The sequence below is a fragment of the Glycine soja genome, chromosome 15 (genome assembly GCF_004193775.1).
Source record: "Glycine soja cultivar W05 chromosome 15, ASM419377v2, whole genome shotgun sequence".
In the NCBI taxonomy this organism is placed as follows: Eukaryota; Viridiplantae; Streptophyta; class Magnoliopsida; order Fabales; family Fabaceae; genus Glycine; species Glycine soja.
The window spans coordinates 46,769,291-46,909,044 of NC_041016.1; the positions used below are offsets into that span (position 1 = coordinate 46,769,291).

Here is a 139,754-nt window from a genome sequence, read left to right on the forward strand (position 1 = left end):
AATGGTATAATTTCAAAGCAACATGTCATCACACATCATGAATCATATACGCATCACACAATATTAATATATACATGACACACACATAAACTTTACTTATGAACTATGCAATACACACAAGTACTCAATAGTTTTCAAAATCATTTTAACATGTCGCACCTCAAAGTGATTCAACTCGTCGGATTCCCACGGTAGATCCCATCATAATATTCACCGCACAAAAACTCGTCGCCCTTAAAGGGTCTTACAATTGCATGATTGCACAGTTCATAGCTCATAACTCAATACATACAATATCTCAATACACAGGTATATCATAATTTATCACATATTCAATTTATCACTTACTCAAATTTTCAATCACAATTTCATGATCCCAATATAATAATTTGTCATGTTAATCCAGATAATCTTGTCCAAAATACAAACAAATTATACAAAAAAAATTCTCACAACATGAGAAGTAAAACCCCTCAAACAATTTCACACAATTATATCAAAATCAATGAATCTAAATCATAGGTCAAAAACACGAAAACAACAAGAGCACTCAATTTTATCAACCAATTCGCATCAAGACATCAATTGGTATGTCAAACACAACAATATCGTATTTATAATTGTAAAGGAAAAATTACAATTCAATAAACATCACAATATAAACCCCAATTTAATCCTCTAAGGATCCCTACACATGTTTATTCTAACCTCAATTGCGATAAACTCATCCCTTACCTCTAAGCGGGCTCACGTGTGTATTCTGACAACGATAGCGGCATCTCTAGCGGTTTCCTGAGATTTCTCAAACTTTTCCTCTGGTTGCTTTGATAGGGTTTCCAAGCGTTAGAGAGAAAGATAAGGGATTGAAGCCTTCATTCCACTGTCTGCGTGCAATGAGTATTTCTCCCTCCATATACATTAATTTTCACATCCAATGGTGCAAATGTGCAGAAATGAATATTGAACCTGGGGTCCAAATTTCACGAAGATCAAACAGTTGGCGAGTACGGGATCATAGTTTTACTAGGATAGGTTTGGGTATATGCGAGAAAAGATAAAACTCGGTGCAAGGGCATTTCTTCCACCACAGACATTATCCCAAAAATCCCAACGGCTGAAGTGTGTGAATATAAGTTCTGAAACTTATGTTCAAATTGCACGATGATCCAACGATTAATGAGTTTGAGATTGTTGTTTTATTAAAATAGGCTTTTGGTGTATGCAGGAAAAAGAGAGTGTTTTGGGAAAGGGGAAGGGAAAACGAATTTGAGAGGAAGACAAAACATAGAGACGTATCGTCAATCTAAAAACTGACCTAATATGTATCTATTTAAACATGAGATGATTAAAAAAAGGTATATGTTTCGAGACTTCAACGTTTAACCAATCTTATTCCATATGTGATTCTCGAGAATACATGATTTACCTACCTTTGGATCTAGTTTTTTTCCCCTCAACCTGATCTTCCTCACTTTGGTATACTTGACTCATAACTCTCACTTAGGTTCTAGGGATTCTAACGATTTCCTACCGGATACTAATTGGGTGTTAACTGGATAAGCAAAACATGTCACTCATGACTTCCATAAACTTACTAAAACTTAAGGTAATCTTATCACATTTATACTCATGCCACTATATAACTTCGCACTTGAAGTTGAGGGTTCGACTGTTGTTTACGATGTCTAACTCTATAACTAGGACACTAGTCATATCAAGGGTTTACGATGTCTAAGCCAGCTCTAATGGTTGAAACTAAACTCATAACAAGATTCTTAAGAATTCTACCCATCTCTTCTACCTCGGATTCAACTCCTAAGGTTCGCACAACGTATTAGACTAACGATAGTGCCTCCAAACATTAAGGTGGACACCATGGTTACCCACTCTAAATCATGCGTAAGATAAATCTTTTCATGAGTCTTGAGTTGTCGAGAAAACATAAGCCGCTACTTGGCCTCCTATAAGTGCTCCTCTAAACTTAGACTTAATTCTAATATTTTACTACTCCAACAAGGACTTACTCGGCTAGGGTAGCACTCAACAGTTTACGGTGGTCGACTTCTCTATGAACTTAGGGTTTTACTCCCTACAGGGATCTCACCGGAAAGCTTAAATTTACTTGTCATCTCTAACAAGGGTTAAGGTTAATTCAAGGAATCCTAGAACAACTTCGTGGTTCGGCTACTAATTAAGGGTGTTTCATCTTATTCTTGGGTTTCCTCTCATCTCAAAACAACTTCTGTCTAAGAAGGATTTATAGTTATCTCTCACCTAGACATAGCATACTCTAAGGGTCATCCGCATCCAACTAAAATGCATAACAAAATACCATAATGCACCCTCTGTGCTCACAACTATAGCAAAAGAGTTTTTGTCTGTCCTAAAAAGTTGTTGCACCAAACTAATAGCAATTACACTTCCGGAACACTCCATTCCACTAAGGTTGAAGGCCATGATATTCTGCCTCAATTTGTACCTGTTTATGATGCGAGATGTGAAAAAAGGAACAGATGCAAACATTGGCTCATTTACAACAAGGATGTCTATGTGAGAGGGAGATAAGAAAGCAGTGTTGTTATTGAAGAGGATGTCAAATGTGTTGAACATTATGTCGTCCATTTCTTTGAGGGAATCTTCAATAGTGCAAAATGCTTCTCTTCCCGCCATGATGTTTCTTGGAGTGTAAATGTTTCTGCCGATCCCGCATTTGGTGATGCTTTTGACGAGGAACCTGTATCCAAACCCAAGTTCCTGTTTCGGAGGATGATGTTTGCACATGAATCTGAGTCATGTTTGGTGTCTTCTGGGGGTTTATAGCATCATAGGCCAACATGTAACATGATTGGCCTCTACACTTAAGGATCGATTTACGGATGCAGAACAAAACATCATAGCATAAGGAAAGGAGGAGATGATAAGAGCAAATCCCCATGCTATAATTAAGGAGAAGATTAACTTCGGGTATGTTTCAAGTTAAATATTGATCCCTCTGTGTATATATGCACACACCTAAGCTAAGTTCATTTGATGGATATATAATATATAGTTCGTGAAAAATGTTTGGTGAACATCTAATATATTATTCAAACACCTAGAGAGAGTAGAAAGGAGGAAAAAAAATATATAAATATGATAGAGTTTATAATGTAATAGAATGAGAAAGATAGAAAAAAAATATATTAATAGGGTGTATAAAATTATGAGTGATTTATGAATTACTACTTCTCATAATTTGTGAAGACCTGCAAGGTTCAAAGTTGGCTCCAATGTTGAAATTAATACTTTCCAAATAATTGAAGTCCAGAATTTCTAGACTTCTGTCTCACTAGGGTATTGAAAGCAACAACGTTGCCCACTTTATAATTTATCGATTACAACACGTATCTCGTTTTGTATCTTGTATTTAATTAAGCTTAATATCAAATTAGTTTTAACAATGATGACAAGACGAAGTTGAGTAGATCATTACGGCTTGTTTGATTTGAAAGTGTTTTCTCTTTTTTATTATTAACAATTATAAAAATGATACATTGTTTCCTTTTAATTATTTTTTTCTTCTGATTTTAAAGATTCATACGAGAAACAACAAAAACAACAGAAATCTGGCTTTTATTTTATTATATACTAATTTTAAAAATATAAAATAAAATAAATTATAACAGATGGTAATTTTATAACTCGTTATAAAAACAACAAATAAAAATTGAAAACATTTTCTCAAACTACATAACTCCTAATTTCTTTACAATCTCAACGACGAATAGAAGTTCCAAGTTTTTCAAAGAAACCTCACTTATCTCGATTGGAAAATCAATAAATTTGTGGAAAATGTTTGGTTCCTAGATGAATGTGATTTATCCTCTACTATTTTGTTTCATCCAATAACTACTCTTAAATCGGTTTATGTGAACAATGATAACAAAGATATTTAACATTAAGTTATTTTTATTCACTATCAAGATCTGACATAGTTGGTAGATAACCGTGTCTTTTAAACATGTGATCATGACTGATTTTCATTCTATAGACTATAAATTTTAGGACATATTAGGTGTGGGACATTATGCAAGTTTAATTAGCATTTATATATGTTCCCCTTTTTTAGTGAAGTAGCTTTCGAAATTTATGGTTCAATCATTTATACAGGAATAATAGTAAAATATATTTTCTAGCACTGTCTGAGAATTGTTGTGCATAATTACTTTTGAACTTCATTTTACACAACAATAATTTATTTTTTCTTTAGTTTAGTCTCAAATGATTAGAATTTAATGATTTTATAGAACTCTAGGCTTGTACATAAAACTTTAAGCATTTATCTAGTTTTCTTATGTTTATTAGAGTTTTAGTACACCTAGAGAGGAAAGGAAGTTGTCACAGCAAAGAAGATTTGTTTAGCAAGCTATGCTCACCCAACAAGAGAGCTCGTGTAGAGAAGGCCACATGGAAGCTTAAGAGTGGAGAAAGAAGGGGCCAGGTCATTTGAAGAACTCGCCCAACAAGAATAGCTCTCCCAACGAGAGTAGCTCGCCCAACGAGCAAGGCCCGGCTAGCTCAACTCACCCAACGAGCAAGGTCTGTTGAGGAAGTGTCTCTTGGATTTCATGAAAAACTCGCCCAGAAAGTGTTGCTCGCCCAGCAAGTAGTGTGCTTTCTGAAGTGACAAGACAAAGCCTTAGGTCCATTATAAAAGCCACATTCTCTTGGGATCAATGCCAAATCGACCTAGGGCTTGATGCGAAGCAAAAAACACTACTATTGAGCTCTCCATTTTTCCTTCATCTCTTTTCTTGTCATCATCCACCTTCCATGTTTCTCATGTCAATGAGAGACTAATTTTCTTCCCATAATTGGGGATTGGGGTGTACTAACAACTCTCATGTAATTACCATAACTATCTATTTAATGAATGTGCTCAGTTATTTCCATTTTTCTATTTTAATGTTGGTTTGTGGATTGATCAACCATATGCTTATCTTTTAGTTTTCTTTGTCAATTGAAAATGCTTGAAAACTAAGTTTTGAGAATGATAATTAATGGGTGTCTTTTCTAGGGATAGAGGGATATTTATTAGTCTCTTAATGACTCTTGCTCATACCAAATCATTTAATTGCACTTGCTAAACAATTAGGAGTAAGATTGAGTGATTTAGCTTCTAGCAGTTGAGGGCTCAATGTTAGAAGATTATAATGAGTTGAGATAACATAGGAACTTCATTAAATAGGGAAGAAATATTTATTATTTCTGAGATGTTGGTTTAGTATCAGCATTATCACCAACCAGGTCATTTAATCATTGTCCATAGCTTTCGCATTCCAAGTGTTTGATCTTTGTTCATGTGAAAATTTCTCTGTTTTTACATTGTTTTCAGTTCATAGTCGTTAAATTTCTGCACCTTTACATTTAAACACAACCAACTTACCATATTCAATTACTTAAAATTTGATTTTACACAAATTACTTTGCACAAATAAAGTTCTTGTGCATACGACATTCGATCTTATTGTTTTATTTCTTGTTTGATTTTGGTGCACATGCCAATTGGTTAACATTATCTTTATAATTTGAGGAATGTTAGGGACATCTTTTCTAGCACTCTCTTTCTCACACCTTCTATGATTGGATGAACTATTTTGAGAGTGTCACTAGCATTTCTCATTTTAAATATTTACCACAGAGAATAGTAGTCATAACACTGCATAGATTTAGAATATCACCGCCACCTTCCCTCAATTATAAGCACTACATCTAATCTAAATGAAAGTAAATAACTACGTACATATATTTAACAGCATCAACATTAACGTAGGCGAAGAGCATAGAGATATATACAAACTTTGTAACAGGATTTTCTAATTAACTGCACCTTTCTGCATCAATGTTGCCTAACTTTGTGTTTAAACTTTCTGCCACTGCTTCTCAAATGAAAGTTTATTGTTTAGAAACATCCTAAAGTCTAGGAGGTGAAGCAAATACAGGAAGCTGCCAAATTTAAGAAAATAGGATCAGTAAATCATTGTACAAATAGGAGTTATTTAACCAAAGCAAGAATAGTTATGCATATTTTGTTTCCTGATCTTATTATTTTGAACCTCTTCTAAATTCATTTCCCCAAGTTTGATTGATGCAGAAAAACTGTAGACATGATCTGCAAGTCTACGCTAAATGTCACATAGATGAAGAACCAAGTGTTGATGAGCTCTTTTATTATCATAATTAAATTATTTTACATCAATAATAAAAGAGGTGTCCGTTTCTTTTAAAAAATTTGAGTAACGGGGTTTTAAATTTGAATTTGATTCCAATTTGAAACCGTCCAAATGGAAACCTACTCCTTGCCGCCTTAAAGGGGAAAAGATCAACTTAAGATTCCATTGTGAAACTATGTAGACATCTCTATGCTTCAAGTAAAAGAATAAACAATTCAAAACTATGAACATAGAAGGTTCAGTTGGCATTTAAAAATAGGAATTTGAGCAGAAAAGTTTTCTTCCAATTATAGTTATATCCTATAGATTTAGAGGATCATTTTAGTTTACACCAAGCATATGCTCAGACAATGGTGATTCATCATTCACTATACAAATTTGAATGGCGGATTGAGAAATTGAAGCCTCCCCAAGATACCATCCAGGTCACTTTTTCCCCTCATCTACTAGTTTCCTAGGCTCATAGTGCACAAGGCAGAGCATAATGAAAAGTGTTCAAAATAAAAGGCATCACAAGTAATAATATAGCATCTTCAATTTTATTCAATTCATGATCTTTTCAGTTTTAAATGAATATTTCACTAAATCCAGATTTTCACAAAGCAAGAGCTAATTCTATTTGTTTGGATAATCTGTGTTTTCTCTAGCAAATATAAAGAGGGACCATCAAACTAATCTTGTGTGACTATTTAGAAACGATGTTCAATAATTGGATATTACAGAACATAACCTTGTTGCAGATAATGATGCCAAAGCTTAGCCGTTGGAAATGGTGGTTTTTTGTAGTAGTCAACATAGCCTCTCTTGATGGGACAATCTGGTGCAGTCTTGCTGGGGAGATTCTCCTTTGACCAAGGTGGAGAAAGTATATGGATGTCAACACTAGTACAAACTGTGGCATTCCCAATCGTTTTCTTCTCACTCTTCTTTCCTCACCCCAAATACCATTCTGGCACCAATCATGGTTTACTTCCTCTTAGGTATCCTCTTAGCTGGAGATAACTTGATTGACACAATAGGGCTTCTTCTATACCTTCCTGTGCCTACTTACTCCCTCATTTGTGCATCACAACTTGCTTTCAATGCCATCTTTTCCATTCTTATCAATGCTGAGAAACTCACCCATGTTAATACTTAACTCAGTGATTCTTCTCACCGTATCAGCTTCTCTTATAGCACTTCATTCTGACTCCTCATAGGATAACACTAAGAATGCTACAAAAAACAAGCACATGGTTGGTATTTGGTGCACTCTTGGTGCATCAGCAGGATATGCTCTTTTGCTGTGCCTCATGCAGCTATCATTAGAAAGGGTCTTGAAGAGGGAAACATTTTCTGTTGTCCTGGAAATGCAAATTTGGACATCTCTTGTTGCTTCATGTGTTTGCATAGTGGGGCTTTTTTCCAGTGGAGAAGGGAAGGGTTTGGAGGATGAAATGAGGAGGTTCAAAGCAGGAAGAGAGGTTTACATGTTGACTCTTGTTGGAACTGCTTTGGCTTGGCAGATTTGTTCTGTTGGAGTTGTGAGGCTAATCTATTTGGTGTCTACTTTGTTCTCCAATGTTATGAGCATGCTGAGTTTGCCACTTGTTCCTGTTGCTGCAGTGCTTCTTTACCATGAACAAATGGAAGGTGTCAAGATTGTGGCCATGTTGTTGGCCATCTTGGGTTTAAGTTCTTATATTTATCAAAATTATTTGGACGAAACCAAGTCCAAAGAAACAACAATTCGTGCTACTGACACCCCAGAAACCTCTATTTCTGGATAGTTGTGGAATTTGTTTAGTTTTTCACTACAGATTGGGGTAAGAAGCTAGAAATGAAATTTTATTTGATATACATACTTCTAAGTATGAATTTTAGTCTTTAAATTCATAAAATATCATTAAGAATTAGAGTAAATGTCGTTTTGATGGAAGAAAAATAGTATAAAGTCAATAATTAAAAACACTTACAATCTCTAACATTAAAGTGAGAATATAATCTTAAATATTTACTGTTACATTATTAAAGTAAAACAATTTATAATGATAGGATACCCGATAACATGATACTCCCTCTGAAATTTAAGTAACAAAAAAATTAATGTGTGTTGAATTAAAATATAAGTAAATTTTAATTAATTCTCTCCTATTTAATTATAATATCCCCAAAATACTCTTTATTTAATTAGAGTTTTATTTTCAATAACCTTATTTTTTTTGTCCTATGCAATTAATATAAATGGTACTTTAAAAAATGAATTAACTTTTTTCATGAGATTATCAACATTAAATTGAGTTAGTTTTTTTATATATATTTAAGTCCAGAGGAATATATATCATTATCTTTTTTTACACAGTAATATCATTACTTGCTTACTCGAATTCACAAAAATTCATACTTAAAATTCAAAAAGGGTGTTCTATAAAGTTCTCATTCAGACTACCGACAGGAATCTTGTGTGATCTTAGATGCAAAATATAGAAGCTTTTATTATACTAATGAAACACGCAACAAAAGTTCCTAATCAAAGTAATAGTAGAAGCTTGCCGAACTCTTGGAAGCTTATACGCCAATCATTTTCAATAGTGCTTATTTCTTCCTATTCCAATGATGTATATCTGTCTGTATCTCGTCGGCTTAACGAATTCCTACCCTCCAAATTTAATGGAAAAAAGGACAGGTGGTGAAGAAAATAGAGTGACAGCATAGCCATTCACATGATCATTGAATGTTATAAAACTTTTACCTGTTATGTAGCACACCCACCATGCCTACTTTTTTTCTTTTTCTGTCCTTTTCAACATACCTTTTATATTTCAATAGCTGGGAACATTCCCATATTATAATAAAAGTAATATGGTAAGGATATGACAAAATCCGTTCACATTGGTTTAGAAAATTTTCCACTGCCGGCTTGATATAATGTATTGACTTTCATTTGATGATGCCACAAAAGTCCAAGTGTTTTCGCACAATACTTTTTGGTTGAAAAAAAAAATTAGGGGCAGGGAGTGGTCCCCTTGCCTAAGGCATGAAAAATATCGAGACTCAAAAAATACTTATAATACTTATAGCGATACTTACATTTACCTCACCTAAAAAAAATAAGAGTGGAGACTCAAATTTATGACTTATCAAATACAAGACCTGTCATGTTTCACTTGGCCAACCCTTCAGGTTTTGTTTTCACACAATAATACAGACATTTTTGACAGGTTTATCCACTTACCTATGTTTTCCATAAGAAAAATGCTAGATGGGTGGCATGTCACAACCATCGAGTCTATAATAGTTTGTTTGGACACGAGAGAGCAGATAATGATGGACAGACAAAAAATAAGGTAGGCCTTCTTCATGTCAAACTTTATTATTAGATATACCTTGTTTTCAAAAAGTTGCTTCTTCTATTTTTCCTCCTATCATCATCATCTTCAGTAATCTTTCTTGGTCTTAAATTTAGGCTCCACCATTCTAGGATGTAACATATAGCTTGTGAGAAAATAACTGAATTTTCCGTGCTGGTTTCTCCCCACTGACACAAGTTGTAGTTTTTTAAAATTATATTATTTACCTAAAGGATTTCAGATTTTGAGTTCATGAGAGCAATGTAAAAGTGAAGTTCTGAACTGTTAACAAGTTTGGAAAACTTTGTGCAGTGCAGTGTGTTAAGATGGAAGCTATGTTCATCTTCAGAAGCAGTCATGGAAACCAGAAATTGAAGATTTGAAGTGATTTCTTCTTAGAAATCAGAATACTAGAAAATACTAGCACAGAAATAATGTGGGATTTCCTCCTTTCTTTACATGAGTTTTGTTTCATTTAGGAGAAAAAAATGCAAGTTCTGCATATTTCATGCAGCAATTTTTGAACTTGTCCTCGTATTCTAGATTCTGCAAGTTTAGACAATCAGAAATCCTGAGCCAATCCATGGCTTTTCATTGGTTATTTTAATTTGTTGTGTCCTCAGGTTCTTAAAATTTCAGCATTATTTATAGAACCAAATGAGGAATTCCCTGGTTATAGCCTTTTCCATAACCATATGCTTCATCGCTTTTGTGATATCGAAGATTGTTATCTCAGTCCTCCTCTACAAAAGATGGAGAAGAAAACATTTGATTCATGAAGAAGGTTATCCAGGTATGGAGGCAAAAGATTATCCAGGTTATCTCACTCTTCTACTTTTGTTCTTGCAGAGAAAAAAATTTAAGACAAACTAATATGCACTGATTGGATAATGCAGGAGGGAAGATAGTAATATTTAGGTCCTCAGTGCTTAAATCTCTCACAACTGATGTGATCTTAAAGAAGACACAGAAACTGAACAGCAAGGACATCATTGGATCAGGTGGTTATGGTGTGGTTTATGAACTAAAACTAGATGACTCCACGGCCTTGGCAATAAAAAGACTAAATCGCGGAACTGCAGAGAGAGATAAAGGTTTTGAGAGAGAGTTGGAAGCAATGGCAGACATAAAGCACCGCAACATTGTGACACTTCATGGATATTACACTGCACCACTCTACAATCTTCTCATATATGAGCTAATGCCCCATGGAAGTTTGGATTCCTTTTTGCATGGTATGTATTTGTTTCTTTCAAACATTACATTCTGAGACTTTTGGTAGGAGTCAAAGGGGGAAGAAATGGAAGGAAATCATGAACATTTTGATGCATTATAGTTTTTACTATTGACTCTCTTTTGGTGAACTTCTTTTGTTATTCAGCAGCACATCACCAATTTTACAACATGTGATTCATTGATGGAAATGCAAGTTTTTTGTGTTATGTTTCATGCTTCTGGAATTTTGTCAATGATAATTGAACTGAGTTTTCTAATAGCAAAGCTGAAAGTCATGCAGGGAGATCAAGGGAGAAGGTTTTGGATTGGCCAACCAGATATAGAATAGCTGCAGGTGCAGCTAGAGGAATATCATATCTTCACCATGATTGCATCCCTCACATTATCCACAGAGACATAAAGTCAAGTAACATATTGTTGGATCAAAATATGGATGCCCGAGTTTCTGATTTTGGATTAGCCACGTTGATGCAACCAAATAAAACTCATGTCTCAACAATTGTGGCTGGAACTTTTGGATACTTGGCACCTGGTATAGACACAACCTGATTAAACACACAGTTTTTACATTTCACACTACTTATGTTCAAATTGATGACTGTGTTTGCATGCAGAATATTTTGATACAGGAAGAGCAACACTGAAAGGGGATGTTTACAGCTTTGGAGTTGTTTTGCTGGAGCTTTTAACTGGGAAAAAACCCAGTGATGAAGCATTTATGGAAGAGGGGACTATGCTTGTCACATGGGTAAGACAGGAATTCTTGAAGATTTACTTCTATGATTATATTCATCAAACAAGTTTGAAATCAATATGGGAATGGCCTATATATTACTTAAATTTCAATCAAGTAGGATGGTTAGTTTGAGCTCAATCATTGTGAAATTGCTATTGAAAGCCACAGTAAAGCACATCATTTATTTATATTTGAAAATAAGTTATATGGAGATTAAGATCATCAAAACTAGTAAAACACTGAAAACAAAACTATGAAGCATTGACCACGAATGTGAATTGTATTAATCTATTGTACAGATTAAAGCATTATCTATTCTTCTGTTGAAAGGACAATATAAATGGCATATAACTTGCTTTTACTCATACCTTTATTCTCATGGAGTTATAAAACGCATTCCATTGAATATTAAAAATGGAACGTAGTTTTTATGTTAGCTACCAAGGAGTTAAGCTAGAACAATATTTTCTACCTAAAATCTCAAATTACCTAAATTCTGGACCCAGCTTTTGACTGAGTACTTACTTTCTAGAAAATGTTATTGCATCAGGTGAAGGCTGTTGTTCGAGACAAAAAGGAGGAGTTAGTTCTCGATAATAGCTTAGGGAATTGTTCAATGAAAGAGGTAAACAAGGTGTTCAACATTGCAATGATGTGTCTTGAACCAGATCCCTTGAAGAGGCCAACCATGGCTGAAGTTGTCACTTTGCTTGAGCAAACAGAACCAGATAAACTCATTACTGCATCATGATGTTCACATCAAAACCATCACTCTGAAGTTTCTGGAAAACCATCCTACTAGAAGTGGGGAAGCTAGACTCCAAGTTAAATGTAGTTTGGGAATGCTGTGTTCAAGTGAGGGGGAAGGGGAATCAAAGATATGAAAAACTACAAAAATGTACAGCAAAATATTGAATTTTGAAATGAAAAGAAAAATTGAGGGGGCCTTGAGATATAAAGTGACTCAGCCACTGCCTGGTGCCTATCAGCTTCAACAAATTTTCTGTAATTATACAGGGACCTAGACATTTTAATATACATGGTGACATGATTAAATTCCAATCCACCAAGTTGAATGTGTCAGAACTAAGACGAAGTAGAAGATGTAGCTTGGGTCAGAGAAGCACATGTATGAACTAACACTGATAAAGTGTTTCCTTCAATGTGAAATCAGATTTGATCTAAGTGTATGTTAATTTCCAAATCAAGTATTTTAGATCACTAGAAATAAACACTAAAACTAGGTAAAGCTTCCAATAGTACACTAGGCATACATCAGTAGACCTTGGAGCATGCATACATAGACATCAGGAGAATATAGGCTACAGCAATACATTTAGAGACTGAACCATTTCAAGAAAATATAGATGTATGCAACTCTCAAGAGACATTAAACTTTTTTATTTGAGTACTTTTGACAAGCCTTCAGCCACTGAAGCTTTCAAGGAGGGAGAAACAGGACTATCTCCAAGGAATACATTAAAAAGAGCCGAAGCCACGTTTGCAGATTCGATTGTAGCATCCACAGTAGATGGAAACCCATTTGAGGAGACAGAAACCTGAAATCTCAACGAATTTAGTTGGAAAATTTTAGATAGCATAGGTAAAAAGGAGGGGAAATAGATATCAATGATCTCATCTGTCTGAAGAAAATTTCACAACAAAAATATGGAAGTAGACTTACAAGCAATCTGGAGGGGTTCAACCAAGTCAAAATTATGATAGCTCCTTTCTTAAGAGGGCGATCTAGAAAGACACCACGGAAAGTGGTCAAAGCAGTTTCATCTGTAGTTGTGGGTTGTGGAATTCTTGGTGATATGGCATCACTTAAGGCATCCCAAAAAGTTTTACCATCAACATCTCTGACAAGAACAATTTGCAATGATTTCTCAAAGGAAGCTGCAATCATATAAAGACATATATGTTTATCAAATTATTCTGAGCATGCCTCTTTGCAAAGAGCATTGTAGAAATAAAAAACTGAATATAAAGTTGTTACATTGGAAAATGGTCTCGAACAAGGAAGAATTCCCTTGAATAGCATCTTTTGATTGCCCTTTCCAAGCATTCAATTCCTGGGTGACAGATTGATCTAGATACAAACCTGCAGCATAGACCTTGACACCAATAATTGCAAAAACTTTCTCCCTGTATCCTGAAATAAGAATTATTAACCATCAAAGCTTATAACATTGAAAAAGAAAACATGACTACTTTATGGAAACTTACTAAATTCTACTGGTCTTCAGAATGGCAATAACCACTGGCTGAAAAAAGATGTGCAATACAATAAAGACAGAAGATGATTCAAATAAAAAACTTCATGTTTGTATTTGTAAATTTGGTTTCCCCATGCAACTATTTGCAATATTAAAAATATATCTATTTCCTCATTTCAAATATGTAGTTCCTCATAGTTAACCTCAGTTGTTCACTATATATTCCCCAAATGTCATCAGTTTGCCTGTAATTACTGCATGATACAGAAATTTCACTTTGCAGTTTCTCACAAGAGGTTTGATTTTAGGCTCCACTTTATCATCAAGTTAAAATACCACAATCAATGGCATGAATTTATTTGGAAGTTCATGTCCATGAAAATAAGTTCATCATGATACCAACCAATTTAGTCTCCCCATTTACAAGACACCTTTTAAAGCACAAAATAAACAAAATCAATCCTGCTCCTCACATGCATGTGAAATTGCTGTAATATATTTAACATTAACAGACCAAATTATGGTTGCAGTCATATTAATCTTTTCTCACATGTTCAGAGCATTTTTATCTTTCTCTTTTCCAAAAGTCATGTGTTACTATAACATGAATTTTTGATATAATATAAATCTTTTCTTATTAACAGATCAAGTGATGCCTGATCATATTTTCACACGTTCACAGCATTTTTATCTACTCTCTTCCAAAAGTCATGTGGTACTATAACAACTAACCTGTTCCAAACAAAGTTAATGAATTTGAGCAACCAGGAAAATTCAAAGATGTCTGGAATTTCACATTTGTTGCTGGTTCCTCCACGTATTCGGCATTTGCAGCTGCAATGACCAATTACAACCAAATTAGACATCAATTTTTATTATCAGTTAGCAAGACACAGTGAAGGAAAGAAAATTTTGTAATAAATGATTCACGATAAACTGTATTCTTTAATATACAGTTCACTATTAATATACTTCACAAATCAACCCCTTGCCGAAAGATAAGCCTCAGCCCACATGAAATCTAAAATGGGTACCATAACAACCTTAAAAATTGGAGCAAAGGAAAAGGAAAAAGAATAGTAACTCTCATAGTGGTTTTATGAACTTGGCAAACCAATTAACTGAAATTCATCCTCGTCTTACTAAACAACCTGCCAATAGTTTCAGATTAAAGTTAGACTGGGATAATTTTGCTACCATTGGATTATACTTCAGTAGAGCAACGTGGCATGACAAATTAAAATTATGGCAGGCAACACCTTAATTAATTGTGACTGATCTTGATAGTTTGAATCAAGTCTTATGCAATAGTACATGCAAACAGTCTGCAAACTCCTAACAGAAATTTAAACACTTGACAAGCACCCTGAAAATGAAGCCTACTATTGCTGTTATCCTCTTTGTCCAAGTTAAAGAGGAAGATCTCATGCTGCCTGACATACAAATAATTCTTTTAATTTATTTTCGGTATCATCAAAAGATATAAACAATATGTCATGCCTAGATACATACAAACCTTGACTATTAATTTAGAAGTTTTCTCATGTTTCTCATATTCAATTTTATTTGAGTTCTCTCTCTCCCTCTCTCTCTCTCACACACACACACATGCATGCATATATGCATTGTCAGTGTCCTATATTTTAGGCAATAACAGTGGCGAAGTATTTTTGTCTGTGTTAGAGCTTGTGCCTCGTAGCTTAGAACCTCTGTTCAATAGAAAGATACTCCAGCTACCTTACTTGTTCTTCTTGTTTTTTTTGTCAACAAACTCAGATGCAATATAAAATGAGAGATATAGATGCTTATTTTAGGGAATCTTAAAAAGCTTCTAGACTCAGCAAAAATTGTTTAGCAATACAGCATCCATTAAAGAAATTTCTTATTTTATATATCTTTTATGCTTTTAACTTGCTCGATCTGTACAACAATTAGTTATTTCTTAATATTGCCTCACACAAGATGCCACAAGAAGTGACAGGTGTTATTTAGAATATATAGTTCTGAAAAGCAAATGCATCAGCCTTGTCCCTGCTCACATTTATTCCTTGTTTAGTTATGCAAAAGGAACTAAAGAGCACAATTCATCCAACTTTTAGAACCTGTTACAACTATTGAAGATACAGTTCAGCGAAAGTCAGCAACTATCCCAAAAGAAAGTATAATAATAACAATAAAAACAATAACACCAGAATCTCCCCTACTATTTCCTTACTCTTTTTTCATCTTGGCTTTCTTAAAGGCGAATATTTGTTGTACAGCTACAAAGAAGCAAGTTAAAAAGATTGTAGTGCATCTCAAAAATAAGTTCCACTACAACCATGTTACCATCCAATTAAATATGCAAAAGGTAATATTCTCTATGAAACAAGGTACCAGACAGGACTCAAATTAAATCTATCTTTAGTTTAAAATTAAAAAAAGAAAAAAGAAAGAAAAAAAAACATATTCTACACAGAAACATCAATCTAACATTCAAGGGTATATATTAATCTTCACAAATGCAGCACTGCCCTTAAAGTTTATTCCCCAGTCTGCATTGTTCATTTTCCAAGAAAGTGCCAACTGCATTTCCTAGAAGCAATTGAAGAAATAAACCAAGTAACAAATTAAAGCATAAAAATGGTAACTAAAAATGAGGGTTAATGAGAATTGAATTGAGAAAGCAAAAAATAAAACTGAAAAAAACAAATGATAGTGACCACAGAACCTAACCAGAAGATGAAGCAGCTTGTGCAAGGAAATGGGGTTGCCTTCTACTGCTCTTGTGTGAAGAGAAATGCATAGGGGTGGCTGATAAGAGTGAGAAAGAGTGGTCATTGCTGAATGGAAGTGTTGAATTTGAGATTCTTTTAAGAACAACAATTCTGGTGGAGTTTGTGGATGGTGAAAAGTATAGCGATGTGGAAGCTGCTACAGCTCCAAGCATTTTAAGGACTAGGATTGTGTATGCTCAGCAATGATCCTTATTGGTAATAAAAAAATTGAAATAGATTAATATATATGTATAGACTATAGAATAAGATTGGAGAAATCTGAACTGAAATACTCTCACTTCGCCTGTGTTATAGTAATTAGCATAATCTAACCGTCATCTTCTTGAAGTGTAATTTTATTTTACTGTTTTACGCAAAGTATTAAAACCCGGATCAATCCGCCCTGTCCAACCGCAAACTGGTGGTCTGGGTTGGGTTCCCTATCACTCCAGTCATGCAGTCAATTCAGTGTAATCCGACCGGGATTTATGGTTGAACCAATAATTAACCCATTAACCTGGATGGGGTAATATAACTTCTTTTTTTCCAAATTACTCAAAACCATATCATTTGTCATGTGATTGTTGATTTGTTTTGAATATTACTTGTTTAATTTATTGTATTTAAGGAGTATATATGCTTAATTATTTTAAGTACTTGATATTGTGATGTTATGTATGAGTAGTATTTTTTTTAAACTTTTTTTAAGACAAACATAAAATTTGATAAATGTTATTAGTGTCCAAAAAGTATTAGTTAAAAAACTTAAAAGTATAAATTTTTTTATTGAAAAACGAAAGATTATTATTCTCATATGATTTTTTTTACGTTTTCTTGTTATTTACCTAATAATTTTTTTTTTAATTTCTCAATCAATATCCTAAGAGTAATAGTTAACAAGACCAGTAAAGTTTTCATCTTTTTTTTCATACAAAAAGCTTGACCCATTAACTCATTGTTAGTGTCTCGGTGCGGATCAATTTTTAAAATTGTGTTTATGGTTTTACGGTTAGATTTTTCCTTTTTTTTTCTTTTTTAACTAAAATAATTAGTTTTATCAGTTTAGGAATTATTGCCTAACAAAGAGTTACATTAATTTTATTTTTTTACTAAAAAGTTACCTTTATCTAGTTAAACGAATCCTGGTCCCAAGTTGTCAAGCATAAAGAGAATATGTTTTCTGGTCCTGATGACATTTTTTGTCTTCGTTTTGTGGGGGAGCTCTGAGTTGGTGTAGTCTGTGAAATTATGTTTAGATTGAAAGTGGATAGAATGATTGCTTGATGAAAACTGAATACAACTTCATAGAATTAACAGAAGAGTGAAACTGAATACAACTTCATAGAATTAACAGAAGAGTGAAACTGAATACAACTTCATAGAATTAACAGAAGAGTGAATCTGAATACAACTTCATAGAATTTATTTTATTTCATTCTTCACCAATAGTTATTTTGCTTTTAGGAATAAAATAACTTTTCTTTATACTTTTAAATTTTTTAATGCGTCGGAATTCATTGTTTTCAACTTTCTTTTTTAATTTTTTTTGAACTCTCAAATTATTATTTTTTTTTAATTTTAAATTCCTAAGAAAAGACGAAAACATGAGTTGGAGAAAATAATATAATAAAAATTTAAATGTGTTTTTAGATCCTATAATCTTTTTTGTTCTTCATCCCTCTAAAATTAAAATATTTGTTTTATCCATATAAAATTAATTCACAACTAAATTAACCGTGTTCCTATCCCTTTTTTTATTAGTATCTTTTTTAAAACACTTTAATGAATTCACAACTAATTTCTAAGGTTTGTTTGGGGTCATTATTAGTTTTGAGTTTTGAAAGTTTTAAAAATAACAATTAGATTTTAATTTTAGTTTGAAAAATATTTTAAAATAATTTTTAAAATATGATTCATTTTAAATAAACTCATTTTTTCCATATCATATCAAAATTAATTTAAAAGTATTTTTGTGTAGTAGTGACAACAATAATGATTATGGTGATGTCAACAACAACGATAATGGTAGAGATACGAGTGATGGTTGCAGTGACAATGACCACAGTAGTGGTGACAATGACGATGTGATGATAATAGTGGTAGTAATGATAAAGGTGGTGGTGGCAGTGACGTTGATAGTAATATCGATGGTGATGGTGGTGACACCGCGTGATGGTGGTTGTGGTGACAATGATGGAGGTGGTATTGTTGGTGTTGGTGGTAACAATGCCAATGATGATGGTGATGTAGGTGGCAATGATGGTGGCAGTGGAGTTGTAGTGACAGTGACAGTAAATGTTTTGGTGGTGGTGGTAGCAATGTTAGTGATGATGGTAATGTCAATGACGATGGTGGTGATGATAGCGGTGTTGATAGTCATGGTAGTGGTGGTGACAATGACAGTGATAGTGACATTGATGGTGGTGATTATGATGATAATAATGTTGGTGGTGATGGTGATGTCGATGATGATAGTGGTGTCAATGATGATGATGATGGTGATAATAGTAGGAGTGCTAATGGTTGTAGTGGTGACAGTTAGATATGACAATGACGACGATTGTGATAGTGACATTGGTGTGATGGCGACAACGACAAAGTGGTATGGGTGGTGATTGTCGTGGAAATTACCGTGGGGTAATAGCAAGTGATGACAACAAAAATATCATTATTAAATGTGAGAAATGTGTTTTTGTTTCAACCAAAAAATAAATTCACAAAACTTTTTTCTTAGTTTTGAATATGAAAGTATAAGTGTTTCAAAAATAATTTAAAAACTATTTTAATTTCATTTTTGGCCAAACACATTTTTGTTTTAAAAATTGTATTTGAAAATCAAAAATAAAAAACTTACAACAAAATTATTTAAAAGATTTTAACCCAGTTAGTTTTATTTAAAAAAATCCATTTTATCATAAAACTATAAATTATTTAATTAATAATTTTTTTGAAAATGCATCCTTGTAAAAGACAAAAGCATGAGATGGAGCAAATATTTAATAAAAATTTAAATATATTTTTAATTCCTATATTATTTTTCATCCCTCTAAAATGATTTTTTTATTTATAAATAATGAGCAAATTTTAATTTTAATTGCTATAAAATATATTTTTATTTTTATTTTTATTTTCATTTTTCAAAATCTGAAATCTTTTTTTTTGTTATGGACTATGATATTCATTTTAAGATATGACGATCTCTTCAATAAATTTCAAAATCTAGGTTTAAAAAGAATAACTTCAACAGAAACAAATTGACAATTCATATTTATGATTCTAATCAAATATAAATATATATTAAAAATATTATTTATAATAAATTATAAATTAAAAAATATTAATAGAAATTTATATTTTAAATTACGTTGTGTTTATGTTTACACAAACTTGTGCAAAACACACGAATATTATAATCAATACAAACTATATAATTCATCACTTTGTTAAATAATATTATTATATGATGTATTTCTACTTAAAGTTATTTATCTCTCTTTAAAAATATATTTCATAGGTATCAAATTCAGGCCTTTCTTACTGAATTATAACTCAGGACATAGATAAACCATATTTCTTCCATCCTAAAGTAAGTGTTACATTCGAAAACAAAAATTATCCTAAAATAAGTATCATGTTGTCTTTCTAATTAATATAATATTAATTGTTTTTTTACTAATATTTTCAATAAATTTCACTTAATACTCCCTCCCTATTAGAATATATGACATTTAAAGTTTTTGCACAAGTATTAACAAATACAATTAATTTGTTAAATTTCAAAGAAAATATTAGATAATTTTTTAATATGTCCTTTTATCTCTTTAATTAATCATTCATTTATTTTTCTTATGCACTACTTTGGCTAAGTATTTATTAAGTGTAACCTTCTAAAAAAGGTATTTAATATAGTATTGATTTTGTAAAATTATGTATATTTTGAAACAATTTTTTCTCTCTAAAATATCATATATTCTGAAATGAAGGGAGTATAACAATTCTTTTCAAAAAGTTTAATTTTATAAAATTATTATTCTTTTCATTTGTGAAGAGATCTAATTCAGTTGATTAAATAAAAATAAGTAAATTATTATAAATATCAAGTATTATCTTCTATTTTCCACTAGCATCTATAATATTAGTATAAAGGTATCCCCGCAAGTTTCAGGTGCTTGAAGAGTTATATCCTTCTCAATGAGATTTATTCTATACTGAGTTATAATAAAAATTTGATTAAAAGAACTAAATCACTGTAAGGTATCTATTGATGGATGCAAGCGTCACGACGATTATGAGCTTGGAACAGAAAATAAATAACACGCCAAATGGGACCGCCATTCTCCATAAAGGGCTAATAATAGTGGGGTCATTGGTTTTCCACACAACGGTTCTTTCTGCAATAATTATATAATATGTCCAATGAGAAAGTAAGGAGCAATCAGTCACCGCCACTAGAATCAATCGTTCACAATTCACTAGTCACAAAAAACACAACACAAACTCACATCACGTGCGTGCATCTACCCTTTTCACTGTGACCCTTTTCCAATAACATAATAATAATATAACATTAGGGTCCCCACCACAACGTTAATTTCCATTTGCTGCTGTTAATGTAGCCGTTATGTTGTTGACCTCACCTTAGTTTTCACCCACCATCTTTTTTCCTTTTAAAAGATCACATCCTTTCACTCCACATACACACATACTCATACACACACTCTACTTAAGTTTAAGCCTTTGCATCTCTCTCTCTCTCTGCATCATTGTGCTCCAATAATCACAGTAGTAGTCAGTAGCAGTAGTTCAGACAGTAGTACTTGTAACCATGTCTAATGTGTCCCTTCTCCTTTTCCTTGTGTTCTTGTCTCTCTCATCAGGTTTGTGTCAGATACTATTATTGACTTTTGTGCTCTGATGTTACAATGAGAACTCACCTACATTGCTCTGATGTTATAACGATGAAAAGGTTAATTTTGAAGGCTTTTCTCATTCCACCTTTCAGATCTGTGCTGGGTTTTGTTAGTACTTAAAATTTTCAATTGCCAAAATTGAAAAATTTCCTAGTTTTTATTGCAAGTATTGGCGTCTAATTGAGTAGCATTAGCCCAATGCTGTAGTTGCTTCCTTGATGAATGATCTCAAAGAAAATCTTCACTTAACAATAGTTTTATGAGTTTTAATTTCTACACACAGGTCATGGTTATTGTGACCATTAAATAGTTGATGGGCTTAGCACAATGTAATGTATGTAATGTAATTTGGTGATATTTAAGTATCTACCTAGATTTTCTCCTTTGTAACAGATCACAATCTAACAGCACTCTTATTTCCCTTTCTTCTTACTCCTCTTTTAACTTATGCAGGAGCGAATTTGATCATGGCTAATGGACAGGTAACTAACTATAACCAATTTTCTCAAATGCCTTTGAAAGAGACTATTATGTAATCTTGTTACTGAAATTAATTAGGGTGTTATGGAATCACAGAAAACTTGGTGTGTGGCAAAGCCTTCATCAGATCAAGCAACCCTTTTGGCCAACCTCAATTATGCCTGCTCTCAAGTTGATTGCAGGATTCTGCAGAAAGGATGCCCCTGCTCTTACCCTGACAATCTCATGAACCATGCTTCCATAGCCATGAATCTCTATTACCAATCTAGGGGGAAAAACCACTGGAATTGTGATTTCAGGGCCTCTGGCCTTGTTGTTGTCACTGATCCAAGTATGTCACATTACTCATTGTCTTGTTTAGCAAAGTTTTTTTCATTAATGAAGTACTTATGTTGATTTAACATAGGACTAGAGTGTATAAACTGATATACATGTCTGCTATTCTAATTTTGGCCCTTGTTTTTTCTCATTTTAAATTGTAGGTTATGGTAATTGCATTTATGCATAGAAGGGTGGAGTACATAAACTGAAGTATCCAATGTAGGCAAAATTTGGTGGTGAATTTATGTGTTGCTGTAATTTTGTGGTACATGTACTTGTATTTACGTAATTAGGTTGCCATTGTCAACCGTAATATAAATGTATGCTGCATTACAAGAAATTTCAATTACCTAATTTTTTTAAGGGAATGCTATATGCGGTGAAAGGCAGAAGGATTGTAAAAATCAAGTTTGTTGTAATGAAAGGAATGAATACTAATTATGCACGAATGGCGCAGTTACTAGTACTTTTTATAATCGACCGAACCATCAATTTCATGTGGAAGTATTTTTCTCTTTTCTAAACAGTGCTTAAAGATTTCTGTAAAAAAAAATAATGCCTTAAGATAAAAAAAAAAATTATACAAGTAATCCATAAATATTAGAAATCAAATCATGCTAAATATTTAACGATTACTTATTTTACTATTGTGAAATTACTCAAGGGAGAGTAATATTTAGAGGACAAAAGTAATATTTTGTTAAAAATATATTTACAGGATAAAAATAATAGTTTATTAATATACAATCTACATCTCATTCCACTTTTTTTTCTGTTAACAGAATATCTCATTCGACTTTATAACCATGATTTTCGTCGTATATCTATTTTGCCAGCTGTACTTTTATGGAACTCCTGACAAAAATAAATCAATAACTAACTCTCCTTGATAGTATCTCAAAAATAATTTTTATTTAATTGAAGTTTTATTTCCAATCATCTCTAATTTTTTTGTTTATGCAATTAATATGGAGGATATTTTGCAAAATAAATTAATTTTTATAGTGAAATTATTAAAATTAAATGATAATAACTAATTTTCTTGATGGATGTGATAGAGTTTTTTTGTTTTTTTTGCTTATAATTCTGTTTGAAGAGAGTATTATTTCTAGTAATATATAAGCAATAAATTGACTTTTTCCTTCATCCTGATTATAAGAAATAATTATTAGTTTTCAAACTTATTTAGGTTAAAGTTTTTTTATATTCTTGATTTATTGTTAATTTTATTTACTAGAAATTTATTCACTGAATTATGAACACTAAGATTAAATATGACCATCATTTATAACATTTAAACTACAGATATTTTTTTAAATAAAATTTAAATTTATGATAATATTAAATGCGACTATTATTTTCTTTAGTCTTGATGATTTAACCTATGTTTTTATATGACAAATGCTATAAGAACATTAGTTAATGAACTAAAAGGAGAAATTTTTTAATGGGATGCATAAATTTGTGTTGTGCATGACTTTTTTTACACTCTCCACACAATAAATACTTTCTTATTCTAATAGGACATTTAATAAACATTGAGTTTATTATTAGATATTTGGAGAAAGATAATGGGTTTTAATTGTATTGCTAATGAATATTTGAATTCTTGTGTTTATTAATTAGTTATTAATCTATATACTATAAGTAAAAGAAGGTTGAAACTTTGTCAACTGCTACATCAAAATTCTTATTTGACAACAACCATTGATATGGTGTTATATGTAAAGGAAGCTTGGAGTTTTTTCAACCATTGAATCAAAATTCTAATGTATATGTATATATCTATCTATATTTGTTTACCAATGATCGAAATTTTAATTTGACAACAATGATTGATTTGGTACTATATGTAAAGGAAGCTTAAAACTTTGTCAGCCGTTGGTTATAAATTTTAATTAATAATTATTGATTTCATTCAATAAATATCTAGTATACTTAAACATTTATTGTTGAATCAAAATTCTAATTTTATAACAATCATTCATATGGCTATTGTAAAAAATTTTGTAGAAAAGAAATCCAATATTTTATGCAACGGAATTTTTTTGTAAAAAAAGTATTAAACATTTTAAAACAAACAGAATTTTTTACTTCCCTTGATTTTATTTTTACTCCCATTGATTTTATAATCAATTTAAAAAATGAATTATACAAATATATACATAGACATATATAATAATTTATTATTTAGTTATTATACTAAAATATTAATTTAAAAAATGTATATAATAAATAAAATGTATTACTTAATATTATCATTGGATTGAAATTCTAATTTCACAACCGTCGTTGATATGATTGTAGTAAAAGAAAATTGTAAAAAAATGCTTAAATATTTTAATTATAACAATTAGATTTGTTTAAATTATTTTGACAACAAATATTTATTTTATTCAATGCAAATCCATTAATTTTATTCAATGGAAATTTAATGTAAAAAGAGTATGAAACATTTTTAAACAAATAGATTTTTTACTCTGGTTGATCTTATAATCAATTTTAAAAATGAATTATACAAAATATACCTAGACATATATAAGAATATTTTATTCAATTTATATATTAAAATATTAATTTTAAAATAACTATATTACAAAATAATATTTCTGCTTAATATTATCATTAATAATAATTAAAGGACAATTAATCCGATCATATTCAAGTTTTTAAAAATAATTTAAAACTAACATAACATTTTAAAGTTTTTACTCTCATTAAATGATAAAACTAATTTAATACCAGCAAAAAAATGGAACGTTTACTCCAACTTTTGCTATTTCGTAGCTTCATGGCCATTATTTTTTAGTAACGTTTTTTTATATCACACGTTTATAATTTTTTGATGCCAGATGAACATTCTAAATTAAATACAAAGAACAAGTTATTCACAAAAATTAATTTCTTTCTTGTATTTTACATATTATTTATATTATCTTCCTTCACACATGCTAGCAATGACTACTTCTAGTAATGATAAGGGAACAATGAATACTCTCATTAGTAATCAAGATCAAGAAACAATAGCTACTTCAAGCAAAGAATTTTTCATGTTCACGAGAATTTAATTTTTTTATAAGAGTGTTCCATTTAAAATTCATTTGAAGAATCATTAGATGGGTTTTATAAGATGCTGAATTGTTAGATATATTTTTCTACTACCTTTCTATCTTCTATACAATTGGAGTACATTTGAAGTTTCCAATCACTTTTAGGTGAGCAAAAGTTGTATTCTTCTACATGATAAACATTGTTTTTATATTATGTTGTTCTTAAATACTACTTTTTCCCTATTTTTCCTATAAATTAATATTTTTTTCTTTTATAATAACATAAAATACGATAAATGTTTTTTTAAAATCAAAATGACTTTTTATTTCCGTCATAATTTGAGTCTTTAGAGTTCTACCTTATCAATTATGTTTTAATTTGTGTTATAAAATTTACAAGATTTGCTAAAGCCTAAGCGATGTTTAAGCTGATGTTGGAGAGGTACGATGCCCATGATATTTCTCATAAATTCTATGAACATGATTTTTTCAATATCAATTGCCTCCTTATATACTACAATTTGAGTATTTTATTTTTACTTCTTTAATAACAAAGGCTGAAAATGAGTACATTATTATTTTTAAAAGAAAAATGGCTTCCTTTTTGTTATTTGCATCTATGATTTGAGTTTTTAGAATAAGTAGTTTCATTCTTCATTCCCTAAAAGTGTGCAAAGGTCCTATTTGCACTATTTGAGTATTTTATTTTTGTGTTAGTTGTTCACAGAAACTAATAAGGTTTAGTTGAACTTCAACATGCTCATATATATATATATATATATATATATAAAATTATTAACCAAATGTTCAAATAAGGTAGAAAACTATGTCGTGATGAGATTAATCAACTCAAAATTTAAACAATATTATTAAAATAAATAACTCTGAAAGGATAAAAAAAATCACACAATTTTAACAAATTTAAATTTTTTTAATTTTACTGAAAATACATTTAAATTGATTAATTATAAACACAAAAAATCAATTAGATGGTAAATAATATCCATAATATAAAAATGAACACTCAAAAGTAATATTCACATTTATTATATCTACTTTTGTATTTAATATACTACTATAAATTAAAAATTAATAATTTTATTTATCTACAAATTAAAAAATAAATAAAAAATGCCAAAAATAATCTTTTAGAAAATTATTACAATGCACAAGCTTATAATATAGTTATTATGTATTTTTTATTGTATTTATAAAATTTAATTTTTAAAATAAAAAAATCAAATTTAAAAAATAAAATAAAAATCTAACTTTATTAAGTAATTTTTATTTCATTTTTTATACTGTATGTAGTTATATGCAGTATATACAAGTTTGATAGTGTTTAAAAACTTGTCATATATATCAGAATTTTATATTTTTTTATCAGCAAATATTATTTATTAATTTGTTGATTTTTGCGGCTTGCATAACAAAAACTATCATTACATTATATCTTGCAAACTAGTATTAGTTTGTTAATTTTTAATAGAATAAAATAATTATATATTAGTGAGATAAAAATATTTGATATCATTCCTTAATCACAGATGATAAGTTTGTTAATTTTATAATAATTACTTTAAATTAACAATGAATTATAATTAGATAATAATGTAAGAGTGTTTTACATTTTTATTGCATAATCATTAAACTTTTTTTATTATTAGAATTTTATGTGTCTTCTGTAGTAAAAATATAAAATAAAAAATAAACAAGCTCTAACCATCTCTTCAGTATTCAGTATTCAGTATTCAGTTTCAGATTTTTGTTGAGATGGTTACAAATGTAACTGCAATTCCAGTTCAACTTTTGTACAATCCTGTTCTAATGTACTACTTCTTGTAACAAGTGAGACTAGTTTGACACAGACAAAAATCTCTCATACATTTCCATGGAACCCTTGTGTGATTGGCTGTAATACTTATTGCCACACAAACGATATTTGAATTTGGACACAGCGTACTCTTGAATAATATCACGTCGTTTAAAAGAAATGTCAACGTGGCTGAATCCTCAAACTCAAATTCGGTCGTTTTTTCATGGGTACTTTAAATTCTTATGTAGATGTTTTTTCTGGCTCTTGTTTTAGCAAATCCAACAAGCAAACTTCTATGTACACTAATTAATGATAGAGATGCGTCTTCAAAACAACTTTCCTTAAATTTTTTTTATCGAACAAATCCAAAAAAATCTGTACCATAAATAATATTATTAATTAAAAATTAATAATAAATAAATAAAATTAATTTTTATAAGAAAGTGTTTTGGGGATAATAGTTAACTAATCAATATATAAATGTTTTTTTTATTGAAAATTAGGGCAGAAGACTGATTAATAATGTTATATTTTTCAATAAAATCTTTCAACTTTAATTTCCCAATCGTTATTCACCACAATTTCTTAACCATTACCGAGTACTCTTATAACAATGGTTAATAAAATTGTTAGGAAACCATTGAATTTGTGACCAATTAATTAAACTAAAGACATTAAATTTAAATTTTAGATATATAGTTACATTAAATACTTGATTTTGTTGGTTTTATATTATCCTACTAAACATGTTGATGATCAACTAATTTATGGTTGATAAAAAAAATACTAATGTGTGATTTTATCTTATCCAATATTCTCGAGTTCAAAATTTGAATATGCAATATATTAAATATTCAATTAAATAATTTTTTTATGCGTAATGATCTTATTTAGATCAAATATGATTATCACCTATTAAAAATACTTGTGGTCTCATTGATCATATATTGTCATATATAATAATTTTTTTACTCTAATAATAATTACTTAAAAAATTGTATTTAAGATGATTTTTAATTACACTAAAAAATGATTTTTAATTTTTCAAGAGTTAAAAAGATGTTTGTACTAATACTAATTATGAAAATTTAACTCAATTTATAAATATATATTTCTTTGATAAAATTAATTATGATGTCACATTTTATTTCAATTTGTTGTTTTAATTTTAAAGATGATAAACTTCTTCTTCAAACTTTCAAGACAACTGTATTCCTTGTACTCTAATTCAAGAATGAAGTTATAACAATCAATATTGGAGGGAGAGCATGTGGTTCAACCATAAATTATCTCAGTAGAAGATATTTGTAATCAAGATAAAAAAAAAATCAATACTTAGATCTATACTCTTGGCGTATTTGAAATTTAATTAAACAACAATCAAATGCATATTTAAAAATCATGCAAGAATAAGCACTCTGGGGTGCTAACTTCATGAGAAGTGGTAAATAACGTATTTTTAACTTTTTTTTTATTTTTAAAAAAACTTATTTTTAACATAATTCTTCTCTTAAAAGAAACATAATTCTTTGAACACAAATTTTATTAACTGAATTTTATAAAAAAAAATTATAAAATTTTATGAGTCTCATTTTTTATTTATTAAATTTCACTCTTGTACAAATATTAATTAATAATATTTTTTTAGAACAAATAAGTAATTTTTGTTTTGGAGAACTCAGAATAAAAAAAATGTATTAAAATAAATAAGTAGCGTTTACAAGTAATAAATTCTAATTTTATCTTATGTTTGATTGGAGAGAAAATAAGAAGAAAAAATATAAATAATTAAATATTTTTTTGTTTGATCGAAGAGAAAATAAAAAAAAATTGACTTCTAAAATTAAAAAATAAAAAATTTCTTTCCTTCCAATTCGAATTTCAACTTTTTTTCCTTCTATATTTTCTTGCTCCAACAAATGACCATTAATGTGACTATTGTAAAAAGAAAAATAGTAAAAGTCTAAAACTTTTCTTAAATTCAGTGTGTTTTATACTAAGAAATTGACCTGTGACTTAATGACACAGGACAATTTGACCCATCCTCATAATCAAATGTCCTAAGCAACCAGCATGAGTCACAGATTTCACTGTCTCCAACTGATAAGAAACGTAGTCCCATGTGGGCTCTTAGGATCCACTCACTTAACTCTAAACTCGTCGTTTGTGTGTGTTTTCCCTCTTTCCACTTCAAACTTGTGACCCAGAAAGACCCTCTTTTTTTTTTTTTCCTTTCCATTCTCCTCCTTTTCTTCCTCCAATGGCTGCACCTCGCTGCCTAACGTGAAATTAGTCTCATTTTCCATCTGGGTCTTGTGAATTGCGATTGGAACCGCGTTTTCTCGCTTCTGGGCTTGGCTTAGAAGTAGTCAGAATGATGTCTGTCACAGGCAAAGGCATTGATTTTGCTGGCAAAAACTTGGTCTCTGGCTGCTCTTCAAATGCTTCGTTTGATTGGTACACTGTGAGGAACTATGCCAAGGCGAATAGTAATAATTCTAATGGGTGTGGCAGAGGCCATGGACGTAAATTGGTTTGTTGTAAGAGGAGGAGCACTCAATGTCGGGTTTCTTCTATGAAGACTGCACAGCCTACTGTGAATGGTACAATATTTGAGTTTAATTTCTATGCACAAATTTCACACTCTCTGTCAGTCAGAAATCATTGTTAAAATTTTACACCGGTAGTCAATCAGAAATCATCGTTGGTATGATTTTTCAGAAATCATCATTGGTATGATTTTTAAGGTTCATGTATTATGACGTTTGTGATTGAATGACGGTGTAAAACTCTAAAATTTCAGGGCATGTACTATTTTGTTATAAGACTATAGAAGTGATTTATGTTGCGTACAGTTTGAGTGAAGAAACATGGTAGGTGTTGGTTACTTAAAGCTGTGGTACTAGGCATTGAAAGTTTTGGTTTGGTTTTTGTGTAGGGGGGACTCATGCAATTGAAGGCCTTACCACAGGATTGAACTTGAAGGGTTATTCAGAAGCCCCCATTTCCCCAGCTAGGTTTTTTGAAGCGGTTGCCGATGATTTGCTAATTCTCAATAAAAATCTGCAGTCGGTGAGTAATGCTTTTGCTAACTCTCAATAAAAATTTCATTTAGTATGAATGATTTGTAACTGTCACTGTCCCATCTCATCAACTCGCGTTGTTGTTATATTTATGGTGAGTGAAATTGCCTTCAGCAAACCAGAGAAGTATACTATTTTGAATGGAAGGCAACATGGGGCTTAGGCACTTGAATGATGCTACTTCTTTGTTCTGCGATTTGACACATGTTGTTCTTTTCTCTTTGTTTTTGTTAACCTTTATTGAATTGCCTGTTTCAATTCTGTTTGATAACATGTTTCTTTGTATCTTGATACAGTTTACAAATTACAATGTTTCTGGATTAATGTTGTTGAATTTTATTTAATTGTTAATGAGATTGGATAATTTTTTTAAAAGCCATTCTAAGTTGTTTTTATTGTGAAGTCACTACTCACTTGTTAGTCCTTTTTCTTTTGTAAGAATATTTATCCAGTCAACTGGTGCCAACTCCTTATCATTCACATTGTCTTCCGAACCTTCTTGCTTTTTAGATTCTTTTGCTTTGCAAACGGTGATGACTAGATTTTTGTTGCCTAACTTTTAATGTATCTGATGAAGATTCTTTGATAGATTGTTGGAGCAGAAAATCCTGTTTTGATGTCTGCAGCTGAGCAGATTTTTAGTGCTGGTGGGAAGAGGATGAGACCAGCTCTGGTGTTCTTGGTGTCAAGGGCGACTGCAGAGTTACTTGGCTTGAAGTAAGCACAGAATTCTCTCTCTCTCTCTCTCTCTCTCTCTTGCGCGCGTGCACGTGCGCACACACACACACACGTGTGTGTGCATATAAACACAGGCACAGGCATGGGCACAAGTTCTTTGCCTGACCAGAAAATTCTATATGACAATAAAAAAGTTGAAAACTTCATTTTGAAATGGATAATTCCAGGGAACTTACTGTAAAGCATCGACGTTTAGCAGAGATAATTGAAATGATTCATACTGCAAGCTTGATACATGATGATGTACTAGATGAGAGTGACCTTCGACGAGGTAGGCTTGTGATTTCTCTTTGTATACTCATTTAGTTTTCCTGACTTCACTTTTTATTTCTGATTATGTGTCTTACTTGGCAAGTGCATGCTATAAAGCAATTTTGAATTTGCTCATACAATAAGGTTGTTTTGATTTTAAGCTGGGATAACCATGTTACAATTTATTTGATCAAGTATTTCCTTTACACGTCATGTTTGTACAAAAGCAGTGATGCATGGTCTTGCGTCATGTTTGGTATTTGCTTACTTAGTGATGATTTTCTGCATGAAAAGACTATGCACACACTTTATCTAAAAATATCTCTTTACTGAGGAGACTAAGAGTGAGAAAATAATAGAGAACTAAAGCAGATTTTGGTACTGAAAGAGGAAAAATTGCAAAATAGAAGCTTCTTCATTTTTGTGATGTCTTGGAAAGGACTTGCTATTTGTACATGTTAATAAAGAATAAAAAAATTCAGTCTGTCACTTTAGTTTTCAATCATCTGTTGAGATAATGCTTGCTAGAATCCCTCCACCCACTTAAAAATGAAAGAAAATAAAATGGACAAAAGTATAAGAGAGAACACATTGGTAAAGTGTGAATCATAAGTGCTTCATTATTGTTGGTTGCACAAAGTGCATCTCTTTAAGTTTAAGCAATTATATCAAACCTAAATAGCATAGTACAATGCAAGCTTTGGTAAAATGTACCCTTTTGATAGGCTGCTAGAGCACCATTCTGAATCTGTAGCATAGAATTGAGAACCAAGAGAGAATTATTTCTCAACACATCCTCATGGAATTGTTTCTAGTGCCTTTTAAGGGAATTCAAGTAGAGAATGAATAAAATGATATGTTCTCCTAACTCCTACTATACACATTGAACAGATCTTTAAATATCTTGCTTGGGTTTAACTTGAACATTTCAATTCCTGCTTTATTACATTAATTTTGTTATGTATAGGTATCATGTGTAATATAAAGTATAAACTTCTTCTTTTGTTGATAAAAACCCTTAAGATTGCATAATGGAGAATTGAACTTATTAATCTGTATGAGTCTTACATTTTGTATTAGGCATTAGGCTAAAGCAATGTATCACCTTCTTAAGGAGGGACGATAATTTTTGTTTTCTAACTCCTTTGCTTGTTTCTGTTTCCCTCAATTTGAACTCAACGTGATTGCTATGTACTAATAGGGAAGAAAACTGTTCATCAAATGTTTGGAACAAGAGTTGCAGTGCTGGCTGGAGACTTCATGTTTGCACAGTCATCATGGTATCTAGCCAACCTTGAAAATATTGAAGTCATTAAACTTATCAGCCAGGTAAGCTTCATCATTGTACCTGTTTAAGACACCATTATTCAACAAGTGATTGATGCACCTGAATCTAATTACTTAGCAGAGGGTGAAGAGATGCATAATTCCATTTTCTGAAGTTCTTTTGCATTACTATCTGGTGCTGTGGCAGGTGATCAAAGATTTTGCAAGTGGGGAAATAAAGCAGGCTTCGAGCTTGTTTGATTGTGATGTACAACTTGATGAGTATCTAATTAAGAGCTATTACAAGACAGCGTCATTGATTGCTGCCAGCACAAAAGGAGCTGCGATCTTTAGTGGTGCTGACAGCAGTGTCACTGAGAAAATGTATGAATATGGAAAGAATCTTGGTCTATCCTTTCAAGTTGTGGATGACATATTGGATTTCACGCAATCAGCAGAGCAACTGGGAAAGCCTGCTGGCAGTGACCTTGCCAAGGGCAACCTGACTGCACCAGTGATTTTCGCACTGGAGAAAGAACCAAAATTGAGGGATATCATTGAGTCTGAATTCAGTGAGGTTGGTTCGCTTGACGAGGCCATCAATTTGGTCAAGAGTTGTGGGGGCATTGAAAGAGCACAAGAGTTAGCAAAAGAGAAAGCTGATCTTGCAATTCAAAGTCTCCAATGCCTACCTCAGAGTGTGTTTCGTTTAGCCCTTGAGGATATGGTGGCATATAACCTTCAACGGATTGCATAAGCTTGTGCCTGCCGAGGACACATTGTTAAAAAAAAAAAACACAAACCTTTTTTTGGTCCTAATATAGGGATGAGAGAGCCTTGAACTTTTTGTCATTTCAAGAATATCCAGCAAATCTACACATGTGCTACTTTTGGGGTACTTATATAGTCATTGAAGGGCAAAGCAAGTGCGCATTCTCATCATTTAATATATTTGCAGCTTCCTGCAAAGTCCAATAACATAATATATTCCATTATTGTATCAATACAAGTCTGCAGTACATTCTTTCCCCCCATTCTTCCTTTCTGGGATCTTGAAAACAGTAAGAATAAAAAAAGATAATTGATGTTTAATTTTTGTGTATTTTCTGAAGGCAGTATTCAATTTGGCTTGTAAACTCCATCTCGTATTGGCTTGCTCATTTATTGTCATACTTTATTCTCTATCATTGCAAAAGATTTTCAATTTTTAATTATTTGCAATCATAACACTTGGTTATGAAAATTGAATCCTCTGATCAATTTGCTTATTATGAAAATATAGAAGAACCCACCTTTAAATAATACAATTAAGGGGGTGTATTAAAACAGGATTCTAAAAAACTATTTTAGCATAAAAAAGTCTAGTGGATATTAAAAATTATTTAGGAATAATATGACTTATAAGATTTATTTACAAGATTTTTATGATAGTTTGAATTTTAATGGATTTACATAATAAAAATTTAAAAGATTTGAAATGAATTTATAGATTTACAAGATTTAAAAGGATTTTATGAATTTTTAAAAATATTTTCAAAATTACAAGAGATAGTGAAAAAAATAATAAGAAATGATAAAGTTTGGATAAAAAAGTAAAACTAATATAATTTTTTAATCTTTTAATAGCTAAATTGATTATAGTTTTGTTATGTCCTCCTATACTAAACCTTGTTGCAATAACATTTTCTTATTCTCATTTTTGGATTTGAATAATAGATTTAAAATTATATGATTTTTTTCCTGATTTTTTAATTACTATAATTATTTCATGATAAATCCAATTACATGTTTAAATAAGGTAAAAGAAAGTGGTGAAGGTGGAAAATTTGTAACTGGCAAAATCAAAATCAGAGTATCCTATTAGATTACAAGTGGAATTTTTTAGAATACCATAATCCTAGATTAATAGTGCACTAAGGTGAGATTCTTTGGGATTTGCTTGAAATTTTGCGCACTTACAAACACTAAACATATATCAGGTCTACTTGTAGATAAATAAAGAAGAGATCCGATCATACCTCTATATTTCTTAATGTCTATTGACTGATCGGTTTCATCTTTATCCAAATAGCAAGTAGTACTCATTGAAATAGTTATGTGTTTAACATTTTCCATCCCAAATCTGTGAATCAGGTCTATGTAATATTTTGATTGATTGATAAATATTCCATTCTTTGTTTGCTTGATTTGCAGTCCAAGAAAAAAGTTTAACTCACCCATCATTGACATTTCAAATTCATTTTGCATATCTTGAGAGAATTCTTTGCAAAGAAAATCACTAGTTGACCTAAAAATGATATCATCAACATAGATCTGTACTAATAGTATATCATTCAATTTTCTTTTAATAAAAAGGGTAGTATCAACCTTACCTCTTGAAAAACCCTTTTCTAAAAGGAATTTACTCAAACGTTCATACCAAGCCTTAAGGGCTTGTTTTAAACCATATAAAGCCTTTTTCAGTTTAAAGACATGATTAGGCTTTTCTGAGTTTTCAAAGCCAGCAGGTTGATCCACATATACTTCTTCTTGGATAAAACCATTTAAAAAGGCACTTTTCACATCCATTTGATAAAATTTAAAGTCCATTATGGATGCAAAGACTAATAACATTCTAATGACTTCTAATCTGGCTACTGGAGCATATGTTTCCTCATAATCTATTCCTTCTTCTTGATTATATCCTTTGGCTACTAGCCTAGCCTTATTTCTAATTGCTATTCCATGTTCATCTAATTTATTTCTGAATACCCATTTAGTTCCTATAACTGGATGATTATCAGGTTTCGCAACTAATTCCCAAACTTTATTTCTTTCAAACTGATTTAACTCTTCTTGCATAGCTATAATCCAGTGTTCATCAATTATGACTTCTTTTAAATTTTTAGGTTCAATCAAAGAAACAAAAGTCATATTATTGCAAACATCTTTGAGAGAGTGTCTAGTTGTTACCCCTTTAGATATGTCACCGATGATGTTATTAAGAGGATGGTGTCTAGAAGTTCTCCACTCTCTTGGAAGATCTGCACTTGTTTTTGTTTCATCAATTTGAAAGTCTCCATTATTTCCCTTTCCTTTTCCTTTGTGATCTTCACCATGAATATGCATTCCTTCTAAAGAATCTGAAATATCATCTAGAGTATCCTTTCTTGGAAAAATTGGGTTAGTTTCATCAAAAGCAACATTGATAGATTCTTCAATGATCATAGTTCTTTTGTTATAAATTCTAAATGCTTTACTGTGCAAGGAATAGCCAAGGAATATACCTTCATCAGATTTTGCATCAAACTTACCTAAGTTGTCTTTGCCGTTGTTTAGCACAAAACATTTACATCCAAACACATGAAGATGATAAATGTTCGATTTTCTTCTGTTATATAATTCATATGGAGTTTTCTTTAAGATTGGTCTAATTAAAGCTCTATTCATAATATAGCACGCAGTATTTATAGCTTCAGCCCAGAAATATTTAGAAAGGATTGTATCATTAAGCAAAGTTCTGGCTATCTCTTCTAAAGATCTATTTTTCCTCTCAACTACTCCATTTTGTTGAGGGGTTCTAGGTGCAGAAAAATTGGGTTCAATGTCATTTTCATCACAAAATGATTCAAAATCCTTATTTTCAAATTCTCCTCCACGATCACTCCTAATAGATGCAATTTTGAGAGTTTTCTTATTTTGAATAATTTTAGCAAGTTTCTTGAAAGCATGAAAAGCATCTCTTTTATGAGTGAGAAATAATGTCCATGTAAATTTGGAGTAATCATCAACTATAACAAGAGCATAGTAGTTTCCTCCAAAACTCATAATTCTAGAGGGGCCAAAAAGATCCATATGCAAAAGTTGTAAGGGTTGAGTTGTAGACACAATATTCTTTGATTTGAAAGAAACCCTTACTTGTTTTCCTTTTTGACAAGCATCATATAATCTATCTTTTTCAAATTTAAGTTTTGGTAAACCAATAACTAAATCTTTAGAAATTAGTTTATTTAAATGTTCCATGTTTATATGGGCAATTCTTTTATGCCATAACCAAGGATCATCATCTTTACTAAGAAAACATTGATCATGATTTGGTGTTTTATCTAAATTTATCATGTAAACATTATTTGATCTATAGCCTATATGCTTTATATTTCTATCATGTTTGTTTTCAATAACACAATTATGAGAGTCAAATGATACTAGATAGCCTTTATCACATAATTGACTAACACTTAGTAAACTGTGCTTAAGACCATCAACAAGTAGAACATTTTCAATGGAGGTAGATGAATTCGTACCTATTTTTTCGACTCCAAGGATTCTACCTTTATTGTTGTCGCCATAAGTCACATGTCCACTATTCTTGGGAGAAATATGAGTGAACTTTGATACATCTCCCGTCATGTGTTTAGAGCATCCGCTATCTATGTACCAACTCTTCTTCAAAGATACCTATATGATCATGTTTATGACTTAGGTACCCAAACTTTCTTGGGTCCTCGAGTGTCAGTTTGATAAAAGATTCTTTTGGAACCCATATCATTTTAATATTATTACTATTTTTCCTAAAGTAGCATGTAGATGCACCATGTCTTTTCTTTCCACAGTAAAAACAAGTTAAGAAAGGAGAACTATTCTTTTGAGTGGATGCAAAGAAATTTTTATAAAATTTTTGTTGTTTATCAAGTTTATATCCTAATCTAGCCTTATCAAACACACATCTTTGCTTTCCTAATATAATATCTAAATTATTTTTGCCAATAGTAAATTTGGCAAGAGAATTTTTTAGATCCTTGATTTCTTCTATAAACTTGCTACAACAGTTACAAGAATTAGATATTTCTTTACTATCATGTATTACTTTTGTGGTGGAAGATTGATTTGTGTCAATTGGTTTTAAAGTTTTGACTTCAGTTCTAAGATTTTCTAATTCTTCATTTAATTTTAAAACTTCCTTTTCTAAGTTTGAAATAGTTTTCTTAGAAAATGAAACTAGTTTTGCAAGTTTGACTGATTCTTTATGTAAATTAGTGAATGCATCTTGCAATTCATCAAAGGAAATATATAAGTTATTGTCAGAAGATGTTACTTCTTGATCGCTTTCATAATTTTTGGCCATCAGACTCAGATTCACAACTTCATTATTTGAATCTTCGGATGAATCCATATCGTTGTCTTCCCAAGTGATGTAAGCCTTCTTTGCTTTCTTATCATTGGAGGTTTTCTTTTCAGATCTTTCTATTCTTTTCTTGAAACTTGGGCAATCAACTCTCAGATGTCCTGGTTGATTATATTCATAGCATTTTGGAAGAAAGCATGAATCTTCTCCTCTTTTCTTTGGTTTGAAAAATTATATTGTACCAATTTCTTTTCCTCTTCATCCTATTGTTCCCTAGGTTTTTCTATAGTTGCATTTCCTGCTACCATAGTAGGGATGTAAGGACCAATTTATATGGCTTCCCAGATGTTTAAATCAATAGCCTATATGAAAATTTGCATATGGGTTTTCCAGTAATGATAACCCACACCATTGAATATAGGAAGCCTATTTATAGAGTTCCCTTCGGGAAATAAAAAGTTTGATGAGGCCATGACTATTCTTGAAGTTCTAAACTTTGTACAAGAATTAAGCTCTGATACCACTTGTTAGACAAGTGACCTCAATAACTTAAGAGGGGGGTGAATTAAGTTTAAAAAATTTCCCCTAACAAATTTTAATTCTCTCTTTAAAAGAAATTTGCAAACTTAATAAGCAGAAAAGAAGTAATGAGAACTTGATGCTTCTTTAAATATGCAAAGTAAAATTAAACTACAATAAAGTAAAAGAGTTTAGGGAAGAGAGAATTGTAAACTCAGTTTTATACTGGTTTGGCCACGCCATGTGCCTACGTCCAGTCCTCAAGTAATCCACTTGAGATTTCCACTAACTTGTAAATCCCTTTACAACTTCTGAACCACCCAGGAATACCCTTCCCTTGAGTTCAGAAAACTTTACAAATCAAGAGACTTACTGCCTCTTGATTAACAATAGTTTGCTTTGAAGTACAGAAGAATGTTTTTCTCTCTTTTAGAGAAGAATGATACAACTTGAAGAACTTATAAGAATCCTTAATGATTTTGCAAGTGTTTGACCAAAAATTTTCTTGTGAGAGGATAGGACAATGAATGTCTTGAAAAACTCTAAAGAATTTTGAATACAAGTCACATATTTATAAGCCTTTGGTGACCTTTCAAAAAACATGTGAAGAGTTGTGACTTTTCAGAGTTATTTTTGAAATTTCCTCACTGATAATCGATTACAGATATGTGGTAATCGATTACACAATTAATTTTGAGGAGTTATACCTTTTCAGTTTGAATTCAAAATTTTCCATTATTGGTAATCAATTACACAATAGTGGTAATCGATTACAACTTTTAAATTTCAAATTCAAACTTTTCTGAAAGCTATTAAAACCGTTTATGCTTCTGGTATATTTTTCAAAATGTAATATTTGCTTAAAAACTTTATAAGATGCTTGAAAGCTTAATTCTTTTAAGGCCAAACCTTTGCAACCTTTTTAAGAGATTCTTTTAACATATAAAGGACTATTTGTAAATCGTTTTTCTTGATCTTGACTTGAATTAACGTTGAATAGCTTTAATCTTTTGACATCATCAAAATCTTCATATAGCATATGCATTTACATAAATTACGCGATGGATCATATATAATTGCAAATTGAGATTTTAGCACACCAAATGCTCTCTCCAAATCCTTTCTTGTCGATTCTTGACATTTTACAAATAACTTTCTTTTCTCTCCTTGTGGTATGGGGATGGTCTTCACAAAAGTGACTTAATTAGGATAAATGCTATATGCAAGATAGGATCTCATATTATATGGGGTTCTATTAATTCTGAACTGCACCAGAGGAACTTAACTTTACAAAATATCATTAAACACATGCGATAGGTTTAACACATTAATGTCATTGTTTAAACTTGCAACTCCATAATATGCATGTCAAATCCACAAGTTTTGTGATGCGACAACTTCAAGTATTATTATGGGCTTGCGATGACCACCTCTACAATATTATCCTTTCCATGCAACTAGACAAAATTTTCATTCCCAATGCATGCAACTTGGAAACCCATGTGCCTCTTCAATTTGTAGTAGGTGTTTGATGTCGTTGTTGTTTGACCTTCTCAAGTACTTATCCTCAAATATCTCATTGACACCCTTCACAAAATTTACTAAGCATTGAATTACACTGCATTCAGAAATTCTAACATACTCATTGACACTATCGACAGGTGATCCATATGTGATATACAAATTGCTACAGTGCAACTTTGCAATGGTGAAAGACCCCTTCTACTAGCTTTATCAGATCTCATTAAAAAATACGGATCATGATTACTGAGAGGATCTAAATTCAAAGGAACAATTGCTTTTGCATATGGAACCTTTGTCAAAATTACCTTTTTGTGTATACAAAATTTTCAGAGAAGTAATCATTCAACAAATGACTATGTCCACTTTCATGATCGTGATTTATATGGCATCTTGTTTGCCTCGGCCAATTATTATTCTTTTCTTGTAGTTGCACCTTGTGTAAGTCCCTCATGATTTCTTCTTCAGTGTTGTCTTCAAGTATTTCATCAATAATTTCTCTCTAAAGTCTATTGAAGTCATAGTTTTGATCCATTTTAAAAGTAAGCGGAGATAGAAAAGAATAAAGAAGATTGTAAAGTTTGTAGAAACTACGCATGACTCGAAGAAACTTGAGCAATTAAATAACATGATTTCTAATGGCTGGTTTTGTAACTGTTACTTTTATAATGATTAGTATCACAATGGCTACTTTCAAAATGGCTAATTTAGTAACGACCACTTTTATAATGGCTAGTTACATAATTAAAAAATAATAATTAACATAAAAGTTACAACATGAACACTAATTAAAACAAAGTTCAACATTCAAATGATAAAAAATTGCAATAAGAAGACTAATTAAAACTAAGACCATCACAACATAGGATTCATTAAAATAAACCTACAAGAGACCGTGACTAATTAAAATAAACCTACAACATAACGACTAATCAAACGAACTTACAACATAATAACTAATTACTATTTTTTTAAAAAAAATATAACTACAAGTGATTTAGTTCTTCTTGCGTTGTTCTTTGGACATGGTACATGTGTCCTTCATCAGAATTTTGTAAAATATCTTTACATTCATCGTCTCCTTTGCCTCTGCTAACTTTTTAATGGAAATAGTTTTTTCCTTGATTGTAGCTTTCATGCCTAATAAATCCACAATCGATAAAGATGTTGCACCTCCTTTCCCCCTAATCTTCCTCTCGATTGTCTTTTGTCTCATTGGGTAGAGGATTCGTGATGGTGTATTAGTTTCTGAAACCTTAATCGGTGTCTCCAGATTAGATGAACCAATTAGGTTGATTTTATCTATTATTAATCCCCAATAGTAGAAATCTTTTTTTTATCTTTTGGAACTAGTTTCTTTGAGTTTATCTAACCATTTAGGTTGATTTTTCAACTGTCGCCATGCATGCTCTAAAGTAAAATCTCTTTCCTCATCTTCCTTCCAAAAGACATATGCATGAATCATGACATCATTCTCCGTGTGCCTGCTTTTCTACAAATCAATAGCTTGCTTGTAACGACCCTTGAACTTTTGAACACCACCATTAATTTTTTTGTCATCGAGATTTCACTTGATTCAATGTTCTCTCTAGTAGATTGCCACAAAAGTTGTTTTAACTTTCTGTTACTCTCAACCAAAAATGGTCTCTTGCTTGACCATCAACGACAATTGAATCCATTGAGACATTAAGCCACAAACCAATGAGATGTGTATCAACTTCAATTGAATTGAAAATTTGTGATTTTTTTTTGTAGAATTCTCTCCTTGTTCCTCTAGTATGATGTTTTCTAGCCCAATTTGCTTTTCAACTTCATCATTGGAAGAAGTTTATGGACCACTAGAACTATTGAGAGACATTCAAAACATGGTAGAATTGGTGGTGGGGGCGGCAAGAACAGAAAATGAGGATTTTGTGAATTTTAGGTGTAAAGGAATTGATTATTTTGCATAAAATTCATTGGTGGTGGTGGTGGCAAGTAAGGAAAAAACGGAGAAGGATTTTTGAGAATTTTTATTTGAAGGAGATATTTGGTAATTTTGCAACAAATTGCAATAAGCTTACTAATGAAATTTATTTGGATGCATTAGTATGAAATTGAACCCATACATTAAGATTGTGAAATAAAGATTGAGAAATTAAGGATGAAAATGAGAGTTGGTGTGCAAAATCTTGCCACCAATTAGGCTATTTATAATATTTTTTTCATGTCTAAATTTAACAATAATTCAATCTATTTTTTTTTTAATTCTAACATGCTACAAATGTAGCAAACGGTAAAATTCTCACAAATGATATTACAAACGGTAAAATTTTGTCTCACAAATGATATAGCAAGCGTTCATAGCTACTTATTCCTTCCATGAGAAAACCCTCCATTTCCCTTTTTCCTCAACCCCCAACCTCCACGGCCCTATCCATCTCCACCCCTAACCTCCACGACCCTACCCTTTTCTACCCCAACCTTCCATGAGCCCCTTCCCTTCTTCTTTTCTCTTCCCCCCACCACATTCCACAAGCCCAAGATCACAACCACAACTTCCTCCTTTGTCCCCCCTCCACTCCCCCCATCAACAAGGATCTCGTCGATCTTCAACAACGAGCACCTGATCTTGCCTCCATGGTTGGTGATCTTGCAAAAATCTCCATGCTCAACCTTGGATCTTGCCCTCCATGGTCATACGTCTTCATCACAGATCTCACCCTTCATGGTCGCACGTCTTCTGCTATTGCTGGCGATGGTCTTTTCACCTACCTCAAAATTGTTGCAGCCTACACTTCTTTAGACTAGATCTATGCTTTTAATTGTTTTTTAAGTTAACAAAAAAGTTTAATTTTTGTTGTAGTTGTTGTTGTTTGGATCTGTTGTTGTTTTAGGTATGGATCTATTGTTGTTTTGGGTGTGGATCTATTCTTCTTCTTTCTATTGTTCTATTTCTTTTTCCCCATTCCCCCTTGTAACATCCCAATTTTTCGTAAATAAATTTAAAAAGCTTTTTAGTAAATAAATAAATAAATAAATAAATATAGAGCAAATAATAGGCTGAGTACCCTAGGTATAAATAGTTATGTTAAGTCAGGTGCCTCCTCTTCCCCTCATTTTTGTTTTTCTCTTTTCTCCACTCAAAACTCTTTCTTTTTCTTGCAGTCCACCAAACCTGTCTCAGAAAAACAATGATCTCGGACTCATTTACTGTTGGATCGTTGTGACATTTTAGAAGCTCGTTCACAATCTAATTAAAAACATTCTCACCGTTGGGAATTGTAAAATCATGTCTTAGCTTAGAGGAAAACCCTTCGCATTGTAGCCTTTTATTTTCCCGCAAAAACCCAAAACTGTCTCGGTAAAACTATGATCCCGGTTTCGTTAACCGTTGGATTTTCATGAAATTTGGATATGTTGTTCTAAATTCAATTGTGCACACTTTCGCCGTTGGGATTTGCGAAATAATATTTTTGGAGGGAGAAAAAGAAATCACATGAATACAATACAAGTGGAGGCTTCAATCTCTTCTTCGTCTCTCTGACGTTCAAGAATTCTATCGGAGCAGTCGGAGGAAAAACTGGAGGAATCTCAGGGAACCGCTAGAGATGTTGCTATCGTTGTTGGAAGACACGTGAGTCCGCTTAGAGGTAAGGGATGAGTTTGTCGCAATTGGGGGTTAGAATGAACATGTGTAGGGATCCTAAGAGAACTAAATTTGGGTTTATTTTGGGATGTTTATTGAATTATAACTTTTCCTTTATGATTATAAATACAATATTATTGTGTTCTATGTACCAATTGATGTCCTGATGAGAATTGATTGATAAACTTGAGTGCTCTTGATGTCTTTGTGTTTAACCCATGATTTTGATTAATTGATTTTGATACAATTATGAGAAACTATTTCAGAGGTTTTACACCCCATGTTGTGATAAAATCTTTTGTATAAATTTTTATGTTTAGGTTATGAAATGATGATTCAAACTGTGCGTATGTGATAAATGGAACATGTGACGGATGATGAAATACATGTATATTGAGATGAGATGTATGTATTGAGTTGTGAACTATGAACTGTGCAATCACACAATTGTAAGACCCTTTAAGGGCGACGAGTATTGTGATGGGGTCCACTGTGGGAACCCGACGAGTTAAAATAATTTTTGAAAACAATTGAGTAAATGTGTGCATTGCATAGTTTATAAGTAAAGAGTATATGATCCATGAGGTGTGATAACATGCTATTTTGATATTATACCATTGTGATTGAGATCGAGTGTATGTGATAAATTGTGTATGTATGTGATTGAGATATTGTGTGCATTGAGTATGAACTATGAATTGTATAATCACACGACTATAAGTCCCTTTAAGGGCGACGAGTTAATGTTAAGTCCCTTCAAGGGCGACGAGTTAATGCTAAGTCCCTTTTAGGGCGACGAGTTGATGCTAAGTCCCTTTTAGGGCGACGAGTTGATGCTAAGTCCCTTTTTGGGCGACGAGTTAATATTAAGTCCCTTTAAGGGCGACGAGTTAATGATAAGACCCTTAAAGGGCGACGAGTTAAAATTATTTAGAGAACAATTGAGGAGTCGTGTGTTTTGTACAGTTCATAGATAGAGTCTGTGTGCTAAAATATTTTCTGGGTTCGACATGAATCAGGAGGGAGAGGCCCTGACGGACTCTTCGGAGTGTAGGCCTTGGGGGTCACACGGTTTGAGTGCTCCTTTAAGCCTATGTTGATCCCATATGGTTGGAGCATCCTCGCAAAACACTGTGACCCTGACTGGTCTCCCTATGATATTACCTAGTGAGAGTGACTTGACTTGCTAGTGTGTGGTTTGTCTTGTCATGTACTCCTAGGCGCCCGACGAGGTTTTTCACTAACATGGTACCACATTGCATATAGGCTTGAGTCTTAGCATAACTGTTTCATGCGCTTGCTAATTGTTTATTATGTAATTGATGTGTTATTATGTCTTGATCAGAGCGTGTGATTCTTGTGTAATGCGATTGATGATTGAAAAGTGTGATTGATGGATGAAAAGTGAACTTTGAATGACAAAGTGGTGGAATTACGTGAATTACGTGTAAGTAAGTTTTATTTGGCTTATATGATATGTATATCTAGCTGTCTTGTTTCTCTATTAGTTAGGATTGTGATAACTCACTCCCCGTGTGTTGTTTGTGTTTGGATCCTGTGATGATCTTGAACTTTGTGTTCGGGGGAGCAGATGACTAGGTGAACTGCTTTAAGGAACATTACGCTGAAGGACATCGAGACACAACGCTCTGATAGAATGTGACAGTGGGACATAAGTTTTTATATTAATTGCATGATGTTAGTCTTTTTTTATTTTATTTCACTGATCTAATAAAATATCTATGCAAATTTTGACGGCCTTATTTTGAGCCGAATATGTTTTAATAAGTTTTAATGGATAATAGTGAAGTGAATGTGAACCTTTTACCCATGTGAATTTGGTTACCGATATTTTTATATATTTTTTTTATTTATATATATATGTCGGGGTAGAGGGTGTCACACCCCTCATGAAATCGTTGGTTCCCTTGAGAAGTTGTTTAGGAGAAAGAGAGTAAAAAATGATTTTTTTTTAAAAAGGTGCAGATCTCAAGGGATCTTGTGGAAGGCCCCATCCTCTAGCATGGAGATTTTGATTATCCTTCTAATGGTAGATTTGTTAAAGATCAGATCTTGAGCTCTAGATCTATTGTTAAAGATACTCTTAGATCAAACTACTTTTTCAATGAAGCATGTAATCAACACCAATCACATCCCATTAGTATTTGAATCCATCAAATATTGGAGATGCCTATCATTACGAGTGACAAGAAACTAGGTGCATATTCAACCATCTAGAATTTGACATCATACGATAGAATGGATGAAGAACAAGAATATTGGAAGCACTTCATGACATAATGTAACACCTCATTTTTCATAAATAAATCAAAAAGATTTTTTTTTAAAAAATAAATAGTTTTAAAAAAATGATGAGGTTTTTGTAATTAAATAAATAACGAGAAATAACATTATTAATTAAAATAATGGTTTGAAGGAAAATAAAAAGGATATTTTATTTATTCATTTGATAGGAAAAAAATAGAGTTTTGTTTATAAAATAATGAAAAGTAGAGTAAATAATAGGCTGGATTGCCCTAGCTATAAATAGAGATATGATAGGTCAGTTTTCAGATGGACGATAGTCTCCACGTTTCTTCTTCCTCTCAATTTCGTTTTTCCTTCTTCCTCTCCTAAAACCCTTTCTTTTTTCAGCATACACCCAAACCTGTCTCAGTAAAATGATGATCCCGGACTCGCGAACCGTTGGATCGTCGTGAATTTGACCACCACGTTGAAACTAATTTTCTAACTTCTCACCTGTAGAAGCAAGCTTCATGATGATGATGAATCAAGATTGATTCTAGTTGTTTTGATGATAACAAAGATGATTACAAAAAGCCCTAGAGAATGATTTCAAGATTGAGTTAAGAACAATTCAAGAATCAAGAGAAATTTGATTTCAAGATTCAAGAATCAAGTTTCAAGATTCAAGACTCAAGATTCAAGAATCAAGAGAAGACTCAATCAAGATAAGTACTAAAAAGTTTTTCAAAACATTGAGTAGCACATGAAGTTTTCACAAAAGCTTTTACCAAAGAGTTTTTACTCTCTGGTAATCGATTACCAGTTTACTGTAATCGATTACCAGTAGCAAAGTTTGTTTTCAAAAGCTTTCAAACTGAATTTACAATTTTCCAATTAATTTCAAAATGTGTTGGTAATCGATTAACAGTGTGTTTAAACGTTGAAATTCAAACTCAATTGTGAAGAGTCACATCCTTTCACAAAAATGCTTTGTGTAATCGATTACAATGATTTCGTAATCGATTACCAGTGATAAGTTTTGAATAAAAATCAAAAGATGTAACTCTTCCAATGGTTTTCAAGTTTTTCTAAAGGTTATAACTCTTCTAATGGTTTTCTTGACCAGACATGAAGAGTCTATAAAAGCAAGACTTTAACTTGCATTTTAAGAACAACTATTACAATCTTTTACAACCTTTGAATCTCTTTGAACATCTTCTTGAATTTCTTCTTCTTCTTCCTTTGCCAAAAGCCTTCTAAAGTTTTCTGGTTTTCCAAACCTTGAAAACAAAAGTGTGCTATTCATCTTTTTTCTTTCTCTTCTCCCTTTACCAAAAAGAATTCACCAAGGACTAACCGCCTGAATTCTTTTTGTGTCTCTCTTCTCCCTTTTCCAAAAGAACAAAGGACTAACCGCCTGAATTCTTTTGTGTCTCCCTTCTCCTTGTCAAAGAATTCAAAACGACACAGTTTGAGAATTCTTTTGATTTTTCCCTTTCCCTTAAACAAAAGATTTCAAAGGACTAACCGCCTGAGATATCTTTTGTTTCCCCCTTCACAAAGTTTCAAAGGACTAACCACCTGAGAACTTTGTCTTAACACATTGGAGGGTACATCCTTTGTGGTACAAGTAGAGGGTACATCTACTTGGGTTATTGTAACTGAGAACAAGAGAGGGTACATCTCTTGTGGATCAGTTCAAGTGGAGGGTACATCCACTTGGTTGTTCAAAGAGAACAAGGGAGGGTACATCCCTTGTAGATCTTTGCTTGTAAAGGATTTTACAAGGTTGAAAAGAAATCTCAAGGACCGCAGGTCGCTTGGGGACTGGATGTAGGCACAGGTCGTTGCCGAACCAGTATAAAACTCTTGCGTTTGTCTTCTTCTTCCCTACATTCTTTAATTTCCACTGTGCACTTTAATTATCGATTTTACTTTTGGTTAAGTTTCTATTTCTGTTCTTTACTTTCTTAACATTTTAGTAAAAGCCTAAGAAGGGTAGATTTTTAATAAGTAAAGGTTCATTAAAAATTAATTCAACCCTCCCTTCTTAATTATTCCGAGGCCACTTAATCCAACATCACCATCGGAATTTGCCGAAAAAATGTGTGAGGTGAGAGAAATACCCTTTGCATAGTAGCTTTCTCTTTTCCCACGAAGATCCAAAACTTGTTCTAGTAAAACTATGATCTTGGCTGGTCAACCGTTGGATCATCGTGAAATTTGGACACCACTTTAAGAATCCATTTTCACACATTTTGACCGTTGGGATTTGAGACTTAATATTGTGACAGAGAGAAATTAGTCTCACACGTTGACAGTAAAGTAGAGGCTATAATCTCTTATCCTTCTCTCTAGCGCTTGGAAACTCTAACAGAGCAAACAGAGGAAAAGGTTGAAGAATCTTAGGAAACTACTAGAGATACCGCTATCACTTTCAGAATACCCACGTGGGCTCGCTTAGAGGTAAGAAATGAATTATTCACAATTGGGAGTAATGAGAACATTTGTAGGGATCCTTAAAGTATCAATTAGAATGAATTTTTGGGGTGTTTCTGCAAATTTTGATTCTATCTTTACAATTATAATTGTGAATTATACATGTTGATGGACCAATTGATGTCCTAATGAGAAATTGTTATGAAATTGATGTGTTCTTGTGTTAAGTGTGAACCCTAAAGTTTGAGTGTTTTTTTTTAACATGAATTGTACTCTAAATAATATTCTCTTTAATTGTTTATTTTATACAAATTATTTTCTTTGCTCTGTATTTTCCCACGATGATGATCAACATATTCATATATATATATATATATATATATATATATATATATATATATATATATTATATATATATATATATTGTAATAATAAATTAAAGAAAGTTGTAAAGTTAATGCCTAGTAATAATTTATTTTGATGTAATTTTAATTTAATTGTTGTAGAAACTCTTTTGATTGAAAATAATTTAGTTTGATTCAGTATGTATGTATGTATGTATATATATATACATATGTGTGTGTGTGTGTGTGTTTTGTGTGATGCAAATATTATTACTGTGTGATGTGCATATGAGTTATGAGGTGTAATAAATTGTTATAATGAGATTATAATATTATTGTTGAGATTGAGCACAAGTGCAAAGTTGAACATGTGTTAATTTTTTAGATACATGTAAACATGTGATGGTGGACTGTGACATTATGAGATGTCAAATGTGTACATGGAATTTGGTTGTGAATAAATGTGTGGTTAACACTTGATGTGATAATACTTGTGTTGTAAGCTATGAATTATACAATAATCCGACTGGTGTTTACCTTGAAAAAAATGTTTATGCGCAGTGTTAAAGGAAAAGTGTAGGATTCCTAGTGAGGAACCTCAAGTGTTAAATTGTAGCACAATGTGTTAAACGTGTTTGAAACACAAGGGTAAGGTCGTGAGTATTGTATAATTCATGAGTAGTGTCTGTGTGCAAAAATTGTTTTATGGGTTAAACCTGAATCAGGAAGGTGAGGAACTAACGGATTCTTCGGAGTCTAGGCCTTGGGGTAAAGATACTCGGTTTGAGTACTCCTTTAAGCCTATGTTGATCCCATATGGTTAGAGCATTATCGTAAAACAGAGTGACCCTAACTGATCACCTTATGATTTTACTTAGTGAAAGTGACCTGACATACTCATTGTGTGGTGTGTCTTGTTATGTACTCCTAAGCGTCCAGTGTGGTTTTTCACTGACATGGCATCACATTGCATATAGGCTTGAGTCTTAGTATAATTGTTGCATAACGCTTACTAATTGCTTATTATGAAATTGATGTTATTACGTCTTGACCGAGTGTGTGATTCATGTGTAATGTGATTGGTGATTGAAAATTTAATTTTAAATGATAAAGTAGTGAAGTGACGTGGATTGTATTAAGTTGAGCTATATTATAAACACTTCCATACTTTATTTGATTACATCTTTGTTAATTTGTTTTGTTTTTTAAATGTGATAAATCATTTCTTGTGTGCTATTTGTGTTTGGATCTTATGATAATCTCGAACCTTGTGTTCGTGGGAGCAGATGACTAGGTGGATGACTTAAAGAACCTCATGTCATAGGACGCTGGAACACAATGCTCTGATAGGATATGACATTGGACATAGATTTCTATATTAATTACATGAAGTCTTAGGCGACCTTGTTTTGAGCCGAGATGATTTTATTATTATTTGACACATTCTATTATAATGTTAGAAAGTGAATGTGGTCTTTTATCCTTTTGAAATGTTTTTATTTAAATGTGTTTTAAAATTATTAATTAATTCCATATTTTTATTTCTTTTATATTAAGGATGTCACACATAATAAATTAAACAAAAGCATATCAATGCATTGTTTTGTTTTTCGGGGTATAGAAAACTAGTTTCACTAACCTTAGCGTGTACCAAAGTTACCATGGTTTGTTATTCATGTCAAATTCAGATAGCATGCACAAAGGTTAATTTTCCCATTCTCTTACTGTCCGCAATGCATGCTCTAAAGTAAAATCTCTTCCTCATCTTCCTTCAAAAGACATATGCATGAATCATGACATCATTCTCCTGTGCTGCTTTTTCTACAAATCAATACTTGCTTGTAACGACCTCTTGAACTTTTGAACACCACATTAATTTTTTGTCATCGAGATTTCACTTGATTCAATGTTCTCTCTAGTAGATGCCACAAAGTTGTTTTAACTTTCTGTTACTCTCAACCAAAAATGGTCTCTTGCTTGACCATCAACGACAATTGAATCCATTGAGACATTAAGCCACAAACCAATGAGATTGTATCAACTTCAATTGAATTGAAAATTTGTGATTTTTTTTTGTAGAATTCTCTCCTTGTTCCTTAGTATGATGTTTTCTAGCCCAATTTTGCTTCAACTTCATCATGGAAGAAGTTTATGGACCACTAGAACTAAGAGACATTCAAACAATGGTAGAATGTGGTGGGGGCGGCAAGAACAGAAAATGAGGATTTTGTGAATTTTAGGTGTAAAGGAATTGATTATTTTGCATAAAATTCATTGGTGGTGGTGGTGGCAAGTAAGGAAAAAACGGAGAAGGATTTTGAGAATTTTATTTTTGAAGGAGATATTTGGTAATTTTGCAACAAATTGCAATAAGCTTACTAATGAAATTTATTTGGATGCATTAGTATGAAATTGAACCCATAAATTAAGATTGTGAAATAAAGATTGAGAAATTAAGGATGAAATTGAGAGTTGGTGTGCAAAATCTTGCCACCAATTAGGCTATTTATAATATTTTTTCATGTCTAAATTTAACAATAATTCAATCTATTTTTTTTTTTTAATTCTAACATGCTACAAATGTAGCAAACGGTAAAATTCTCACAAATGATATTACAAACGGTAAATTTTGTCTACAAATGATATAGCAAGCGTTCATAGCTACTTATTCCTCCATGAGAAAACCTTCCATTTCCCTTTTCCCTCAACCCCCAACCTCCACGGCCCTATCCATCTCCACCCTAACCTCCACGACCCTACCCTTTTCTACCCAACCTTCCATGACCCGTTCCCTTCTTCTTTTCTCTTCCCCCCACCACATTCCACAAGCCCAAGATCACAACCACAATTCCTCCTTTGTCCCCCTCCACTCCCCCCATCAACAAGGATCTCGTCGATCTTCAAACAACGAGCACTGATCTTGCCTCCATGGTTGGTGATCTTGCAAAAATCTCCATGCTCAACCTTGATCTTGCCCTCCATGGTCATACGTCTTCATCACAGATCTCACCCTTCATGTCGCACGTCTTCTGCTATTGCTGGCGATGGTGTTTTCACCTACCTCAAAATTGTTGCAGCCTACACTTCTTTAGACTAGATCTATGCTTTTAATTGTTTTTTAAGTTAACAAAAAGTTTAATTTTTGTTGTAGTTGTTGTTGTTTGGATCTGTTGTTGTTTTAGGTATGGATCTATTGTTGTTTTGGGTGTGGATCTATTCTTCTTCTTTCTATTGTTCTATTTCTTTTTCCCCATTCCCCTTGTAACATCCCAATTTTTCGTAATAAATTTAAAAAGCTTTTTAGTAAATAAATAAATAATAAAAAATATAGAGCAAATAATAGGCTGAGTACCCTAGGTATAAATAGTTATGTTAAGTCAGGTGCCTCCTCTTCCCTCATTTTTGTTTTCTCTTTTCTCCACTCAAAACTCTTTTTTTCTTGCAGTCCACCAACCTGTCTCAGAAAAACAATGATCTCGGACTCATTTACTGTTGGATCGTTGTGACATTTAGAAGCTCGTTCACAATCTAATTAAAAACATTCTCACCGTTGGAATTGTAAAATCATGTCTTAGCTTAGAGGAAACCTTCGCATTGTAGCCTTTATTTTCCCGCAAAACCCAAAACTGTCTCGGTAAAACTATGATCCCGGTTTCGTTAACCGTTGGATTTTCATGAAATTGGATATGTTGTTCTAAATTCAATTGTGCACACTTTCGCCGTTGGGATTTGCGAAATAATATTTTGGAGGGAGAAAAGAAATCACATGAATACAATACAAGTGGAGGCTTCAATCTCTCTTTCGTCTCTCTGACGTTCAAAATTTCTATCGGAGCAGTCGGAGGAAAAACTGGAGGAATCTCAGGAACCGCTAGAGATGTTGCTATCGTTGTTGGAAGACACGTGAGTCCGCTTAGAGGTAAGGGATGATTTGTCGCATATGGGGGGTAAGAATGAACATGTGTAGGGATCCTAAGAGAACTAAATTTGGGTTTATTTTGGGATGTTTATTGAATTATAACTTTTCCTTTATGATTATAATACAATATTATTGTGTTCTATGTACCAATTGATGTCCTGATGAGAATTGATTGATAAACTTGAGTGCTCTTGATGTCTTTGTGTTTAACCATGATTTTGATAATTGATTTGGATACAATTATGAGAAACTATTTCAGAGGTTTTACACCCCATGTTGTGATAAAATCTTTTGTATATAATTTTTATGTTTAGGTTATGAAAATGATTCAAACTGTGCGTATGTGATAAATGGAACATGTGACGGATGATGAATACATGTATATTGAGATGAGATGTATGTATTGAGTTGTGAACTATGAACTGTGCAATCACACAATTGTAAGACCTTAAGGGCGACGAGTATTGTGATGGGGTCCACTGTGGAACCCGACGAGTTAAAATAATTTTGAAAACAATTGAGTAAATGTGTGCATTGCTTAGTTTATAAGTAAAGTGTATATGATCCATGAGGTGTGATAACATGCTATTTGATATTATACCATTGTGATTGAGATCGAGTGTATGTGATAAATTGTGTATGTATGTGATGAGATATTGTGTGCATTGAGTATGAACTATGAATTGTATAATCACACGACTATAAGTCCTTTAAGGGCGACGAGTTAATGTAAGTCCTCTCAAGGGCGAGAGTTAATGCTAAGTCCCTTTTAGGGCGACGAGTTGATACTAAGTCCCTTTTAGGGCGACGAGTTAATGCTAAGTCCCTTTTTGGGCGACGAGTTAATTTAAGTCCCTTTAAGGCGACGAAGTATATGATAAGACCCTTAAAGGGCGACGAGTTTAAATTATTTTTAGAGAACAATTGAGGAGTCGTGTGTTTTGTACAGTTCATAGATAGAGTCTGTGTGCTAAAATATTTTCTGGGTTCGGACATGAATCAGGAGGGAGAGGCCCTGACGGACTCTTCGGAGTGTAGGCCTTGGGGGTCAACGGTTTGAGTGCTCCTTTAAGCTCTATGTTGATCCCATATGGTTGGAGCATCCTCGCAAAACCTGTGACCCTGACTGGTCTCCCTATGATATTACCTAGTGAGAGTGACTTGACTGCTAGTGGTGTGGTTTGTCTTGTCATGTACTCCTAGGCGCCCGACGAGGTTTTTCACTAACATGGTACCACATTGCATATAGGCTTGAGTCTTAGCATAATACTGTTTCATGCGCTTGCTAATTGTTTATTATGTAATTGATGTGTTTATTATGTCTTGATCAGAGCGTGTGATTCTTGTGTAATGCGATTGATGATTGAAAAGTGTGATTGATGGATGAAAAGTGAACTTTGAATGACAAAGTGGTGGAATTACGTGAATTACGTGTAAGTAAGTTTTTATTTGCTTATATGATATGTATATCTAGCTGTCTTGTTTCTCTATTAGTTAGGATTGTGATAACTCACTCCCGTGTGTGTTTGTGTTTTGGATCCTGTGATGATCTTGAACTTGTGTCGGGGAGCAGATGACTAGGTGAACTGCTTTAAGGAAATTACGCTGAAGACATCGAACACACGCTCTGATAGAATGTGACAGTGGGACATAAGTTTTTTATTATAATTGCTATGATGTAGTCTTTTTTTATTTATTTCACTGATCTATAAATATCTATGCAAATTTTGACGGCCTTATTTTGAGCCGAATATGTTTAATAAGTTTTAATGGATAATAGTGAAGTGAATTGTGAACCTTTTACCCATGTGAATTTGGTTACCGATATTTTTATATATTTTTTTTATTTATATATATTGTCGGGGTAGAGGGTGTCACACCCCTCATGAAATCGTTGGTTCCCTGTAGAAGTTGTTTAGGAGAAAGAGAGTAAAAAATGATTTTTTTAAAAAGGTGCAGATCTCAAGGGATCTTGTGGAAGGCCCATCCTCTATGCATGGAGATTTTGATTATCCTTCTAATGGTAGATTTTGTTAAAGATCAGATCTGAGCTCTTAGATCTTATGTTAAAGATACTCTTAGATCAAACTACTTTTTCAATGAAGCATGTAATCAACACCAATCACATCCCATTAGTATTTGAATCCATCAAATATTGGAGATGCCTATCATTACGAGTGACAAGAAACTAGGTGCATATCACCATCAGAATTTGACATCATACGATAGAATGAATGAAGAAACAAGAAATTGGAAGCACTTCATGACATAATGTAACACCTCATTTTTCATAAATAAATCAAAAAGATTTTTTTATAAAATAAATAGTTTAAAAAAAAATGATGAGGTTTTTGTAATAAAATAATTAACGAGAAATAACATTATTAATTAAAATAATGGTTTGAAGGAAAATAAAAAGGATATTTTATTATATTCATTTGATAGGAAAAAAAATAGAGTTTTTGTTTATAAAATAATGAAAAGTAGAGTAAATAATAGGCTGGATTGCCCTAGCTATAAATAGAGATATGATAGGTCAGTTTTCAGATGACGATAGTCTCACGTTTCTTCTTCCTCTCAATTTCGTTTTCCTTCTTCCTCTCCTAAAACCCTTTCTTTTTTCAGCATACACCCAAACCTGTCTCAGTAAAATGATGATCCCGGACTCGCGAACCGTTGGATCGTCGTGAAATTTTGACCACCAACGTGTAACTAATTTCTAACTTCTCACCCTGTAGAAGCAAGCTTCATGATGATGATGAATCAAGATTGATTCTAGTTGTTTTGATGATAACAAAGATGATTACAAAAAGCCCTAGAGAATGATTTCAAGATTGAGTCAAGAACAATTCAAGAATCAAGAAAATTTGATTTCAAGATTCAAGAATCAATTTTCAAGATTCAAGACTCAAGATTCAAGAATCAAGAAAGAACTCAATCAAGATAAGTACTAAAAAGTTTTTCAAAACATTGAGTAGCACATGAAGTTTTCACAAAAGCTTTACCAAAGAGTTTTTACTCTCTTGGTAATCGATTACCAGTTTACTGTAATCGATTACCAGTAGCAAAGTTTGTTTTCAAAAGTCTTCAAACTGAATTTACAATTTTCCAATTAATTTCAAAATGGTGTTGGTAATCGATTAACAGTGTGTTTAAACGTTGAAATTCAAACTCAATGTGAAGAGTCACATCCTTCCAAAAAATGCTTTGTGTAATCGATTACAATGATTTCGTAATCGATTACCAGTGATAAGTTTTGAATAAAAATCAAAAGATGTACTCTTCCAATGGTTTTCAAGTTTTTCTAAAGGTTATAACTCTTCTAATGGTTTTCTTGACCAGACATGAAGAGTCTATAAAAGCAAGACTTTAACTTGCATTTTAAGAACAACTATTACAATCTTTTACAACCTTTGAATCTTCTTTGAACATCTTCTTGAATTTCTTCTTCTTCTTCCTTTGCCAAAGCCTTCTAAATGTTTTCTGGTTTTCCAAACCTTGAAAACAAAAGTGTGCTATTCATCTTTTCTTTCTCTTCTCCCTTACCAAAAAGAATTCGCCAAGGACTAACCGCCTGAATTCTTTTTGTGTCTCTCTTCTCCCTTTTCCAAAAGAACAAAGGACTAACCGCCTGAATTCTTTTGTGTCTCCTTCTCCCTTGTCAAAGAATTCAAAACGACACAGTTTGAGAATTCTTTTGATTTTTCCCTTTCCCTTAAACAAAAGATTTCAAAGGACTAACCGCCTGAGATATCTTTGTTTCCCCCTTCACAAAGTTTCAAAGGACTAACCACCTGAGAACTTTGTCTTAACACATTGGAGGTACATCCTTTGTGGTACAAGTAGAGGGTACATCTACTTGGGTTATGTAACTGAGAACAAGAGAGGGTACATCTCTTGTGGATCAGTTCAAGTGGAGGGTACATCCACTTGGTTGTTCAAAGAGAACAAGAGGGTACAATCCCTTGTAGATCTTTGCTTGTAAAGGATTTTACAAGGTTGAAAAGAAATCTCAAGGACCGCAGGTCGCTTGGGGACTGGATGTAGCACAGGTCGTTGCCGAACCAGTATAAAACTCTTGCGTTTGTCTTCTTCTTCCCTACATTTTTTAATTTCCACTGTGCACTTTAATTATCGATTTTACTTTTGGTTAAGTTTCTATTTCTGTTCTTTACTTTCTTAACATTTTAGTAAAAGCCTAAGAAGGGTAGATTTTTAATAATATTTTCTCTCTTTTAGAGAAGAATGATACAACTTGAAGAACTTATAAGAATCCTTAATGATTTTGCAAGTGTTTGACCAAAAATTTTCTTGTGAGAGGATAGGACAATGAATGTCTTGAAAAACTCTAAAGAATTTTGAATACAAGTCACATATTTTAAAGCCTTTGGTGACCTTTCAAAAAACATGTGAAGAGTTGTGACTTTTCAGAGTTATTTTTGAAATTTCCTCACTGATAATCGATTACAGATATGTGGTAATCGATTACACAATTAATTTTGAGGAGTTATACCTTTTCAGTTTGAATTCAAAATTTTCCATTATGGTAATCAATTACACAATAGTGGTAATCGATTACAACTTTTAAATTTCAAATTCAAACTTTTCTGAAAGCTATTAAAACCGTTTATGCTTCTGGTATATTTTTCAAAATGTAATATTTGCTTAAAAACTTTATAAGATGCTTGAAAGCTTAATTCTTTTAAGGCCAAACCTTTGCAACCTTTTTAAGAGATTCTTTTAACATATAAAGGACTATTTGTAAATCGTTTTTCTTGATCTTGACTTGAATTAACGTTGAATAGCTTTAATCTTTTGACATCATCAAATCTTCATATAGCATATGCATTTACATAAATTACGCGATGGATCATATATAATTGCAATTGAGATTTTAGCACACCAAATGCTCTCTCCAAATCCTTTCTTGTCGATTCTTGACATTTTACAAATACTTTCTTTTCTCTCCTTGTGGTATGGGATGGTCTTCACAAAAGTGACTTAATTAGGATAAATGCTATATGCAAGATAGGATCTCATATTATATGGGGTTCTATTAATTCTGAACTGCACCAGAGGAACTTAACTTTACAAAATATCATTAACACATGCGATAGGTTTAACACATTAATGTCATTGTTTAAACTTGCAACTCCATAATATGCATGTCAAATCCACAAGTTTTGTGATGCGACAACTTCAAGTATTATTATGGGCTTGCGATGACCACCTCTACAATATTATCCTTTCCATGCAACTAGACAAAATTTTCATTCCCAATGCATGCAACTTGGAAACCCATGTGCCTCTTCAATTTGTAGTAGGTGATTGATGTCGTTGTTGTTTGACCTTCTCAAGTACTTATCCTCAAATATCTCATTGACACCCTTCACAAAATTTACTAAGCATTGAATTACACTGCATTCAGAATTCTAACATACTCATTGACACTATCGACAGGTGATCCATATGTGATATACAAATTGCTACAGTGCAACTTTGCAATGGGAAAGACCCCTTCTACTAGCTTTATCAGATCTCATTAAAAAATACGGATCATGATTACTGAGAGGATCTAAATTCAAAGGAACAATTGCTTTTGCATATGGAACCTTTGTCAAAATTACCTTTTTGTGTATACAAAATTTTCAGAGAAGTAATCATTCAACAAATGACTATGTCCACTTTCATGATCGTGATTTATATGGCATCTTGTTTGCCTCGGCCAATTATTATTCTTTTCTTGTAGTTGCACCTTGTGTAAGTCCCTCATGATTTCTTCTTCAGTGTTGTCTTCAAGTATTTCATCAATAATTTCTCTCTAAAGTCTATTGAAGTCATAGTTTTGATCCATTTTAAAAGTAAGCGGAGATAGAAAAGAATAAAGAAGATTGTAAAGTTTGTAGAAACTACGCATGACTCGAAGAAACTTGAGCAATTAAATAACATGATTTCTAATGGCTGGTTTTGTAACTGTTACTTTTATAATGATTAGTATCACAATGGCTACTTTCAAAATGGCTAATTTAGTAACGACCACTTTTATAATGGCTAGTTACATAATTAAAAAATAATAATTAACATAAAAGTTACAACATGAACACTAATTAAAATAAAGTTCAACATTCAAATGATAAAAATTGCAATAAGAAGACTAATTAAAACTAAGACCATCACAACATAGGATTCATTAAAATAAACCTACAAGAGACCGTGACTAATTTAAATAAACCTACAACATAACGACTAATCAAACGAACTTACAACATAATAACTAATTACTATTTTTTTAAAAAAAATATAACTACAAGTGATTTAGTTCTTCTTGCGTTGTTCTTTGGACATGGTACATGTGTCCTTCATCAGAATTTTGTAAAATATCTTTACATTCATCGTCTCCTTTGCCTCTGCTAACTTTTTAATGGAAATAGTTTTTTCCTTGATTGTAGCTTTCATGCCTAATAAATCCACAATCGATAAAGATGTTGCACCTCCTTTCCCCCTAATCTTCCTCTCGATTGTCTTTGTCTCATTGGGTAGAGGATTCGTGATGGTGTATTAGTTTCTGAAACCTTAATCGGTGTCTCCAGATTAGATGAACCAATTAGGTTGATTTTATCTATTATTAATCCCCAATAGTAGAAATCTTTTTTTTATCTTTTGGAACTAGTTTCTTTGAGTTTATCTAACCATTTAGGTTGATTTTTCAGCTGTCGCCATGCATGCTCTAAAGTAAAATCTCTTTCCTCATCTTCCTTCCAAAAGACATATGCATGAATCATGACATCATTCTCCGTGTGCCTGCTTTTCTACAAATCAATAGCTTGCTTGTAACGGCCCTTGAACTTTTGAACACCACCATTAATTTTTTTGTCATCGAGATTTCACTTGATTCAATGTTCTCTCTAGTAGATTGCCACAAAGTTGTTTTAACTTTCTGTTACTCTCAACCAAAAATGGTCTCTTGCTTGACCATCAACGACAATTGAATCCATTGAGACATTAAGCCACAAACCAATGAGATGTGTATCAACTTCAATTGAATTGAAAATTTGTGATTTTTTTTTTGTAGAATTCTCTCCTTGTTCCTCTAGTATGATGTTTTCTAGCCCAATTTGCTTTTCAACTTCATCATTGGAAGAAGTTTATGGACCACTAGAACTATTGAGAGACATTCAAAACATGGTAGAATTGGTGGTGGGGGCGGCAAGAACAGAAAATGAGGATTTTGTGAATTTTAGGTGTAAAGGAATTGATTATTTTGCATAAAATTCATTGGTGGTGGTGGTGGCAAGTAAGGAAAAAACGGAGAAGGATTTTGAGAATTTTTATTTGAAGGAGATATTTGGTAATTTTGCAACAAATTGCAATAAGCTTACTAATGAAATTTATTTGGATGCATTAGTATGAAATTGAACCCATAAATTAAGATTGTGAAATAAAGATTGAGAAATTAAGGATGAAAATGAGAGTTGGTGTGCAAAATCTTGCCACCAATTAGGCTATTTATAATATTTTTTTCATGTCTAAATTTAACAATAATTCAATCTATTTTTTTTTTAATTCTAACATGCTACAAATGTAGCAAACGGTAAAATTCTCACAAATGATATTACAAACGGTAAAATTTTGTCTCACAAATGATATAGCAAGCGTTCATAGCTACTTATTCCTTCCATGAGAAAACCTTCCATTTCCCTTTTTCCTCAACCCCCAACCTCCACGGCCCTATCCATCTCCACCCCTAACCTCCACGACCCTACCCTTTTCTACCCCAACCTTCCATGAGCCCCTTCCCTTCTTCTTTTCTCTTCCCCCCACCACATTCCACAAGCCCAAGATCACAACCACAACTTCCTCCTTTGTCCCCCCTCCACTCCCCCCATCAACAAGGATCTCGTCGATCTTCAACAACGAGCACCTGATCTTGCCTCCATGGTTGGTGATCTTGCAAAAATCTCCATGCTCAACCTTGGATCTTGCCCTCCATGGTCATACGTCTTCATCACAGATCTCACCCTTCATGGTCGCACGTCTTCTGCTATTGCTGGTGATGGTCTTTTCACCTACCTCAAAATTGTTGCAGCCTACACTTCTTTAGACTAGATCTATGCTTTTAATTGTTTTTTAAGTTAACAAAAAAGTTTAATTTTTGTTGTAGTTGTTGTTGTTTGGATCTGTTGTTGTTTTAGGTATGGATCTATTGTTGTTTTGGGTGTGGATCTATTCTTCTTCTTTCTATTGTTCTATTTCTTTTTCCCCATTCCCCCTTGTAACATCCCAATTTTTCGTAAATAAATTTAAAAAGCTTTTTAGTAAATAAATAAATAAATAAATAAATATAGAGCAAATAATAGGCTGAGTACCCTAGGTATAAATAGTTATGTTAAGTCAGGTGCCTCCTCTTCCCCTCATTTTTGTTTTTCTCTTTTCTCCACTCAAAACTCTTTCTTTTTCCCGCAGTCCACCAAACCTGTCTCAGAAAAACAACGATCTCGGACTCATTTACTGTTGGATCGTTGTGACATTTTAGAAGCTCGTTCACAATCCAATTAAAAACATTCTCACCGTTGGGAATTGTAAAATCATGTCTTAGCTTAGAGGAAAACCCTTCGCATTGTAGCCTTTTATTTTCCCGCAAAAACCCAAAACTGTCTCGGTAAAACTATGATCCCGGTTTCGTTAACCGTTGGATTTTCATGAAATTTGGATATGTTGTTCTAAATTCAATTGTGCACACTTTCGCCGTTGGGATTTGCGAAATAATATTTTTGGAGGGAGAAAAAGAAATCACATGAATACAATACAAGTGGAGGCTTCAATCTCTTCTTCGTCTCTCTGACGTTCAAGAATTCTATCGGAGCAGTCGGAGGAAAAACTGGAGGAATCTCAGGGAACCGCTAGAGATGTTGCTATCGTTGTTGGAAGACACGTGAGTCCGCTTAGAGGTAAGGGATGAGTTTGTCGCAATTGGGGGTTAGAATGAACATGTGTAGGGATCCTAAGAGAACTAAATTTGGGTTTATTTTGGGATGTTTATTGAATTATAACTTTTCCTTTATGATTATAAATACAATATTATTGTGTTCTATGTACCAATTGATGTCCTGATGAGAATTGATTGATAAACTTGAGTGCTCTTGATGTCTTTGTGTTTAACCCATGATTTTGATTAATTGATTTTGATACAATTATGAGAAACTATTTCAGAGGTTTTACACCCCATGTTGTGATAAAATCTTTTGTATAAATTTTTATGTTTAGGTTATGAAATGATGATTCAAACTGTGCGTATGTGATAAATGGAACATGTGACGGATGATGAAATACATGTATATTGAGATGAGATGTATGTATTGAGTTGTGAACTATGAACTGTGCAATCACACAATTGTAAGACCCTTTAAGGGCGACGAGTATTGTGATGGGGTCCACTGTGGGAACCCGACGAGTTAAAATAATTTTTGAAAACAATTGAGTAAATGTGTGCATTGCATAGTTTATAAGTAAAGTGTATATGATCCATGAGGTGTGATAACATGCTATTTTGATATTATACCATTGTGATTGAGATCGAGTGTATGTGATAAATTGTGTATGTATGTGATTGAGATATTGTGTGCATTGAGTATGAACTATGAATTGTATAATCACACGACTATAAGTCCCTTTAAGGGCGACGAGTTAATGTTAAGTCCCTTCAAGGGCGACGAGTTAATGCTAAGTCCCTTTTAGGGCGACGAGTTGATACTAAGTCCCTTTTAGGGCGACGAGTTAATGCTAAGTCCCTTTTTGGGCGACGAGTTAATATTAAGTCCCTTTAAGGGCGACGAGTTAATGATAAGACCCTTAAAGGGCGACGAGTTAAAATTATTTAGAGAACAATTGAGGAGTCGTGTGTTTTGTACAGTTCATAGATAGAGTCTGTGTGCTAAAATATTTTCTGGGTTCGACCTGAATCAGGAGGGAGAGGCCCTGACGAACTCTTCGGAGTGTAGGCCTTGGGGGTCACACGGTTTGAGTGCTCCTTTAAGCCTATGTTGATCCCATATGGTTGGAGCATCCTCGCAAAACACTGTGACCCTGACTGGTCTCCCTATGATATTACCTAGTGAGAGTGACTTGACTTGCTAGTGTGTGGTTTGTCTTGTCATGTACTCCTAGGCGCCCGACGAGGTTTTTCACTAACATGGTACCACATTGCATATAGGCTTGAGTCTTAGCATAACTGTTTCATGCGCTTGCTAATTGTTTATTATGTAATTGATGTGTTATTATGTCTTGATCAGAGCGTGTGATTCTTGTGTAATGCGATTGATGATTGAAAAGTGTGATTGATGGATGAAAAGTGAACTTTGAATGACAAAGTGGTGGAATTACGTGAATTACGTGTAAGTAAGTTTTATTTGGCTTATATGATATGTATATCTAGCTGTCTTGTTTCTCTATTAGTTAGGAATGTGATAACTCACTCCCCGTGTGTTGTTTGTGTTTGGATCCTGTGATGATCTTGAACTTTGTGTTCGGGGAGCAGATGACTAGGTGAACTGCTTTAAGGAACATTACGCTGAAGGACATCGAGACACAACGCTCTGATAGAATGTGACAGTGGGACATAAGTTTTTATATTAATTGCATGATGTTAGTCTTTTTTATTTTATTTCACTAATCTAATAAAATATCTATGCAAATTTTGACGGCCTTATTTTGAGCCGAATATGTTTTAATAAGTTTTAATGGATAATAGTGAAGTGAATGTGAACCTTTTACCCATGTGAATTTGGTTACCGATATTTTTATATATTTTGTTTATTTATATATATATGTCGGGGTAGAGGGTGTCACACCCCTCATGAAATCGTTGGTTCCCTTGAGAAGTTGTTTAGGAGAAAGAGAGTAAAAAATGATTTTTTTTTTAAAAAGGTGCAGATCTCAAGGGATCTTGTGGAAGGCCCCATCCTCTAGCATGGAGATTTTGATTATCCTTCTAATGGTAGATTTGTTAAAGATCAGATCTTGAGCTCTAGATCTATTGTTAAAGATACTCTTAGATCAAACTACTTTTGCAATGAAGCATGTAATCAACACCAATCACATCCCATTAGTATTTGAATCCATCAAATATTGGAGATGCCTATCATTACGAGTGACAAGAAACTAGGTGCATATTCAACCATCTAGAATTTGACATCATACGATAGAATGGATGAAGAACAAGAATATTGGAAGCACTTCATGACATAATGTAACACCTCATTTTTCATAAATAAATCAAAAAGATTTTTTTTTAAAAAATAAATAGTTTTAAAAAAAATGATGAGGTTTTTGTAATTAAATAAATAACGAGAAATAACATTATTAATTAAAATAATGGTTTGAAGGAAAATAAAAAGGATATTTTATTTATTCATTTGATAGGAAAAAAAATAGAGTTTTTGTTTATAAAATAATGAAAAGTAGAGTAAATAATAGGCTGGATTGCCCTAGCTATAAATAGAGATATGATAGGTCAGTTTTCAGATGGACGATAGTCTCCACGTTTCTTCTTCCTCTCAATTTCGTTTTTCCTTCTTCCTCTCCTAAAACCCTTTCTTTTTTCAGCATACACCCAAACCTGTCTCAGTAAAATGATGATCCCGGACTCGCGAACCGTTGGATCGTCGTGAAATTTGACCACCACGTTGAAACTAATTTTCTAACTTCTCACCTGTAGAAGCAAGCTTCATGATGATGATGAATCAAGATTGATTCTAGTTGTTTTGATGATAACAAAGATGATTACAAAAAGCCCTAGAGAATGATTTCAAGATTGAGTCAAGAACAATTCAAGAATCAAGAGAAATTTGATTTCAAGATTCAAGAATCAAGTTTCAAGATTCAAGACTCAAGATTCAAGAATCAAGAGAAGACTCAATCAAGATAAGTACTAAAAAGTTTTTCAAAACATTGAGTAGCACATGAAGTTTTCACAAAAGCTTTTACCAAAGAGTTTTTACTCTCTGGTAATCGATTACCAGTTTACTGTAATCGATTACCAGTAGCAAAGTTTGTTTTCAAAAGCTTTCAAACTGAATTTACAATTTTCCAATTAATTTCAAAATGGTGTTGGTAATCGATTAACAGTGTGTTTAAACGTTGAAATTCAAACTCAATTGTGAAGAGTCACATCCTTTCACAAAAATGCTTTGTGTAATCGATTACAATGATTTCGTAATCGATTACCAGTGATAAGTTTTGAATAAAAATCAAAAGATGTAACTCTTCCAATGGTTTTCAAGTTTTTCTAAAGGTTATAACTCTTCTAATGGTTTTCTTGACCAGACATGAAGAGTCTATAAAAGCAAGACTTTAACTTGCATTTTAAGAACAACTATTACAATCTTTTACAACCTTTGAATCTCTTTGAACATCTTCTTGAATTTCTTCTTCTTCTTCCTTTGCCAAAAGCCTTCTAAAGTTTTCTGGTTTTCCAAACCTTGAAAACAAAAGTGTGCTATTCATCTTTTTTCTTTCTCTTCTCCCTTTACCAAAAAGAATTCGCCAAGGACTAACCGCCTGAATTCTTTTTGTGTCTCTCTTCTCCCTTTTCCAAAAGAACAAAGGACTAACCGCCTGAATTCTTTTGTGTCTCCCTTCTCCCTTGTCAAAGAATTCAAAACGACACAGTTTGAGAATTCTTTTGATTTTTCCCTTTCCCTTAAACAAAAGATTTCAAAGGACTAACCGCCTGAGATATCTTTTGTTTCCCCCTTCACAAAGTTTCAAAGGACTAACCACCTGAGAACTTTGTCTTAACACATTGGAGGGTACATCCTTTGTGGTACAAGTAGAGGGTACATCTACTTGGGTTATTGTAACTGAGAACAAGAGAGGGTACATCTCTTGTGGATCAGTTCAAGTGGAGGGTACATCCACTTGGTTGTTCAAAGAGAACAAGGGAGGGTACATCCCTTGTAGATCTTTGCTTGTAAAGGATTTTACAAGGTTGAAAAGAAATCTCAAGGACCGCAGGTCGCTTGGGGACTGGATGTAGGCACAGGTCGTTGCCGAACCAGTATAAAACTCTTGCGTTTGTCTTCTTCTTCCCTACATTCTTTAATTTCCACTGTGCACTTTAATTATCGATTTTACTTTTGGTTAAGTTTCTATTTCTGTTCTTTACTTTCTTAACATTTTAGTAAAAGCCTAAGAAGGGTAGATTTTTAATAAGTAAAGGTTCATTAAAAATTAATTCAACCCTCCCTTCTTAATTATTCCGAGGCCACTTAATCCAACATCACCATCGGAATTTGCGAAAAAATGTGTGAGGTGAGAGAAATACCCTTTGCATAGTAGCTTTCTCTTTTCCCACGAAGATCCAAAACTTGTTCTAGTAAAACTATGATCTTGGCTGGTCAACCGTTGGATCATCGTGAAATTTGGACACCACTTTAAGAATCCATTTTCACACATTTTGACCGTTGGGATTTGAGACTTAATATTGTGACAGAGAGAAATTAGTCTCACACGTTGACAGTAAAGTAGAGGCTATAATCTCTTATCCTTCTCTCTAGCGCTTGGAAACTCTAACAGAGCAAACAGAGGAAAAGGTTGAAGAATCTTAGGAAACTACTAGAGATACCGCTATCACTTTCAGAATACCCACGTGGGCTCGCTTAGAGGTAAGAAATGAATTATTCACAATTGGGGAGTAATGAGAACATTTGTAGGGATCCTTAAAGTATCAATTAGAATGAATTTTTGGGGTGTTTCTGCAAATTTTGATTCTATCTTTACAATTATAATTGTGAATTATACATGTTTGATGGACCAATTGATGTCCTAATGAGAAATTGTTATGAAATTGATGTGTTCTTGTGTTAAGTGTGAACCCTAAAGTTTGAGTGTTTTTTTTTAACATGAATTGTACTCTAAATAATATTCTCTTTAATTGTTTATTTTATACAAATTATTTTCTTTGCTCTGTATTTTCCCACGATGATGATCAACATATTCATATATATATATATATATATATATATATATATATATATATATATATATATATATATATATATATTGTAATAATAAATTAAAGAAAGTTGTAAAGTTAATGCCTAGTAATAATTTATTTTGATGTAATTTTAATTTAATTGTTGTAGAAACTCTTTTTGATTGAAAATAATTTAGTTTGATTCAGTATGTATGTATGTATGTATATATATATACATATGTGTGTGTGTGTGTGTGTTTTGTGTGATGCAAATATTATTACTGTGTGATGTGCATATGAGTTATGAGGTGTAATAAATTGTTATAATGAGATTATAATATTATTGTTGAGATTGAGCACAAGTGCAAAGTTGAACATGTGTTAATTTTTTAGATACATGTAAACATGTGATGGTGGACTGTGACATTATGAGATGTCAAAATGTGTACATGGAATTTGGTTGTGAATAAATGTGTGGTTAACACTTGATGTGATAATACTTGTGTTGTAAGCTATGAATTATACAATAATCCGACTGGTGTTTACCTTGAAAAAAATGTTTATGCGCAGTGTTAAAGGAAAAGTGTAGGATTCCTAGTGAGGAACCTCAAGTGTTAAATTGTAGCACAATGTGTTAAACGTGTTTGAAACACAAGGGTAAGGTCGTGAGTATTGTATAATTCATGAGTAGTGTCTGTGTGCAAAAATTGTTTTATGGGTTAAACCTGAATCAGGAAGGTGAGGAACTAACGGATTCTTCGGAGTCTAGGCCTTGGGGGTAAAGATACTCGGTTTGAGTACTCCTTTAAGCCTATGTTGATCCCATATGGTTAGAGCATTATCGTAAAACAGAGTGACCCTAACTGATCACCTTATGATTTTACTTAGTGAAAGTGACCTGACATACTCATTGTGTGGTGTGTCTTGTTATGTACTCCTAAGCGTCCCAGTGTGGTTTTTCACTGACATGGCATCACATTGCATATAGGCTTGAGTCTTAGTATAATTGTTGCATAACGCTTACTAATTGCTTATTATGAAATTGATGTTATTACGTCTTGACCCGAGTGTGTGATTCATGTGTAATGTGATTGGTGATTGAAAATTTAATTTTAAATGATAAAGTAGTGAAGTGACGTGGATTGTATTAAGTTGAGCTATATTATAAACACTTCCATACTTTATTTTGATTACATCTTTGTTAATTTGTTTTGTTTTTTTAAATGTGATAAATCATTTCTTGTGTGCTATTTGTGTTTGGATCTTATGATAATCTCGAACCTTGTGTTCGTGGGAGCAGATGACTAGGTGGATGACTTTAAAGAACCTCATGTCATAGGACGCTGGAACACAATGCTCTGATAGGATATGACATTGGGACATAGATTTCTATATTAATTACATGAAGTCTTAGGCGACCTTGTTTTGAGCCGAGATGATTTTATTATTTATTTGGACACATTCTATTATAATGTTAGAAAAGTGAATGTGGGTCTTTTATCCTTTTGAAATGTTTTTATTTAAATGTGTTTTAAAAATTATTAATTAATTCCATATTTTTATTTCTTTTATTATTAAGGATGTCACACATAATAAATTAAACAAAAGCATATCAATGCATTGTTTTGTTTTTCGGGGTATAGAAAACTAGTTTCACTAACCTTAGCGTGTACCAAAAGTTACCATGGTTTGTTATTCATGTCAAATTCAAATAGCATGCACAAAGTTAATTTTCCCATTCTCTTCTATTCTTGAAAATTTTCTCTTTTAAGCCTTTATTATTATTGTTGCTGATGGTATGCAGGCAAACACTCTTTTATCTGGTTTGTACCAATACCAAGGATGACCGTCACAAATCCTGAACTAATCAAAGAAGTACTCAACAAGACTTTGGAAAACCTAAAATGAATCCGCATGTCAGATTACTAGTTCCTGGTCTTTCAAGGCATGAGCGAGAAAAGTGGGGCAAGCACAGAAAGATAACAACCCCGCATTCAATTTAGAAAAGTTGAAGGTTAGTTTCCTATTAGTAGATACATATCTTATATTTTTTGGAAGGCAGATATAGATCTTATATATTGACTTTTGTGCCTTCCGAAAACATGTCAGAAAAACATTGGAATTTGTGCTGCACATGTGTATGTGTTTGATTTGCATGTGAAAATTACTCTCCCCAAAATGTATTCTCTTGCAAGCAAGATATTTTGGTATCACAAAGCTTGAGTTAGTTTAGCCTGCAACATATACTTTTGCAAGTAACATTAGTTGGTCTATAACTAATATGATGTGGAGTCTGAATGCTTGTGAGCTTAATTTGACATGGAAAATTTTAACACCTTGCTATTTCTTCATTACACCACAGAATTTCTTATCATTATTCATCAAATGCTGCGATGATCTGATTAGCAAATGGGAGGGCATGATGTCTCCAAATAGATCAAGTGAAATGGATGTAATGGCCTTTCCTTCAGAATTTGGCTAGTGATGTTATTTCTAGAACATCATTTGGAAGTAGTTATGAAGAAGGAAGAAGAATATTTCAACTTCTAAAAGAGCAAACTGAACTTACAATGAAAATTATATTCAAAGTTTACATCACTGGATGGAGGTAAGACAAATATGTATTGACTACTTGATAGACTTAAGTTATCAAGCTTAATGGATGAGTTTTAATTAATTAACTAAACTAACATTATCATATTTCATAAAGGATTACTACACTTATGGCTAAAGAATCATAGAAATTTATTTTTTACAACAGCCATTTTAACAAATATTTGTGACATGAATATGTGGTATGTGACACCCTCAACCCCTACATATATATAAATAAATATAATATATTGGTAAACAAAATCACATGGGTAAAAGGTTCACATTCACTTCAATTACTAAATAAAACTCATTAAAAATATATTCGGCTCAAAATAAGGCCATCAAAATTTACAAAAATATTTTGTTAAATCCGTGAGGTGAAATAAAATAGACTAACATCATAAAATTAACATAAAAACTTATATCCCAATGTCACATCTTATCAGAGCGTTATGTCCCGACGTCCTTCAGCACAATATTTCTTAAAGCAGTTCACCTAGTCATCTGCTCCCTCGAACACAAAGTTCAAGATCATTACAGGATCCAAACACAAACAACAAACTGGGAGTGAGTTATCACATTCCTAACTAATAGAGAAACAAGACAACTAGATATACATATCATATAAACCAAATAAAACTTACTTACATGTAATTCACGTAACTCCACCACTTTGTCATTCAAAGTTCACTTTTCATCCATCAATCACACTTTTCAATTATCAATCACATTACACAAGAATCACACGCTCTGATCAAGACATAATAACACCTCAATTTCACAATAAACAATTAGCAAGCGCATGAGACAATTATGCTAAGACTCAAGCCTACATGCAATGTGGTACCATGTCAGTGAAAAACCACCCTGGGGCACTTAGGAGTACATAACAAGACACACCACACAATGGGTTTGCCAGGTCACTCTCACTAAGTAAGATCATAGGGAGACCTGTCAGGGTCACGATGTTTTGCGAGAATGCTCCAACCATATGGGATCAACATAGGCTTAAAGGAGCACTCAAACTCGGTGACCCCCAAGGCCTACACTCCGAAGAGTCCGTCAGGGCCTCTCCCTCCTGATTCAGGTCCAACCCCTAAAATCATTTTAGCACACAAACACTGCTAGTGAATTATACAATACCCATGACCTCACACTCGTGTCTTAAACACGTACAACATATTGCGCTACAATTTAACACTGGTTCCTAAATAAGAACCTATACTTTCTCTTTAACACTGTGCATTTACACTTTTCTCAAGATAACACTGGTCGGGTTATTGTACAATTCACAGCTTATAACACAAATAATGTCACATCAAGAGTTAATCACACACTTATTCACAACCAAAATTCATTCACAATTTCACATCTCATAATGTCACAATCCACCATTACATGTTTTCACGTATCTCATAATTCAACACCTGTTTTACTTTACACTTTTACTCAATCTCAATAACAATATTATAATCTCAAGGCAACATATTATTCCACAATTCATCACATATTTCATTTATAAGCACTGCTCATGAATTGTACAATACCCTCACACTCATGTTTCAAACATGTTTAACACAATTGCGCTACAATTTAACACTGGTTCCTAACTAGGAACCTACACTTTCTCTTTAACATTGCGCATAAACACTGGTCGGGTTATTGTATAATTCATAGCTCACGATATAATTAATGTAACATCAAGTGTTAACACATCCACTTATTCACAATCGAATATCATGTTCATACTTTAACATCTCATAGCATCACATCAACCATCTCATAACATTCCCAATGATATTCATAAGGTACAACATACACATATTCATAAAATTTAACCATAATATTCTCAAACTCCAACACTTAATAATTTTTGGAATCATACTATAACACTCTACAATATTATTTACATAAATTATTAATATAAATAACTACCTCTATATCTATAAATTAGCATACATCATATTGAATCACAAATTTCAAAATAAGCTTTCAATGCACAAATTCTAAATAATTATATGAACACTTAGGTTAGTTTCAATTATGATATTAATTTTTTAAAATTATATATAAAAACCTAAACAGCAAGAAAAAGAGAAAATATAAAATCAATATCTCTCTCTAAATTTCTCCTTACTTTATTTCATCAATTCATATTAATTAGAAAAAGTACTCGATTTATAGGGTTCACGCTCAATACAATAGCATATCAATTTCACAAAAATTGGTCTGTCAAACATATATAATTCACTGTAATAATTATAAGGATAAAATGAAAATTGCAAAAACACCCCAAAACTCATTCCAATTGATATCTCTAAGGATCCCTACACATGTTCTCACTAATTCCCAATTGTGAATAACTCATCCCTTACCTCTAAGCGAGCTCACGTGTCTTCCAACAACGACAGCGGCATCTCTAGCGGTTCCCTAAGATTCCTCCAGTTCTTCCTCCAATTGCTCTCATAGAGTTCCCAAACATCTGAGAGACGGAGAAGGGATTGAAACCTCCACTTGTACTGTCTTCATGTGATTCTTTTTTCTCCCTCCACGAACATTATCTCGCAAATCCCAACGGTGAAAGTGTGAGAAATTGATATTCGAACAACATATCCAAATTTCATGAAAATCCAACGGTTAACGAAACCTGGATCATAATTTTACTGAGACCGTTTTGGGTTTCTGCGGGAAAGGAAAAGGCTACAATGCGAAAGTTATTTCTCTCAGCTTAAACATGATATCAAAATTCACAATGGTGAGAATGCTCGGAATTGGGCTGTGAACGTAGTGCTCAAATTTCATGACGATCCAACGGTGAACGAGTCCGAGATCGCCGTTTTTCTGAGACAGGTTAGGTGACCTACGGGAAATAGAGAGAGTTTTGGGAGAAGAGAGAAGAAACGAAATTGTGAGGCAGAGGAGACTGAGGAGTCAGTCTGAAAACTGACATAGCATGTTGCTATTTATAGCTAGGGGCATTTACGACTTATTATTTACTCTATTTATTTATTATTTATTATTTTATAAAAACAAACTTTATTTTATTCTCTATCAAACAAATAAATAAAATACCCTTTTTATTTTCTCTCAAATCATTATTTTAATTAATAATTATATCTCCTTATTTATTTATTTATAAAATTTCATCATTTTTTTTAAAACTCTATTTATTTATAAATAATAATCCTTTTTAATCTAGTTTACTAAAATGGGATATTACATGGTATCTCTCAATTTAATTCAGTGAATTACAACTTTGAAAATCAAACTATGTTTACTGTGGATAGAACCACCATTAAAAGTCAAGTTGATACAGAAAAAAAGCGTTATTCCCTTCATATTACAAGGCCGATTATATTTACTTGCAGGTTTGTACCTACTACTACCCATAGAAGGATTAAGGAAATATATACTTCTGGAATCAAATCACAAGGAAATTCAAGAACACAGAAACAATAAAAATGTTGGATTGAATCTTGAGGAAGTTATTCCGGAATGCAAGCTATTTTACTTTGCAGGGCAGGAGACCACTTCAGTTTTGCTTGTTTGGACTATGATATTATTGAGTAAGTACCCTGATTGTCAAACACGCGCAAGGGAGGAAGTCTTACAAGTTTTTGGCAACCGAAAGCCAAATTTTGATGGACTAAGCCACCTTAAGATTGTAAGTTTGTATTATCATCTTGATTTTAAATAGTATGCTCTTGGTATTTATTCTGGATATTTTTGCAACAAGTTACCGTGATTTTGTATGAGGTTCTTAGGTTATACCCACCAGCAGTTGGTGTTGTTCAAAAAGTTAACGAAGATATTAAACTTGGAAACCTATCATTACCTGCCGGAGTGCAGATTTCCTTACCAATAGTTTTGGTTCACCATGATTGTGAGCTCTGGGGTGATGATGCTAAGGAGTTTAAACCAGAGAGATTTTCTGAAGGAGTTCTAAAGGCCACAAATGGCAGAGTTTCATTTTTTGCCTTTGGAGGGGGTCCTAGAATATGCATCGGACAAAACTTTTCCTTTTTTGGAAGCAAAGATTGCTTTGTCAATGATTTTACAATGTTTCTCATTTGAACTTTCTCCAACCATCGTTATTACTCTTCAGCCCCAATATGGGGTTCATCTCATTCTAAGAAAGATGGAAATATTAAAAAATAGCTCACATTGTTTGGTTTGTATTATACACTTGAAAAATTTATAATGTAGTGATATCTCAAGAAGATTAATAGAGACACAAACTTTTTCATATCACTATTATCAGTTTATTTTATTTAGTATTAATGTAAGAAATGCTAATGATTTCTTCTATGCGCACAAATTTATCTATTTATATATACCCATCAAGGTTTTAAATCGTGGTTACTGTTGGTGTCAATCTTTGACATAGAAGGAAATTGCTAACAAATATAATTAATATAGTTATCCCATTATAAGAGATTTTTTTTATAAATTATCTTATATAAGCTAATTTTATCTTATAGAAAAATTGCCAAAAATTATATTTTTTATTTTTTTCCTGCAAAGTATGATAATTTTTCTATAATTTGTTATGGTTTTTAACCCACAAAAATTCTCAGGTAAAGTTGGATAAATACAAACCTTTTTCCGGACCAAATATTATGATGAAAAGTTAACAAGAAATTTTACAAGAATAAAATTCAAACTTTTTCAATTTAATGTGCATATAAAATTAAGAAGGGATTAAATAAATTTGAGATTATTTTAGCCTATATATATAAGAGAGTAGGTATTAATATAGTTTTTAATGATTTTATATAATATTTATATAAATTTATAAATAAATTTTTTTAAAATAGAATTAAATATTTATTAAAGATAACATAGTTTTTAAATTTATTAAATGAAATATAAATTTATTAAACATAGGACTTTCCATTGGAATCTCTATATATAAAAAATTAATTATAAATTTTATCACTCAAGTTTTTGCTTAATAAATTTTACCACTCAAATTTTATTATTTAGTAAATTGGTAACTAAATAATAATTCTTAAAGACTTTACTTAATATAATTTTATAGACTTAAATTTAAAATACTGTAATCCAAACTCATATTGAGATAATTTTATATTATATTATATTTTCCTTAAAAAAATTTAGCTATTGTAATTTAAAATATAAAGTTAATTTAATTCTATATTATGTAATTTTTATATTTTAAAACGCACAGTGACAAAAAGAATTTGGGCATTGCTAAGATAGGATATGTATTGGTGATGCATTTTTTTTATTGGGAGAACTAAATACAATATCACAATTCACAAGATTTAAAATAATTGTATATCTTAATCAATTAATCTAGACCCATTAACATTTAGTGATGATGCATTTTTTTTATTGGGAGAACTAAATACAATATCACAATTCACAAGATTTAAAATAATTGTATATCTTAATCAATTAATCTAGACCCATTAACATTTAGTGATGATGCATGCATTGTGTTTGGGTTATTGTTTCAGCCACTTTATCCTAATAAAACTAACCGAAGTTAATAGATCGATATATACCTCATTTATCTTTATTCTCATTTTCTCTCTCTTCTTTATGGTCATAAAGCCTATTTCTAGTTGCCATTATTATGTGGACCACTTTACAAATGGTCTATTGTGGGTTTTTTTTATCGTACTACACCTTCTTTCTCCAAAATATGTCTGATATACACTAGTTTGGGAATTAATTCTCAAACTACACCACTTTCATGCTTTTCACGGACCCGACTTCCCTTCTTCCTTTTTTTTATAAATAAGTTTATATATTATTAATATTAAATATTATATTATATAAAATTATTTTTAATTGATTTTAAAATTATTTATTTATTAAATTAATTTATGTAATATTATTTTATAATTTTTTGTAAAGAGAAATATACATATAAAGAAAAATATAAAAATTTGATAAAATTAGAGTATAATTTTTTATTTATGTTATATGTAATTGTGTAGTTAAATTTATGTTTTGTTAATTTTTGTATGTTCTTGTAATTAAAAAATAATAAAATTAGTTAGTAGTATTAAAATACAGTAAAAAAAAACACCGCAAAAAAATATATGACAAATCTGTCATAGACAAAATACTCAAATTACAGTAACTGAAATGATACTCGACAATAATGAAACATATTAAAAATTACAATTACAATGCAAACATAACAAAACTAATGAAGATCTGAAATATGTTGTGCAGAATACATGTCTTCTTCTATTTAGATTACTGATTTGCTAAAAATAGCCAAAATTTCTATTGTGCAGAATCGTTTCCAATAGTTGGATTGTGCTAACACCTTTAGCACGTCTTCATCATTTTTCAATTCTGTTATGTCATATTCAATCAAATTTTTGGAATACTTAGAATGACCTGGTTGTCGAAAGAACAATCGTCTAACTAATTGTGATCCGTGAATTCCATTAGGAGGAACCCCTGTAGGTGCAACTTGCTTGATTAAATCCTTGAGTTTCTCCATGCCAAATCCCGAAGGAATGCCAAATCTTATTGGATTAGTTCCAGTAAAGGAGTAACCCAAAAACTCACCTTGACGTGATATGTTCCACTTCCCGTTGTAATACATAATTGCATCATGAGTAGGAGTGATGGTTGATTGAAGTAGGTTGAGTATAGCATCCGGTGTTCTAATAATGGTACATAATAATTCTATAGGGCCAACACACGAGTATTGCTCATTGCACATTAACATTGTGTAAACATCATCATCATTTTTCTATTGTAAAGATTGAAAAAAATATTGTTGACCTGCATCTATGAATGGTTGTCGGTAGTAGATTTCATCCAGTAATTGATCGTTGGTTAGTTGAAGGGTGTTGTGCATTCTATGCTTGAGTGTATCAAAAGAACAGTTGTTAGGAACTCACATTGGTGTTGGAATGAGACTTTGAAAATAAACACCAGTTTGGTTGTAACTGATTGATCCATTTGGAAAAATGAAAGCTAATCTGGAGTTAGTAATGGTCTGACTGCTTGTTTCTCCCAAAAATGACATAGTAATAAGATTGAATTTGGTTTGTGAAATTATGTTGTGTGAGATTGTGTGTTTGTATTGTGTCTGTGTTGTGTTATTTATAGTTGTATGAGTATTCTGCCACGTTGATGTGTATTGGAATCCAATGTTTCTTTTTTCCTAGTAAGTGATGTAGCAGACGTCCATTATAATTTCAGAGTCAACAAAGAGATTATGAGTTGTCCATCTCATGTCAGTTTTGCACACGTCTCTAAAAATTAAATGTCTCACCTGTAAAATTGACATCAAATGAACAGCTCATAATGCAGAGTGTTGTTAATTTGGACTGTGATTTTTCCCATGTAATTAAAGCAACAGACGTTCATGATAATTTTCAGAGTGAATAAAGAGATTATGAGCTGTCCATTTCATGGCAGTTTTGCAGGTGAGACATTTAATTTGGACTGTGATTATGTAGCTCATAATGCAGAGTGTTGTTAATTTGGACTGTGATTTTTCCCATGTAATTAAAGCAACAGACGTTCATGATGATTTTCAGAGTGAATAAAGAGATTATGAGTTGTCCATTTCATGGCAGTTTTGCAGGTGAGACATTTAAATTTTAGAGACATATGCAAATTACGGAGTATTGTCAATTTGGATTGTGATTTTTCCCTTGTAATTAAAGCAAGAAACATCCATAATTATTTTCAGAGTGAATAAAGAGATTATGAGTTGTCCATTTCATGTCAGTTTTGTCGATGAGACATTTAATTTTTAAAAATAGTGTAGTGTAAATGACAAAGTATTGTGAATTTTGACAGTTATGTTATCATGTCAACTACTGCAGTAAAAGTGGGTAAACTGAAAATTGCTAATTTAAATTTAAAGGAAAAATTATTTCAATACGTAAAGTGATAACTAAAGACAGACATAAGACATTACATGAAAATCTCAAAGAAGAAATAACTTAGACATGAATGATTCGTAGATTACCAATCCCGTTTGAATATAGGTTCGTGGGATGGAGACAGGTTACTTCCTTCGGGCCTGGAAGAGGAGTCCGTATCACTATCATGGTTTTTGAGCCAACAAGTCTCGTATTCACCTGATAAGTCTTCAAGATTAGAGGTTGAGCCATGTTGGTTGCCTGGTGGGTTATTATTGTGACAGATTATGGCAAATAACTCCACAAATGGTAGTGATGGGTTGTTATAAAAAATGTTGAACATTTGTCGAACATCAGCATCATCTCGCAGAATAAAAGATGTGTACATATAACGTTGTCCTGACTCAAATATAGGGCACCGGAAATGGAGATGTTGGATATGTTGTTCTAGGTCAATGTTTAGTTTTTGGTGAACAAGTTCAAGCAATTGTGTAAAGGTTATGACCTTGTCGATCATGAAAGTTTTTGTGTTGTTACTAACGAAGGTGGTGCCCTCATTAGTATTGCAAATTTGGCCGTCGTAGTAAACACAAACATATGCAGTTAGGTGACACATTGTGGTAGGGATTGAGATGAAAATTTGAAATTGTTACGAATGTCTTTAGTTGTAGTGGTATTTATAGAATTTGGTTATAGTTGAGTGAGTCACTAGTTAACTGTGCATTTAGATGAACGGGTAAATGAACACTTAAGCATATTTACAAGGGTCCACAATGTGCAAATTGCTGAGTGAAAAAAAACTGAGTTGTCCACGTCATGTCAGTTTTACTGGTGCGACATTAATTTTTTTAGAGATGTGTGAAAATTGCTTAGTGTTGTCAATTTCAACTGTGATTTATCCCTGGTAATTGATGGAGCAGAAGTCCATTATAATTATCAGAGTGAAAAAATTGAGTTGTCCATGTCATGTCTGTTTTACTGGTGCGACATTTATTTTTTTAGAGACGTGTGTAAATTGCTGAGTGTTGTCAATTTTGATTGTGATTTATCTCTGGTAATTGATGGAGTATAAGTCCATTATAATTATCAGAGTGAAAAAAAATTGAGTAGTGCATGTCATGTCAGTTTTACTGGTGAGACATTTATTTTTTTAGAGACTTATGGAAATTGTCAAGTGTTGTCAATTTCGACTGTGATTTATCCCTCATAACTGATGCAGCAGAAGTCCATTATAATTTCGGAGTAAAAAAAAAATTGATTTGTGAAAATTACAGTGTGTCACGAATATTTTTTTTTTGGAGTTTTTGACGTTATTACCATGGAAAAAGTGTCCAAATCATAATTTTTTTGATTTTGTACTTGTATTTTGAGGTGTTATTCTATGGAACTGGTGCACGAAATAATTATTTTGGATTCTTTGACATTTAAACTATAGAAAAATTGAGTCACAAATATCATTAATGTGTTCGACATAATTTGAAAAAAATGCAGAACATGAGTACTTAACCATAGTTACAAGGGTCCAAATCATAGTTTTTTTTTTTATTTTGTACATGTATTTTGAGGTGTTATTCCATGGAATTGGTGCACGAAATAATTTTTTTTGCATTCTTTGACGTTCAAAATATAGAAAAATTGAGTCACAAATATCATTAATGTGTTCGACATAATTTGAAAAAAATGTAGAACATGAGTACTTAACCATAGTTGCAAGGGTTCAAATCATAGTTTTTTTATTTATTTTGTACTTGTATTTTGAGGTGTTATTCACATGGAACTGGAGCACGAAATAATTTTTTTTTGGATTCTTTGACATTCAAACTATAGAAAAAATGAGTCACAAATATCATTAATGTGTTCGACATAATTTAAAAAAAATGCAGAACATGGGCTCTTAAGCATAGTTGCAAGGGTCCAAATCATAGTTATTTTGATTTTGTACTTGTATTTTGAAGTATAAGTCCATGGAACTGGTGCACGAATTTTTTTTTTGGATTCTTTGACGTTCAAAATATAGAAAAAATGAATCACAAATATCATTAATGTGTTCAACATAATTTGAAAAAAATGCAGAACATGAGCTCTTAAGCATAGTTGGAAGGGTCCAAATCATAGTTTTTTTTATTTTGTACTTGTATTTTGAGGTGTAAGTCCATGGAACTGGTGCACGAAATAATTTTTGTTGGATTCTTTGACGTTCAAACTATAGAAAAAATGAGTCACAAACATCATTAATGTGTGTGACATAATTTTAAAGAAATGCAGGACATGGATACTTAAGCATAGTTGCAAGGGTCCAAATCATAGTTTTTTTGATTTTGTACTTGTATATTGAGGTGTTAGTCCATGGAACTGGTGCACGAAATAATTTTTTTTGTATTCTTTGACGTTCAAAATATAGAAAAAATGAGTCACAAATATCATTAATGTGTTCGAAATAATTTTAAAAAAATGCAGAACATGGGCTCTTAAGCATAGTTGCAAAGGTCCAAATCATAGTTTTTTTGATTTTGTACTTGTATTTTGAGGTGTTAGTCCATGGAACTGGTGCACGAAATATTTTTTTTTGGATTCTTTGACGTTTAAACTATAGAAAAAATGAGTCACAAATATCATTAATGTGTTCAACATAATTTGAAAAAAATGCAGAACATGGGCACTTAACCATAGTTGGAAGGGTCCAAATCATAGTTTTTTTTATTTTGTACTTGTATTTTGAGGTGTAAGTCCATGGAACTGGTGCACGAAATAATTTTTTTTGGATTCTTTGACGTTCAAACTATAGAAAAAATGAGTCACAAACATCATTAATGTGTGTGACATAATTTTAAAGAAATGCAGAACATGGATACTTAAGCATAGTTGCAAGGGTCCAAATCATAGTTTTTTTTATTTTCTACTTGTATTTTGAGGTGTTAGTCCATGGAACTGGTGCACGAAATAATTTTTTTTGGATTCTTTGACGTTCAAAATATAGAAAAAATGAGTCACAAATATCATTAATGTGTTCGAAATAATTTTAAAAAAATGCAGAACATTGGCTCTTAAGCATAGTTGCAAAGGTCCAAATCATAGTTTTTTTGATTTTGTACTTGTATTTTGAGGTGTTAGTCCATGGAACTGGTGCACAAAATATTTTTTTTTGGATTCTATGACATTCAAACTATAGAAAAAATGAGTCACAAATATCATTAATGTGTTCGACATAATTTAAAAAAAATGCAGAACATGGGCTCTTAAGCATAGTTGCAAGGGTCCAAATCATAGTTATTTTGATTTTGTACTTGTATTTTGAAGTATATGTCCATGGATCTGGTGCACGAATTTTTTTTTTTGGATTCTTTGACGTTCAAAATATAGAAAAAATGAGTCACAAATATCATTAATGTGTTCAACATAATTTGAAAAAAATGCAGAACATGAGCTCTTAAGCATAGTTGGAATGGTCCAAATCATAGTTTTTTTTATTTTGTACTTGTATTTTGAGGTGTAAGTCCATGGAACTGGTGCACAAAATAATTTTTTTTGGATTCTTTGACGTTCAAACTATAGAAAAAATGAGTAACAAACATCATTAATGTGTGTGACATAATTTTAAAGAAATGCAGAACATGGGTACTTAAGCATAGTTGCAAGGGTCCAAATCATAGTTTTTTTGATTTTGTACTTGTATTTTGAGGTGTTAGTCCATGGAACTGGTGCACGAAATACTTTTTTTTTTATTCTTTGACGTTTAAGCTATAGAAAAAATAAGTCACAAATATCATTAATGTGTTCAACATAATTTGAAAAAAATGCAGAACATGGGCACTTAACCATAGTTGGAAGGGTCCAAATCAAAGTTTTTTTTATTTTGAGGTGTAAGTCCATGGAACTGGTGCACGAAATAATTTTTTTTGGATTCTTTGACGTTCAAACTATAGAAAAAATGAGTCACAAACATCATTAATGTGTGTGACATAATTTTAAAGAATTGCAGAACATGGATACTTAAGCATAGTTGCAAGGGTCCAAATCATAGTTTTTTTGATTTTGTACTTGTATTTTTGAGGTGTTAGTCCATGGAACTGGTGCACGAAATAATTTTTTTTGGATTCTTTGACGTTCAAAATATAGAAAAAATGAGTCACAAATATCATTAATGTGTTCGAAATAATTTTAAAAAAATGCAGAACATGGGCTCTTAAGCATAGTTGCAAAAGTCCAAATCATAGTTTTTTTGATTTTGTACTTGTATTTTGAGGTGTTAGTCCATGGAACTGGTGCACGAAATATTTTTTATGGATTCTTTGACATTCAAACTATAGAAAAAATGAGTCACAAATATCATTAATGTGTTCGACATAATTTAAAAAAAATGCAGAACATGGGCTCTTAAGCATAGTTGGAAGGGTCCAAATCATAGTTTTTTTTATTTTGTACTTGTATTTTGAGGTGTTAGTCCATGGAACTGGTGCACGAAATATTTTTTTTTTGGATTCTATGACGTTCAAACTATAGAAAAAATGAGTCACAAATATCATTAATGTGTTCGACATAATTTAAAAAAAATGCAGAACATGGGCTCTTAAGCATAGTTGCAAGTGTCCAAATCATAGTTATTTTGATTTTGTACTTGTATTTTGAAGTATAAGTCCATGGATCTGGAGCACGAATTTTTTTTTTTGGATTCTTTGACGTTCAAAATATAGAAAAAATGAGTCACAAATATCATTAATGTGTTCAACATAATTTGAAAAAAATGCAGAACATGAGCTCTTAAGCATAGTTGGAAGGGTCCAAATCATAGTTTTTTTTATTTTGTACTTGTATTTTGAGGTGTAAGTCCATGGAACTGGTGCACAAAATAATTTTTTTTGGATTCTTTGACGTTCAAACTATAGAAAAAATGAGTCACAAACATCATTAATGTGTGTGACATAATTTTAAAGAAATGCAGAACATGGGTACTTAAGCATAGTTGCAAGGGTCCAAATCATAGTTTTTTTGATTTTGTACTTGTATTTTGAGGTGTTAGTCCATGGAACTGGTGCACGAAATATTTTTTTTTTGATTCTTTGACGTTTAAGCTATAGAAAAAATAAGTCACAAATATCATTAATGTGTTCAACATAATTTGAAAAAAATGCAGAACATGGGCACTTAACCATAGTTGGAAGGGTCCAAATCAAAGTTTTTTTTATTTTGAGGTGTAAGTCCATGGAACTGGTGCACGAAATAATTTTTTTTGGATTCTTTGACGTTCAAACTATAGAAAAAATGAGTCACAAACATCATTAATGTGTGTGACATAATTTTAAAGAATTGCAGAACATGGATACTTAAGCATAGTTGCAAGGGTCCAAATCATAGTTTTTTTGATTTTGTACTTGTATTTTTGAGGTGTTAGTCCATGGAACTGGTGCACGAAATATTTTTTATGGATTCTTTGACATTCAAACTATAGAAAAAATGAGTCACAAATATCATTAATGTGTTCGACATAATTTAAAAAAAATGCAGAACATGGGCTCTTAAGCATAGTTGGAAGGGTCCAAATCATAGTTTTTTTTATTTTGTACTTGTATTTTGAGGTGTAAGTCCATGGAACTGGTGCACAAAATAATTTTTTTTGGATTCTTTGACGTTAAAACTATAGAAAAAATGAGTCACAAACATCATTAATGTGTGTGACATAATTTTAAAGAAATGCAGAACATGGGTACTTAAGCATAGTTGCAAGGGTCCAAATCATAGTTTTTTTGATTTTGTACTTGTATTTAGAGGTGTTAGTCCATGGAACTGGTGCACGAAATAATTTTTTTTGGATTCTTTGACGTTCAAACTATAGAAAAAATGAGTCACAAACATCATTAATGTGTGTGACATAATTTTAAAGAAATGCAGAACATGGATACTTAAGCATAGTTGCAAGGGTCCAAATCATAGTTTTTTTTTATTTTGTACTTGTATTTTGAGGTGTTAGTCCATGGAACTGGTGCACGAAATAATTTTTTTTGGATTCTTTGACGTTCAAAATATAGAAAAAATGAGTCACAAATATCATTAATGTGTTCAACATAATTTGAAAAAAATGCAGAACATGAGCTCTTAAGCATAGTTGGAAGGGTCCAAATCATAGTTTTTTTTATTTTGTACTTGTATTTTGAGGTGTAAGTCCATGGAACTGGTGCACAAAATAATTTTTTTTGGATTCTTTGACGTTAAAACTATAGAAAAAATGAGTCACAAACATCATTAATGTGTGTGACATAATTTTAAAGAAATGCAGAACATGGGTACTTAAGCATAGTTGCAAGGGTCCAAATCATAGTTTTTTTGATTTTGTACTTGTATTTTGAGGTGTTAGTCCATGGAACTGGTGCACGAAATAATTTTTTTTGGATTCTTTGACGTTCAAACTATAGAAAAAATGAGTCACAAACATCATTAATGTGTGTGACATAATTTTAAAGAAATGCAGAACATGGATACTTAAGCATAGTTGCAAGGGTCCAAATCATAGTTTTTTTTATTTTGTACTTGTATTTTGAGGTGTTAGTCCATGGAACTGGTGCACGAAATAATTTTTTTTGGATTCTTTGACGTTCAAAATATAGAAAAAATGAGTCACAAATATCATTAATGTGTTCGAAATAATTTTAAAAAAATGCAGAACATGGGCTCTTAAGCATAGTTGCAAAGGTCCAAATCATAGTTTTTTTGATTTTGTACTTGTATTTTGAGGTGTTAGTCCATGGAACTGGTGCACGAAATATTTTTTTTGGATTCTTTGACATTCAAACTATAGAAAAAATGAGTCACAAATATCATTAATGTGTGTGACATAATTTTAAAGAAATGCAGAACATGGGTACTTAAGCATAGTTGCAAGGGTCCAAATCATAGTTATTTTGATTTTGTACTTGTATTTTGAAGTATAAGTCCATGGATCTGGTGCACAAATTTTTTTTTTTGGATTCTTTGACGTTCAAAATATAGAAAAAATGAGTCACAAATATCATTAATGTGTTCAACATAATTTGAAAAAAATGCAGAACATGAGCTCTTAAGCATAGTTGGAAGGGTCCAAATCATAGTTTTTTTTTATTTTGTACTTGTATTTTGAGGTGTAAGTCCATGGAACTGGTGCACAAAATAATTTTTTTTGGATTCTTTGACGTTTAAACTATAGAAAAAATGAGTCACAAACATCATTAATGTGTGTGACATAATTTTAAAGAAATGCAGAACATGGGTACTTAAGCATAGTTGCAAGGGTCCAAATCATAGTTTTTTTGATTTTGTACTTGTATTTTGAGGTGTTAGTCCATGGAACTGGTGCACGAAATATTTTCTTTTTTGATTCTTTGACGTTTAAGCTATAGAAAAAATAAGTCACAAATATCATTAATGTGTTCAACATAATTTGAAAAAAATGCAGAACATGGGCACTTAACCATAGTTGGAAGGGTCCAAATCAAAGTTTTTTTTATTTTGTACTTGTATTTTGAGGTGTAAGTCCATGGAACTGGTGCACGAAATAATTTTTTTTGGATTCTTTGACGTTCAAACTATAGAAAAAATGAGTCACAAACATCATTAATGTGTGTGAAATAATTTTAAAGAAATGCAGAACATGGGTACTTAAGCATAGTTGCAAGGGTCCAAATCATAGTTATTTTGATTTTGTACTTGTATTTTGAAGTATAAGTCCATGGATCTGGTGCACGAATTTTTTTTTTTTGGATTCTTTGACGTTCAAAATATAGAAAAAATGAGTCACAAATATCATTAATGTGTTCAACATAATTTGAAAAAAATGCAGAACATGAGCTCTTAAGCATAGTTGGAAGGGTCCAAATCATAGTTTGTTTTATTTTGTACTTGTATTTTGAGGTGTAAGTCCATGGAACTGGTGCACAAAATAATTTTTTTTGGATTCTTTGACGTTCAAACTATAGAAAAAATGAGTCACAAACATCATTAATGTGTGTGACATAATTTTAAAGAAATGCAGAACATGGATACTTAAGCATAGTTGCAAGAGTCCAAATCATAGTTTTTTTGATTTTGTACTTGTATTTTGAGGTGTTAGTCCATGGAACTGGTGCACGAAATAATTTTTTTTGGATTCTTTGACGTTCAAAATATAGAAAAAATGAGTCAGAAATATCATTAATGTGTTCGAAATAATTTTTAAAAAATGCAGAACATGGGCTCTTAAGCATAGTTGCAAAGGTCCAAATCATAGTTTTTTTGATTTTGTACTTGTATTTTGAGGTGTTAGTCCATGGAACTGGTGCACGAAATATTTTTTTTGGATTCTTTGACATTCAAACTATAGAAAAAATGAGTCACAAATATCATTAATGTGTTCGACATAATTTAAAAAAAATGCAGAACATGGGCTCTTAAGCATAGTTGGAAGGGTCCAAATCATAGTTTTTTTTATTTTGTACTTGTATTTTGAGGTGTAAGTCCATGGAACTGGTGCACAAAATAATTTTTTTTGGATTCTTTGACGTTAAAACTATAGAAAAAATGAGTCACAAACATCATTAATGTGTGTGACATAATTTTAAAGAAATGCAGAACATGGGTACTTAAGCATAGTTGCAAGGGTCCAAATCATAGTTTTTTTGATTTTGTACTTGTATTTTGAGGTGTTAGCCCATGGAACTGGTGCACGAAATATTTTTTTTGGATTCTTTGACATTCAAACTATAGAAAAAATGAGTCACAAATATCATTAATGTGTTCGACATAATTTAAAAAAAATGCAGAACATGGGCTCTTAAGCATAGTTGGAAGGGTCCAAATCATAGTTTTTTTTATTTTGTACTTGTATTTTGAGGTGTAAGTCCATGGAACTGGTGCACAAAATAATTTTTTTTGGATTCTTTGACGTTAAAACTATAGAAAAAATGAGTCACAAACATCATTAATGTGTGTGACATAATTTTAAAGAAATGCAGAACATGGGTACTTAAGCATAGTTGCAAGGGTCCAAATCATAGTTTTTTTGATTTTGTACTTGTATTTTGAGGTGTTAGCCCATGGAACTGGTGCACGAAATATTTTTTTTTTTGATTCTTTGACGTTTAACCTATAGAAAAAATAAGTCACAAATATCATTAATGTGTTCAACATAATTTGAAAAAAATGCAGAACATGGGCACTTAACCATAGTTGGAAGGGTCCAAATTATAGTTTTTTTTATTTTGTACTTGTATTTTGAGGTGTAAGTCCATGGAACTGGTGAACGAAATAAGTTTTTTTGGATTCTTTGACGTTCAAACTATAGAAAAAATGAGTCACAAACATCATTAATGTGTGTGAAATAATTTTAAAGAAATGCAGAACATGGGTACTTAAGCATAGTTGCAAGGGTCCAAATCATAGTTTTTTTGATTTTGTACTTGTATTTTGAGGTGTTAGTCCATGGAACTGGTGCACGAAATAATTTTTTTTGGATACTTTGACGTTCAAAATATAGAAAAAATGAGTCACAAATATCAATAATGTGTTCGAAATAATTTTAAAAAAATGCAGAACATGGGCTCTTAAGCATAGTTGCAAGGGTCCAAATCATAGTTATTTTGATTTTGTACTTGTATTTTGAAGTATAAGTCCATGGAACTGGTGCACGAATTTTTTTTTTTTTTGGATTCTTTGACGTTGAAAATATAGAAAAAATGAGTCACAAACATCATTAATGTGTGTGACATAATTTTAAAGAAATGCAGAACATGGGTACTTAAGCATAGTTGCAAGGGTCCAAATCATAGTTTTTTTGATTTTGTACTTGTATTTTGAGGTGTTAGTCCATGGAACTGGTGCACGAAATTATTTTTTTTGGATTCTTTGACGTTCAAAATATAGAAAAAATGAGTCACAAATATCATTAATGTGTTCGAAATAATTTTAAAAAAATGCAGAACATGGGCTCTTAAGCATAGTTGCAAAGGTCCAAATCATAGTTTTTTTGATTTTGTACTTGTATTTTGAGGTGTTAGTCCATGGAACTGGTGCACGAAATATTTTTTTTTGGATTCTTTGACGTTCAAGCTATAGATAAAATGAGTCACAAATATCATTAATGTGTTCAACATAATTTTAAAAAAATGCAGAACATGGGGACTTAACCATAGTTGCAAGGGTCCAAATCATAGTTTTTTTTTATTTTGTACTTGTATTTTGAGGTGTAAGTCCATGGAACTGGTGCACGAAATAATTTTTTTTGGATTCTTTGACGTTCAAAATATATAAAAAATGAGTCACAAACATCATTAATGTGTGTGACATAATTTTAAGGAAATGCAGAACATGGGTACTTAAGCATAGTTGCAAGGGTCCAAATCATAGTTTTTTTTATTTTGTACTTGTATTTTGAGGTGTTAGTCCATGGAACTGGTGCACGAAATAATTTTTTTTGGATTCTTTGACGTTCAAAATATAGAAAAAATGAGTCACAAATATCATTAATGTGTTCGAAATAATTTTAAAAAAATGCAAAACATGGGCTCTTCAGCATAGTTGCAAAGGTCCAAATCATAGATTTTTTGATTTTGAACTTGTATTTTGAGGTGTTAGTCCATTGAACTGGTGCACGAAATATTTTTTTTTGGATTCCTTGACGTTTAAGCTATAGAAAAAATGAGTCACAAATATCATTAATGTGTTCAACATAATTTGAAAAAAATGCAGAACATGGGCACTTAACCATAGTTGGAAGGGTCCAAATCATAGTTTTTTTTTATTTTGTACTTGTATTTTGAGGTGTAAGTCCATGGAACTGGTGCACGAAATAATTTTTTTTGGATTCTTTGACGTTCAAACTATAGAAAAAATGAGTCACAAACATCATTAATGTGTGTGACATAATTTTAAAGAAATGCAGAACATGGGTACTTAAGCATAGTTGCAAGGGTCCAAATCATAGTTTTTTTTATTTTGTACTTGTATTTTGAGGTGTTAGTCCATGGAACTGGTGCACGAAATAATTTTTTTTGGATTCTTTGACGTTCAAAATATAGAAAAAATGAGTCACAAATATCATTAATGTGTTCGAAATAATTTTAAAAAAATGCAGAACATGGGCTCTTAAGCATAGTTGCAAAGGTCCAAATCATAGTTTTTTTGATTTTGTACTTGTATTTTGAGGTATTAGTCCATGGAACTGGTGCACGAAATATTTTTTTTTGGATTCTTTGACGTTTAAGCTATAGAAAAAATGAGTCACAAATATCATTAATGTGTTCGACATAATTTTAAAAAAATGCAGAACATGGGTACTTAACCATAGTTGCAAGGGTCCAAATCATATTTGATGATGCCATTACAGGGGTACTTAAACATATTTGATCTCATTATCACAACATTTTATACTTCAATGACCAAGACGATGACCAGTCCCACAAGGTGGTGGACCCCGATTACGTCGCGAATTTCTTCTTTCCAGTACGACTGGTTCTTCCACGTCATGATCATGTTGTTGTTCTATGTTAGTATTTTCAATATTGGTTGCTGCAGCTGAAGAACTTTGACCTTGTTCTCCAAACGAATGTGGTGCATCGAACTGTTGTAAAGTAGCTAAATATGATGCCGCTGAATTTGGTGTATTGAAATCGACGCCAAATAAATTGGTCATCCATTCATGGGTGGTTGCGGTGATTGACTCGCCAGTGTGGTCAAAAGTTTGATGAACAGGTGAAGGAGTAGAATATATTGACTGAGGATGTGGAATTTCAAAATGTGTTTGTTCAACACCTGACCCTGCAACATTTTGTGTAATTGTTGTGCGTGGATCATGTAGTTGTTGTTCAACAGACAAGAACAAAGTAATGTTTTTCTTATATCATTCCATGTACGCTGGTGTATGTGTCATTATTCCTTCAACCCATTGCCCAGCTAAAATATCCTTGTGTTTGTTTTTCCAGATATTAATCCACTTCGCATGATATTCCATCCAATCAGTGTAATGATTGCCTCGCATGTCAATTTGGTGAAGTAGATCAAGATTCATGGGATCAACAGGGATATCTTGTTGTAGTCCAAATTGTAGCTTCACCCGATTTGTTTGATGCCATTCGACAATCGAGAAACAAATAATTGCAGTACATGCAGACCAAATCTCCATGTCTCTATGTGCACGTCTGGGTAGGTGTTCTTCAAATCCTCTATATGGGACCCAAGAAAATTGAAATATATGCCAACAAGGCAACATGTTAGTATGTATGTTTATATTTAAGGTGTAGATCATGATAGTATTATACCTCATGGCTCTCCATATGATCTATACGAGACCTATATCCGACTAAGTCAACATGCGGTGTGGCCCTATATTCTAATCTACCACCACTCCATCTAAAATGTAAAACATACAAAATCAGTATTCATTGTAATGTTATAATACACGTCATTGAAATAAAAAAAATTTACATTTCGCTATATGTAAATAACCTTTTAGCCAGTGGAAAAGTTGTTTCGGGTCGTGGGACTCTTGGTGCAATAAAAGGCATGCAGTACCAAGCCTATGACTGCAATAGTATGACACAACCACACATAGATTTACCAACCTCCGATGATGCTCGACATAGTTCTCTATACAGGTTTGCTAAGCAAGCCGAACCCCAACTATATTTTTTTGTGTTGTTCAAATCACGTAATAGGTTCAAATACATTAAATGAACTCTATTTCCAGATTTATCAGGAATTAAAGCACCGCCAATCATGTACATTATGTAAGCTCTACACTTGCATTGTAGTTAGTGCGTTGTTGGTTCTTCAGGCAATGGTGCGCGCAACATGTTTAGCAACCATGTCAGCTTCAGTGCGGCTCCTTTACGTGCATTTTCGGGAGGGACTTCCCCTAGTAACTCGTGGCATAACTCATCCCAATATAAGAAGCTAGGTCCAGCCACAACACGAACATCGACTCTAATGCCTAGATGAAGTGCAACATCTTCGAGTGTGATGGTGCACTCTCCCCATGGCAGGTGAAAGGTATGTGTTTCAGGCCTCCATCGTTCAACCAATGCAATGATCAATGCAGGATCAATTTTACACTGTTTGATTAAGGAAATATGTTAGAACCCAGTAGACGATAATAATGGTATAATTTGTGGTTCTAGTTCAGGTATTGTATGGTAATAGGAAGTGATTAACTCATTAATCGTAGTACGTGAACGATGAATGTGTTGATCACGCAATAGAGGTTTATCATCCATGAGAATGATGTCAAATGGTAAACCGAATACAAATGATATAAAATTTGAATTTGGGTGATGCAAATGTGGTATTGACATGCACCTCTCATATATTTATCATTTACACTATGTTCGGTTTTGCAAGCACAAATACACTTAAGATAACTGTAATGCCTCGAGATTCCAAAGCACATTTATAATTTGTCTCGTTCTAAGGCCTCGAGATTCCAAAGCACATTAACATGACTATGGTACTGTGATGCATCGAGATTCTAATTCACGTGAATCACTAAAATTTCGTGCACACTGTTCACCCGCATGCGTACGTTAACCACATTAACTTGGTTCTCAATAATTCACATGTTTTTAACATTACACTTAAGGTAATTGTAATGTCTCGAGAATCCAAAGCACATTTATAAATTGTCTCGTTGCAAGGCATCGAGATTCCAAAGCACGTTAACATCAACTGTGGTACTGTCACGCATCGAGATTCTAATGCACGTGAACCAATGACATTTTCGAGCACACTATTCACCCGCATGCGTACGATAACCGCATTAGCTTTGTTCTCAACATTTCGCATGGCCTCAACATTACACTTAATGTAATTGTAATGCCTCAAGATTCCAAACCACATTTATATTTTGTCTCGTTGTAAGGCCTCGAGATTCCAAAGCACATTAACACGACTGTGGTACTGTGATGCATTGAGATTCTAATTCACGTGAACCATGGACCCGTGATTGATTGCATATATAAACCTACCACGTCACCTAATACTTTGCACTGTTGCGTCTAATCAAATTGTCAGAGAAAACAGAGACGGCTAGCAATGAGGTCAGAGCCTATTTGTGTGTACTTTATATCAATGGTGAAATCATTCAAAGTTCAAGTGCAAATGCAATTTTCAGAGGTGACAACACAAAGTCGTTACTCTTGAATCCAACAATGACGCTGCCAAATATAATCACTGCAATACAGTCATCAATTACAGATAATGGTGTTATGCCTATAATTAATACCCTTTGGTATCGTTGTCCTGTATATCAATTAAATGGTGAAGTTCAATATAGGGCAATTCAAATTATTGACGAAGAAGGTGTCTCATGCATGCTTCATACATTTCTCAATATGAGAAGTGTAATATGTATGGAATTTAAAGTTGATGTTCATAATTCATTATCACCTACTCAAGTTAATGACCTAAGTTGGGCCGACATGGAGCAGAAGCTGGAGAATACCATGAAATTAGAATGAATAATTTAACATATTTTGTTATTGTATTGCATTGAAGTTTTTCTCCGTCTTTATTATCTAGTTGTAGTTGTTGCATGCTTTGAAGTTGTTATTTTTAATTTACTTCAGTAATAATAGTCTACATATGCATCATTTCAGAGATGCGGAGCAATGTCAGACCTAACCCTCACATGCACTGACACCCCATTAAAGTGTGGTGTTGCACACTGTTCACTCACATGCGTATGTTTATCCCATTAACATGTTTCTGAACAATCCATGTGACCTTGGCATGCGATACGGAACACTGCGGTCAACAATCATGATTAAACGAACAATCTGTCATGTATATTAATGTGTGAGGTTGCATACTGTTCACTCACATGTGTACACTAATTTACTCACATGCACTTAATGTCCTACCTAACTCTCCTACCTAACCGTCGTAACTAACTTTGCTGCCTAACCCTCCCACCTAACCTTTCAAGCTAACACTCCTACCTAACCCCTTCCATCTAACCCTCGTAACTAACTCTCCCACCTAACCTTCCAATCTAACTCTCCCATCTAACCTTCCAATCTAACACTCCCACCTACCCCTCCCATCTAACCCTCGTAACTAACTCTCCCAACCTAACCTTCCAATCTAACTCTCCCACCTAACATTCCAATCTAACTCTAGTACTAAACTTTCTCAGCCTATATATAATATCACCATTTGACAACAACATATCACACACAACAATTTTCTCATAAAACAAAACTCGATTTGTAACTCTCACACCATTTCCACTCATATCCCATAAGCACCACCTTGGCTCCACCTAAAGAAATTCCAACCCTCATTTACCATAATGGTCACATTGTAGACAATCCAGTTCAAGGATCAACGTACCAATGTATGACCCCAATATTTTTTTACGCCTGTCGTTCTATTACGTTTACACAATTCATTCGAAAAATTAACAATCGTCTCCCTACTCGAGCAACTGAACAAGTTGCTCAATTGTTATTTCGTGTCCCTATTTCACTTCATCTCGATCAAACACGCTTTATTTCAGCTCAACTATTCGACAATGATGATCTTAGAGGCGCGATGGAAACAATTATCCAGAATCCACAATTGAATTCTACCGAATTCTATGCTGTTACTGAGCTTATTCCTCAACCACAACCATCGTCTCCACAACCCTCATGTCCACAACTACAACTACCGCCTCCACAATAGTTACCGTACAACAACATAGACCTCAATAATCAAGTATCTTCATACAACAACCTTGAATCAAAAGACCCCTTTGACATTTATACTTTATACACACAAATATTATCCGAGAATGATTTCTTTTTTCATGGCCAACAAACCTCCTTTGACCAACAAAACCATCCTTCATCCCCCTTTACGCCACCTTCACAGCTACCACAAACGCAAACATCAAACCTAGATGACCATCCCATTGCTAACGAAGATCCCATTATACGATTTCATCATGAAAACATGGATGATTTTACTAAGGATGAGGATCAACAGTTCTTTGATCACATCAATCAGCAAAGCGATGACCAAAGGGATGACCAAACCGATGACGAGGGTGTTGGCGGACCAACAACACCTCTGTCACCTCCGTTGCAATATCAGCAACCTAGGTGCCCAGTAGACTTGAACTTTGACCACCTACCACACTACATTGATCAACACCATTTTGTTCATCAACAACACAATGTACAACCACCAGTCGGTGCACTCGAGGTTGGCATGACCTTCGATGACAAAGCACAATGTATTCGAGCAATCAAAGAATACAACATCAGAAATCATTTTGGTTGCAGAACAATTTACTCTGACCAAAGAAGGCTAAACTTCGTCTACAAGTTACATGAAAATGGTTGTACATGGAGCTTGGGCGCATGCAATTCAAAGAGGCATAACAAATGGATTATCTAGAGTATCAGAGGTCATCACACTTGTCTCGTGTCGATGCTCAGACAAGATCATCGCCAACTCGACAAACACGTCATAGCACAGATCATCCAACCAATTGTCAAAACAAACCCAACTGTCTCCATCAAGACGTTGATTGCAAAGATCAAAACGTTCATGAATTATACCCCATCCTACAAGAAGACATGGTTAGCAAAGAAAAAAGCATTGGAGATGATTCATGGAAACCGGGAAGAATCATATGCCAAACTGCCAAAACTTTTCGGAGCTTTGCAATCTTGTGTTCCCGGGACTGTGGTCGCTGCTCAAACAGAATCCTTGTATGAGGGGGGAGAAATAGTACCGGGCAAAAGATTGTTTAAACGTGTCTTTTGGTCATTTGGTCCATGCATTAATGGTTTTTCATATTGCAAACCCATTGTACAAGTAGATGGTACATGGCTTTACGGAAAGTATACTGGCACACTGTTGATAGCTACCGCACAAGATGAAGTTAACCATATCTTCCCGATTGCCTATGCCATTGTAGAAGGGGAGACAACTTCAGCTTGGGGTTTTTTTCTAAAGAATTTGAGAAGACATGTTACTCCGCAAATTAACATTTCTCTTATTTCAGATCGACACCCCTCAATTATAAGTGCCTACAACAACCCAAGTAACTTATGGGTCCAGGACACATCCCATTTATTTTGCCTGCGCCACATTACACAAAACTTTCTTCGTGGTAACTCAAACTGCAAAAATTTAAAGAAACCACTTATGTTGGCTGGGGAGAATCTATTTTATTTATTCGTTATAATTTTCTTTCAATCAAATTTTATAACATAATACATTGATTAAATATTTACAGGGTACGCATACACGGAGAAGATGCATTGGCGACATCTTGGGGATATTCGTGCGAATAAGCCAAGTGCAGCTGAATGGCTTGATCAATTACCCAAACAAAAATGGGTACAATGCTTTGATGAGAGGAAACGTTGGGGACATATGACTACCAATTTGTCGGAGTCTGTTAATTCCATGTTAAAAAACACAAGACATTTGCCGGTGTCATCGTTGGTTGAGGAGACCTATTTCAAGACCGCACAACTCTTTGCTAATAGAGGTCGACAAACTTAGGCAATGATCAACTCCGGCTCACAGTATTCTAAAGTCGTCTTCGATGCAATCAATAGTGGTCAACAAGAATCTAATACACACATTGTAAATGAATTCGACAAACACAATCACACTTTTATTATAACAGAGACTCAATCCCCACTTGAAACACCCAGACCACCTGGAAGGTTTAGAGTAATGTTACAATCCCAAAAGTGTGATTGTGGTGAATTTCAGGCTAAACATTTACCGTGTTCTCACGTCATGGCTGCCTGTAAATCTGTCAATGTTGATCCCATGACCTATGTGTCGATGATATTCACTTTACAACATATTTTGTACATCTACGACAACTCCTTTGGTTTATTGCCACACAAATCAATGTGGCAAGAATATGAAGGAGATCAGTGGGGTCCTGATCCAAGGAGAAAGAGGACTGCAAAGGGTTGTCCCGTTTCAACTTGTATTCCTACTGAGATGGACGAAGACGAAAATGAACGAGCAAGTAGAAAAAAATATGAACTTTGCCGGCAACATGGTCATAGCAGAAATAATTGTCCTAATGTATCCTCATCTTAGTTTTTCCATAGACAAATGTCATTGTTTAAATATTTATTGATGGCGTAGTATAATGTTCTTATATAAATAAATTGTTAAAAGCTTTAGTTTTATCATTTTTAATTAAATCTAATCACGTAAACAAACTAATTATATTTAGTAAAATAGTTAAATTAAAAATTTTAAAATTCAGATTATTATACAAAATAAATATTTACTAAAATAAATATATTATTATAAAAAATTCAGATTTTAAAACATATATTCACCCAAAAAATATCTTAAATAATTTAAATAATATAAAAAAATACTTAAATTTAATAATATCATTTTCTTAATAACAAAATTAAATTATAAAATAATATTACATAAATTAATTTAATAAATAAATAATTTTAAAATCAATGAAAAATAATTTTATATAATATAATATTTAATTTTAATAATATATAAACTTATTTATAAAAAAAAGGAAGAAGGGAAGTCGGGGTGCCAGACCCCGACTTCCGTGAAAAGCATGAAACTGGTGTAGTTTGGGAAAAAATTCCCAAACTAGTGTATTTCAGGCATATTTTGAAGAGAGAATGTGTAGTACAGTAAAAAAAACCTCTATTGTGTACCACTTTTATGTTCTATTAGATTAATTTGGTGTATAGAGTTCTATCTTACACCTTTCACACCTGATTCTTTTTCCAACTCCTTCTGCACAACTGCTCCACAAAGATTCATGAAGATGGAGGGCTGCCAGTGAGCGGCAGATCTCTTTGAGGCCAAATGATGTAGAGGGGTCACTTTTATAAATAATTTATTTAAGGGGGTCTATTTTCAAACATTTGTTTGAGGGGTCTATTTTTTAAAGGTGTTCCGCTATTTCTCGTGGCGAAATCCTTATTCTTTTTATTCCGTCATTCCTGTTGGCGAGACGATCTGTCATCCCCAAAGAGTTCCGCCAATACCACTTGTGAGATACCCTTGCTTTTATTTTATTTTTTTTCGCCAGCATAAGCTTTTTTTTTTCCACCAGCAACACTGGCGTTTATCCTACATGAATTCTTTTTATATTTCATGCTTAACTCATGCGCAATGGGAGAGAGCAAATGTTTTATGAATAATTTGATTTTTATAAGATTGTTTTAATATTGATTGATTTATCATTTTTTTGAATTAATTTATTAATTAAATAAATAAATGTTAATACTTTTTTTATATTTCTAAAACATTAAATATATTTACTCTTACTTAATATTTACCTTCGATAAAATATAGGAAATATTAATTAAAAATATTATAAGTTAATATAACGTTGTTATATATTGATAGAGGACAATGCATAAATTGTTATAAAATTTTCCAAATAAAAAAATATTATTTATTATTTATATGGTAAATGAATGAATGTAGTCTAAGACTCGGACTAGTTCATGACAGAAATTTGCTCTCCGTCTCTCTTCTTTCTATTTTTTGGGTACATCTTCTTAGTTATTTTTAAATATATAAAATAAAATATGTGAAAATTTGAAAAAAAAATCTTTTTGACCTTTTTAAAAGCATAGTTTATCTTTAAATGTTAAATTATTGTAAATATATTAATTTAATAATTTTAAATGACATGTGTTATTTTAAATTTTTTTTGTATTAAACTTTTTTATTTTTCAAAATTCAAATTCAACTCTTTTTTATTTACTGAGTATGTTTTAACAATTTCAAATATTTTTTATTCTCTAATATAATTAATTTTTATATTGCACCTAAATTAATAATTCATATTTCATTATACTTTTTTATATGTTTTTTCTCTTTAATATTTTCCAGATTTAATTTTATATTTTACTTGAATCCATACATTTTTATTTTATGTTTGACTTGAATCTTAACATTTTTATTTTATATTTTACTTGAGACTATATATTTTTATTTTAAATTTTAACTAAATTATTTTATCTCTTAAATAAAAAAATAAAATATAAGAATATTTGGTAAAATAATTAGCCGAAAAATAAATTTATTTTATTTTAAAAAACAATCGATTGTTTTTAAAATATAAAATTTGATTTGATAAAAAATAAAAAATGCGAGTATTGTTGGAGGAACCTTCATTGCACGGGAAGCAAGGGTATCTGACCAGTGGTATTGGCAGAATCCTTTAGGGATGATAGGTGAGTCTCACCAACAAGAATGGTGGAATAAGGGTTTCACCAACAGGAATAGCGGAACACCTTTAAAAAACAGACTCCCTCAAGCAAATGTTTACAAACAGACCTCCTTAGTTAAATTATTTGTAAAAATGACCCTTCTACGTCATTTTGTCATCTCTTTAAAGCAAGGCAAAAAAAAAAAAAACAGAAAAACAATTTATTAGAATGTTCCATTTGAATATTACTTGATTTTATTTTTATGACTATAGTTGCCTTTGCGAAAACTGAGAGAAAGACGGATTTCTAGGTGCTCAAGGTATGAAACATGACTTGAGAAGCAATGTTAGTTTATGGTTAGATTTCATATTCATGTGATGGGATGTAAAAAAAATCATTTGAAGCTTGAATTTCGATGATCGCAACAAGAGAAGGCTTGAATCAAAAAATAAATTGTGTCTTATATTTTTATTTACATACTTGTAGTTCAGTAAATGAAATATGATATTTTATAGATTTCTTTTTGAAGGAGGGGCTTAGACAGAGAAGAGGTTGGAAGCGGTAGCTTGATCGGAGAAGCCTATGATAGTAAGGGAGAAAAAATATATTGTGAAAGGTGTACTATAACAATTGTGGAGTTCACGATCAATCTAACAGGAGACAAAATTAGTGGTGTTGGACCACTTATAAAGGTAATTCATGTTAGCATGTGCCATTTCTAGCTTAGTCCTATTTTATTTTGTTACCTGACTCCATAGGAACTTTGTATCCTAGCCAGGGATTTCTCTGCTTGTTTACTTTTGCTTGTCTTTGTATTTCCCAATCATCAAAAAAATATAACTACGTAAAGTATAGGATTTGGGGAGTTTATTTATTTATTTATATATTTTTATTTCTTTGGGCTACAAATCATATATATATATATATATATATATATATATATATATATATATATATATATAGAAGTTCATCGGTTTATCTACAAAATTAGGAACTAAACCATCATTGAATATGTTCATTACGTTTGTGACATGAAAATCACTGCAATATTGTGATATTCCCATACTGATTGAGAAATTGAACTAATTAATATAATCATTTGAAAGTTGCTTTATAAGAAAAACTAAAATATGTTTTTTATAAAAATATACTTATCTCTAATTATTGTATTTAACTTTTAATTTTTTTTAAAAGTAAACTCCAATGCATACATATATACATATAATGACCAAGCTTTGGTCAGTTTTATGATCAACGTGCAGTCACTAATTTTTTTATTGTGAAAACAAAAAAGAGGAAAAAAATAAGATCTTTTTAATGACCTGCTCCTACCCAAAGCATCACGACACATGCATAGACAAGAACTAAACAGGGAAAGCGTAAAATAAGGATGAAAGAACGAAAGAAAAAAAAAAACTATAATTGTCAATTGGATTCTCAAACTCTATGCATTAATAAAAATTCTTAATTTCCATGTGAAGGCAAAGCTATAGCATTACAGCTACCAAATAAATAAATTATACATATACGCATTTAATTTTACTCATCTTTTGAATCAATTATTGACTCTTCTTTTTGGTTCATGGCGAAACACTTAAATTAACATGATACAGAAATTTAATTTATATTAACCTGTTGTTAGAAATTTTGATATATATTTATTGTTTGATCCCTGGCTAATTCTTTGAATTTTCTTTTTGATATTATTATTTGTTCTCTAACACATTGAAAAATCTCTTACAAAAATTCAAAAACTTAGATCCCCAACTGGTTTTTGATATATATATATATAGATTTAAAACTTGTTGAACATGATGCGCCGCCAAACACGGCGGAGTAGAAGGAGGCGTAGCTCCTGCCAGACGGAGATGAAGCTGCTGGTGCGGAAAAAGATGGAGTTTCAAGGTTTCTTCATCACACGGAGGTAGACAATGATGTAGAAACTAGAGAAAAGATTGTCTAGCTCTATGAAGCACGAATTTTCTATGAAGTACGGATACTCTAGTCCTTTGTTATATTTGATGTCCGACACATGTCGATGTCAATATTTAACACGGACACGACATCGTATTACATCCTATATTTTGAACATTACAGATATCCATGTATCCGTATCATGTTCGGCGTCCGTGTCGATGCTTAATAGGTTTAGCTAACAATTTTCGTTGAGTATCTAGAATTATTTTATAATTAACAAAATTCAAAATCAATAAATAATTGGTGAACAAACATGACAATCTATTAAAAATAATATCAATATATCCAATATCTATTGTCGTGATTCACTATATAAACCACCATAAGATGGTTATCCCTAGAATTCACCTTTCGATCTCTATCTTCCTTTCACAGTGCAACAAGCGCTAAAGATTTTTTTTTCTTCTTTGCTTGTCTTCGGGCTTAGAATTCCCTCGTTGATCAGGACGTAAATGAATTATTATTCAATTTTTTTTCATTTAAAAAACAAAAGAAACATAATGGAACCAGTGACATTTTTTTACTTCGTCCATTATAATGTCTATTTAAATTATTATATATATATATGATAAAAATAATAAATAAATAAATAAATGAAACAAAATAATAATTATATAAAATTAACTTTTTATATCTTTGTTAATTCATTCAATGTTTTAAAAATCAGTCCAGACAAGCTGGTCTGATCGGGAACCGAACCATCAGCCGGTTTGAGTTTCTTTTCGAATCAGTTATACATGTGACTCAGTCAAAACCACCTGCTTGAGGAATTTGAAAATTTTCTCAAATTTTTGGTCTAGGAAGGATTAGAACTTTGTTTGTTCCTCTTGGAAACTAATAGAAATACTACCACCGGATCAAAGCTACATGATTTTACTTTTATAAAACATGTAAACTAATTTTTATATATATATGGGAATACGAAATTTAAAAATGAATGACTGTGAAGTAACAAATAAAATATTATTAATATATAAGGTGTATAAAGATAAATTATGATAATTATATTATATTTTTTTTAAAATTTAAGGGTGTGTTTGGTTTATATTTTTATTTTATGTTTTTATTTTTTGAAAACTATTTTTATTTTTAAAAGATTAGAATTCTAAAAATATGTTTGATTTGACTTCTTGTTTTCTGTTTTTAGGAAATAAAAACACTAAAAATGTATGATATATTGATTTTTTATCTTTTTTGTATTTTTATATTTGCTTAAAATTATATTTCTTGTCATCGCATCTTTATTTTACCTAAAGTGATGTTCTTATTTTCAACTGAAAACACTGAAAATGAAATTTTATTATTTTCATTTTTGGATTGTTTTCTATTTTCATTTTCACTAAAAGTATTTTTAAAAATCCAATCAAATACATTTTCATCACCATTTTCTGTTTTTAGTGAAAATGAAAAAAAAAACAGTTAAACCAAACACCCCCTAATACACTATGCCAAATTAATTTGATCATCTCAAAATATTCAATTTATTCATATATTTATTTATTTATCATTAATATTATAAAAAATATAAATACAAAAATAATTAATATTATATTAAAAAATTATAATGATAATTATTTTAATACAATTTTTTTATATGATTATTATAATGGAAGGAAAGGATTACTATCCATTTTAATTATTTTTGTCGCCTTGCAGCATGTATTAGACCTTAGCCAAGTGTTTCCGTGACATGAAAGTATGTTCCCCACCTACCCCCATGCACATTATAATATATTACTGTATTAGTTTAATGAGAATAAGAAAAGAAAGTGGAGGAGCAGGAGGTGCAGAACTCTGCTGTGTAGCGTGATTCGTAAATGCTTACTAGAAACTGCATCAGTTTTAAACTATAATAATGCATCCACAAGGCTATAAAATTACTTTTAATTTGTGCCATGCGCTGCACGGGTATAGTCATTAAATACAAAAGAAATCAGAAAGCTTGAGAAAGAACCACACCAACGACAAATGAAAGATTCACACGACAGCAACGCTTGCAGCAATGGCTACCCTTTATAACCAAAATTAAAGGAGGCCGTAAAACAGAAGATCAATGATGTAATGAACGACGGGGGTGAAAAGGGACTATATATAAAGAAGTACTTGAGAGACTAATCCGCACACAGCAATACAAAGTGAAGAAGCAGAAGCATATTCAGAGGTAAATTTTATTTTGTGCCTTTTCAATATTTCAATTCAAATATATTAATAATATTTATTTATATTTGGCAAAAAAAATTAAAAAAATCGTCAAAATCTTTTAGTAATATTTTTACAAGTATTAAGAAAAAAATGTGCTAAAGATAATATGTGTAATATTGATGAGAAAATCCTTTCGCTTAAAAGATTTATGCACCTATTTGTTACCTTGGCTGCAATTGTTTGTAAATCATTCCTTCATAGGTTTATACATCGACTATAGTAAAGAGAGTAGTGCTATAATAAAATTGACTGATCGTCAAAAAGAGAAAGGAAGAGAGATGTCGTTAGTTTTAATCTTTTTTTACTAACATTTTAACAAAATTAATAACTAATATTTATCTATAAAATAACGAACTACAAAACAAACCATGTCATCCTTGTACCGGTTTCCAGATAGAAAGCTACCCAGTGAGTTTTGGATATTTTTAGAACTGAAAGTAAAAACTTAAAAAGAAATCCTTGGAAACGTAGTTCATAAATAATTTATTGATAAATTTTTTTATAAATTTATAAATTCAACCCAAAAAAAAATAATATACAAAATTTTTATATATTAAAAAGTTCACAAGTGAATAATTTTTTTTCAGATTTTTTAAAAGTTATGAGCCTCTCAAAATGGGATCTCGAGTCGTCGATTATGTGTGAGACGATACTGTGCATAGCAATGGAGATTCAATAGCAAAAAATTAGGTTTGTTGTACTAACTCAACATTGTTTTGTTATAATGATTTTATTTTTTTCTAATGAGTTCATTAATATTTTTTTTATCCATGAAATCAAACATAAATTTATAATAACTCACATATCATATTGAATTAGACACGCTTTTTGCATTTATCCATTAGTATTTGGTAAAAGAGAGACATAAAGAGGAAAGAAAATCAACGCATAGAAAATAAACAATTAATATATTTGGTAAACAACCAAATAAATATTAAATTTATAAAATCTATTGATTATTTTTACTTTACATTTTATTTATAATGGTTCTCTAATATGTCTTTTTCTTATTTCTTTTAAACCAAGTATTTCTCTTTACTTATTTCTGTTAACTTTTTTTTAGAGAGAAATGGAAGCAGCATGGGACAATATTCTGATGCTGATACTGATACTGGCTCTGATATGGGTATGGAAGAAGTTCAACTCATTATGGCTCACGCCAAAGAGGCTTGAAAAGATCTTAAGAGAACAAGGCCTTCGAGGCAGTCCATACAGGTTTAAGGTTGGGGACACGAAGGAGACATTAAAGATGCAAATGCAAGCCATGTCCAAACCCATGAATCTCTTCTCTAATGACATAGGACCGCGTGTGTCTCCCTATGATCATTACATTGTCAACAAACATGGTACCTTCATGAGTAACGTTATATTTTTTCACTTCATCCTCTTACAAGTTGTTTTACTATCTTTTATAGTAAGTATTAAAATAAGGTAAGTGTATTTAATGTCTTAAAATATAAACACATTTAAAACTTATTATAAAAGGAAACTGGAGTAGGAAGATTTAGAATTAGTTTTCTCTCCGCTTTTCTCTTTTTGCAATTGTTATATCAAGGAACCAAGTTTTGTTCGGAAATTACATGTTTAAAATGATTTAATTATTAATTTGGTTTCCGAATTATTTTAAATAGTTCAATTTAGTTCTTAAAATTTTAAAAGATTCAATTTAATCCTTAAATTTTTAAAAATAAATCAAGTTGGTCTCCAAATTATTTTAAATGACTCAATTTGATTCTTAAAATCTTAAAAATTTAGGGACTAAATTAATTTATTTTTAAGAATTTGAGAAACAAATTGAACCTTTTAAAAATTTAAAGACCTAATTAATATAATTTCTTATCAAATTGATAATTACCGTTTAAAATAGACCAAAATGTTTCATTCACGTGGTGTTCACTTTCATATCTAGTTAATTGTGTAAAATAAATAGAGAGAAAAGTGAGAAAGAATGAAATTGGGAGGATATATAGAAATATAAGGGAAATAGAGTAGAAAATAGTTATTGTTTGAATGGATAAAAATACATAAGAAAAAAGGTGAAAAAATCCATGTGCCTGATTTGATGACTGAAAAAGAGAGAGTAAAAAGGAGAGTGAAAAAAATATATTAAAAAAGTATTTCATTCATGTCATATGCATTTTGATTTTCTTGTGTGTGTGTTCATGAGATGTTTAGGTAAGACTAAGTGTATGTTTGGTAACACATTCTCTATCTTTGACGCGGATCACTGGAAGCAGTTCATCTCTTATTTCCTTGTCATTTTATGAATTTGGACGTGGTTTAATTTGCTTTATATCGTGGATGGTGAACGCCAATTCAAACACGCTAAAGGAACATGCATACTTGTAATCTCAGTTCTCCTTGTTTGTCTCTGAAAAAGAACATTGCCTTAGTCATTAGAGACTCACCATCAGACAGTGGAGGCATATATATATATATATATATATATATATATATATATATATATATATATATATATATATATATATATATTATGGAAAAAATATTAACCATTAAATCTTATTTTGAACTATTATCAAAATAAAAACAAAACACAAAGTCACAAGTTTTTTAAAAAATGACAACTTTTTAAAAGTTCATATAATATTAGTTCATATAATATTAAATTTGAATTATTTACGTATGGTCACGTAGTTTAAATTTACTCTTTTGACTCTCACTTAATAAGTGAAAATAAACAACTACTTTGAACTAACCTTAGTGTGTAGCTTGTACTGTTTGTATGTCTTTTGTCAAGTTTAAATAGCTCGCAAAGTTGCTCATTTTTTCAATTCTTCAAAGTTTTCTCTTTCTTTTTCATATTTAATATAATACATATTCTAATTGTTGCTGATGGCATGTAGGCAAAAATTCTTTTATTTGGAATGGACAGACACCAAGGGTGACCCTCACAGATCCCGAGCTAATCAAAGATGTATTCAACAAGATTTATGACTTTGGAAAGCCTAATATGGGCCCAAATATCAGATCACTTATTCCTGGTCTTGCAATGCATGAGGGAGAAAAGTGGAGCAAGCATAGAAAGATAATCAACCCCGCATTTAATTTAGAAAAGTTGAAGGTTAGTTTTCTATTACTAAACAAAGATCTTAGATATTGACATGTGTGTCTTTTGAAAACATGTCAGACAAATATTGAGATTGTGCCACAAATGTATCTACATTTTTTTAATGTGAAAATTACCTTCCTATAAAATGTATCCTCTTAAAAGGAATTACTATCATTATAAATATAATCTTTAACAATATTTTTTTATTTAACACTTAATAAAAATATTAGTAAAATTTGTTTATAATATTTAAAAATATTGCAAAATTATGAGTAATGTTATTAATATATTTTTATAAGATTTATCTAATATTATGTATAGATCATGTTGTTAAAGTTTTTTTTGACATTTTAGATTTTAGCAACATATATTATATATAACATTTGATAATATATCATAAAAACATATTAATAATATTTATTCATAATAATATTTTTTAAATATGACCTAAAGGCTTTTAACAACATTTTTATTAAATGTTAAATAAAAAAATATTTTAAAAGTCACATATAATAATGAAAACATACTTTGCAAGTAAGAAAAAAATTTGGTATATATGGCAAAGCTTGAGTTAAGTTTAGCCAGCAACACATATTCTTTCAACTGCAAGCAACATCAGCTGGTCTATAAACATGATGTGCATGTCCGAATGTGTATGTGTTTAATTAATTTGAAACGCACGGAAAATTTTAACACCTTGCTATTTCTTCATTACACCATTCACAGAATATGTTACCACTATTCATCCAATGTTGCGATGATCTGATTAGCAAATGGGAGGAAATGCTGTCTTCAGATGGATCAAGTGAAATTGACGTATGGCCTTTTGTTAAGAATTTGACTGGTGATGTTATTTCCCGAACAGCATTTGGAAGTAGTTATTTAGAAGGGAGAAGAATATTTCAACTTCTAAAAGAGAAAACTGAACTTATACTGAAAATGAGAGGACAGAGGTAAGACAGATATGTATATTTGATTATTTGATAGACTTAAGTGATCAAACTTATTGGATGAGCTTTAATCAACTAAACTAAAGATTATTTTTTTTACAGTAACCATTTTACCATATATTGTGACATGAGTATGTGAAGGGGTACCTCTCAATTTAACATTTTAAAATCAATCTACCATTTTTTTATTACTGAAGGAACCAACATTAGAAGTATAGTTGATGCATAAAAGAACATTCCCTTCATTTCATGATTATTACAGGACTGATTATACTTGTAGGTTGGTACCTAAAAGGATGAAGGAAATTGATAGAGATATAAAAGCTTCACTTATGGATATTATTAACAAGAGAGACAAAGCGCTAAAGGCGGGTGAAGCCACTAAAAATAACTTATTAGATATACTTCTGGAGTCAAATCACAAGGAAATTGAAGAACAGGGGAACAATAAGAATGTTGGAATGAATCTTGAGGAAGTTATTGAAGAATGCAAGCTTTTCTACTTTGCAGGGCAGGACACCACTTCAGTTTTGCTTGTTTGGACAATGATATTATTGAGTAGGTACCCTGATTGGCAAGCACGCGCAAGGGAGGAAGTCTCACAAGTTTTTGGCAACCAAAAACCGACTTTTGATGGACTGAATCAATTAAAGATTGTAAGTTTGTATTATAAACTTGTTATTGAATAGCATGTTCATGGTATTTACTATGAATATTTTTGCAACAGGTTACTATGATTTTGTATGAGGTTCTTAGATTATACCCTCCAGGAGTTGGTGTTCCTCGAAAAGTTATCAAAGATGTGAAACTTGGAAACCTATCATTTCCTGCTGGAGTGGAGATTTTCATATCAACAATTTTGGTTCACCATGATAGTGAGCTCTGGGGTGATGATGCTAAGGAGTTCAAACCTGAGAGATTTTCTGAAGGAGTTCTGAAGGCCACGAATGGTAGATTTTCATTTTTCCCCTTTGGAGGAGGTCCTAGAATATGCATCGCACAAAATTTTGCTTTGTTGGAAGCAAAGATTGCTTTGTCGATGATTTTACAATGTTTCTCGTTTGAACTTTCTCCAACCTATACTCATGCTCCAACTATGGTGATGACTATTCAACCCCAATATGGCGCTCCAGTCATTCTACATAAGGTGGAGAAATATGAATAATAATAGTTATCTCTTATTATATCATTTGTGTTATACTCTACTTGTTTGTGTCATCAACTATTTTGAAGTATAAGAGATTAAAACTGTCCTTTATCCAAAAACATTAGAATTGTTTTGTTAGACTCCATTATAACAGCATAGCTGTTATATCATTAATCAACGCTATTATTTGACACTAAGGACTAAAACAAAAACAAAATATAACCACCAAAAAAAATTTCTTTAAAAGACAAGCACAAAATAGGATGTTTTATACGAACAAATTATTATTTAAGCCTAGTAAAATTATCTCTTATTACATGATTTGTATTATATTCTTCTTTTTCGTATCTCTATTATTAGTGTATTGTCCAAAATAATAATGTGACAAAATCAAATTATTTCTTTTAGGCATGCAAGTTTATCTATATATGCCCATCCATGATCTATTTAATTTATATGAAAGTTAAAGTGTAAATTGTGGAGTTAGAATGTCACCATATACTTTTTGTTATTCTTATCTTATTTTTTAAGCCATATAAATTAAATTTAAAGATTCTTAACTTCTTTCTCTTCTTTCAAAACTTCCTTCAGGTTCACTTCATGACATGTGAATGCTTTAGTGATTTGTGGTGGTAATCACCCTTAACGTTCTTTTCTCCTTGGCGTTTAAATTATTACAAATTTAACTAAAAGTGATCAAATAATTTTTTTTATATAAAAATTAAATATCGTTAGAGCATGTGAATACTTTGTACTAGTAATATGGTTACAAAAAGAACCAATTTCTTTTATTTTATTTCTATACTAGATTTTTTTAATAATATAGTTACAAAAAATCGGATCAATAAAAATTTTAACTATTTTTAATAAACATGTAATAGAAAGGAAAGATAATGTGTCATTGTCACAAAATTAGCATGGTTTAGTTGTAGTATATATTTGATGTTAATTTGTTTTCATTCTATTGAAGTGAATGTATTGTTTAAGTTAATGTAATGTTATTTTATGTTTGAAATTATTTTATGCTTAAATTTGTACAAATTTTATATTATTCATATTCAAAAATAAAATTACCTTCTAAAATGAAAAAAAAAAAAATAAAAACTTCTTACAGATCAAGTTGATTTGCAAGTCGTTCGTGGATCAACTTCCTCCATATCAAACTTATGGATAACTATAATATTTGTGGATCACGTTACACGCAGATCAAACAACATCTGTTGGGTGCACAGCAATCGCTTTAAATACTCATGAGATATTTTTATCTTTTCGATGCTGGGTGGATCTCGCAACACCCTAATAATGCACCCATAAAGCTATAAAATTATTTTTAATTTGTGCCATGTCCTGCACGGGTATAATTAAATATTAAAGAAATCAGAAAGGTTGAGAAAGAACCACGTACACCGCCGACAAATGAAAGACTCACACGACAGCAACGCTTGCAGCAATGGCTACCCCTTATAACCAACACTAAAATAATGAAAATTAAAGGAGGGCATAAAACAGAAGATCAATGATGCAATGAACGACGGGGGTGAAAAGGGACTATATGTAAAGAAGTACTTGAGAGACTAATCTGCACACAGCAATACAAAGTGAAGAAGCAGAAGCATATTCAGAGGTAAATTTTATTTTGTGCCTTTTCAATATTTCAATTCAAATATATTAATAATATTTATTTATATTTGGCAAAAAAATTTAAATATCGTCAAAATCTTTTAGTAATATTTTTACAAGTATTAAGAAAAAAATGTGCTAAAGATAATATGTGTAATATTGACGAGAAAATCCTTTCGCTTAAAAGATCTTATGCACCTATTTGTCACCTTGGCTGCAATTGTTTGTAAATCATTCCTTCATAGGTTTATAGATCGACTGTAGTAAAGAGAGTAGTGCTATAATAAAATTGACTGATCGTCAAAAAGAGAAAGGAAGAGAGATGTCGTTGGTTTTAATCTTTTTTTACTAACATTTTAACAAAATTAATAATTAATATTTATCAATAAAATAACAAACTACAAAGCAAACCATGTCATCCTTGTAACGGTGTCCAGATAGAAAGCTACCCAGTGAGTCTTGGATATTTTTAGAACCGGAAGTAAAAACTTAAAAGAAACCCTTCGAAACGTAGTTCTTAAATAATTTATTGATATTTATTTTATAAATTTATAAATTCAACCATAAAAAAATAATATACAAAATTCTTATATATTAAAAAATTCACCAAAATAAAGTGAATACTTTTTTTTCAGATTTTTTAAAAGTTGTGAGTCTTTCAAAATGGAATCTCAAGCCGTCGATTATTTTACGCATGTGTGTAAAATGACACTGTACATACCAATGGGGATTCAATAGCAAAAAATTAGGTTCGTTGTACTAACTCAACATTGTTTTGTTATAATGATTATATTTTTTTTCTGATGAGTTCATTAATATTTTTTTTTATCAATAGGAATCAAACATAAATTTATAATAACTCACATACCATACTGAATTAGACACGCTTTTGGTATTTATCCATTAGTATTTGGTAAAAGAGAAACATAGGAAGGAAAATCAACACATAGAAAATAAGCATAATATATTTGGCAAACAACCAAATAAATTTTAAATTTATAAAATCTATTGATTAGTTTTACTTTACATTTTATTTATAATGGTTCTCTAATATGTCCTTTTCTTATTTCTTACAACTTATTTCTTTTAAACCAAGTATTTATCTTCACTTATTTCTGTTAACTTTTTTTTTTAGAGAGAAATGGAAGCAGCATGGGTCAATATTCTGATGCTGATACTGATACTGACTCTGATATGGGCATGGAAGAAGCTCAACTCATTATGGCTCACGCCAAAGAGGCTTGAAAAGATCTTAAGAGAACAAGGCCTTCGAGGCAGTCCATACAGGTTTAAGGTTGGGGACACGAAGGAGTCATTAAAGATGCAAATGCAAGCCATGTCCAAACCCATGAATCTCTTCTCTAATGACATAGGACCGCGTGTGTCTCCCTATGATCATTACATTGTCAACAAACATGGTACCTTCATGAGTAACGTTATATTTTTTCACTTCATCCTCTTACAAGTTGTTTTACTATCTTTTATAGTAAGTATTAAAATAAGGTAAGTGTATTTAATGTCTTAAAATATAAAACACATTTAAAACTTATTATAAAAGGTAACTGGAGTAGGAAGATTTAGAATTAGTTTTCTCTCCGCTTTTCTCTTTTTGCAATTGTTATATCAAGGAACCAAGTTTTGTTCGGAAATTACATGTTTAAAATGATTTAATTATTAATTTGGTTTCCGAATTATTTTAAATAGTTCAATTTAGTTCTTAAAATTTTAAAAGATTCAATTTAATCCTTAAATTTTTAAAAATAAATCAAGTTGGTCTCCAAATTATTTTAAATGACTCAATTTGATTTTTAAAATCTTAAAAATTTAGGGACTAAATTAATTTATTTTTAAGAATTTGAGAAACAAATTGAACCTTTTAAAAATTTAAAGACCTAATTAATATAATTTCTTATCAAATTGATAATTACCGTTTAAAATAGACCAAAATGTTTCATTCACGTGGTGTTCACTTTCATATCTAGTTAATTGTGTAAAATAAATAGAGAGAAAAGTGAGAAAGAATGAAATTGGGAGGATATATAGAAATATAAGGGAAATAGAGTAGACAATAGTTATTGTTTGAATGGATAAAAATACATAAGAAAAAAGGTGAAAAAATCCATGTGCCTGATTTGATGACTGAAAAAGAGAGAGTAAAAAGAAGAGTGAAAAAATATATATTAAAAAAGTATTTCATTCATGTCATATGCATTTTGATTTTCTTGTGTGTGAGTGTTCATGAGATGTTTAGGTAAGACGAAGTGTATGTTTGGTAACACATTCTCTATCTTTGACGCGGATCACTGGAAGCAGTTCATCTCTTATTTCCTTGTCATTTTATGAATTTGGACGTGGTTTAATTTGCTTTATATCGTGGACGGTGAACGCCAATTCAAACACGCTAAAGGAACATGCATACTTGTAATCTCAGTTCTCCTTGTTTGTCTCTGAAAAAGAACATTGCCTTAGTCATTAGAGACTCACCATCAGACAGTGGAGGCATATATATATATATATATATATATATATATATATATATATATATATATATATATATATATATATATATTATGGAAAAAATATTAACCATTAAATCTTATTTTGAACTATTATCAAAATAAAAACAAAACACAAAGTCACAAGTTTTTAAAAAAATGACAACTTTTTAAAAGTTCATATAATATTAAATTTGAATTATTTACGTATGGTCACGTAGTTTAAATTTACTCTTTTGACTCTCACTTAATAAGTGAAAATAAACAACTACTTTGAACTAACCTTAGTGTGTAGCTTGTACTATACCAAAAGGTTACCATGGTTTGTATGTCTTTTGTCAAATTTAAATAGCTCGCAAAGTTGCTCATTTTTTCAATTCTTCAAAGTTTTCTCTTTCTTTTTCATATTTAATATAATACATATTCTAATTGTTGCTGATGGCATGTAGGCAAAAATTCTTTTATTTGGAATGGACAGAAACCAAGGGTGACCCTCACAGATCCCGAGCTAATCAAAGATGTATTCAACAAGATTTATGACTTTGGAAAGCCTAATATGGGCCCAAATATCAGATCACTTATTCCTGGTCTTGCAATGCATGAGGGAGAAAAGTGGAGCATGCATAGAAAGATAATCAACCCCGCATTTAATTTAGAAAAGTAGAAGGTTAGTTTCCTATTACTAAAAAAAGATCTTAGATATTGGCATGTGTGTCTTTTGAAAACATGTCAGACAAATATTGAGATTGTGCCACAAATGTATCTACATTTTTTTAATGTGAAAATTACCTTCCTATAAAATGTATCCTCTTAAAAGGAATTACTATCATTATAAATATAATCTTTAACAATATTTTTTTATTTAACACTTAATAAAAATATTAGTAAAATTTGTTTATGATATTAAAAAATATTGTAAAACTATGAATAAATGTTATTAATATATTTTTATAAAATTTATCGAATATTATGTATAAATCATGTTGTTAAAGTTTTTTTGTGACATTTTAGATTTTAGCAACATATATTATATATAACATTTGATAATATATCATAAAAACATATTAATAATATTTATTCATAATTTGATAATATTTTTTAAATATGACCTAAAGGCTTTTAACAACATTTTTATTAAATGTTAAATAAAAAAATTTTAAAAGTCACATATATAATAATGAAAACATACTTTGCAAGTAAGAAAAAAATTTGGTATATATGGCAAAGCTTGAGTTAAGTTTAGCCAGCAACACATATTCTTCTACTGCAAGCAACATCAGCTGGTCTATAAACATGATGTGCATGTCCGAATGTGTATGTGTTTAATTAATTTGAAACGCACGGAAAATTTTAACACCTTGCTATTTCTTCATTACACCATTCACAGAATATGTTACCACTATTCATCCAATGTTGCGATGATCTGATTAGCAAATGGGAGGAAATGCTGTCTTCAGATGGATCAAGTGAAATTGACGTATGGCCTTTTGTTAAGAATTTGACTGCTGATGTTATTTCTCGAACAGCATTTGGAAGTAGTTATTTAGAAGGGAGAAGAATATTTCAACTTCTAAAAGAGAAAATTGAACTTACACTGAAAATGAGAGGACAGAGGTAAGACTAATATGTATATTTGATTATCTGATAGACTTAAGTGATCAAACTTATTGGATGAGCTTTAATCAACTAAACTAAAGATTATATTTTTTACAGCAACCATTTTACCATATATTGTGACATGAGTATGTGAAGGGGTATCTCTCAATTTAACATTTTAAAATCAATGTTCCAATTTTTACTACCGAAGGAACCAACATTAGAAGTATAGTTGATGCATCAAAGAACATTCCCTTCATTTCATGATTATCACAGGACTGATTATACTTGTAGGTTGGTACCTAAAAGGATGATGGAAATTGATAGAGATATAAAAGCTTCACTTATGGATATTATTAACAAGAGAGACAAAGCGCTAAAGGCGGGTGAAGCCACTAAAAATAACTTATTAGATATACTTCTGGAGTCAAATCACAAGGAAATTGAAGAACAGGGGAACAATAAGAATGTTGGAATGAATCTTGAGGAAGTTATTGAAGAATGCAAGCTTTTCTACTTTGCAGGGCAGGACACCACTTCAGTTTTGCTTGTTTGGACAATGATATTATTGAGTAGGTACCCTGATTGGCAAGCACGCGCAAGGGAGGAAGTCTCACAAGTTTTTGGCAACCAAAAACCGACTTTTGATGGACTGAATCAATTAAAGATTGTAAGTTTGTATTATAAACTTGTTATTGAATAGCATGTTCATGGTATTTACTATGAATATTTTTGCAACAGGTTACTATGATTTTGTATGAGGTTCTTAGATTATACCCTCCAGGAGTTGGTGTTCCTCGAAAAGTTATCAAAGATGTGAAACTTGGAAACCTATCATTTCCTGATGGAGTGGAGATTTTCATATCAACAATTTTGGTTCACCATGATAGTGAGCTCTGGGGTGATGATGCTAAGGAGTTCAAACCTGAGAGATTTTCTGAAGGAGTTCTGAAGGCCACGAATGGTAGATTTTCATTTTTCCCCTTTGGAGGAGGTCCTAGAATATGCATCGCACAAAATTTTGCTTTGTTGGAAGCAAAGATTGCTTTGTCGATGATTTTACAATGTTTCTCGTTTGAACTTTCTCCAACCTATACTCATGCTCCAACTTTGGTGATGACTATTCAACCCCAATATGGCGCTCCTGTCATTCTACATAAGGTGGACAATTATGAATAATAATAGTTATCTCTTATTATATCATTTGTATTATACTCTACTTGTTTGTGTCATCAACTATTTTGAAGTATAAGTGATGAGGACATGACCAAGAGCAAGGGCAAGGATCCACTTGAAGGACTTGGAGGGCCTATGACAAGGGCTAGAGCAAGAAAAGCCAAGGAAGCTTTTCAACAAGTGTTGTCCATACTATTTGAATACAAACCCAAGTTTCAAGGAGAAGAGTCCAAGGTTGTGAGTTGTATCATGGCCCAAATGGAGGAGGACTAAATGACACCACTTTGTCTCAATTTTAGAGTGTTTAGTTTGTCTAAATAATGGCTCAATCCTTGTAAAGTTGGCTGACCAAAAATATATTTTGGGTTAATCAACTAAAAGGGCTTTAATAGGTTTAGTTCAAGTTGTAATAAGGGCCCAATTGGCAACCTAGGCATCAGCCTTTTGGGAGACCAAATGGTGGCTGACTTGTTGGCTGTTGGGGGTGACTTTTGGTTGCCACAATTTCAGTTACACTCAGCCATTAAGTTTTTTTTAATTCCCTAGGTTAATGACATTAAGTTATTTTAATTCTAGGTTAGTGGGTCATTACTAAAATTTGCTGTAAAGCTTCTATATAAGCTGAACCATTTTATCAATAAACACAAGTTGAGTTTTATTCAGAAAATTAGAGTTTATCTCTTTTATCTTAGTGAGAGTGATTCTCCTAAATTCTTGAGTGATTTAAGAACACCCTGGCTGTATCAAAGGACTGTCACAACCTTTGTGTGTTGCCCTCGCTGGAAAGAGTGATTCTTTCCTTCCTTTCATCTTCACCCTTGTTCTTTCAAACCACAATTCCAGAAAATCCACCTCTGCCCAGAATTATCTCGTGGCCATAACTCCCATTTTACGCACTCAAATTAAGTGATTCTTGAGCCTAAATTGAATTTCAAAATGAGACCTTTCACCTCGTTTTGGAATCACTTCATTTGGAGCCCTATAGCTTCAGTTATTGCCATTTCTATATTTCTGTCCAACCACCACTTAACCTACGTTTTACCATCCCATTCATCCATTTTATGCCAAGAACCACCTTATTAAGACCTACGAAATTAACCACCTTATTTTCCATCCTTTCCTTAATCAATTTCCGCATTTTCCATCAAGGTTTAATCCTAGACGATCCTAAGTCAACCCTTGTGCCATGAGGATTCATATCAATAAGGGATTAAAATTGTCCTTTATCCAACACTACTAGAAAAAATATTATCTACGACGTTGTTTTTAAGACGGTTCTAAAGGACCGTCTTAGAATAGGAGGCGGTGACAATTTTGTAATTTGGAGAAGAAATAATATTTTTTACGTCGCACATTCTAAGGCGGTTAGAAAGGACCGTCTTAGAATGTAAGGTAATGACAATTTTGTAATTAAGATTAATAAGCCAACGACGGCTATTGCGTAAGCCCGTCTTTGTTTAATTGCGTCTCATACTCTGGCCCTGCTTTTAAACACTTAGTCGCTTGACATTCTTCTGCCCTAGCTTACGCTAGTGAAGTGAGTGAGCGAGCAAGTGAGGTTCCGCAGCCACTTACCCACTCCGCCGTCGTCATCCTCCGGGGCCGGAGCCCTTCACCTACCTGGATGACTTCCCCCGCCCTGATCCCAACCACGATGAGATGATCCTTGCCATCCCCCGCGCCGCCTCCGACAAGAACATCTCCACCAAGGAACGTCGCGCCAGGCGGCTTCGGAGCATCGTGTTCGAGCAAGAAGACGACCAGCACAGCGGCAAAAAGCACCTCATTTATCCTCCTTCTCGTCTATTTAACCCTCTTTTTCTTCTATTCTTTCCTTCTTTTCCATAAATGTTCATTGTTTTGTAATCATTGTGTTTTCTTTCTTTCTTTTTTTGGTTTCAGCTTTTGTGGCAAAGTCAGTGGCGAGAGAGAACGACATTAGGGAATGTGCAACCACTGTTCACGCTGCCAATTCTAATGTTCTGTCCGGGATTGGATTTTCTCGCCCCTTTTTTCACCATGACGGTATGCAATTTTCTTCCCCTGTTTTATTGATTTTACTCTCGCACTGCTAAACACACAGTCTAAACTCAATCCTTAGATTTAGGCTCATCATAATCCTGATTTTACAAAACAACATTTACTTTAATCTAATTTTTTATGCTAAAAATTAGGGGATTAATATGAGAATTTTGTAAAGAACTAAAATGACCTACACTTGCAATCTCGGAACTAGAATGGGAGTTTACTCTGATTTTCTATTATATGTTATGTTGGAAGGGTCATGGCTCGTGGCTTACTTTATTGATGCTTTTGACTTGGCAGGTTCAAAAGGAAGGGGTGGGAGTGGGAACATTTCTGCCTTGTTGAGTGGTGTTCCGTGGGATGTTAATATGCAACTGTTACAAGTAACCTCAGGTAACCAATCTTATAGATAGTGTGATTATAGATGATGTTGACTGCAGCATTTTTGTTCTGAACTATAATATTTTTTCATAATTTATAACTCATTGTAGTTTGCTTCTATTACTTATAACATTATGTTTTTGCATTTTTCTTTGTGTATTTTTCCTTTTACCTTCTGTCTAAACCTTATTTTTCCTAAGCTTGATATGTAATTATGTCTTTTCAGGAATGACCTTTAGCAGTAAGACAATTGGCGGCAATTTGAATTCTAAGGTTAAATTTGTTGTGATGAAGGGTTCAACACTAATGAAACCTACTGCTAGTCTGTTGGCTAAGCAAAATCAGCCCCATCCAATTGTTAGCTCAAGGTGATTATTGGAGAAACTTGTCCTTTGTCATGGTTCAAGGCATGAATTATTAGTGAAAATCAAACAGTCTTGCAACGCTTGATTAGTTGGCAAACATTTTTTGAATTGAATCATGTCACTGCATTCTACCATAAGATATTTGTTTGCTCCGCATGGTGCATTGATTTAAATGCTTTCTTTCTTGGATGGTTACTCTGTTCTTTATGAAATCGTGAATTGTTATTAAGTAGGATTGCCGGAGTATTACTGCATTTATTCCCTACTTTTCTCTTTGGTGCTATGATGTTTTATGGTTGTATCTAGTTTTCTAATCCTTGGATGCCGAGAAAACTGTTTTTTCTTGTATATCTACAACTCAACTATTCCATTGTCCTAAGGTTTCAGAAACTACAAGATCATAACAATTTAATGGATTATAGATTATAGGTTATTAGAAGTAAATTTGCCCCCATGTTTGGCTGGTAGCATGGAAGTACTTGAAACCATGAGAATTTAAATGTGTATTTACTATTGATGGCATTCCATTTATTTTTAGACTGGGTAATTGGATTGCTTACTGTATCTTGTCTATGATAGGTTGGTGATGTGAAGCAGCAAGTTAATTTTGTCCACAAGGCACCTAAGAAGGTAAGGGTTGTAATGCAATTAATTTCAACGTCTTCACTTCACTGCAATGATTCTAATAAGGTTAATTTAATTCACACAATTTTAAGTAGTAATATTAATGTCTCTTCACATAGTTTTATTTTGTCAATGCCATTCATTTTTCTTGTACCGATATATGAATTACATTGGTTATGAAATTTCTGAAGCTGTACTACTTTTGACCTGCATTTTCTTGCTTTAATTTGTAGTTACAAGATATATATGATTAGTGATCTCCGAGGAACTGAAGTTTGCTGGTTGCAGGATTTGGACCTGCATTTTCTTGATAAATGTTAGAATTAACATTCTATTTCCATAAATCATGAAACAATGGTACTAACTTCAAAATACTCCATTTGCATAGGCGCCTCCTTGTGTAATTGGTAAGCATGCAGAATTCATTATTTCAATAATACAATTGTTTACGCCTACCAATATTCATAATTTTTTATTTAATATGTCAATTTTTATTATTATTTTACTTAAAATCCCATTTTATGCTAAAAGTTGTTTGATCATTTTTTAAAAGAATATTAATTTTATTTGAAATTAGTTATCTCATCTAATGAAAATATAATTTTATAAAAAAATGTGTAAAATAAATTTATAGATTAATTTTAATGATAATTAAAGTACAGGTATTTAAAATTTTAATTTTTAGACATGCCCAAAATTTATAGATTAATTCTAATGTATATCAATAGTGATTTGGAATAATATTTTTTTTTACTGTAGTTTAAATTAATATATATTGATTATAAATTCTGAAATATTTAGGATATATTGTTGTTCAGGATTTAAGTGTTTTTGCCAAAAGGAAGCACCGCATAGGATTTAAGTTCAATTATCATTAATATATTTTTGTAAGATAATTATACTAAAAATTGTCAATGATTGCCTTGTTTTTGCCAAAAGGAAGCACCGCACAGGATTTAAGTTCCAATTTAAAACACTTTTCATGAAGTTACCTATTATTCAAGATAAAACTTAGAAGGAATTGAGCTATATTACTACATTATAATTAATGATGGGCAATTTCAATATTAAAGTATATTAAAACTATTTTTCTCATTCCCCTCTCATACTATTTTTTCCTTTATGTTTAAACAGCGCGTGGACCATTTTATGACTTCGTAGGGGCGGGACTAACTAGTGTGAAGATCAAGGGACTGAACAATGGGACAATAGACTTCTCTTCGTATGTCTAGACTTACAAGGTATTAGTAGAGCAGTAATATTTTAAAATGCTTTTTTTTTTTGTAAAAAGTATAATTAACTAGTCTACCTATGAACATTATTTTAGCTAAATCATTTTTTATATTTTTCTTTTTCCTTATTTTCTCTCTCTTCATTTCAATTCAATTCATCCCATATTTTGTGTTGAGTTCTAAACCACAACGTGTCATTTATTTATGTGGCTTTCTTATCTAATCTTGAAACAAATAGATTATAATATATAAATATAATATTTTTATAATATTATTTCCTATATGTGATTTTAGGTAATTAAGATTATATATATATATATATGTATGTATATATATATTCAGTCTGCTCTGCATGTTTTGAAGCAATTTCAAAGCAAAATGATGTTTAGGAACAATTCCATTTTCTGCTTCTATTATGATTCTTCTCTAGTCGATTTCCAAGAATAGTGTTATTTGTTATGAAATTTTTGCTTCATGTTTATGTTACACCTGCCTCTTGACCTTAATGGGCCATATGACAAATTGGGGCATTAATACTAGTGACATTTTGGGTCATTTTTTGTTTCAAAAAAATCTGTCAAAGAGACTTAACAGAAACAAATTAATTGATTGGTGATATCTATTGTTATAAATAGGAAATCAAGAGAGGGAATCATGACCAAATACAGTTTTTATTTAAGGTTGGATTAAATTAAGACAGAGCATGCTAGTTACTATTTTTGTTTTGTCATTGTTGAATCATATTACGGTCCACAGTTATGATAGGGGACCATAGATGAAAAGTTGCATTTTTTTTATAGTGTTAAAACAGAAACAGAATTTCAAGTTCTGAAGCTATATTTAATTTATCTTTAGCTTAAACAAGAGAAAAATTGACCATAACTTAAGAATTAGTTACTTTTAAATTTTCCTTCTAGAGATGATTATGCACTGCAATGATTAAAACTCCTTATGTAGATCAATACTCAATACTTTTTGGCATCCATATCTCTTTTCATGTTGCACTATTTTTGAAGGTGGGTCTCTCTCTCCAAGTGTTGATCATCAAAGGTGTCGTTAGCACTTTTGGCTTTTGGAAGGCATCAAGAAGCAAAACCTGCATTGACTTGTGATTCAATTGCATAACGTGGCTGATTACTATTGCACCATTAGTACTTGACTACTTGTTGATGCAATATTATGGTCAACCTTGTAGAAAATGCATGTCTATATTAACATATGCAATATAATTGGTGTGTTGTATTTTATCCACAAATACCATCATGCTAGCCCATTTTTTTTGCATCTAAATGTTAGTGTTAGACTTTAGTTTTTTAAGTTGTCAGTTTAAGTATTATAACCAGCAGCCACTTATTCTTACATGGTTTTATGCTCACATTTTGTTTTCTAGTTATTGCTGAATCTGCTGTTTATGGAACATCTTTTGCCAAGTGATGATAGAAGTTTAAGGAGGACTAAAAGAGGCTAGCCTTGTATGAAATGTCTTTATTAGCTGCATTTTGTTGTTATATTGATGCTATAAAACATTATTATTTTCGGGTATATCTTTGACTTGCAAAGAAGGAAGCAAAAGACTTGAAGAAGGTCATTCCAAAAGAAATAAAATAAAAAAAGTAAATGAATACTACGACGGTTATTAGATGACCGTCTTAATATATTAGACATACTACGATGGCTGTTTAATAACCGTCATAAAAAGCCATTATCTACAGACACATACAAAGACGGTTCCCCATAAGTCGCCGTAGTAGTTGAAATATTCTAAGACGGTTATACAATAACCGTCGTAGAAAGTAGTGTCACAATATAAACATATTAAAACAGTTAAGCCAGCAACTGTTTTAGATTGGTCTAATATATTGCGACGGTTTTGTATCAACCGTCGTAGAAAGTAACCTATATAACGACAGTTTTGTAATCTGTCTTTGTAACTTTTTTACTTTTTACGACGCCTTATTTTACGACGGTTCAAAACCGTTGTAAAATGTGTAATTTAACCGCCTTAAAAAGTAGTTTTTCCAATAGTGCAAAAACATTAGAATTGTTTTGTTAGACTCCTTTATAACAGCATAACTGTTATATCATTTATCAACGCTATTATTTGACACTAAGGACTAAAACAAACACAAAATATAACCACCAAAAACAATTTTCTTTAAAAGACAAGCATAAAATAGGATGTTTTATAGGAACAAATTATTATTTAAGCCTAGTAAAATTATCTCTTGTTACATGGTTTGTATTATATTCTTCTTTTTCAAATCTCTATTATTAGTTTATTGTCTAAAATAATAACGTGACAAAATTTAATTATTTCTTTTAGGCATGCAAGTTTATCTATATATGCCTATCCATGATCTATTTAAATTATATAAAAGTTATAGTGTAAATTGTGGAGTTGTAATGTCATCATATACTTTGTTATTCTTATCTTATTTTTTAAGCCTTATAAACTAAATTTAAAGATTTTTAATTTCTTTCTCTTCTTTCAAAACTTCCTTGAGGTTCACTTCATGACATGTGAATGCTTTAGTGATTTATGGTGGTAATCACCCTTAACGTTTTTTTTACCTTGGCGTTTAGATTATTACAAATTTTACTAAAATTGATCAAATAATTTTCTTATAAAAATTAAATATCATTAGAGTTTATGAATACTTCGTACTAATAATATGGTTATAAAAAGAATCAATTTCTTTTATCTTATTTCTATATTAGATTTTTTTAATTGTTTATCTCTTTTGATTTATCATTTTTTATATATACTAGTCTGCAACCCGTGCACATGCACTGGTTGTTTGTTAAGTGACTTTGCAAGCTTTTTCTAACTGCAATATAGAGTTAAAATTAAATTCATAAGTGAATTATGAACATAGTTAATATTTATAATTAACTAATTGTTGAAACTACATCTTTCATAAAACATTTCTCAAAAATTGTAAACTGCAAAAGGAACTTTAATCAGTATCACTATCATCCCAATCCTTTTGTCTTCTAATCACAATTTCCCAGATTTTGTCACCGTGTCTATAATAAAAGGAGACTTCATCTCCATGATCAAAGTCTCTTTCTGCAAGGAAGTCATACCATGGTTGAGCAATGGCTTTAGGAGCAATGCCAGGGTTGAGAGTTTTAACAGGCCATTGCAATGGAGGGCCAAATCGTCTTAATATTGTCATTTGATGACCCTAAGCATTAAGAGGTATTTCAGTAGATGGCCGAAGTTTCTGCAGATAAAAGAAAAGTTAAATTAATATTAAAATTGGATTTCCATCATTTGATGAAAAGTTGATAAATTTGATTGAGGGTGTTAATGTAAGTAATGTTAACTTACCAGGGGTTAAGGAGCAGTGAGCATGGCCTGAGTAATTTTAATAGTCCAGATATGCTTTATGGACAGATGTCTTGGTCTGCCACATGTTTATCGGTGTAGTGGAGGCGTGAAGTGTATGTTAAACTCGTACAGATGATTGCATGCAAAGAACTTGATGATGGTCGACTCGTAGATTTCTAATTCTCTTCTGAAGTTTTCGAGTCCATCTGCCAAATAGCATCTTGTTTTGTGTCGCCTGACTCGTATTTCATAGTTGCCTCCATCATATTTTAGGTCAACATACTGGGGATAGTCTGGTGCCCATTCTTTATGGTAGAATGATGGAATTCGTATGATAGTCTGGGAAAAAAACCGAAAAAGATTAGTGCATGTATATTGAACGATTATAATAAAAAAAATATAGTAGATAAAAGGATAGTAAAATATGACTCTATCATTGTGAAAAGTAGCAGTAAATTGCATGATCAATGTTGGTCATATGATTGGATTATTCACTTGCAGTTAGACAGCCATTGTAATTTTAGTAGTTGAAGTGTTGAGGTTGAAGAAAAGGAGGAAATCAAGTTTTGCTTATAGGAGAAGATTAGGAATGACTTACTTCAGTTGATTCTCTTGAAGATGTGGGGTTCATGTTGGTCATGGCGTGAACTTGAAATTTAATCTTAAAAAAGGGAAATAGAATTTGTAGGAGAAGGCACATTATAGCGTGTTACAGGGTGTTTTTGTAGTAGGTGTAGTATTTAATTGATGGATGTTCCCGGTGCTCTAAGTGACGGTAGATTTAATCATTGCTTCTGACGTTGGAAGTTTAGTGGGTATGCTAATAGTTGTGAAGTGAAAAAGGTGAGAAAAACTGAAGATTTTTTTATAGACCCATAAGCTCAAGACTGTTTGTAAGGTATATTGGTGTAGTTTTTCCAAATTAATGGATATGACTATTGCTGCAGACATGTAATCAAAGCATAGAAAATTGGAATTGAATTTGAGTGGTAATTTTCTGAATAGGATGTTATATGAGGATTGTTTTTTTAAAATTGCAGATTAAATTTAATAATAGATATTTGGTAAATATTTGTAGAATTTGTAGGATTGGTTTATTTGTAATCAAAGCATATTTTGGTATATTTGTAGGATGGGCATAACTTTAATCCTAAATTTGATCAATTTTGCACGAAAAGAACTATCATATGATGCACAGTGCATGATGTTGCCAGGATTTTTTTCGCCAGAGGAATGCTAAATATATAGTTATTTTAGGATTGACCTGTTGTTTCTGGATGAAATAGGTTAATGGTATGATTTTGCTACAAAAGAATGCAATTGAATATCTGTAGCATTGTGTTATTAAATCAAGATACAAATGCGATAAAGTGCGAAATAGTAACAGGTTATGGATATCTTTGCAAAGTTGTTAATAACATGACATTATTAAAAGTAAGTTAAACAAATGGAATTTAACAGCACTTGAGAAATATTCGCAAGAAATGATAAAATTTCTATTTGTGCAAAATAAAAATTTAACTTATAAGTTTTTGAAGGCCTCTTTAAAAACTACATTTGTAGTTGAAGTCATACTTTTCTGGTCTTTATCATGAATAAGAATTTTTAATCCTTTCCTTGAGTTGACCCTTGATAATGCAACATATAATTGTCCATGACTAAATATAGGTTTTGACAAATAAAGTCCAACCATAGAAAGTGATTGCCCCTGAGACTTGTTGATTGTCATTGCATAAGATAGCATGATTAGGAATTGTCTTCTTAAAAGCTTAAAAAGCCATGGTGATTGTGAAGGGGACATTGACATTCTTGGAATATAAACATTATGTTCAGGATTTTTGCCAGAAATAATTTCAGCTGCAATAACATGTTTGGCTAGCCTTGTAACTATTAATTTGGTACCATTACACAGTCCCTGTGTTTGGTCTAAGTTTCTTAACAACATTATAGGACAACCAATTTTTAGCTTGATAGAATGACTTGACAAACTAGATGTGGTGAGCGAATTAAGAAATTCAGTGGTAATTGAATGGAAATGGAAACTACCAATGCTTTCTGATTTGTCTATAGCATCAGAACTCAGGTATTCCATGTGTTGACCTATCATATTTATTTGAGTTAGCATGCAAAGAGCACGAATATTAAATACATTGTAGTTTTGTAAGTTTGTTAATTGAGCAATCATAGCTTTAAAGAAGTAGTGTTGATTGGATAAGATATTCATGAATACCTGGAATCAAACATAGTATATAATCATTGACTTCTTCCATTATTTCGTTGGTTGAAGCTAACATTGCCCTACATTTGAAGAATTCAGGATTATTGTGGTGCAGACATAAATCGGGGAATGTTGATTTGACCATAGCATCAATTGGATTATCATATTGAGTTATTAATAGGTCATCGGGAATTTCAATTGTAGCATATCCATTATTTTGATGCCCAATAATTCCATCTCCAATGTCTAGAATACACTTTGGAAATGTAGCAGTTTCTTGGTCATCAATTGATTGCAAATTGGCTTGTAAACGTATGTTTTTTGTCAGCCTTAATACTGGACAGCAAGGCCATAGATATGATGAATTAATTGTTGCATTTATAATGTTTGAACGACTCTCTCTTGGAATGACTGACAGTATTTGTCGAAAATCTCCACCAAACATGATGACTTTACCTTCAAAGATTAGATTGAAATTGTTTTTTTGTTGAACAATATCTGTTAAACTTTGATCAAGTGCTTCAAAACAAAATTTGTAAGCCATAGGTGCTTCATCCCAAATAATCAGACTTGTTTAGTTTAGCAAGTCTGCTAATTGACTTCCTTGATGAATGTTGCACGTTGAGTCTTCAAAGATTGGTACAGGTATCTTAAATTTAGAATGGGCAGTCCTGCCTCTTGGCAGCAAGAGAGAAGCTATGCTGCTAGAGGCAACCATAATGACAATTTGATTGTTTGTTCTTAATGAAGTTGCTAATGTTCTCCATATGTATGTTTTTCCTGTACCTCCATATCCATATAGGAAAAACATGTCACTTTCATTGTTGTTGACAACTTCCATAATTCTATTATAAATTCCTTTTTGTTCATCTAGGATCAACAATAATTTAATGTTAGATGTAAATGAAGAATAATTAAATTATAAATTAAAAGATATAGGTGGAAGTTATATTTTCTATATGAATGCTTTTAGAAATACAATTTATAATATATGAATAGGTAGATAACCTGTCATGGATGAAAAAAGATGTTCGAATTCTGATCTAGTCTCATCATTGTTGTAATTGAGCTTTGATAATATCAAGCTATTGTCTAGAGACGGTGTAGAATTTGCATCATCAGGATATAGCATTGGAGGATAGTCTTTAAGTGATTTTTGATTTGCATGCAGTAGTTTTTCAATTTCCAGCAATGTCAAATTTTTAAGATGTTCATCATTAATGTGTAATTCTAGCAAATAAGAAGTTAAATGGTTAAACAATGTTTATGTCTGATTGTATTCAAGATACAAATGGATCAAAACTAACCTGTGTTTGCTGTTGATTTTCTATAATGATATGCAATGTCGTCAGCTAACCAATGCCAAGTTTGGTTCCAAAGTTCTTCAGGTTTGGTAATGGTACCTGTTAATAGCATTAACACAAATAGTTTCCTCAAATAGTTAGTTGTTCCCCATTCTTTAGCTTCTTTGATTGCTTCCACAAATTTTCTGTCATCTTGCAGAAAACTCATTGCAAAACATGCTTCTCTATATGTAGGATATAGAACATTTGCAACTGTTCTAATATCCTCAAATGAAGTAGGTCCTTTGGATGTAGTGAGCATCTTTCTTAAATAAAATAATTCTCCTGTGGTTGGTGGTACCCACATTAGCCTTCCAATGGTATGTCCTTTTTTTTCTAAGGTGCCATGATATGGTCTTTTGATTGAACACGAACTTTGAAATAAATTATGAATAAGTCAGATTTCAGCCTTCTGGAAAACATGTATTGTTATTCATCTAAGCTAAGAATTTTGAATCTAAAATGCTTGGCTTTGATAGGATATCATCTATATCATCATCATCTTCATAAAAAACAATGTGTTGGCCTGGAAGATGGAAATGTAATCTCTCGATAGCAGGCTTTCTAGCATGTATTGGAAAATCAAAGATTCTCCAAGTAGCTTCACAGGGAGAAATGTATATGCAATAAAGATTGGTTGATAAAAGAAATAGTCAACATATGAATTATGTATGTTAAATCAATTTTACCTGCAATCTAGATATTCTTTAATCTCGTCATTTTGAGTGGTAGGATTCTGAACTTCATCATTAGCATCATAAACCATAGCAGTAGTAATTTTGTCATAACCTTTGTTTATATATTTGAATAAATATTTGATGGAAGTACTTTGATTACATCATTCAATATTTATATGTGCTTGGTATTTTCTGAGTAATTTTGCATTGTAAGGTACTAAGTATCTGTTATCAACGATAACACTATTCTTTAAAATTGTTCAACCATCATTTCTTCTACGATAGACCAAATAGCCATTTAAATCTAAAAGAGTATTGGGCAGAAATATTTTAGGATAAAAACGACTGCACTTGCCTTCTTTCATACATGGAGAATGAGATTGTAGAATTCCACATGGGCCATGTACCATATGATTTTGCACCAATGTATAGAGTTCTGGGTCATCTTCATGTGAAGGTATCTCTGCTGATATTATATGGTCAATTTCATCTGAAGATGGGTATTGATTATCTGGGTGTAAAAATTGCAATAGCTGGATGTGAGGAAGTCCTCGCTTTTGAAATTCAATTGTATGCATAACTGCAATTGTTAGATTATAGTATTAATCGTGTAACAGTCACATAAAAATATTAAACTTTGATATTATATGAAAAGCAAAAATGGGAAAAAATAAACAAATATCTAAGTTTAAGAAGCAAAATAATAGCAAACTTACACGCAACTACTTTCCCAAGCAGGTGATTTTTTGTTAGGTCAAAAAGCATATGTTCATACTTCAATCTGAAAACACGTGAGATAATATCTGGTCTATCTGTTGCTTTCAGATTCAAAGGTGCAAGTACTCTACGAATTTTAGTCCAATTTGGATTACATGTTAAAGTGATAAAAAGATTTGGGAAACCAACATGGTTGCATATTGCCATACCATCAAAATAAAGTTGATCCATGTAGCATGGACTACCAACAAATGTTGAAGTTAAAATTGCTCTTTTTCCTTTAGATAAGCCTTTGCTGGTCCCAACATGCAATGATCCTTGTAAGCTGGAATATTTGTCAACTCTAAGTTTCTTTTGGTTGTGTCTGATGAAGCTAAGTCTTTCAGACTCAACCATGGTATATGCTTCAACAATGAATTGTTGAAATACTTTTCTAGAATGCAACAAAGTTTTTGCTTCGTTTGACCTGGACTGAAGTCTATAAGCAAATTACTCTCTCATTGTTAGACGATTTCTCTTCCTTTTTTTGGTGGCAGATGTAGAACGGTGAAGTATGTCAGGCCTATATCCATCTTCACCATAAGGGAAGAGTAGAGGGTACTATAGTGCAATTCATCTATTCTCTGTAATTTTCCATTTTGAGTTTCAACAATAATATCTATTTTTGAGTTTCCATCAAAATCACCGACAATAAGAGCAACAATTTCAACAACATTTGGCAGATTGTATACACGACCATCTGTTTCACGAGCTGCTATCAATTTTAATCTGACATTATCTACTTGACTATCAGCCAATCTATCTCTGGCCATCCTAAAACTTTTTGCATGGGCATTGTGTTGGTCCAGCATTTGACTTAAAGTTGAAACAATGTGCCTTTGAATTCCATTATGTTGGCTGGAAAAATGAATATTAAAATAGATCTATCTATCTAACAGAACATGCTTTCTGAAGGAGTATTTTTTATAATAAAAGAGACAAAAGAACTACTACCTCATGGTATTAATTCTATTTTGAATTTCATTTTCTGTATCAAAGATATATAATTGTGAAAATTTTGGTTCTTTTCCGGGCATTGGTAATAGACTGCCTATCCGATGGCATGGTTGGCCCTGAATTCTAATTGTGGGAGTTCCTCTCGACTGATTAATTGATTTGTCTAGCTTAATACCAGCAGAAGTAAAGGCAAACATCATATTATATGTTTGTATATTATGCTGATAATTTTTACTATCGACTGTATTATCATCAAAGACAAGTCGTTGGAGATGTCTTGGTGGATTTTGTAACAATGGAAGTTCAATTTTTCCATCTCCACAACATAAGCTGAACCTTGGGCTTGTACAATTTTTATGTTTTGAAATTCTTTCATTATACCACATTTTTGCATTACAATGTCTACATTGCATGAGTTGGTCAGCAAGTTTAGAATAGCCTGAAATTATTTAATAAGATAGTCCCACAAGATGGTAGCAATTGTGAAAATTAATTTAAGAGGATATGAATTGGTATCGTTAACCTTAACTCAGGACTATAATTATTACCTTCAGCATTGATTGAAGGTCCATTAGCTTTGGATTGACAATTTTCATTCTCAGAAAAAAAATTAGAATCAGACCCTGTAAAATTTTTAGTAAGATATGCTTCCCATATTTAAAGTTCGAATAAAGGATGGACTAAGGGTTTTTTTTTCACGATACCTTGTGTGGATTCAGAATTTAGATCTTCTAATGAATCAGTTGTCAACACTTAAAAATAAAGACAAATCAAAGTTAAATTGAATGAGGTAATATAATTTTTTTAACATGTTATCTATAATTTCTTACCATCATATTTTGTATACTACAAAGTAGTGTCAATAGTTGCCTACAGAGGTGGCTGAGGCGGAGCATTTTTTTTCTTCTTGCATGATACGTTTCCTGTTGATCCTAGCTTTTACTGAATTAGATGGGTTTGCATGTTGAAGATTGGTATTGATGAAGCTGATTAGGTTATAAATTAAACTGCATATATTTATTAAATGTTGTAAGAGAATATTGATTAAAATTTGTAGCTGCTAGAACAAATTTGGGAGATGAAAGAAATTATAAAATTGAGAAAAAGCTGAACTTCAATATTAATAATTCGAAAAATGGGCCATATATAAATTCAGCAGCATACATTGAACAAATTTTGAAGATGATAGAAATGGGAAATCAAGGACAAAACTGTAATTCAATTTGAATAGCTTGGAAAATGGGCCATATAAGAATGATGACACTTGAATGCAGAAATATTGGCTTTTAGTGAATTGGATGGGTTTGCATGTCCGTCATTGTGCATATTTAAGATTGATATTGATGAAGCTGATTGGGTTATAAATTAAACTGCATATATTTTTTAAATGTTGTAAGAGAATATTGATTAAAATGTGTAGCAACTGGAACAAATTTGGGAGATGAAAGAAATGGGAAAATTGAGAAAAAGCTGAACTTGAATATTAATAGTTGGGAAAATGGGCCATATATAAATTCAGCAGCATATATTGTTTGAAATGTCGTAAGCGAATATTACTTTAAATCTCTAGCAGATGAAACAAATCTAGAAGATGATACAAATGGGAAATTAAGGACAAAACTGTAGTTCAATTTGAATAGCTTGGAAAATGGGCAATATAAGAATGATGACACTTGAATGCAGAAATATGGCGTCTGGGATTCATCGAAAATCTAAAATTAAATATATTGTATATAGAGGAATAGGTTGTTAATGTAGAGGTAGCCAGTTGATTGATTTGCACGTATAAAGGTGAGCATTTACAATTCAACCTTGAGTAAAAGATGGAACAGACAGCTGAAGGCAAAATTTAATCATCAAATTTTTTATAGCAAGCACTATAGTGGGTTCGGTAAATTAGACTTGTCTATATAATAGATTTAGTAATTTAGTAAAGAAATGTTTATTGACATGAAGTAAGTAATAGATTAAACATTTATAATATATTCAATGTTCAAAGTCAAATAAGTAAATAAAAAAGAGACTATCTAATTGACAAATTGTTGAGAAAAGACAAAAAGATAGAGAAATCAAAGTACATAAACTGAATCTAGTAGTCCCAATTCTTCTTGCGGCGGATGACAATTTCCCATATTTTGTCAATGCTCCTGTAATAGAAGGAAACTTCATCGCCGTGGGAGAAATCATTATCCACAAGGAATTGATACCATGGTCATACAACATATTTGCACTCGATTCCAATGTCAAAGACCACAACATTCCACTGTAATGGAGGTTCAAATCTTCTAAGAATGGTCATGTCTGATTTAGTAGTTCAGCTAATTGAGTTCCTTGATGGATATTGCAGGTTGAGTCTTCAAAAACTGGAACAGGAATTTTGAATTTTGAATATGCAGTTCTACCTCCAGGCAATAATAGAGAAGCTATGCCACTAGAGGCAATCATAATTACAATTTTATTGTCAACTCTTAGTGAACTTGCAAGTGTTTTCCAAATGTATGTTTTTCCTGTACCTCCATATCCGTAGAGGAAAAACATACCACCTTCATCTTTATTAACAACTTCAATAATCTGGTTATAAATTGATGCTTGTTGGTCTGGAATCATCGATATGTGGTGTTAGATGCAAAGAAGAATGAATCCAGTTGAAACACTTAATTGTAGAGGAAAATAGCTAACAGAAAAATGGACATAACAATTTTCAGAGGTCTAAATTGCTCTGTAGTTAATATACCTGTCATATGAGAAAATAGATGTTCAAACTCTTATATGAGTTCTTAATTGTTGTAATTGAGTTCAGTTAATATAAGGCTATTGTCTAGATAGGTAGGGCAATTCGCATCTTTTGGATATGACATTGAAGGATAGTCTCTAAGTGATCTTTGATTTGTTTGCAATAGTTGTTCAATTTCAAGCAACACCAAATTTTTAAGACTGTTATCACTAAGCTGTAATGCTAAGATACAAAAGGAAAAAAAAGTCAAATTGTGTGTTGCATCAATATTCGTTTGTGTCACGGAAAATTAGTACTGACATGGACTTGTTGATGATTTTTTATAATTATAGACAATGTCATCAGCCATCCAATGCCAAGTTTGGTCCCAAACTTGTTCATTGTTCCAGTTAAAAGTAACAACACAAATAATTTCCTGATATAATGTACTGAGCCCCAGTGTTTTACTTCTTTGATTGCTTCAATGAATTCTTTATCATCTTGCAAAAAACCCATAGCAAAACATGCTTCTCTATATGTAGGATATTGAACATTACCAATTGTTCTTAAGTCCTCAAATGAGGTAGGTCCTTTGCAAATAGTAAGCATCATCCTTAAGTAAAATAATTCGCCTGTAATTGGTGGGACCCATAGTAACCTGCCAATGGTGTAGCCTTTCTTCCTAAGCTGCCAACATCTTTTCTTTTTACTATATACAAACTTAAAAACAAATTCTGCGTAAGTAAGACTTCTTCCTTCAACAGAGTTTTGGTTGGTGTTCATCCATGAAATAAACTTTGAATCAGAGATGCTTGGCTTAGACAACACATCATCAATATTGTCATGGTCTTCATCGACAACACTGTTGGCCTGGAAGATGGAAATGTAATCTTTCAACAGCAGGTTTTCTGTCATGTATTGGAAATCCAAATATTCTCCAAGTAGATTTACAAGGACATATGTATCTGTCATGAAGATGTAGGTGTTAAAACAATAATGGTCAAATAAATTAGAGATTAAATTCTAATAATACCTGCAATCTAGATATTCTTTGATCTCATCATTATGAGTGCTACCATAGTGAATTGGATCATTATCATCATGAATCAAAACAGCAGTTATTCTGTCATATCCTTTGTTGATGTACTTGAATAAATATTTGATAGAAGTGCTTTGGTTACACCATTCAACATTGATATGGGCTTGGTATTTTTTGAGTAATTTTAGGTTGTAGGTACAATATACTTGTTATCAATTATAACACCATTTTTCTCAATTGTGTGACCATTGTTTCTCCTACGATAGTCCAGATAACCATCTGCATCTAAAACCGTATGCGGTTGAAACATTTTAGGATAGAAACGACTGCACTTGCCTTCTTTCATGCATGACGATTCAGCTCTTGAAATTCCACATGGGCTATGAACCATATGGTTTTTTACTAATGAATGCAGTTTTGGATCATCTTGTTGTGAAGATATCTCTGCTGATATAATTCGATCAATTTCATCCGAAGATGGATATTTGTTATCGGGATGTAAAAAAAGCAACAAATGGATATGAGGCAACCATCATTTTTTAAATTCTATTGTATACATATCTGCAATTCATTAGTAAGACTATTAACAGATATGAATTAATGTTATTAGATATGATTGTGTGGTCAATATTAACAATGCAAAATAAGTATCTGGCACATAATATAAATTCACCAAACTTAGAATCAACTTACATGCAATAACTTTCCCTAGCATCTGATTCTTTGTCAGGTCCATCAGCATTTGTTCATACTTTAGTTTGAAGACTCGAGAGATTATGTCTGGTCTATCTGTTGCTTTTAGATTCAAGGGATTCAACAATCTATGGATTTGAAACCAATTTGGATTGCAGGTTAAAGTTATAAACAAATTTGGGAAGCCCACATGGCTGCATATGATCATACCATCAAAATAAAGTTGATCCATATAACGTGGACTGCCAACAAAGGTTGAAGGAAAAATTACTCTTTTACCTTTATTTAGGCCTTTCGTGCATCCATCATCCAATGAGTGTTGTAAGCTGCAAAAATTGTCAACTCAAAGTTTTTTTGGTTGTTTCTGATGTAAGAAAGCCTTTCTGATTCAACCATAGTATACCCCTCAACAACAAATTGTTGGAATAGTCTCCTAGAATACAACAAAGTTTTTGATTCATTTGATCTGCATTGTAACCTGTAAGCAAACCACTTCCTCATTGTAAGACAATTTCTCTTCCTTTTCTTGCTACCTGGTGTACTACTATGGAGGATATCAGGTCTATATCCATCTTCCCCGGAAGGAAACATGAAAGGGTATTGTAGAACTAGATAGCTAGAATGTAATTCATGGATCCTTTGTAATTGTCCATGCTGAGTTTCAACAATAATATCTCCTTTTGAATTTGCATCTAAATCGCCTACAATTAGTGCAACAACTTCTAGAACAATAGGTACATTATATGTACGACCATCATTTTCACGGTTAACAATCAATTTCAACCTGACATTATGCACTTGACCGTCTTTGAATTTATTTCTTGTCATCCTGAAACTTTTTGCATGCACGTTGTATTCATCCAGCATCTCACTAAGTTGTGAAACAATGTGTGCTTGAATTTGATTATGTGGATTACTGACAAAAGTATATATATATATATATATATATATATGCAAGATTAGCAATGCAAAATAAAGAATTGGAATCTGTTTAAATCTAACATTCTTTATGGATGTTGTGCATTCATAATAATAAGAATGAAAGAGTAACTACCATACTGCATTAATCCTATTCTGCACTTCATTTTCTGTGGGAAAGATATACAATTGTGCAAATTTAGGTTCTTTCCCTGGCATTGGTAACATGCTACTTATTTTGTGACATGGTTGACCTTGAATTCTTATTGTAGGAGGTCTTCTTGAATGATTAATTGATTTGTCGAACTTAATACCAACAGAAGTAAAGGAAAACATCATGTTATATGTCCTTATGTTTTGTTGGTAATTTTTACTATCAGATGTATCATGATCATACAAAAGTTAGTGGAGATATTTAGGTGAATTTTGTAACAATGGAAGTTCAACTTTTTCATCTCCACAACATAAGCTGGATCTTTGGTTTGAAGTATTTTTATGTCGAGATTCTTTCATTATACCACACATTTGAATTACAATGGCTACATTGCATGAGTTGGTCACCAAGATCAGAATACCCTAAAATTTTTTAATGACATATGGCAAAATGATGTTGGCTATTGAAAATGTTTTAGAGAAAACATGTAAATTGGAACATGATAAACAAAAGGGGTTTTGCACAGTGCAACCCATCCGAGGGTAAGCATGAAATTAAAATGTCAAAGATAACTTGAAAGCAGGCAAATTCATTTAGTTGGAGAAGGTCTTGCTAATTTGTTAGAGGAAAGTTGCACAGGCGAAATTTCAAAACTTCTTGGTTCATCATCCAATTCATCAGCTGATAGACGCTTTGTGGGTGTTAATGGAACCCTTAGAAGTGGGTCATGATCTGCTATCACAGACACAGATTACTGCATAAAAAATTTACTGATTAATAAGTTGAATGCAAAGTTGGAATGAGCCAAATTTCTACTTTTCGTGAAATGATAGCAAAATACATCACACTAAAAGACACAAGAACAATCTTAGCTTACAGATTCAACTTGTGTAGGAACCCTGGACTCAACGATTAGACTATTGATCTTGGAACATGGCTGCATGATATATAAATTGAGAGTAACCAAACACATTGAGTATATTGCTATTATGACAACAACTAAAACACAGGTGGCAAAACAGTACCTCAGTATCAGGCAACATATCCTGCACAACATTGATCAAATCTAATTCATTTGAATATTTAAGAACAATAACATTGCTGAACTTTGACTGGACCTTGACTTTAAATGCAAGTACACAACCCAGTAGCCTATCAAGTGCTTGAGGAGAAGCGTTTAAATCAACGTCACCACCCTTGCGCAACAAAAAATTCAATGACTTAATATCCACAATGATATTGGATAGCAAATAAACAGAATCTGATTGTAAATTAAGATGTAGCACATCATAATACAATTACATACTCCCATTTTTAGGTTGTTAACTTCATTGGTTGATTGACCAATCAACTCTACACATTCACGGTCCCAGGCTAAAAATTTTGTATCTTCGTCTTTGTCTTTAATCATCACTTCAACTTGATACCTTAAGACAGGTTGATCATTGTGTTTCCCACATCCACATGTGAATGGCACAACACCTATGTCAATTTTTTTGTGGCATTGACTACAAGCTGGATAACACCATGAATGATTATCCATCATTATCTTTGTAATCGTGCCCACAGTAACACAAACAATTTCCTGCATGAATAACAATGGAATTAAATTTTGTTCAAAGCGATCGTAGAATTGAATAAGTCTAGCCTAGCTGGAGTCTTAATCCGCCCAGGTAAACGGTAAATATAAATAAGAGCATGACCTCCGAAATGGCATTAATCTGGGAAATGCTTTTTGCTTCAGCCTTTGAAAGAAATGCATCCTTTGATGATAACTGAGTGGATCCTGAAAGTTGTGAACTGCTTTGGCCAAGAGGCATCAAAACTGATTTGATCCTTCATCGTTCAGCCCATCCGCAAAGTAGACTTTTTGCCAATGTTGTCTTAGCCTGAACTGGTATGTTGTTCCATTATATATGAAGTTGACAAACTGAGGGTATTACGATGCCCATTGTTGGTTGTAAAAAGAGGGCACTTCTTTCATGTCCTACAAAAATTCATAGCAAGAAAAAGAATATGAAACTACATGAAGAATAAAAAGAGTTGGTATATAAGATTGCCCTATCATTGTGGAATGCTGCTGTGAACTGCAGGATTAATGGTTTTGTGTTAATCGGATATTGAATCTGCCGTGAGACAAAATGGAAAAATTAAAACCAAGTATCTTATTGAAAGAGTAAAATTTAAAATATCTGGAGAATGACAACAACACAATAAAATTAATGAATGTATCATCGAATGACTAAAATGAAATACTTCTAAAGTTAACAAATATAAAAGTTGCGCAGTATTCTTACTGTTGTAAATGCGCTTATAATCCTTTGGATCAAATTTTCAAGGTGATACTCATGTCTAACTTAACAGGTTATATAAAGTGTATTTTGAAATTAAACATCGAGATGGACACAGGCTGGTGGCATAAAGTAGCTTTCGATTGGAATGCAGATTAACAATGAGAATAGAAAAGCTATAGCCAAGTTTTTGGGATTGTTTTGGTTTGTCAGAAAGTAACCAATGTTAAAATTACCTGAACATGTTTGTTTTCTGGTTTGATTACATGTTAGATTTCTCATATGATCATATAGAATAGGACTATGTCTGTTTTTTGGTTTGGTCTAGAATTACAATGTGCAATTATTGTTGAACATGACAAATCAATATAGGTCCAAATTTGGAAGTTAAGCAGCATAATTGGCTAACCAAAAAGAATTGAGGTAAATAATAAGTCTCTAAAAAGGATTTGTAACATGATAAGCCACTCAAAATCATGAGCGACACGCAAAAAGAAAAAAGACAGTGCAAATAACAATCCTAGTAGGAGAATATTATATTTAATTACTATTTATTAGTGGTATATTGCAAATCAGGACCAATATATAGTACTATATTGCAATTTAATATCAATAAACAAAATAAATAACAAAGAAAATTGGCTATTTGTTGTTTGGCGGTCAAAGGAGAACAAAAGAAAATTTCTAACCGTTGATAATATTAATGAGTCAAAATATATCCGTGCATGCATTGAAAAGATTAACCAAGGAAGAAGCTTTGGTTTGATAGCTAGAACAAAATAGCAGGAGACAAAGAAAACCTAGGTATGCACTAACAAAAGGGTGGAGAGATTTTAAACTGGGATTATAATGTTCGAAGTAATTTGAGAAGGCAAGCGGGTTATTCCTTTCACATTGACCTTGCTTGTTGCGGATGATGAGTTAAAACTGGTGCTTATGTCCGTTGAGTCAGTCGATAACTCTGAAGCCATGCTGGCAGGTGTTTGAGTGTTTTTTCTCAAAGGAATGAGGAGTGAATATCTATAGAAGAAGTGCTCTCTGGAAAATAAATGTTGGAGTGACGCAGTGGTTGGTGAAAATGTGTAAGTCGCAGAATACGAAGGGAGTAAGATATTGTTTTTGCAATAACACGTCTGGATATCTATGCATGTTTGCTTTTCGTTTGTTAGTGTTTGTTGAGATGACCAGGTTTTAATTTTTGCTCACGCATATGCATGTATGGCTCTTACTTTCGTGTTTACTATTATGACTTTTTTGGTTGCTTTTGGGTTTAGAAAGTGTTTGACGGACACTTTTATTGGTTTACCTGTATGTTGAGTTCTTATCTTATCATTTGTTTTTATAACCACTGTTGCTAAGCTTTTTCCATTGACTACATCATAGATTTAGGAGCAAGCAATTTTATGCAGAGTTATGGTACATGCTCCTGATAAGATTAAGTTGATTGATGGATCAAGAGAAACTTTGAAACTTGCTGTAAGGATCACTGATCTTTGGTTCTTTGGGATCCCCAACAAGTCCGAACAGGCTGAAATGGTTATTGTTGATTCTGATGTATGGTTTTATTGGTTCTTTGCATTGCTATATTATTGACCATTCAATCAGCTATTTATATGCTTTGTATATCATAGGGAGATGAAATCCATGTTATTTGTAAACAAGATCAGCTAAAGTCTTGGAAGGCTGATTTAAAAGAAAATTCTACTTATGTCTTGCATAATTTTAAAGTGCTGAATACATTATAACCTGGTATACTGATACATTTATTGTTGTTTGTTCCTAATAGTGGTCAAGTGCTATCTTGCACTCTTTGGGAAAATTACTGCTAGCAGTTCTTAGCTTACTTGAATGACTTTGAAGATGGTAGGCCCATTATTATTCTTTTGACACATGCCAGAATCAAAAAAGGGCAGGGTAGGTCTAATGTGGAATTTGTCAATTGTGATGCTCATTAAATGACATCTGCTCTTTTTCTTTGTTACAAATGCAGGATCATATCCACCCTTAGTGAGTAATTCTTTGAAAGCTTCAAAACTAATGATCAACGAACTTGTGTTGGAAATACAAGAGTTCAGTGAAATGTCTTTTGCTATTGCTGTTAATTCTGTATTTACAGATTTTGTTATTTAACTATGTAACTTATTTTTCGCCACGGTTTTCTATTTATTCTATTCCTATAGGCTTTGTGATTCAGGAATTGAGGTCAAATCAGTTTTGACGCCTCTTGGCCAAAGCAGTTCACAGCTTTCAGGATCGACTCAGTTATCATCAATGAATGCATTTCTTTCAAAGGCTGAAGCAAAAAGCATTTCACAGATTAATGCCATTTCGAAGGTCATGCTCTTATTTATATTTACCGTTTACCTGGATGGATTAAGACTCCAGCTAGGCTAGACTTATTCAATTCTACGATCGCTTTGAACAAAATTTAATGCCACTGTTATTCATGCAGGAAATTGTTTGTGTTACTGTAAGCATGATTACAAAGATAGTGATGGATAATCATTCATGGTGTTACCTAGCTTGTAGTCAATGCCACAATAAAACTGATATTGGCGTTGTGCCATTCACATGCGGATTTGGCAAACACAATCATCAACCTGTCTTAAGGTATCGAGTTGAAGTGATGGTTAAAGACAAAGAGGAAGATACAAAATTTTTACTCTAGGACCGTGAATGTGCAGAGTTGATTGGTCAATCAGCCGATGAAGTTAACAGCCTAAAAATGGTAGTATGTAATTTATTATGATATGCTACATCTTCATTTACAATCAGATTTTGTTTATTTGCTATCCAATTTCATTGTGGATATTCCGTCATTGAATTTTTTGTTGCGCAAGGGTGGTGACGTTGATTTAAACGCTTCTCCTCAGGCACTTGATAGGCTGCTGGGTTGTGTCCTTGCATTTAAAGTCAAGGTTCAGCCAAAGTTCAACAATGTTGTTGTTCTTAAATATTCAAATGAATTAGATTTGATCAATGTTGTGCAAGATATGTTGCCTGATACTGAGGTACTGTTTTGCCACCTGTGTTTTAGTTGTTGTCATAATAGCAATATACTCGATGTGTTTGGTTACTCTCAATTTATATATCATGCAGCCATGTTCCAAGATCGATAGTCCAATCATTGAGTCCAGGGATCCTACACAAGTTGAATCTATAAGCTAAGATTGTTCATGTGTCTTTTGGTGTGATGTATTTTGCTATCATCTCACGAAAAGTAGAAATTTGGCTCATTCCAACTTTGCATTCAGCTTATTAATCAGTAAATTTTTTATGCAGCAATTTGTGTCTGTGATAGCAGATCATGACCCACTTCTAAGGGTTCCATTAACACCCACAAAGCACCTATCAGCTGATGAATTGGATGATGAACCAAGAAGTTCTGAAATTTCACCTGCGCAACTTTCCTCTAACAAATTATCAAGACCTTCTCCAACTAAATGAATTTGCCTGCTTTCAAGTTATCTTTGACATTTTAAATTCATGTTATTGCCAACTTGTGATGTTGGCCAAACATTTTACTATTTTGTTGTTGTCTCTCTATATAACTTTTCATAAACACTGTTTTATGTTATCTGTTTCTAACATGTAATATATGGCTTTATTTTTTATTAGTTCTAAAGTCGATAACAAAATCATTTGCTATATCCTCCTCATCATGACCATGATTGATATTAATTGGCAGAATTGAGTCAAGAGAATGGCTCACTACATCCTTTTCCTAAGTTAGTCATGGAATCTGTGATGCGTTTGTAGCCCGGGGGCAAAAGTTCAATTGTGCAATTGAAATTGTATTGTCAGCCATGTGTAAAATGAAATATGACCAATTATTACCACGCTATTACAGAAATCATATCATCGCAAGAATTGGATTCAATTGTCAGGTGCTTTTAACCTAAATAGTATTGACGCATCATTTCAGCAATAGCTCATGATGCGATAAAACCAGGATTTGTCTAATCTTTTATTTTAGATCCTTTGAAGACAAAAAATGAGATCCATCAAGTTGAATAATATATGTTATAGATGTGATTAAAAAACAATTCACAGACTAGATTAACAAGCTGCTGCTGCACAGACAACATCTTTCATATTAATTACCCTTTCAATCAGTCTCAGGCACCGATGGCTCTACATGCAAGTGTCATCAATCCTGTATGTGTGGCCCATTTTCCCAGCTGTTAATCTTGAATTATAGTCTTAGGCCTTCAATTTATACCATCTTCTCACTAATTTATAAATCTGTCAAGTCAACAATTGCCATTCACACCATGCAAAGCACCAACTCACCGAAAGCCTAATTCAGCAAATGCCATAATAAAGAGCAAATGTATCATAGATAAGAAACAACAGCCTCGGGCTCAGCCCCCTCGACAAACAACTATGCACTCTACTTCACAATGTAGGAATTATCATAGTAAAAAACTATATAAACCATTTTCCATGTAAAATAATTTTTTTTCAGATTAATTGATTCTATTTTACTTTTATTTGTCTCTATCTACAAGTAATTGCATCTGATACACTAGAGGATCTAAGTTCTGAATCAACACAAACAACCAATCAGAGAAAATTTGCAATCGAAAAATTTCTCATGCTGCCCATGACCATGCAATAAAGCGTGGAAGTCGGAATTATAATTCTAAGTCATTGACGACGATATCCATTGACATATTTTTTATCTATGTTTTCAATTGTTAATATAACACGCAAACCCAAAAGCAACCAAAAAACTCATGAACTTTGTTTATTTTAACCAACGCTAATTAGTTTAGCATTTTTACACTAACATGCAATTTCAATTACTGCCTTTAATCAAAAGAAAAGTTAGAATCAACTGCAGGTCACAGTTATTTTTTCAAGATTGATATGTATATATGTATAGTTAAAGAATCATCTAATTTGGTTAAAAAAATTTCGCTCATACAAAAAAATTTGCCTTCTGAAATTATATATTTATGATATATATAATTGCTTTGTTAACACGGCTAATATTAAATACATGTTGATTTTTTTTCCTGATACATTCGTTTCCCTGCATTTTTATAAATATCAATATTGGTTGTGACATTCAGT

General features: G+C 32.1%; 7 protein-coding genes, 1 long non-coding RNA gene and 3 pseudogenes across 15 annotated transcripts; 9 read left to right on the top strand and 2 right to left on the bottom strand.

Annotated features, from left to right (window-relative positions):
* The first annotated feature begins 6,533 nt into the window (after positions 1 to 6,533).
* On the top strand, positions 6,534 to 8,035 carry LOC114386351 (annotated as a pseudogene).
* Positions 8,036 to 9,322: 1,287 nt separating this feature from the next.
* LOC114388539 (receptor-like serine/threonine-protein kinase At1g78530) lies at positions 9,323 to 12,698 on the top strand. 4 transcript variants are annotated; one of them, XM_028349075.1, is made up of 6 exons: positions 9,323 to 9,538; positions 9,854 to 10,358; positions 10,438 to 10,776; positions 11,058 to 11,309; positions 11,392 to 11,525; positions 12,064 to 12,698. In XM_028349075.1, exons 2-6 carry the CDS (start codon positions 10,199 to 10,201, stop codon positions 12,262 to 12,264), a joined length of 1,086 nt encoding a protein of 361 aa, XP_028204876.1. In that variant the 5' UTR covers positions 9,323 to 9,538; positions 9,854 to 10,198; the 3' UTR covers positions 12,265 to 12,698. The 4 variants fall into 4 exon arrangements, with proteins under 4 accessions (XP_028204876.1, XP_028204877.1, XP_028204875.1 ...); XM_028349076.1 differs by having other exon boundaries at positions 9,859 to 10,358; XM_028349074.1 differs by lacking the exon at positions 9,323 to 9,538 and having other exon boundaries at positions 9,612 to 10,358.
* LOC114388541 (fatty-acid-binding protein 3, chloroplastic-like) lies at positions 12,651 to 16,775 on the bottom strand. The gene is made up of 5 exons (XM_028349078.1): positions 16,448 to 16,775; positions 14,465 to 14,566; positions 13,513 to 13,668; positions 13,198 to 13,412; positions 12,651 to 13,072 (listed from the first exon to the last, which is right to left on the bottom strand). Exons 1-5 carry the CDS (start codon positions 16,659 to 16,661, stop codon positions 12,914 to 12,916), a joined length of 846 nt encoding a protein of 281 aa, XP_028204879.1. The 5' UTR covers positions 16,662 to 16,775; the 3' UTR covers positions 12,651 to 12,913.
* A 4,394-nt stretch (positions 16,776 to 21,169) lies between these two features.
* On the top strand, positions 21,170 to 22,648 carry LOC114387077 (glucan endo-1,3-beta-glucosidase-like). Of its 2 annotated transcripts, none has more exons than XM_028347194.1 (4): positions 21,170 to 21,365; positions 21,852 to 21,880; positions 21,957 to 22,209; positions 22,361 to 22,648. In XM_028347194.1, exons 1-4 carry the CDS (start codon positions 21,314 to 21,316, stop codon positions 22,384 to 22,386), a joined length of 360 nt encoding a protein of 119 aa, XP_028202995.1. In that variant the 5' UTR covers positions 21,170 to 21,313; the 3' UTR covers positions 22,387 to 22,648. The 2 variants fall into 2 exon arrangements, with proteins under 2 accessions (XP_028202995.1, XP_028202996.1); XM_028347195.1 differs by having other exon boundaries at positions 21,173 to 21,365; positions 21,975 to 22,209.
* Positions 22,649 to 29,227: 6,579 nt separating this feature from the next.
* LOC114388248 (probable solanesyl-diphosphate synthase 3, chloroplastic) lies at positions 29,228 to 33,543 on the top strand. Its single transcript, XM_028348646.1, has 6 exons — positions 29,228 to 29,668; positions 30,004 to 30,137; positions 30,738 to 30,865; positions 31,054 to 31,157; positions 32,340 to 32,467; positions 32,613 to 33,543. The coding sequence occupies exons 1-6, from the start codon at positions 29,440 to 29,442 to the stop codon at positions 33,159 to 33,161; spliced, it is 1,272 nt and encodes a 423-aa protein (XP_028204447.1). The 5' UTR covers positions 29,228 to 29,439; the 3' UTR covers positions 33,162 to 33,543.
* Positions 33,544 to 60,060: 26,517 nt separating this feature from the next.
* Positions 60,061 to 89,261, top strand: LOC114386219 (annotated as a pseudogene).
* Positions 89,262 to 94,056: 4,795 nt separating this feature from the next.
* On the top strand, positions 94,057 to 94,611 carry LOC114386220. The gene has a single exon (XM_028346192.1). The coding sequence runs from the start codon at positions 94,057 to 94,059 to the stop codon at positions 94,609 to 94,611; it is 555 nt and encodes a 184-aa protein (XP_028201993.1).
* A 6,013-nt stretch (positions 94,612 to 100,624) lies between these two features.
* LOC114386766 (cytochrome P450 716A67-like) lies at positions 100,625 to 106,261 on the top strand. Of its 4 annotated transcripts, none has more exons than XM_028346808.1 (7): positions 100,625 to 100,860; positions 101,489 to 101,591; positions 101,965 to 102,247; positions 103,766 to 103,983; positions 104,698 to 104,924; positions 105,184 to 105,577; positions 105,649 to 106,261. In XM_028346808.1, exons 3-7 carry the CDS (start codon positions 101,971 to 101,973, stop codon positions 106,084 to 106,086), a joined length of 1,554 nt encoding a protein of 517 aa, XP_028202609.1. In that variant the 5' UTR covers positions 100,625 to 100,860; positions 101,489 to 101,591; positions 101,965 to 101,970; the 3' UTR covers positions 106,087 to 106,261. The 4 variants fall into 4 exon arrangements, with proteins under 4 accessions (XP_028202609.1, XP_028202608.1, XP_028202611.1 ...); XM_028346810.1 differs by having other exon boundaries at positions 100,629 to 100,860; positions 105,202 to 105,577; XM_028346807.1 differs by lacking the exon at positions 101,489 to 101,591 and having other exon boundaries at positions 100,626 to 100,860.
* Positions 106,262 to 107,251: 990 nt separating this feature from the next.
* On the top strand, positions 107,252 to 112,991 carry LOC114386767 (annotated as a pseudogene).
* A 2,294-nt stretch (positions 112,992 to 115,285) lies between these two features.
* LOC114387451 lies at positions 115,286 to 116,468 on the top strand. Its single transcript, XR_003661316.1, has 3 exons — positions 115,286 to 115,373; positions 115,588 to 115,729; positions 116,306 to 116,468. It is a non-coding gene; the product is annotated as an uncharacterized LOC114387451 (long non-coding RNA).
* Positions 116,469 to 132,711: 16,243 nt separating this feature from the next.
* On the bottom strand, positions 132,712 to 134,574 carry LOC114386489. Its single transcript, XM_028346507.1, has 5 exons — positions 134,088 to 134,574; positions 133,691 to 133,969; positions 133,410 to 133,580; positions 133,262 to 133,321; positions 132,712 to 133,138 (listed from the first exon to the last, which is right to left on the bottom strand). Exons 1-5 carry the CDS (start codon positions 134,202 to 134,204, stop codon positions 133,136 to 133,138), a joined length of 630 nt encoding a protein of 209 aa, XP_028202308.1. The 5' UTR covers positions 134,205 to 134,574; the 3' UTR covers positions 132,712 to 133,135.
* Between the last annotated feature and the right edge of the window lie 5,180 nt (positions 134,575 to 139,754).

What these genes read in the sequence shown, in the direction of transcription:
- LOC114386220 (XM_028346192.1), top strand. Translation starts at nt 94,057, where the DNA reads ATGATCAACTCCGGCTCACAGTATTCTAAAGTCGTCTTCGATGCAATC.
- LOC114387077 (XM_028347194.1), top strand. Translation starts at nt 21,314, where the DNA reads ATGTCTAATGTGTCCCTTCTCCTTTTCCTTGTGTTCTTGTCTCTCTCA. An exon ending in GTTCTTGTCTCTCTCATCAG is followed by an intron (nt 21,366 to 21,851) that starts GTTTGTGTCAGA and finishes TAACTTATGCAG; the next exon opens with GAGCGAATTTGATCATGGCT. An exon ending in TGTTGTTGTCACTGATCCAA is followed by an intron (nt 22,210 to 22,360) that starts GTATGTCACATT and finishes TTTAAATTGTAG; the next exon opens with GTTATGGTAATTGCATTTAT.
- LOC114388539 (XM_028349075.1), top strand. Translation starts at nt 10,199, where the DNA reads ATGAGGAATTCCCTGGTTATAGCCTTTTCCATAACCATATGCTTCATC. An exon ending in GGAGGCAAAAGATTATCCAG is followed by an intron (nt 10,359 to 10,437) that starts GTTATCTCACTC and finishes TGGATAATGCAG; the next exon opens with GAGGGAAGATAGTAATATTT. An exon ending in GGACTATGCTTGTCACATGG is followed by an intron (nt 11,526 to 12,063) that starts GTAAGACAGGAA and finishes TTATTGCATCAG; the next exon opens with GTGAAGGCTGTTGTTCGAGA.
- LOC114388248 (XM_028348646.1), top strand. Translation starts at nt 29,440, where the DNA reads ATGATGTCTGTCACAGGCAAAGGCATTGATTTTGCTGGCAAAAACTTG. An exon ending in TCAATAAAAATCTGCAGTCG is followed by an intron (nt 30,138 to 30,737) that starts GTGAGTAATGCT and finishes ATTCTTTGATAG; the next exon opens with ATTGTTGGAGCAGAAAATCC. An exon ending in TCATTAAACTTATCAGCCAG is followed by an intron (nt 32,468 to 32,612) that starts GTAAGCTTCATC and finishes GTGCTGTGGCAG; the next exon opens with GTGATCAAAGATTTTGCAAG.
- LOC114388541 (XM_028349078.1), bottom strand. Translation starts at nt 16,661, where the DNA reads ATGCTTGGAGCTGTAGCAGCTTCCACATCGCTATACTTTTCACCATCC. An exon ending in ACAAGCTGCTTCATCTTCTG is followed by an intron (nt 14,567 to 16,447) that starts GTTAGGTTCTGT and finishes TGGTCATTGCAG; the next exon opens with CTGCAAATGCCGAATACGTG. An exon ending in ATTAACTTTGTTTGGAACAG is followed by an intron (nt 13,669 to 14,464) that starts GTTAGTTGTTAT and finishes TTCTTATTTCAG; the next exon opens with GATACAGGGAGAAAGTTTTT.
- LOC114386766 (XM_028346808.1), top strand. Translation starts at nt 101,971, where the DNA reads ATGGAAGCAGCATGGGACAATATTCTGATGCTGATACTGATACTGGCT. An exon ending in CTGAAAATGAGAGGACAGAG is followed by an intron (nt 104,925 to 105,183) that starts GTAAGACAGATA and finishes TGATTATTACAG; the next exon opens with GACTGATTATACTTGTAGGT. An exon ending in GACTGAATCAATTAAAGATT is followed by an intron (nt 105,578 to 105,648) that starts GTAAGTTTGTAT and finishes TTTTTGCAACAG; the next exon opens with GTTACTATGATTTTGTATGA.
- LOC114386489 (XM_028346507.1), bottom strand. Translation starts at nt 134,204, where the DNA reads ATGCCTCTTGGCCAAAGCAGTTCACAACTTTCAGGATCCACTCAGTTA. An exon ending in AGATTAATGCCATTTCGGAG is followed by an intron (nt 133,970 to 134,087) that starts GTCATGCTCTTA and finishes TTATTCATGCAG; the next exon opens with GAAATTGTTTGTGTTACTGT. An exon ending in ATATGTTGCCTGATACTGAG is followed by an intron (nt 133,322 to 133,409) that starts GTACTGTTTTGC and finishes TATATCATGCAG; the next exon opens with CCATGTTCCAAGATCAATAG.